Raw genomic sequence first — 113457 nt, 5'->3', positions numbered from 1 at the left:
ATCAAGTGTAATGAAATGCTATTCATAATCATAAAATGTATTTCAGATGATAGAAAGCCATGTGACTTGGTGTAGTTTGGGATTAAATGTAAAGGTAATTAAATGTCTTAGTCATGTTCTTTTGGCTGCCATTGTTATGTTGCCATTTTTGCCAACAATAAACACAGTGGAAACAACTGGAGGATCAGATAATCAGGACAGTAGTTAGCTAGCATTATACTGGGGATCATTAACACAGCTAACGCACTAATTTAAGATATTAAAATTAACGCAAAAGGTACAGTCTTACCTCAGCCGTATACATAATGGTCTCTAATCTTGGTCTTGGAAGTGCAACAGATTCAGCAGCTAGCTAAGCAACTAAGCATTAGCTTAATGGCCAGATACTGTACTGTGCATAGTCTTGATAGTCTAGTCTTGATATTGTATCAGGGAAAGGGGTGCAGTAATTTACCGAAAAGTTGAAACTTGAAAGGCAATGTTTGGTATAACTACTTTTATTCTTCAATACAGCCTCTGAAGTAGGTTTTCTTGTCATTTCTTTCTTCTTCTTTTTTAAAAATGGTGTTCAGAAATATTTCTCCAGGGTTCTTAAAGGACATTCAAAGCTCTTCTTTTGATAGCGGCTGTCTTGTGCTCCGATGTCGAGCCCGCACTTTTTCAGTAATATTAAGGGTCCACGCTCTCGGGAGTACAATCCATGGTGGATCATTTTCCATTGTGTGTTTTTCTATCCAGGTATGCTTTTCTTTTATAAAAGACACACTGAACACCATGCTGAGATGTGTCAGTGCAAAAATACTATTTTATGTCTTATTTTATGTAATTCGGCTAAAGAAATGGGAACAAATGATCTGCTTTTTGCAACAGCCTCCAGTAACAAAGTGCCTGAAGACAGAATTTAAAATTTGTTCTTTGCCAAGTGGTCTTTTATGTGTAGACACATCACTGGTTCATCCATTGAGTTAGTGCCTTTTTGCCAGGACCAAGGACTGGAATGAAAGAGTATTGATCATGTGGCCAGTTGAGTTTTGGCTTTGCAAAGGACCCCACTTCAGCTCCGTATTATAACTGTGATACAATTTGCAGCTCAACTAATCCATGTAACTCAATTTAATTGATAATATAAAACCTTATTTAAAAAAAATAATAGAATGAATGTGCAGTTTTAATAATATATTGTTGTAATCAACCATAGCAAATAAAAAGTCATTCTTTCATGGCTGTAACGTCTCTTTTCTTATTAGTCTTGGCAACACTTCCCCTGTCTCTACATAAAAGGCTTCATTTATTAAGTATACTACAGACTAGACTAAAGATTAGGTTATCGAGGAAATTTACAAAGTTATGGTAACACTTGTAAGTCAACATTTAGTTTTGATCATCTAGATTTATTGAAGCTAAATAATCCATATACACATACACATCTCCTTTTAGACAGAGAGGAATTTGTTGGCTCTATATAGAAACACTTCTCGAATAAAATATTGAAACACAGCACCATTCACACTTATAGGTGACGGTGAGTTGTTCTAAAACAATGAAACTTTCTTGTTTTTTTCTTTTTCTTTTTGATGGCGTACCAGAGGATTTGGTTTTTGTAGCTGTTGCCATTTTATTGGTCCCTTAACGTAAGACAAAAGTGTGACACTTTGTCAGAAGATTATGTGTCAGGAGATATAATTGAAACATAACAGCTTTTGATACCACAAGCAGCACACACGAGCTTTCATTATAACTTCAAATTCTCAATATCACCAAGTACAGTGACACCTTGCTTAAAACCAGTAGGGAGATATCTGTTAAAACTAAATCAGGGCTCCCAAAACAGTCACTTCTTCTCACATCAGATGAGTTGCAGTTTTGTACTCTGAGGTTTAAGTTAACTTAAAAGCGTGCTCTTTCACACTCTGCGTGTAAATTTGTGGTAAAGTTAGAAAATCCTAAAAGCAAATTGTTTCCTCTCTGTCCTGGGGTTGTGAAACAGTGTAAAAGTAATGGACATGCAATGTACTCATGACTGTGCCAGTCAGTTCCCAAGTAAACTGAACTGGCAAACAAAAACCCATCACCTAGCTTCCATGTTTACCTTTAGTTAAATAACGTGACTAGACCGCTGAGGACAATTTGTCATCTATTAGCCAGGTGCACTGTTATATTTAAACCCCTTTTATGAATCACAGGATGATACAGTGTGTCCATATGCCAGTGGGAACTGGTTTTCCAAGTATTTCTGCTACATTCTACACAGTACCAAAAGTTTTTCATGAATCCCTCCTTTCAGGATATTGTAACATGTATAAATCACCATACTAGGTTTGGGTTGCCTAATAATATAGTTCTCTTAGAGCAGCTAAAAATGATTTGAAATCATAATCAAGCTTTAGTGGGGGGTTTTCAAGTAAAACTGTATTTATATAACACCTTTCAAAATATTGATCATAAAGTGCTATACAGAAGAAAACAAAAACATTAGATATCAGTACATCAAAATAGTTAATTACAAGGAAAAAAATAGGTTTTTACATGCAGTTGGTTATTAAAATGCTCCACAGAGTCGGAAGAACTCAAACTAAAGGGGAGATTCAGAGTCCTGGTGCTACTATTGAGAAGGCTTTGTCACCTATAGTTTTCAGCCTCGTACGTGGCACAGCCAGCAGGCCTTGATCACATGACCTTAGGGACCTGCTAGGGACAGATGCAAAAGTTCTTTGATATATGCTGGTGCTTGACCATTCAATGCTCTATACTGTAAGCGAGACCTTTGACCATAAAAAGTAAAACTAGATTCAAATTTACCCCGAGGTTCCTGATGGAAAGTTTGGCATAAGGGGCTGATGAACCAAGAGTTTCTGTTATTAGAGTTGTGTGTTTTTCTGGAGCACAAACAAGAATTTCTGTTTTGGTTCTTCAAGGGCAAATGTAATTTTTTAAGGCTTTCTTTTTCATAAAAACAGAATGACTATATTTCTCCCCTAAAATATGATTAAACTGACAGTGATGTGAATTGACTCGCAAATAAATAATTAGTTCCACAGTCCACAACTTTTATAATATCTCAAAGTCAAGGACAAACACAGTCGAGGGAATTGGGACCGTGATGCCCCTTTGTGGTTTGGACATTATTGTGCAAGTGGATCATGGTAAGTAGGACAGTAAAAATGACACAGACAGACCTAAAAGTGTCTCATTCCCATTCTCATTCAGGGAACCTGACCAAGCACCAGTGTATGCGTACTGACAGATAAAACACACTAATGACCTATATACAAAGGAAGGATAAAAAGGGATAACATCAGCTTGAAATTTTATGGCACCATCTTTAAATACAATATATATAATCTGTTCTCTTGTTATAAGCTTTTTGGACAAGTACTCCTGTAATATGTTAAAAACTATTTTCAATGTATTTCCATGTACCAGAGAACAATTATATGGATGTTTGTCACAGAACTGTGTGGGTTTTTTCAAACTGTGAAATCCATACTTTGCCCCCCGCTTTGATTTAGATGCACAGGAGGAATCCATTGACAGCTAGTTTTAGATGCAAGCATCAGCATGACTGAGGCGGAGATATGTCTGAATGAAACAGACAGGGACTGCCTCATAAAAGGCAGGATCTCCATGGTTTCCCTTGGACCTGGGCCTCGTTGCCATGGGATTGGAGGGCACTACTGAGCGAGAAAAAACACAGAAAGACAGGAAGGAAGACAGTGTCATCTTTCCATGTGCCTCGTCATACACAGTTTATTTTGCCTTCTAGGTTTAAATAAACTTTATCATCGACAAATTCACCTTAAAAGTAACTGCGAAAGAAATTCTACTTAGAAATTGTGCGTCACATTTTGCGTACACAGTCTGCCCATTTTTAGAAGTGTCTAAAATTAGCATCGATCAAACACACCTTCCTCCCCCAACATGCACACACGATCCTTTCACATGACATGTATCTTAATGGCCTGTTTGCCTAATGGTGTAATGGCTGTTTGAACAATATTGTGCCCTGTCCTAATCCCGGTCCTAATGCCACTAACAAATCTCTTAGTATAATAACAGTATAATACTTATTATTACATATTAAGGACAGCAATCATTCATTCATGTTCTATAATAAGGTTGCACTTGCAGTAGTTCATACCTCTTCGGAATAAAGATAGGAAGTCTAAGCGTCTAAACAGGACAGGGTTGACCAAGTTCAAAAACACTGGTTCTGTTTATATAAGCCTTAACAGATGTGAGGAAGACCAAACACCAGTATGTTTGGTTGTTATGTACTAAACAGGTCACGCTTGGACTCAGCTCCATACAGTGCCTGAGGTGATTGAGTGGGTGGTGTAACATAGGGCAGGTGCACAGGCTAAGTGATGAGTCTGTCTACGTGCAGACACAGCATGATTTGTTCTCAGCCCTGTCGCAAACTGTGAATGTCTATACAGAAAACATATATTAGGCAGTTGTGTCAATTTAGTGCACTAATACACTGATGTTGGAACTGACAAAACAGAGCCAGAATGAATTACCCGAATAGACTGAATGGCATGGAAACTAAAGTGAATAAAGTAGAATTTAACTACATAGTACTGGTTATACTGGTAGAACACATTGTAGAAGCAAATCAAATTTGGTTACCCATGATTTAGAGCAAATGTCTTACCTCAATTAAATGATGCAGACTTGAGTGAGTTCGGAGCATCATAGGGCATTGCCAGTGTGTGTGTGTGTGTGTGTGTGTGTGTGTGTGTGTGTGTGTGTGTGTGTGTGTGTGTGTGTGTGTGCGTCTGTGTATTTCAGTCAGACCTGGTTTCATCCGGCCTCATTTGTCCCCAGACTAAGGTTGAAGCCTACTCAGTGCTTCCACGAACCTGGCGCAAAACTGGACGTTGAAGCAGCGTTAGTTTGAATAGTGGGCTATAAACAGTGATGTCAAAAAAATCACAGTCCTACCACTGCATCATGGAATATTTTGACCTCTTGTAATCGGGTACTCTGATGAAGGTTCTTTAATATTTCAACAGAACATTTAATTTGACTTTTGATAGGAATGATCTTTTGTGTATCTGTGCGGTGACTGTGCAAACATAAAATGTAGATCATTGTTGACAGGGTTTCTTTATGATTGTCTACATACATGTCAGTAAGCTCCACCATCAGCACATTGTGCCTGTTACACATAAGACAAAATTAGTAGTATGTTTGACTGTTGCACCTTGAGGTGGAGAAAAAAAGAACGGCATACATGAAAAACCTTTAGAGCATCGATTCTGTATTGTTGACATCAGATATCAGTTTATTTTACTTACTTAGGAGTTTGTCATGGGTCCAAAAACTGTCTACTTTAGCTACTGTTGGCACCTCTAAACTAAAGTTCACCATAGTTATAAAGCCCTGCTATGATGCCAGTTACCAGCACAGATAAGAGCATTGTTTATTTATAGTCTCAGGTTGGTGCCTGTCTTTTTGCTCCAGTGTCTCTCCCTCCCATTGTTCTTCCTCCAGTGCTTTTGGGATTTTTTTAAGTTTGTATTCTGGAATTTATGAGCCACAAAAAAGCACGTGTTTCATTAACTTCAAGTCCATCTCTTCAAGCTTATCTGGTCCTATCTTCTTGAACTTCATGACACCTGAACAAATTTTAGGGGAATGTTTTGGGGTTTTGTTTGTTTGTTTTGTTTTATCTTTGTTTTGGTTGTTAAGCCACTAAAACTGACTTATGAATGATAAAATCAAAAATCAAAATATTACAAGCAGCCTGTTACAACAAAAACACATTTTCCGCCATTTCTTTAGTTCAATCTATGGGAAATGCCGAAGATAACACAATTTGATTCAGATAAAATAGTATTGTTGCACCAACACGATCAATCCCAAAGAAAGATTAGTTGAAAACTTGGTATAGCTCAGCACGGTGTGTAGTATGACCTAATTGGACAAGTGGAGGAAAAAAGAAACATTAGCAGGCTTAAATCACTACCTACAGCAGATGAACAATGTCTGAAAGTCATGTCATTAAGAAACAAACAAACACACAGAAACAAACTGACACAGGTCCTGAGAGATGCCGTTCTGGCCTGTCAGTTGATTCATCAACTGTGCACTGAAGCCTCATCTGAAATGGTCTCAGTGGTAGAGTGGCTGTCAAGAAACCTGGTTTCCCTTCCTTTTTAAGGATGCAAAATTAAGATACAGAATACAAAGAAATAAAATACCTCGAATACCAAACAATGATGAATAACTAGAAATGAACAAGTAATAGTAACCAAAATTGAAGACAAAGGAAAACATGAACCTAAAAATATATAAAAACTATATGAGAATGAAGGCTACAGAAGTAATGGAAAACTGGACTATAAGGACGCTAAACAACAACAACAACCCAAAACATAATCAGACAAACTATTTAATAAAAACCCATTATTGTTGACAACAACAAACAAAGACAGGACAGTGTAATAACCAAAAGTGTGGCTTTGTTTTCTAACAGCAGCACTGTGCCATAGAGGAATAATTAGCTACTGTTTCATTTTTCAGCATGGCAATGATCACAGACACATTGCCAATGTGGTAAATGCATACCTAGGTAAAAACATGAAATACTATGAGCCATAGATGGGCCTCTCCAGAGCCCGGACTTCAACTAAGGCAGCTAACATTCAAAGAAGAGCTTTGAATGTCCTTCAAGAAGCCTTGAGAACTATTCCTGAAGAGCTGTTTGTAAAGACATTACAAGAAAGCTTGACTGAGAGAGCTCAGCTCAAACAATACTGGATCATGAATCAAAAAATGCCCACTTGATGCTCACACCCACTTGCTCTTATTTCCATACCACATCCTCCATTCCTCTTTCTTTGTCATCCTCTCTTATAGGTACGCAACACAGGAGCCAATGAATATTCAGTGAGGCATTCACAACCAAAAGGGGGGTAAAAAATGCAAAGAGCTGATTAACACTGTACTTCTTGAAGTCAATATATGCAATTTTCAGCATAGATTTATTATTTTCATTTCATACTTTTTCAGCTGTGTTGTTACATACATATATAACATCATATAAAACTAACTAAGAAAAGCTCCACTTCAACTCATGTGGGCGAAACTGACAAATAAATGGAATAAATGACTGAGCAGTTTTCCATGAACAAAAGTTCAATAATTTCTTAATCTGAGAAGATAAAAAAGGTGGAGCAATAGAGGCCCTGCTGTCCAGAATGTTCAAACACATTTAAGTGACATGCTTAAGTGTTTGTCATATGCTTTGTACCATTAAGAGCCTGGTAAAACAGAAAACAAGATAAGGAAACTGGTTGGAACAGACTCTTACGTAGGAAGCTGTAAAATGGCAAGAGAGATATGGCCGGGGAAGGGGACGGTTTGTATATCTTATGATAACATTTTATTTCCATTAAAAGAAACTAATGGACACTAAATATGTGTGGATGCGAGCAGAGAGCTGAATGCAAGAAAGGAATTCACAGTAATGAAGACTGAAACATCTTTTATTATTTCTACTTGTTGCTGTCACTTCCAGGTGCCCATCTAATGTACTTTGTCAATATGCATTAGCTGGGCAAAGGCATCCTGGTGAATGAAGGTAACCAGGCAACTGTTTTCAGACACTTGAGATTAAGCCAGTGCACTTCCCCCTTTGTACGTTTATGTTCATAGTGCAGAGCTTGTAAGGAGCCAGATGTTTCCTACAGATAGTATGAAAAGAAGCTTCTAGTAATTGAACAGAAACACAAACCGAATTTGAAATATGTTTTAGGTTTTTACCATGCAGATAAATACAGAATTATTAGCCCCCGTATGAAGTTCAAGGTTTTAGTCAAAATTTTCACAGGTGTTTTTTTTAACAGAGCAAGAGATTTTCAACATTTCCAGCAGAGTGTTTTTTAAAATACTAGTTTTCCTTAAAAAACAGCATATTTGGAAAGCATAAATGATTTGTATTTGCACAAAATGAAATAATTATTCCAGAAAAAAACTGTGGTTAATATTATTAGCCCAGAGAAAACTGTTCATTTTATGGAACCGTAACACAAAACACTGCAGTGCAAGGATATTATTTAACTTTGTAAAGCTCAACAATTGTCAAATCAATTGGCACTGAGAAAGCATCATACCAAAAACAAAAGAAATCAGTTTAGACTTAAGAAAAAAAAACGAAAAAAAAAACCCCCCTGCTGATCCTTACATAGTAGGAGATGGATATACAAAGCATTTCCAAGTGTCAAGAACTGGAGTGTCATCAAAAAATTCAAAAAGAGTCGCAGAACAAACTTGGCAGAGGTAGGAAGCGAAAGAGTTCAAAGACTCTGGGAAGAAAACTTTGTATGAGATGTGCCTAAAGACCCCAGAACAACTCTAGTGACTCAGCCACGTCAGGAATCATAGTTATGATTATAGTGAATTATAAGATAGTCGCTAGGACAGGAATGGACTGCAAGGTTGCACACCAAAATAAATTCAAAGCTGGTTTTGGGTTGTTGCTTTGTCTTCCAACACAACAACCAAAAACATGCGATGCCCCTGGTGAAGAAAATCTGTGGACTGAACTGAAGACCAAGGTTCATGCCAGAGGACCATCAGATCTGGAGGAGCTTGAGAGATTTGCTAAAGAAGAATGAGCTGGGGTTGCTCAGGAGTTGTGTGTGAGACTTGTTGAAAACTACAAGACTGCAGCTTGTCCAGCAAAAATGATACACAACTGATTATTAGCATCTGGGGTCTAATAATTTTCTGTTTTACAGAAACATAAAAAAATAATAAATTGGTAGTGACCATCACTGTTAATTTAGGGCAGCTGTTGAATAAACCTTATATTGAGTGATGATACTATAAAAATGTTTTTATGTATTAATTTTATCTTTATATCTGTGAATTAAAAGCCATGCTGAGATGGCCATCTACTTGACAAAAAGGGTGGAAACAGGAAAAAGCCTGACAATTGTTAAAGTGAGCCCTGTTTCCATGAAGTTCAATTATGGCTTTAATGCCATCATTTCAAATAAATAACTAATACGCCCACTAATTGATAAAAATAAATAATGCCTGTATGTGGCACCAACATGGACACAGAGTGTGTTGCTGCTGTTGACTATCAAGACTAGAGAAATCATTGATGGACGGGGTAATGGGAATCACAGGTAATTCTCTTTTATGATGGGATATTTCACAGTTGAACCAACAGTTGATGCGAAATGATCCAGCCGTATCAGCCTCCTTACGGAAATATTGAAATACATCCGGCTGTTGAAACATTTTGTTGGGGAATTTTTAAAGGCTTGTTTAAAAGAATCAATATGACCTTTCACATTACAGTAATACAAATGTGTTGAACAACAAACTAAATAAAAAGGTTTATTTTCACACAAACAAGTGTGAGGAGAGGGGATTTTCAGGCCTTTCTGACTGTTGTGGAGCTGTAGTTCAAACTAAAGCTCGCACTGAGCTGTGTTTGTCCAAAGGCTTTTCTCAGGGACGTCATTCAAACTGTAATCCAGTAAACATATTCATTAAAAGCATCTGGCTTTATAATAATTAAAATCCAGCAGGTTATTGTTATAGCTTTGGTAGTATTTTTTTATTGTTAATGTATTTGTTTATTTTTCCCATTTCCTTGCATTACTGCACATCATTTTGTTATATAGTTTAGTTTATAACCAAAAGTTGTAAGCCCCCTGTCAGAGATATTCTGAGCCTGGAGAAACATATTAATCTTTAACCAGTAGTTATCGTGGCAGCTGGTGCTTTTAAGCCGGATCTTTATTACTCAGAGCAGCAGGATATGCTTGGAGCGTGTCTGCATTTAGAGGTGCTGCTCTGCTCGGTCGAGTAAACATATGTGTATATACACACGTTGCACTAAGATGCTGGTTTTTGGCTATTAAGGTGGCTGGAAGGAGCAAACATATTTAACTCGTACACTGTATTTAACGAAAAGCAGTGTATTATATTCAGAAATTAAAGGGACTTTTTGTTTGTTTGTTTTTATTTCCCATTTACATTTTTGCTTTGCTGTATTCTAAATAAAAGAGGATATTAGCAGGTTATTATTTGATATAGATTGACTTGTATGTGAAGAAAGACTGTTTATTTAGGAAATATGAGAAAAAAACTTTCTTTAACTACAATTTGGTGCAATAGATGCTCTTTTGATCTTCAGCAGATAATAATGAAATATGGCAGGAGGTGGATAAAGAAAACAGAGCTTCTCTTGTGCACCGCTGAAATTATACATACTCAAAGGTGAAATGGAAAAAAGCCCATGTGAGCTTTCTGGGTTTTATATATATTTTTGATCACAGAAAAGGTCAGGAAGAGGACAAAAGGCTTAGGAGAAATGGAGATGGGAGCCATCTCACTCCAGCGGATGGTACAACCACATTAACAAATTAATCACTGACAGGCTGTAAAGGGATATTTTTAAATGCGTGTTTTGTTTTTAACTTTTTCTTGGTGATTTGGACTTTTTTATTAAATAAAAATGTCTCTGTCCCAGGCTCAGTTTGTAATATCATGGTGTAACTCATCCTAAATTTAAAATTGAAAACGTACTCAAAAAATGTACTCGAGACAGATAAAGTCAACTTTTTCCATAATTTAATTATTACAAAATCTTCTTTTATAATACAAAAATTTAAATAAATAATTCAGTACATAAAAAAAAAAAACTGCCAAAGTACTTCACTTTATAAGGTTACAATGCTTGAAAGAGGCAAATCACAATCACCAAGCAGATAGTCTCTTTTCAGAGTGGACATTTTGTTCACGACTTTAAAGCGAAGGGACCGCTGGCTGAGGTCTTCCTCTGAGATACCATCAAAGAAGAAATCCTCATTGAAGATCGGATTACGGCTCTTTCTGATGACAGTGCTGCGTTGCTTCTGGATTTTTCCGGGAATCAGAGACAGGCTGACACTACAGTTGATAATCTTGGGGTCTACAGACAGAGGATAAAGGCCCTCTGCACTGATGAGTCGAACTCGCAGTCTTCGGTTATCTGGACAGTATTCTGCTGAGAGTCTCAGACTGCCCTCTTTTCCAATGGGCACCATTTTTTCCTTCATGACCCTCTCTCTATGCAGAATCAAGTCCATGGGGAAAATGGTGGGTGGTGCCAGGCTGTAGTTGCTGGGCAGCCCTTCAGCCAACCCCTCTGATGCCCTCCTCATGACATTGGGGCTGTTGTCGGTGGAGCTGCCTTCATCTGTGGACAGGGAATTGTTCCTAGACACCATTGCTTTCCTTATGTTCCTTGACAACAGCAGTTCATGGCTCAGCGCTTTGAAGAGGGAAGACTTGGCAGGGCACCTGGCCAGCAGCGGCGAGCTGAAAGGAGAGGATTCAGTAGAGGAAGTGGTATCACTGTCTAGAGTGGTCTGCCAGTTTAGGGTGTAGCCTCTTGGGGAAAGCCTGGAGGTCAGGCTGTTAAGGCTGAAGGAGGAAGGAGAGGAGGAGGGCGAGGTGGAGGGGGTGAGTTTGGAACACATGCTGGATCGACTTCTGGGCAGCAGCAGGGGAGAAGAGCCTGGATCAGAATGGAAAATTGACTCCTTTCTTCTTGTGTGGGGGCTCTCTAGTAAAGTGCAAAAGCCATAGCTGGTCTGGGTTTTGGCTAAGTGTGGAAGCGATAAGGCAGCCTGGCTCTGAGGGTCTGCATTGGTGCTCTCTTCATCACTGCAGCCATCGTAGGGGCTCTCATCCACACTTTCTACCTGAATAATGTGTTGGTTGAACGGCTCATGAAACGTCATCTCCGTCTCAGGGCTGGGTCCTTCACCTGGAGGCACCTTCATAATGCGAGCTGCTCGGCTTTGCTCCGTGTTCTTCTCCTGCAAGGACAGGATCGTTGGGGGAATGCAGAATTCTGGGATGTTGTCAGGGGTGATGATATTAGGACAAAGAGAAATCCGTTTGGATTTGTCAGCCTTTTCTCCCAGCATGATGTCACCAAGTTTATAGCTGAGTTCTGCTGTCAAGGTAGGCAGGCTAGTTCTCTCCACTGACATGCGGATCCTCTCCACCATCCACATGGGTCCTCTGGTAGAAATCCAAAACTCTGTGAAAAAATAAAATAAAATAATACTTGAGTTGCTGAATTATGTTTTGAAATCAAATGCATTCACAAATAGTCAGGATATCCCCAACAAGTACTTGGCAGGAAGGTTTTCTTACCTTATATTCTGGGGCTATGGATAATCCACAATATTATCCCAAAAAAGGACAAAAGCTCCAGTAAGGTGCTGAAAGATAGAGAAGTTGTAAGGGCTCTCTTGACAGCAGATGGAGGTCCTGCAGATCTGTGGCTCTTTGAGAGACGCAGGCGGTTTAAATGTAGCAGGAAACCAATAAATCTAACACACGCCTCCAGCTCAAACAGGATCCTCCTGCTCTCCTTAGCCGCTGGTTCCCATGGAAATATCCGAACCACAACAAAGCTCAGTGTGCCTGTAGTGGCTGCCGTGCTGTTTAGCAAGATAAGCGTGTTACTGTACTTTGAAAGTGAGCAGCTGGTTTTTAAACAAACTGTTTTTAAACAGACTTCTAAATCAGATGTTTGTTTTTCCATGGAAATTAAATTAGAATGTGGGCTTTACCTTGTTCTAAGAACATAAAAAAGGTGATCTGTTTGATAAGAGTTCTGAACACAATTAAATAATAACTCTTGCCATTGATGTCTAAATTGCATTGTCAAAAGTTCAGGACACAAAACTGCCTTGCGTATTAACTTTAGGAGACATCGTTTGGTTTAAAGAGTTTAAGAAAAATAAGCAACCTGGTTTTTAATATAATGCCGATGAGTGTTTTAATGAAATAAAGGTGGAAATTTCTGTTGTTTGAACCAGGTGAGGTTGTTTATATTTGCACTCTTATCAATGTCATACTTTTATGTAATGTGGCAATATGCATCGAGCATATTGGTGATGTAATGATGCAAAAGTAATTTACTGCCATATCACTGCATCACCAATATTCCTGATGCAGTTTGCTTCATTACACACATGTCCTTATAAATGAGCCGAGTACATTTTCTGTCTTGAGAGTACTTTGAATGTTTATTTGAAATTTGAGAGAAAGATAGCTTTCCGCACTACGGGACTGGAGTTTTATGAAGGAAATCATCTGTGAAATTGGAAAAATTAAGAATGTGCTAAATGTGCTTGCTGTAACTCTTAAAATGATTGCAAGAATTGCAACAATATTTTCGATGGCATTAAAATACAGGATCTTTAGAATCTCTCAGGAAAATAGATTTTTTTTCACCTAACTTCTATCTTTACATTACTTTTCTTGGTTAAAAAGATACAATCTGGAGAACTCGAGACCCCAAAAATAAAAAAATCCCATAACCTGATTCTTTTATATACAGATCTACTGTATTTATATCAATATGTTATAGATATACAGAGTATTTATCTATAAAAGATGACGTTTGATATACTGAAGAAGGTCCTATTACAAATCTGGCTTTTGAAATATCAATATCATAATTAAACAAAGGCCAATGATAACATTTATTGGTATACTGAACATTGCTCTTTAGATCTTCACATATCAATGCAATGTTATGTCAATGCTTCCCTCTTGTGGTGAGACAGTTTGACACCTAGATTTAATTTTTCTTGGACAGCACAACAAAAGTTAGCTTTAACTATTAGTTAAACTCAAACACTGCAGAAGAAAACCTACATCAGTTTTCTCTACCCTTTTTTTTTTTAAATTACCTGGTACTACTACATGAAAGGCAGTTTGACCATCTTCATACTGAAAAGACCCAAGTGGAAAAAAACTCCACTCTGAACACGACAAAGTTCAAGTGGAGTAACTTGGTTACTGCGTGTTACCAGGCAATAAATGACAGGATGATGTCAGAGCTAACGCTGTACCTGGAAAGTGTCCTAAACGAGAGTCGCCACTTAGAAATGTTTGCCAAAATGTTCACGCCGCATCACTAATTCACACGTACCTTTCGAACACCTTGTACCCTTTATAGTATTGTATTATTTTGTGAAGTGAAGGCTCACATTGGATAGCGTGAGAAAATGAAAAAACAAAGCAAACACATTTTGATTGGGCTTTGTAGACTAGGATAATCGGTCCCGCTGTGATATTTTAATAGTCTTTTTGGAATACCAATCATCCATACCTATTTTGCAAAATACCGACAATACTTTTCACTCTGTCCGAGTCCATCCCTTATTTTCTCAGAGATGAGCATGTCCTTGTATTTCCTGTTGGAATGCTTTCAGACATGTTTTGTTGGATGCGCTAACAAATTGATTGAGTGATTGATTGTTTGAGTGATATATCAACTAGGTCGTATGTTGAGTGTCTGTATGGGGCCTTAGGCCTGGATTGCTTGGGTGTATCTACGGTATGAGAATACTGTATTTTATATGTATTTCTATCTTTTATATCCTATCATTATAGTTTTTAAGTATTTAATTATAGTTTTTAAGTATTTATCTTTTGTGATGTTGCACTGACCAGAGACATCTTTCAATTTCATTGTACCTGTGACAATGACAATAAAGAATATTCATACCATAAATGCTTCCATATCTCCATTAGGGGGTAGTATATGTTTAGAAAACAATAGTGCACCCACCGATAGGGGAGGTGCTGGCCATATTGATACATTAAATAATATTCTCATTTTGTCGCTAAAATATATCTTAATGCCTTATCTTAATTTGACTGCTTGATTATTGGGTTAGTGTAAGTGTAATTAATCACGAAAAAACAGACAGATACTCTTTTTCAATGTTGTGTGGGATGTACGTTCCTGCACGTTATAGCAAGACTTGTGGAGGTTGCCCCCACTTTAAACATAAACCTCCATGCCAGGCTTCCATTAACGCTTAGTGTGAAGACACGCTTTTGGCAGGTGCTCTACACTGCACAAATTAAAGCATTTTCAAAATAAGAGAGGTCAGTCTCTCAGATCTTCCGTGCGTCTATCCCTGTGCATGATTGCCAGGTTAATTTTATCTGCTCATCGCACTGGTAAGGTTGTAAATCTGTCTTCATCGGGATACATATTATCTGACACTGTGCGTGAGTGTGACGCCGCTTCCTTTTTGCGGCGCACAGATTTGTGGTCTTTTTTTTCTTCTCCCCCCCCCTCATCCTTCTCCACTGTACGATAAACGAGGAGGGGCTTGATGCCGTGGAGGAGGGAGGCAGTCAGGCTGAGCTGACCCGCTTGCGGTGTGTGTCGCTTCGCCTACATTCAAGTCAGCTCGCATGCACTGACGAGTGAGGGACATCAGGTAGGATTTTGCCTTTTAAGAGATTCTATCCAGTTTCTTTTTAAATCCTGGCGTTATTCTTCAAGGTGCTGTTCCTCCCAAATGATCTCACTACAGGGAGGCGGACCGCTCGATGTTGGCTCAGCAGAAGCGCTGGCAACATTTCACATGAGCAGTCTGCAGACGACCTTTTCACTTGATTAGTGTGATGTTTTCCACTCTGGTATTTCCTTTTGCTCTTCTTTGGACCTGACATCTGTCGATTCGTTTGCGTGTTAAAATAAGACTGGTAAATCTAGCCCATTTCTTCGCCTACTGTATAACTGATTGCTTTTGACATTGACAGATAAGAGGTAACAGTATTTGATTGACCCACTTGTTTGGCGTTGGTGTTGCATTTTAAATATCTAGGCTTCCCCAGTTTCGTCCTTAGAAGTACGCTAAATAGGTAACTAATGCTGCTCAGCTCCAGCATCCTCGCTGCTCTGCAAAAAAATGTTTTGTACAGTAACTTGGACTTGACCTGAATGTTATCTGGATCGGCTCAACATCAAAGCTGACATTGACGATGTGTAGTGCGCATGCAGGGATGTAGCCACTGGTGAATGACTTACTGTAGGTTAATGAAAATGTAGGGAGAATAAAATACTGGTCAGTATGTTAAGACTGTTAACGCTTGCAGGGACTGTTGTGCTTTGCCTCAGTTTTAAAAATCTGATCATTAATTCATCTTAGAAGAAAGATTAGTGCTTTTCCCTCGTCTGATACCTTTACCAATCCTCAGAGTGAACATTCACCTTATTTTCTCCATGATGCCAACAGGGAAGACGCATAACTTCTGAATGAAGGACACGTCTCCTTAACCATTAGAAGCCCTTCTGCCTCATACAGATGCGCTGTGAAGAGAGCTTTTTTGAGCTATGGGCTATGTGGGTGTTTCACAGATACAGCTGTCAATGCTGCTTCAGCACAGTGACTCTGGGCTGAAGGTGCCAAACTGTAAATCCCCGAGATGGTTTTACATTGAGTAACATGGATCATATGTGTTTTTACTGGTTTGACTCATATAGCAAACCACGTTAGCTGCAGACTTGCACAGCTTCTTTTCTCTGTAATGGAAAAACTGTTTTTTGTTGTTGTTGTTGTTGTTGTTGTCGTCGTCGTTTTTAAAGTCCATTTCCTCTTAAGTATATAATACAGCAGCTGTGCATTTACCACAAGAGGCATCCTGGATATTGATGGTCAATTCAAGGATACCGATGCCGTCAGGGAGTTTCAGACAGTGGAGTGACATGTTTTACCTGAGTGATGTGACTAGAAAGGTCAAGCTGTCTCAGCATGATGTCGACAGCTGAGATTCTGGATGGCTTAAAGGCATCACTGGCATGCTAGAGCTTTGATTCCAACTGGGAGTACCCATCCTTAAAATGCACTCCCAAATGGTACAGTAAGGCACTAGAGAGTGTGGGATAAAAGCTTCCACCAACCACACATTTCCAGCAAGAAATGGTGTAGGAGTACCTCTGTAGTGTGTTTAAAGCACCACTAATGCAAAACACTCTTGCATTTTACAAGGTATTTTGTGTGCCTTCCTGACTTTGTATCGCTTGGTCTTACTTTAAAGTGTAAGCATCATATATACAGCTTTATATTCATGGTAATTTGGGGCTTTAAATGGTTTCATTTAACTGTTAACTGCACAGCATACAGCTTTAATGACTTTAACAAGAATTGGGTGCACAAGTTTGAATTTATTGGATTTTTCTCTAATCTTGCATTAGAGTTAGACAAAAAGGAATTTTATCCCCAATTCTTTTAAATCTTTATGTTGATGGCTTGTCAAAGAAGCTGAGAACCCGTTAAACTTGGTGCAAGGTTGATAGTCTTTTAGCGAACCATATGATGTATGCAGATGATCCTGTGGTCTTTAGTCCTTGTAGTGCTGGTCTCCAGCAGCTCATCCACATACAGTGGTGTGGAAAAGTGTTTGCCCCCTTCCCCATGTCATATTTCTTTCTATGTTTGTCACACTTAAATGTCTCAGATCACCAAACAAATTTAAATATTTAAGAAAGAAAACATAAGTAAACACAAAATGCAGTTTCTAAATAAAGGTATTTTGAAACTGCTATCTGTGGTGTATCCCACAGATAGCTGAATTCAAACAAAGTGAAGATCTCTCAGTCTAGAAAAGGTTATAAAGTGATTTCTAAAGCAGTGGGACTCCAGCAAACCACAGTGAGAGACAATATCCACAAATGGCAATAACATGGCACAGTGATAAACCCTGAGTGGCTGGCTGACCAAAATTAGCCCAAGAGCACAGCGGCGACTCATCCAAGAGGTCACAAAAGACCCCAGAACAACATCCAAAGAACTGGAGGCCTCACTTGCCTCAGTTAAGGTCAGTGTTCATGATGCCACCATAAGAAATAGACTGGGCAAACACGGCCTGTTCTAAGATGAAAACCCCTGCTGAGCAAAAAGTTTGCCTCAGTTTTGACAGAAAACATCTTGATGATCCCCAAGACTTTGGGGAAAATACTGTGTGGACTGACAAGACAAAAGTTGAACTTTTTGGAAGGTGTTTGTCCCATTACATCCGGCATAAAAGTAACACAACATTTCAGAAAAGGAGCATCATACTAACAGTAAAATATTTTTGTGTTAGTTTGATAGTCTGGTGCTGTTTTACTGCATCAGGACCTGGAAGACTTGCTGTGGTAAATGGAACCATGAATTCTGTTGTCTACAAAAACATCCTGAAGGAGAATGTCAAGCCATCTCAAGCTGAAGCGCGTTTGGGTTCAGCAGCACCAATGAGGACAAACATCGAAGATTTCCAGAGTTTAAAATGTCAAATAATAATCTTGCTGTCTATAATAAGGTCAGACATCTTGAACATCTTATTACAGAACAAAAAAAGTTAATGCATATACAGATTGAATAAAGATCTCTTTATTTAGACAGATCTGTGGAATTACAGAAAAGCAAGTTTATGGAAATTTCATGTAGTTTATAATGTCACCATTATGTAATTAATGAAAAGAGCAAGACGCCTCAGTGCAAACATGTAACTGCTGGAGTCAGTACATTTGAAGCTTTATTAAGAAATCTCATATATACATTGATTTCCAGGCTCAACACTTAACAAATATAAGGTGTGGCACCACACATTATCAGTTTTTATTGTGGAGACATTGGTATAGTTGTTGCTTTGAGGGAAGGCGATTTGGGTGCCTTGCACTGAACGGGCTTTCAAGCATAGTTCAGAAATTTTCAGGGTAGAGGTAAAGTCTTCGGGAAGTCCATTCCAGTAGCTTATTGTTAGCCTGCTTTATCCATTCCAAAAAACAGCTTCAGTGCATGTTTGGCATCATTGTCCTGTTGGAACACCCAGCTGTGTCCAAGTCTAGCTATTGATTTGAGGTGAAGTTGAAGAATTTGAAGATAGTCTTCCTTCATTACTCCATCCACTGCAATATACCAGTACCACTGGAAGCAAAAAAGCCCCAAAGCATGATGTTACCGCCATCATGCTTGACAGTTGATACAGTGTTCTTAAATTTGAAAGCCTCACTTTACCGTGCCTCTTGTCATTATGGCCAAATATCTCAATCTTTGTCTCAGCTGACCATAAAACCTTTTTCAAGAAGGAACTTGGCTTGTTCATGTTGGTAGCTGCATATTTTAGTCAGTTTGAAGGTGTCCGTTTTGTAGCAGAGACTTCTGTCTTGGTTCATACCCTCTCAGTCAATGATGTGAAACTCACTTCACTGTGGACAGTGATCTTGGTGTCCAGCCACTTTTAGTTCATGGGCACCCAGAGCCTTTATATTTCCTGGGTTGTTCTTGAACACCCCAACCAGTTTCCTCTCATCCAAGGGTGAAAGTTTGGGTCTTCTTCCAGACTCTAGCAAAGTGGAGACGAAAAGTTGAAAAGGTTGTACTTGGATACCTTGGAATCTGCAGTTGTTCAGAAATGGCTTGAAGAGACCTTCCTAACTTACATAAATCTGCAATCTGCAGATCGAGTTCTTAGGATTTTCTTTTCACTTGTTGTTCACAATATAAGCCCATGGCTTGCCTGTGTTTAAAAGAAGAGACCTTCTCCTGCCTGAGCATCTACAATGAGTTCTGTACGCTTTCTCCACAATACAGTATTACACAGATATAATTAGATCTCAGGAACACCAATGTCACAAGCTCACATGCAACATGCATCTGCCAGCGGCAACTGACTGCTGCTTCAAACAAAACACTAGATGCTATTCACAAGACCCAAGGTTATGAAAGCAGAGTTTGTAAGCTTCATCAAAAAGAGATTTGAAAAGTTTAGCTCAGAACACAAATAGAGATTCAACACTTCTAAGATTAAATAATATTCAGTATTTCAGTTTTATTGAGCACTGGCAATTAAAACCAAGGACTATTTAAATTGTAGCTTTTCACATTTATTGCCAACTACTTCGGAGGCCATTACTGCAATGATTTTGTATTATAGGAAGCTATAGCAACATCTCTGCTAGCATAGCTGTAGTTCACACTTTCAGCTCAGTGCCTAATTTGCTAATTTACATGTTTCAAACGTGTTCATGAAATACACCACACTCTCTCATGAAACACTTTTAGTCTGTGTTTGTTCAATTTCTGCGTTCTGGGGCGCAATAAGTAACACTAAAACTGCTCCGTGAGAACAATAACAAGGTCATGCATTTACGAGTAACTATTTTGAGCCACAAAACATCGAGAACAAGCAAATGCTAAAGACAAGGCCTCCTGCTGTTCATTAGAGAAGTGATTTTCCTCTCAGCTGTTGTAGTTGCTCTGTCATCAAGAATATATTCCTGGTTGGAATTCCCCAGGAAATGTTCAGTTGGAGGGTGGGAAGTAAGGGTTCTGAGAGTCATTGGAGAGTGTGATTGTTGAACTATATTGGATGCACGAGTGTGTAGGAGGTGGAAACTAAAACACACCCCATGCTGTCGGTGTGACCCAGCCTTTGTGTTCTGTGTTTACAAGGGAAATAGATTGGTCCTGTGTTTTCTCTCGCTGCTGTCACTGTGATCACAGCCTCTTTAGGGGCTGGCTTGCGTTTAGATTACTTTCTATAGAACAAATGTATGAGCTGGCCACCATTCCCAAACCCCTGCTATTACAGCAATCTGAAAGAACAGTTTCTCGAATTTTTCCATACAGATGAATGTGGCAGACAGGCAATTTGTTAAAGCTATATATAATGCGGATTTTTAATCGGCAAACACTTGACCATATTTCTAATTTGCTTTCAGATATGAAGTGAGGCTGAGCTCTCTTTCAATTAAGAAATGTAGTGGGATTAGATTAGACTGACTCCACACTTGATTAATAATGGTTGGACATTACAGCATAGCATTTAGACTGATCACATCCACAAGTCACTCAGTTGTTAAATTGTTAGTGCGTGAGGTTTAATGCAATATTGTTTTATTTTGGTGCTTTTAACTCACAGAAAAGCGAGCAAGCAATTCATTAATAATTCGAATTTCTATTATATACACATTTATATACACTATAAATGTGCTTTAAACTGGTGTGGCTGTGCCGGGATAAATCAACAGACTCAAAAAGTAGGTCAGTAGATGCCGCCATGATGTAGTTTAGGTCAGTGGCAGTCGCACAGCCTGTGGCACTTCTCATCAGCATGTCAAATTAAAATGCCAGTTTGAAGTACTAGACAACAGGTTTACCTTCGCTGCAATGCACACAGTATAGGGCTGTGCAAAATCTCATATCCTGATATAAGACATCTATCGTCCGATAACGATATAAATCACAAAAATGTAACATTTTCTGTTAATTCTGTGAATCTCGTGCACGTCGACTTGCGTGAAGTGTTTCCAGCTGCGCGTCGTGTACCTGGAGTCGAGTGTTTTAACCGATGCATGAAACTATACATTTTTAGAAATAAGTTGTAACAGCCGCTGTTTTCTTTGTGAGTATTTATTACACGGCGTGCTGCGGGGAAAAGCTTGTTCTAACGTTTGAGTCTAAGGTTTATTTTTTTAGCACCTGGCGGGTTTTTTTTTTTACTTCTCATCCGTAATAATCTGCTCTTTAAGTGATTCAGTTTATTTTGAAAAGTTTTAACAGGATCTTGAGCTTTATTGTGAAAGGTTTATGTGGAACATAAACAACCGGACACGCAACAGTGTTACCGTCGTTGTTGCTAACGACAGCGCATAAAACAGGCTCTTGTCCGTCAGTAGTGTGGTTATATTAAATATAAGAGAAAGACGAAATTAATATAGCCACTACAGCGACCATCAAAAGGATGAAAACATATTGCCGTAAACAGTTTATTTTGCGACACCACGAAACAAATGATAGCATAAAATGAAACAGACGTTTTTATATCGTCATCCAATACATATCGGTATATCGAACAGCCCTAACGCAGTACACTATTCCAAATTGTGTTAGTGACATAAAGTGGCATCCTCTTACTTTCTGTGAATTTTTTTTCACATAAATTATTTGTAAATCAAAGAGTAATTGCTATTTTCCACTTAATTTGTGTGTGTGTTTTTTGAGTTCAGGCCACTTTGTTGACATTTAATCTAGCAGTGAGCACTTATCTAAATATTTGAACAAAGAAATTAAATTGTTTGCTCCTGTTCATATCGTATAAATTACTCATTGAGGAATCAGTTGTACTGGTAAAGTGCCAGTGAACAGGGTTGTGTTCAGCGCTGTTGACAGCACATACTAAGGGTTTTTTCAGTTAAAAAAAAAAAAACATCAGTGCTTTGGTTTTGAAGAGAAACATGATCTACTTTACTTGAATCAAACTAATGATCAGCGCTGAAGGTCATTTGATATATCCCATTAAAAGAGAAGCACAGCTCAACTTATGCCCCTTTGTCCCCAAAGAGTGAATACAGTTAGGTATTGCGTTTTCATTGCAGGAGCTGATTTGCTGCGTTTTTTTTAAGTCAGTTTATTTTGCTCTGTTTTTACAGTGCAAACGGCTGCTTCAGACAGGTTATCGCCTGGTTGTCTGTGTTGAGTTACAATGGTTTGATAATAATAATAATAATAATAATAATAATAATAATAATAATAATAATGGATACTTTATTGATCCCCATGGGGAAATTACTTGTTTTTCTCTGCATTTGACCCATTCACTCTGTGAAGCAGTGGGCAGCCCACTAAGCAGGCGCCCGGGGAGCAGTGTGTAGGGACGGTACCTTGCTCAGGGGTACCTCAGGGTAGCCGTTAAGTGGATTCGAACCGCCGACCTTCCGATCATGGGGCGACCACTTTACCTACTGAGTGAATAGTGACCATGCTGTAACCTGCCCAGTTTCTCTTTGCACCATTGTAAACTTACTGGTAGTGCCTCCAAGCTTCCTCTGCCAGAAACAGTGTGTTTGTGGGAACTGTGTATTGATATACTCAAAAGAAATCAAATACTTAAGTTTCTTATGCAGTCAAAGTCTTCTGAATAGCACCGTTATAATAATATTAATGCCAGCTGTAATTGCTTTACTACAGTCTAATGTACTGTATAGTGGTATTTATTTTTGTTCTGCTTTTGAAGACATTTCCATGTTCAGTTTCTGAAAGATCTCTCAAAGACATGATGGTACACCCACGATCCTCTTTTGTGAGAGCATTTTTCACTGGAATAGAATTCCCTTAAAATGCCACTCAACCAAAGGTCAATGTCAGTGTTGCCTAAATCCAACTATCCATCTGCTATGTGCGCGATAAATGCATCAAAGACAAATCCAGAGCACTGTAACGAAGTGCAGTTAAGACATTTTGTGGCTCGAAGACAAAAAAAGAGTAGCATTTGAAATATGAATGTGTCTACACCCTGCTAAATTTCTACATTTCTAAAATCCAATACACCGCTAAATCTCTAAAAACCAATCAAGTATGCGGGTCTATGACACAGATATGGAAGTTCAGGAAAATAAAAACAGGTGTATGGAACATGCAGCTGCACCGTGGGGAAAAAAACAGCCAGAGTGTGTGGAAATATTTCATGTCTGTGTCACATGATCATAGACACAGATGTTTAAGATCTGTACAGATAATTCAAGGTGTGCTGGATTCAGTAACAGCCAGATAAAGTAACTAAAATGACATTATTATAGTATATTGGTTTAGGGACAATTGACGTGGCAGTGGTTTAACATCAAGGTTAATTGTGGGCTGTCAGGTCCTTTGTGTGCACAGTAGCTGTCAGCCTGTTTTTGCGACTGCTTGGGGAAAGGACTCCCCTGTCTGAAGAACAGCACTGAAATTACTGCTATCCTCTGCTCTGATCCTCTGCAGGCTGCTGACCAAGCGAGAACTCCTCCTTTTCTCCCCCTCTCTCCCCCCTGGCTCAGGGCTATGTAGTGTCAGCACCTCAGTTCTTCTTCTTAGAGAACTGTGGACTCTCACAGACTATCAAAATTATTTTATATTGGTATAAAGTGAATTTAGCAGCCGGATGCTGTAAAGTGTAACTAATTGCGTTACTTAAGCCTTATATATTTAGATTAGGTGTACAGTATCTTATTGATATCTTATTCCAGTGTTTTTCTCTAATTTTTCTATACAACTTTGCACTGTCCACTGTTGTAACAAAACAAATTTCCCACACGTGAGACTAATAAAGCTTATCTTATCTTATCAGGAGTAGTGGCCTTGTGTTTAGAGCAAAATTATTGTCTGATTACATTGAGCAGAAGACACTATCAGGTTCTTTTTGAGGGGTTTTAGCAATTAGAGCTCATACAGCAATTGTTTTGGACTGAAACTGGATGAAACATATCTTGCTGTTCTTTAGAAACATGTAGGCCTTTCGTAGTCACACATAAAAAATAAAAAAAAGTAGCTTTTTCAAAATTTACTTAGTGCTGATGTCATTTTATGTATATGGCTATAGACTGGCCACATATGAAGTACGCCAAAGACAGAGGATCAGCAGAGCTGTTTCACTAATGCTGCCTAACAGCAGCTAACACCAGCAACAAAACAGCAGCACTTACCGAGTGCTGTAGGATATCTTCAACAACTCACTTCTGTATCGCTGTCATCGGTCAGAAGTGAGCTTCACTGACTCATCGACTCGCATCCCTTTCATAAACCTTTACAACCTCCTCCACAGTGAACAGATGTAGACGCACATTGACAACTGAGGTAAAGAGCGGACTTGCAGCCTACACTGTAGATGAAAATAGGCCAGAGGTTGTCCTACACTGTAGGGGTGCAACGATACTCGTATCGATATTGAACCGTTCGATACAGTGCTTTCTGTTCGGTACACACATGTATCGAACAATACAAAATTTGTAATTTATTTTATCAACTTTCCTTCTGACGATGCTGTCTGTGTTGAGCGCTCAGTGAATCTGCGTTCGACTACTCCGCCTAGGCTGTGTGAGCTCAGACTCACTGGTGAGATGAAGTGAAGAAGACTGGATCATAAGTGAGGAAAACTCAGTATGATCCAATCTGTGTTATAAGAAAGAAAACTTAAAACAGAACAGTCATCAGTCATGTGCTTAACCTTAGTCCAGTCTTTATCTCAGTGTCCAGTTGGTCTAATTGGAGAAAAACACCTTTCTCTACTATTACAAATGACCTATTTTGAGCTGGAGATTTCTTTAACACGGAAAGCAGTCCTACAGAATGGTGAGTAGAACTATATCAAGGAAATTAAACTTGATGGGTAAATTAAAATGAAGAAAAAATATCCATCAACTAACAAAAAATACACAATTGAACTGCATGCTTCTGTCATCTATTGCTGCTAACCAGCCTGCAGGGCCTTGTTAGTCAGCAGCTTCACCTAAGTGCAAGCAGGATGCAACCCAATTGTGTATTTTTTGTTAGTTGATGGATATTTTTTCTTATATTAAACTATTTTATTTGCTGCACTGTCGAGCGCAGATCCACTGAGCGTTCAACACAGACAGCATCGTCAGAAGGAAGAGCGCAGGGCAAACTAGCGACACAGAAGTGTGTTCGCGCAGTTAGCCCGTTAACGTGTTGGCCATCTAGCCCCACGCACAGGGCGATCAGGGGTAGCTCGTTAACGAAGATTTACCGTGTTGTGGCGTTAACGTCATTTCAACGAGATTAACGCTGACAGCACTAGTGGGAACACAACGAATATGACTGCACATGTACACCGACATCATTCTAGTGCAAAGACAAGTGGAAGCAGACAAAAACAACAAGCATGCATGCTACTAACTTTACCCGAGTCATTTAGACAGCCGTTAGCACATGATTCTCCTTATGGGGACCTGATATGTTTAATATTGTTGCGAGCTCAGACAAGGAGGAGACGGAGGTGTCTTTTGGTCTTGCTTCCCGTGAGCTAGCCAGGGAGCACAGCCGTTTATTGACATCTGCAGAAGAACACTGCCGGTAGCTAACTGCTCAGCGCGGCAACCGCACAGCAGTAACAACAACAACAACAACACACAGGGCGCCCCCTGACCCCAGAAGGACAGACCGTGGCAGCGAGAGGGCGTCACCCGTCACTATGGCAACATAAACAAAACAGAACTGTACAAACAGAACCCCGAACAGCCCTGACCCGCTACATAGCCCCCACCTAAGGGGTCAGTCGTCCCCGACGACCCCACTACCCCACACAAAGTCCTGCAAATGCCCAGGTGCCTTCTTTTGGCGCACCGGCCGGTCACGACTGGCGGGGGAAAAGTCACTCGGGTCAGAACATGGGGTGCCACCATCATCCCACTTCTGACACCAATGTGGCGAGCTCAGACAAGGAGGAGACGGAGGTGTCGTTTGGTCTTGCTTCCCGTGAGCTAGCCAGGGAGCACAGCCGTTTATTGACATCTGCAGAAGAACACTGCCGCTAGCTAACTGCTCAGCGCGGCAACCGCACAGCAACAACAACAACAACAACACACAGGGCGCCCTCTAACCCCGGAAGGACACACCGTCGCAGCGAGAGGGCGTCACCCGTCACTATGGCAACATAAACAAAACATAACTGTACAAACAGAACCCCAAACAGCCCTGACCCGCTACAATATGCTAGCGATTTTTCCAGTCGGGCTACCAAAATCCATCTCTGCCCTGCCCGTCGGGCTATTGTAGGAAGGAAAAATATATGTCAATGCTTTTGCATACTTTCGGAAATGTAGCTGGGTAATTATGTCATTGGCATCGGTGAGCCACTGTCAATATGTGACATATTGAAATCCCGTTTGAATTTGCGCTTGTTTTTTGCTTTCACTTGTTTCACTTTGCAATCGCGCAAACTGTGTATAGAGAGCGACAGCACTGATTGGTGAGTGATGATAATTTGCGCACCAATTCCTCTGACATCGTCTTATCAATCGTTAGCTTACTATACAAACATGACAAGTGAAATCTCCCGCAGCAAGCTTAAACATATGAGAGGTTGATCGCGCAGAGAATCGCTGACCGTTATGTGTGTGTGTGTGTGTGTGTAAAAGCAGCAGGATATATATTTTAGTTCTGCTGAGCCAAATAAGACAGGTCAGGGTGAAGAAGTGACAGCCAAAGAAAAGCTTACCACAAAACGGAAAAGTTATGACAAATCAGACTATAAGGCAAAAAGAAAGTGCAGCTTTATGGTTTCATGGACAAAAGAATTTCTGTGGCTGCAATATGACGAGCTAAATAACCAGGGGTGCACATAAGTGGTCGCAGGTGCGCATTCGCTGTCAAAAAAAAAAAAAAAACGCGCACAAGATATGAAGTTGCAACGCGTGTTTGCATACATAAGATTTTCTGGAGGAGAACAGACATTTGTTTAAAACTCTTAAAGATGTCGAAGAAGCTCCTTTAAGCAATTACTTTGGTGTTCCTCCACCTCCAAAGAAATGTCAGGAGTCCGAACCACAAAAGAAGCATGTATTCTCGGAAAAGTGGTTGCAGGAGGTGAGCTGGCTTCAAACAAATGATGAACGCACAGAGATGTGGTGCGGAATGTGCCGTGAAAATCCCACTCTAGCGGACAAAAACAGTGCTTTTTATATGGACGCAAACGCGCGTTGCAACTTCTTATCTGGTGCGCGTCTTTTATTTTGACAGCGAATGCGCACATGCGGACCACTTGTGTGCACCCGTGTAAATAACATAATGTTCTGCCGGGTGTGTTGTTGGTTGGTCGATTTATGAGTCGACAAGCGCCTTTGTTACTGGGACCAGTCATTTTAAGAAAGGCCCCCATTAGAACCCATGAGAAATGCAAGAAATGCATTATTGCTCAGTCTGCAATATCTTTCCCAGAACAAACACCAATTGAAAATAACATACTAAAAATAAACCTGAAAAATCTGTTTAGAACAGCGTACTATGTTGCAAAGAGTGAACCACCACTGGCAAAATTTAGCAGTCTTTGCAAACTTCAAAAAGCAAATGGCCTCGATCTTGGTTCCACTTGCCTCTTACTCGTGACTTCAGCGGAAATTTCAAATTCAGGATCTGACACAGACTGATTCATGTCCTACACAGTTCTTACAAGTTCATAGAAATTTCTGTTCAATTAGAACCAAGTATTTGAGTTGATGATTGTAATTTTTATACAATGTTGTAATTTGTTTTTCAACAATTTTTTGATTAATGTTTTGTTTCCTTTACAATATTATACTTTAATGTATAATATTGTAAAGGAAACAAAACATCAATCAAAAAAATTGCTCTCTTTTTTTATTCAGGCTACTTACATTTATTTTGGGCTACCAAAAACTGAAGAGTCCCTGCCCGAAGGGCTACCAGGGATTTTGAAATTTTGAGAGCCCTGAGATATATTTATTTTTTTAATTACTTTTGTTTCAGCAACATTAAATTTAAAAACTGTACTTTTGAGTTAAAATATATATTTATAATTTTAATAAATGACAAATTAAAAAGGCATGAACATCTTTTTGTATCGAAAAAATATCGAACCGTGACACCAAAGTATCGAACCAAACCGAACCGTGAATTTTGTGTATCGTTGCACCCCTACTACACTGATCACTATAGTTAGAATTAAGCACTTGAATTTTGAAAACAGAATCCAGCTGACCGCAGTGTGCAATCTACTGACATCTGGAGGTGATATTTTACACACTGTAACATTAATTCACCAAACAATAAAGCTCAAACTGTTGCCTAACAGCTAAGATGTTCTCGATATAAACCTGCTTTGAGGCTATTTTGTGTGGAGCTTGTAAGCACTGAATCTCCGTATATTGATGGCTTTTTGTTATTTGTCTGTGCATGTCTGTGCATGTTAGACCCTGTCTTGTGGCCTGTCCAGGGTATCCTCTGCCTGTCACCAGGTAGTAAAGACTGGTTGGAAAGCAGTTAAAACAAATGGATAGGTGGAAATAAAATGTGCAGCATGTAACACCTGTTCTTTTCTCAGCAGTTGCAATCTTCTGACCTCGTGAGTTTTTTGTCACAACCTTAGTTGTTATGCTGATTCATTAGGCCAAGTCCAACATAAATCATAAATTACCGCTGTGGGAATAAGGATCAGGCTTAATGATACAACAACTTTAGCAAATGAGGATATTTTCATTCAAATCATGTATTAATTATACAAAATACTGATGCTATGTACTGTAACCTTGCTTGAGTGTACATTGCTGTTCCTAGAAAAGAACGAGCACTGAATATAAATGTTGACTTTCTTAAGAACATGCATTGTTTGGCAAACCCGTAATCAATTTCCTGTTACTGTGTGAGCAGCCACTAAAACAGAGAAGAAAGCAGAAGACTCATAAAGCAGAGGTTAACAAATATTTCTCTCTCAATGTTTTTTTTTAATCTACTATGATTCCCAATTTTATCTATGGTTGTTAATGTGTGTTCATCTCTTGCAAAGTAAAGTCACTTTGACCTTTACAGTGGGGAAGGAAAAAGACTTTTTGCTATATAGCTGTTGGAACGGTCAACAAAAATAGCCCATCATATCATGTGTGCATTATTTGATTGTTTCCCTTCCATTATGCTCTCTAATTTCCTTCCTGCAGTCATTTGCTTGTGACAAATCTGTTACAAGCACAGGGAACATGCCTGCTGTGAACATGTGCATTATGGTAAAACAATTACTCAGCAGAATAATCATGATATTTATAGAAGAATTGTTCTGTTTCACTGTGAGTTTTAAAGTAGGTTGTCAAAGACATAAAAACAAGTGGTGATTGTTTCAATGAATTGCAGAACATCCTGAATAATTTTATAATGTAAGATGAGATATTAAAAAGCTTTAAATAGGGTATCAGCATAAACCTAAATCATGTATATTTCACAGATTTCTTCCTCAAGCAGTAAGATTTGATTTTTCATTTGGTGACAGCATATCTTAAATGATACTGTGTGCAATATTAATAAGATTAAAGCCACAGCTTTATCAGTCAAAGTGATGACTTGCTGTTTTTGATTCCCTTATCGTTAATGGGTTTTTTATATGGACAGATGACAGGTTTTTTTTTTAGACAAAAAGCAGCACTGTGTCTGCAAGCTTGTGTAAGTTTTCAAGTAAGTGTCTTAGCCCCAGGAAAAAAGAGAACCCTGAATATCATAAAAATTATGCAAACCTGCAGTTACATTTCAAATGTATAAAAAAAACACGTGTTATTTAAAATCATCATACCTTGATGTGCATTTGTAGAATTTACCTGTGTTTTTCAGGAAAGAATTTGAATGTTTTCGGCTTTGAATGCAGGGGCTGAAGTGCCGCTGGCAGCCCAGTAACTTTGTTACCATCCCTTGAAATACTGCAACATTTGTCACATTCCTGTCAGTGCAGGTGGCATAGGAAAAAAAAAATGATGCTGTTGATATGGAGCACGGTGTGCTGACACCAAGTATCTAATTCCATAGCATATGAGGATGACTTGCAGGACACATGGCTCGGCATACTATCTCTCCCTCATATCTTGAAAAACGGTAAAAACACAACTTCTTTCCCATTTTCTGTGTCTTTTTATAAATAATGCCTGTCAATTTTTTCTGTTTTAAACCCCCAAACTGCTGCTGCGATACAGATAAGACTTTGGTATTGTGTTTTTATGCATGTACTGTTCAACAATATACACAAACTGCTTTACTGAACCATAAATTGTCATGCTGATAATAGATGGCTCTATATGCACCGCTCACTTTACGCAAGGAATCATCAAACCATTTTCTCATAGTGACAAATGTGAACAAATTGCATGCGTTGCGCTCTTCCAAATATATGCAAGATAAAATGTCATGCAAAAGCCAAGCATCAGTGCATTAGGCAGCCTGAGAAGTGTATTTTGTCAAAGTGGCAGACATGCGTCTTTTCTTTTCCCAAATTGAGATGCCGTGTGGATGTTTAAAATGATATGGTGTTACTTTTTTGCCACCATTACCATCTGCTCAGTCCACTATATGGCAGCTGTTTGCTTCTCCCTCTCTCCGTTGAGTCTTCAATTTCCACAGACACAGAGATTGATGGAGCTGCAGCTAATGGAGGGCGGCTGCCCACCCACAGTGGACACGGTACACTTGTGAGGCTATACCCACAAGATGACACTCTCCTTTCGGTCTGGCTGATCTGGTGTCATATAACATACATACCCAAGTGTATCTGTGCCAGGCTCGGGTCAAAGGTCGTTCCAGTACAAATGAGCACAGCTGGTTCTTTGCTGATCATGCCTTTAAAAACAGAATGACTTAGATGATTTTTGGGGGGCTTGATACCTCTGGTAATGCTGAATTTCTCCTGGTTTGCTTCTGGTGTGTCTCATTCATTAGCTATGCTTTCTGCCCTTTTCATAATCTCAAATCAAATGTACTGCTGCCACATGTGGGATTATTGATGCTGTTATTTAATGACTGTCAGGATCTCTGGCATTTATTTGTGATCTATGGTCTCTGTGAAGAGCTCATACTGGGAAACATGCACTATATTTACAGTTTGATTTGATTTCTCTGTGCCTGGGAAAAGGCTGTCATAAATTACAGGAATCTCATGGAGTGAGGCACTGTGAAGCTTTATAAATTCCCCACAGGGAGGAGGGACAAAGAGACAGTGGAGGAGGCTGTGCTCTGAAAGGGCGATCTGTATGCGACTTCAGTGGGAGACAGCATCCTCGACTCATGGCACAAGCTCAGAGGCATTGCTTAGAATGTGGCTGGCTTGTCATGTAAGGCGAGACTGGCCGAGGCTCTCTGCTAGCCTCGGCCTGGAAACGCTTCTCATTCAGTCCCTCTTTGTGTCGGTAATGTTTTTCATGAGCGCTAAGGGCATTTAAGGAGCAACATCTTCAAGATGCTATTAGATATATTCCTGCATTTTGGTGTTCTTAGCAGTCTTTTAGCAAATGACACTATCTAATTTGGACCATCAGCCTGATCTGCTGCCAATTTTTCGGTGCATACACCAGCACAGCACATCCTGGGTGTCGTCCAGTGAGATAGATCTGTCTCCCTCTCTTCGGTGCAGAACCGTGGGACTAATTGAATTACACTTCTTAGTCCCATGGGAGTGCACAACTAATCAGCTGGAATCTCCGTGTTTGAAGGGGATGGTATGTCGTATCAAGGCTATACAATGCTTCCCCTGTGAGAAAGCGTTTGTATAGTTTTCTGTGACTGTAACATCTCCGAAAGGTGCTTAATCGATTGTTCTTTAACCTCTTGCTCCGTTTCCTAAAACTCATCTAAATAAATGTTTTAATAACTGTGTTTCGTATGTTCCAATAGATTGTTTTTGTTTTCAGGTATTATCTTATGTATTAATTTATTCTATATATTATGAGGATAATATTAACTATTATTACCTATTTAGAAGATAAGCTCATAATATCTTTTACAAGACAAAGATGGACAAGTAAGCAGCCATACAACCCAAAACATCTCAAAAAGTGGCTTCTGAAAAGAAACAAGCCTCAAAGTCTTCTTCCCTAGATTCCTTAATGTTTTCAACAAGAGATAGAAGCATGTTTAAATTTAGGTCTTTCTGTAAATAATTACGCAATCGAGGTGCACAAGAAGAAAATGCTGTTTTCCCAAGGTATGTCAGAAGTCATCATACATACATCAAAAAGAAACAGTTTAGAAGAGCATATCTGGTAACTGGGACAGAGAAGGTTGCAGAAGTCAACTGAAAGTTTACCTAAAAGGGCTTTATAGGGGAAAATATGCCAGTGCTGTTCTTTGAGTAGTCAATAATAGCCCACCATAATAACCAACCCACCAAATCATTAAGAATGCAATGGTGAGTTAGAGACTTTGCTTTTGCAATCCTAGAAAACTGAACAAGAAGCATGCAGAAACTTGGGACATAATTAGGATAACAGACCTTTCCATGCACAAAGAAGAGGAGTGTGTGAATGCCAAACATTATTAAATGTTTTAAGGATACTGTGAAGACAATAAAATGTATTGTGAAAATGTCAGCAACTAGTAAAACTTTCTGATCATCATAATTTACAGATCGTATTAACAAAACACCAGCCTTTTTTGCTCGTATGAAATGGTTTTTGTTTGCTTTGTTTTCATCATGAAAGTTAATACCATGCTTATAAATTGACCTCTGGTTGCAGTTGCATGAAAGTGTGTTCTTCATTAGAAAACCACTCTCTTTCCTTGTTAAACACAGGTAAGGCTGTGGGGAGAACTGCGGGTGTCTCCTACTGTGGACCCCTTCGTCTGTGGCTTTCTTTGTTGTCACCCTTTCATAAATCAGATTTACTGCTACATCTGTAGTGCCCATACTAATGAAGTAACACCCAGTGCAGAGACACAGCATTGATTTCATTTCCTGCCTCTTTGCCTGCTCCCTGGGTAGCTCGATGGAGATTACATGATGATATCATATAAAAGAAGAGATTAAAAAATCTGTATCCAACTGCAGTGTCACAGCTGTGTGCTCAGCTTCACAATTAGGTGCTGGAGTTTAAGAGGGAACTGCAGAGATGACCCTCGGTACCATGGGATAAGTTTTTTTTTTTTTTTTTTTTTTTTTTTTTTTCCTCTTTGGAGATGCTTGGAGCATAATTTTTTTTGTCTCGTTAAACCACATCGTTTCAGATGGGGAGATTTTTTTTTCTTTTCTCTTTTCTTTCTTTCTTTGTTTTTTTTTAACTGGCCACCTTATTAGTTATGTCTGGTTGGGCTGAGCCCATTTTTGCTGTCAGAACTAGCTTAATTCTTAATTACACAGATTTAACTAAACGTCACACCGCACAGTTGCTGCACATTTGTCGGGTGCACATCAGTAACTCAAATCTCTGATTCCACCACATCCCAAATGAGATCTATTAGATTGAGATCTGGTGAGTGTGAAGGCCGTTTGAGAACAATGAACTCACTGTCATGTTCAAGAAATCAGTTTGAGATTAATTGGGCTTTGTGACATGATGCAGTATCCTGCTTAAAACAGCCACTAGAACATGGGCGCACTGTGTTCATAAAGGGGGGGTTGAACATGGTCAACAACAATGCTCAGGTAGGCTGTGATGTTTTAACAATGCTCGATTGCAACTAAGGGGCAAAAGTGGGCCAAGAAAATCTCCCCACACCATTACACCACCAGCACAAGCCTGAACCACTGATACAAGGCAGGATGGATCCATGCTCTTGTGGTATTTACACCAATTTTTGACTAAACTATCTAAATGTTGCAATAATTTTTCACATTTTCTATATTAAATATATACATTGTAGCCTCAGCTTCCTGATCTTTGCTGATAGAAGTGGTAACTGGTGTGGTCTTCTGTTGCTGTACATAATCTGCTTCAAGGTTTGACATGTTGTGCATTCAGACATGCTCTTCTGACTACCTTGGTTGTACCAAGTAGCTATTTGAGTTACTGTTGCCCTCCTGTCAGCTGAGTGCAGTCCAGCCATTCTTCTCTGATTTTTGGCAACAAGGCATTTTTCCCAGAGCTGCCCCTCACTGGATATTTTCTCTATTTTAGACCATTCTCTGTGAACCCTGGAGATGGTCGTGTGGGATAATCCTAGTAGATCAGGAGTTTCTATAATAACAGCCAAGTCACATTCAAAGTCACTTAAATCACCTTTCTCCCCCATTCTGTTGCTCAGTTTGAACTTCACCAGGTCATCTCGACCATGTCTGCATACTTAAATGCTTTGAGCTCCTGTCATATCATTGGCTGATTATATATTTATGTTAATGAGCAGTTGAAAGGAATGTTTAATGAAGTGGCTGGTGAGGGTATCTAGTATTTAAAATGACGAACTTTACAAGACCGCTGACTGACAACTAATAATGAGACAGATTTTAATGTAAACAATAACATTGTGAAAAAATGATTAACACCAGGGCCCTGTTTCAGAAAGCCGGTTTAGTTCAAACTCTGAGTAAGTATACCCTGAGTTAACGAAAACTCTGGGTTTTCGGTTTCACAAAGCGAGTTCAGATGAAGCCTCAGTGAGTCACTATGACGACACACTCCGTGAAGCTAACCTGCCCCCTAGCAGGTTTACTACAACTAACCCTGACTGTCTCCGCCCCTTTGTCGGAAACCTGACAGTAGGAAGTGTCGGACATGGCGTGCCCCGTCCTTGAAGAGCCAGTAGATCGTGAAGCCCAAATTCCCCGCAGAGCTCTCCGCCGGGAGAGAGTGATCAGAGCGCGTTTGGACATTTTATCATTTCCTGATGATTTTCTGTGTGAACGTTACCGTTTTTCAGCACAATCTATAATTTATTTGAATAACATCCTCAGGCCATATATTACGCATGTGACACATCGCGGACATGCTCTCAGTTCTGTACATATTATTTGTATTGCACTTCGGTTTTTTGCAAACGGGAGCTTTCTGTATAATATTGGTGACGCTGAGCACGTTTCCAAGGCTACCGTCTGTCGGGCAGTCAGGAATGTTACAGTTGCACTGAAACGTCTCCTGTACTCGTTTGTGGTGTTCCCCGGTCATAGACCCACAAGATTTATCAAAGAGGGATGCCACAAAATTGCAGGTATCAGGATGACCAAAACTTAATTTATGATGTGGTGATACTTGGACTACTACTTAAATTTTACATTTATTTTCAGGGTTCCCAGGCGTGATTGGCTGTACAGATGGCACTCACATTCCAATCATTGCTCCTTCAGTAAATGAAGGAGACTATGTGAACAGGAAGTCTTTCCACAGCATTAATGTACAGGTACATAGTTCCCTGTAGCATTTCAAACTAACAAATTATTTCATCATAATAATGGATGCTAATTTGTGTTCTCTGCACTGTGAAGATCATATGTGATGCTGCCAACATTATCACAAATGTGGAAGCCAAGTGGCCAGGCTCTGTCCATGACTCACAAATATTCCGTGAATGTACACTGAGCACAAAATTTGGACATGGTGAGTTGAAAATACTTTAAAATATGTAAAGACCAATTGCTTCAGGGACATTTGAACTGAAGTGTACCCTTCTGTCTTAGGAGAGTTCACTGGCTACTTGCTTGGTGATAGGGGGTATCCATGTTTACCCTATTTGCTTACCCCTTACCCTGACCCTGAACCGGGCCCACAGCAGCGATATAATCTGGCTAATTGCAGGACAAGAGCCAGAGTTGAAATGACTATCGGAATGCTTAAGGCCCTGTTCCAGTGCCTGCAAGGACTCAGGGTCACCCCAGAAAGGGCATGTGACATTATTGTGGCATGTGTGATTCTTCACAACATTGCCACAATTAGAGGAGAACACTGTCCTTCTGAACCAAACATCAGCAGTGATCCAAACCATGAACATCCTGACCCTCCCACGGACATACAAGATGGAAGTGCAGTCAGAGACACCATATGTCACAATCATTTCCTTTGACCCATCACCTCAACATGTTGAAAGAAGAATAAACAGATTTTTTGTTCAACTGGCTTTATTGGTCGCCTGTGTGTCCTGTACACAAAGTATTAAAAGATGTAAACCTCATAAAGTGTCTCTGTTGCTTCCTCCTCTGTAACAGCTGTCAATGTTTCTTCATTATTTTCCTGTAGTAAAGAAATAGACAACATTGCTGTTCTACTGTAAACTCATATAATCTGTGGGGTATTACTCACAACTGCATGTTGGTCTGGCTCAACAGGAGGCTGCACCAGATGCAGTACACCATCACCATCAACTGATAGAATATGAGGTTTATACAGGTCACTTATAACTTACAAGGGACCAAATGGCAATTAACAAACATACCAATCAGCTTACACTTCATTGTCATTATGCTCTCAAAGACAACCAAGACTGAGGGAAGGCAAAATCAGTAGGAAAATAACTTCACTACAAAATAATCCATTATGGTAAAGAGTTTATCAAATGAATGAGTAGCACTGCGAAGGTGACTGTGAAGAAAGGATGTATGCACATCATGTATTATTTTGAATTTACCCCCTATGTAGGCACTTGTGTCTTGCGGGGTTATTGACTCAGAGGATGTCCCCGCAGAGATGCCTTCGGCCACAGGGCGCCCACTGTTTTGGCTGAGGGCCAACTGCTCAGCCTCTGTGAGTGGTGGTGGTGGAGGACCCCCACCTGTTTTTCGGGCCTCCGCTTTTTTTCTGTTGGCTATAACGGGCCACATTTGAGCATACAGAGTAAGCAAATATGTACTTGTAATGTGCTCAGATAATTTCAATAAGTGCTTACAGAAAGAAAATTAATGTAGCCTCTAACTGCAATTGATTTACATGGGACAAACAGACCAAGCACTGTGGCTCATAATACAATTACACCTTACCTGTTTGGTCTATATTTTTATATTTCATTTTTACTTGCTGCCAGGCACGTTTGGGGCCTGTTGGGTTGCACCTGCGCTCACATCACATCACAAAATAAAATGTATAAAATAACAAATAAAATAACATATGATAAAATAACGTGTTAAATGGGTGGAAATCCCTAGATCAATGTTTATATTAACACTCACGCATTGACTCTGTCGGCTATGTTTTGCCATGCATGCTCCCTTTCTTTTGCAGCTGTGGCTGTGTTACTTTTTTCCGTGGAATTTGCATGTTATCGGCATATGCTGCCATCAGAATTTCGGCCTCAAGCGCTGTAAAATACATTGACCGCGCCTTCTTTCCCTCCGTCTCCATGGTGACTCGCTTAATCTGTGCTCCACTGATCGGGGCTTTATGTATCCTCGTCCGCGCGCTTCACTTGGGGTTAAAGCAACTCCGCGTTGATTGAACTAATTGTTATCAGCCTTTCTGAAACCGAATATTCCGAGTTGGACAGTTCGGGGTTACTCAACCCTGAGTATCGTTTTTCACTCTGAGTTTTCTAAACCGGCTTCCTGAAACAGGGCCCAGGTTCAAAAAATTGCTGAGAGGAAACCATTTACAACAAAAAAGTGCAGCCAAAAGGTATAAACATGTTTTGCTTGCTTCTGTGTTGACTTTCTCAAACAGTTTTATGAGCTCTATTGCTCATCTTTCTTTTTGATCGTGCCATTAAACATATGGTTTGGAGAAATAATGCATTAGATGGAGTGCATTACAATAAATACTCATGCAGTTTCTAGGATATTAGAATAAATGTTCTAGTTCATTCTTTGCTAACTTTATGATCCCCAAGAGGAAGAATGTGGAAGATTAACATGACAAGTTGATAATGCCAAAATTTTCTTAAGAACAGATCAAGAGAGAAAAAGAAAGAAGTTATATTTTGACTGTTTAATAATAACGCTAACTCATATGAAGAAGAATGATGTACATATAGTATAAACAGCTGATATTTTTAGTCAAGATAGATAATCATCCATCTGATGTCCTTTGATTTTTGTTTGCATGTTTTTGATGTTTTGGCATCTTGTTTCTACCTGCTGTAGTTTTTCCTTGAAATTGTCTCCGTGACATCTCTTTGTGGCAGATGATTGTCATGTTCTGATCAGGCACCACTGCCACACTTCTCATTTCTCATTTAATGGAAAACTGTGGAAAGCAGTTATTGAAAATAACATTTATTCTGAAAAGGGTGCGGGTAACATACAATTTCTGAGGTGTTGTTTTGTGTAGATAATGGACTGTTATCATAGTTACTCAAAAAGCAGAAATAATAAGTATTCAAGTTATCAGCTGGCTCAGTGCCCCCATTTAACTAATTAGAAGCCTGTGTCAGCATTAATGAGTTGTGCGCAATGGTGGCAGAATTCATTGGGCTAATTAGTGAATCTCAGAAAGCATGACACTCCGTGGCAATTTGCTGAGCTATACAGTCCATGGGTACCTCATAACTGACAGCCGTATGCAGGCCTGAGAATGACCATGGGTATAATAACTGTGGCAATCAGCCACGGAAAAATTACACATTATGCTGATGAACTGCACGTCTCATGCTTTAAGAAATGGGAGTGTGATGTAAAGTCTGATTTGTTGCACGTGTGTCATGGAAAAATCTGTTCCGCTGAGTGAGCAAATTAACTTTGTGTATGCAGGAATTAGGAGCAGATGATGAGAATATGCCATGAAAGAAACCTTTGTAATCTTCCAAATTTACATTCATCCATGCTATCTGTTTGCACCCCAGTTGTTGACTTTGAGCTGTTCAATAGTGAACAGAAAGGTCAACATCTGGGATAGATATTGTCTCTGAAATTATTGGGGAAAAGCAGAACATTGTGTTTATTTATAAACTCAGATACAGTAAGTTGATTTCATTAATGACCAACGCAGTGTGCCAAGGGGACGGCAAATTAACATGGGGCAGCAAACAAATACCACTTGTGAGGATGCAAGTAATCTACTAACAACAACACAGGCACAGCTTGTTACTTGAAATCTGACAAACATGATAAAGTTGTAGATTTTATTCATGTGTTTGTGAACAGTAGCACAGACCAAATGAGAGGCTGCTGAAGGACAAGCGGTCTGCTTTATAACTGGAAGTGTTAGTGGATCGTTCTACCAATTACAGGAAAATTACTCCAATGTTGCAATATTCGATCCACTCCCAAAAGGAACATCTGTAACTATATTGTGGGGAAGTTTAAATGCATTAGGGGAAAGGTGAATTTCCGTGGAATGGAGTTGTTTTTTGTTGCTTCCAGCTGGTTGTGGGACTGTTTTCAACATTAAAACATTGTTGTGTTTATGGATGCATTCTCCTAACTATATACAACACATGGCCTGCCTGATTATTAAAGTAACTATAAAAATCTGCCAATATGTAGCTGACAATTTAAAACAAACATTTATGGAACCATAATTAGATAAATAATCATAACATATTGACTGGCCTAGTGTTTAGTAGATCAAGATTTTTATCAGTCACACAGGAAGCAGATATGTGATGGTTATTGTTAATTATTTATAGTGTATTATTGTGTTACAGGACTTTATGGGTGAACCCAAATTACTATTATAACTTTCAAATTAGCTCACTCTACCGCTCCACTCATCTTGGCCACTTTCCCTGAATTTTCTCTCCATCTGGTAGCTGAAAGTTGGCAACCATGTCACAAACGCAACAATATTTCAGTGTGGAGTGACTAAACGCAAAGCAAAATTAAAGTAGACATTATTTAATAGGCAGTAGTACGAGATTAGCATGACAGCTGTGGCACGTAGATGTTATTTTGTTGTTTTTGTTCTTATAGTAAGGCTCATCTTTAACATATTATGATGCACTCGCCTAGATGCAATTTAAGAAAAAGATTGGAGAACAAAAGTGTGATGCTAAATGTCATTTCACAAAAAGATACATGACCCTTTTGTTACGTGCTGTGATTAAGATTCACGGAGTAGCATGTCTTTTTCTGTTAACATCGTTGCAGAGATCCTTTTCACTCCCACAGGATTTGTCATTTACCAACCACTGGAGAGAAACCTACACACTTTCTATGGTTTTTTTAACAAGTTTTTCCGACGGTGTTTCAGTTTGAGTCATTATATATATCGGGCAAACTGACACAATTTGTTTTTGGTGGTATGTTTAAGAAATCATGAGAATCTTTCAGAAGCTAACCTGCAGAGCATGGAGATGAGTGGTGTAGCTCAGGGGATGTGATATCCTCAAGCACAGACAGATTTTTAGATTATTAAATGGAAATCTGCCAGTGATACATTTTCCTATACTTGTTAGCAACAATTAAACCTAGTTTAACCCTTTCAGGAAGTAACCTGTGTATCTTTATAGAGCAGACTGTCTAAACTCTGAATTATTGCATTTTAATGGGTCTTGAATGTAGCAGAAGGGGCAGAATACCTTTTTGTGAGCAGGACACTCTCAGCTGTTCTTGTAGTCACTTCATCCTTTGTAACAAGCTTCGTCGTTGACAGGCAGGGTAAAAAAACGGTGGCATTTTCAGTCTTGAAACCTGTGCACATAAAAACTAGGTGTGTGCACGTGAGATGAAAGCACAGAAAAGTGCCTTTGAGCAGAAAGGCATCCTTGCGAGGGAACATTAATTCTTTGCATTCACAAATCAGTTGTTTCTCTTGGAAAACGGCACCATCATTCAAAGAAGATCGCTTGGAGCTCGGTTCACAGAGGGTAAGAGGGTCTCTTAAGAGGATAAGCGTTCAGGGACCAGCAAAACCATTTAGCTTCCCCAATGGCATCTAGGCTATATGAGAAATATGGATTCTTACTGGACTGAGCTAAAATTTGCATACATATGCATCTAAGAAACACATCAGTTTATTTGAGTACACAGTTATAATCAGATTAACTGCTGTGGCTTGATTGATATATTGATAAGGCAGCTAACTGGAAATGCTCTCACTGATCTGCTATGTTCAATGAAAGGATGATCAGCCTCAGATACTGTATGTCTGATTTTGTGCAAATTTAAAACATGAACTTGAATCAGTAAATACTGCAATGTGGATCACAGCAATAGCAAATAAGGCATTTTATTTACTTACTTTTGCTTTAAACAACTAACAGCTGGTGATTTTTGTCGATGTTCAGTCAAAGGTTAAAAAATACTTTTGAGATAAAAGTTGAACCAACATAGACCTCACCTTGAACATTACCTTGAACATCCTTGTTAGACTCTCTAGAAAATTCTCATCTCTTATTTATTTTTAAACAATTTCAATAGAAAGAATTTTAAAAATAAAACACGTGTCCACTTCAGGCATGAACCTGTGACCTTTTGGGCCCATTTGGTTTCCTATGGAGCTAACTGATGCGACACTTAAGTAATTATATTACTCTGGACAAATTCAATAAATGTGACAGACGTTAGATGCACATAAATATAAATCGGTGTTGCTTTAAACAAACCTGTCTAAAACTAGTCTTTGTAAATGGGAAAAACACGATATGTGGCCATCCGTTCAAAACCATGCACTAACCAGCTTGGAAAAACCCCCACACAGTTGCATTTAAGTGCCGCATTGCAATAATTTTCACTGTGGTTAGCTTCACAGCAAGAAGGTCCTGAGTTCAATTCTACCATCAGGCCAGGGCCTTTCTGTGTGCAGCTTGCATGTTCTCCCCGTGTTCGTGTGGTACTTCGGCTACCTCCCACAGTCCAAAGACATGCAGTTTTTTGGGGATAGATTAATTGGATTGGTTAGGTTAATTGTCAATGCACTAGCAGTGCGACCTGGGAAAGGTGTCAGGGTTTGATGTCCGTTGATGATGTCATTTTCTTAGGAACTATGATTGTTTTGCTGCATACGAATTTGCCAAAAATCACATCTTCCATGAAAACATAGCTTCCCTGAAACTAAATATGTTGTGTAACAGCCTATCAGACTTTTTCTTATTAGTGAGAAATAATAATGACTAGTTGTTCCTAAAATAAGTATCTACCTTCATGTCCTTTCCTCTAGTTAATGTATAGAGGTTTTCTCCCTTTTGTGTGTTGTTTCTTGTGAGTTTGGTCAGTTTTAGTTAGCTGAGTTTCGGTTTGATGAAGCCATCAGTTTAACTCTTTTATAGATTTTTCTTTTGTTCTTTTATACGTGTATTTGCATTTTTATAAATAGTGGTTCATATGTTTTGAGTAAAATTTAACCCATTTAAAAAAAATCTTATTTCTTTTGCCTCACCAGTTCAAAATATATGAAATTTATATTGTTTATTAAATATATGACATAAATTACATTATATATAACATTATAATTATTTGAATAGTATGAAAGTAAAATGTATTTCTGTGGACCCCCCACACTGTTGCTCAAACATGCTGTCTACTCTGGAAAAGTGAAATGCTGAGAATGAACAGCTGTGCCTTAATCTCCTAAACTTTGTTCCTTCTTAATGTGTTCTTATGTTCTTCTGTTTTTGATGAAGTACTATAATTACATTTTGAATTACATTTTCTTACTGCATGAGTCACATAGACTACATTGCAAATGCAATCACAAACCTGATGGGATGAAGTAACTACTAAACTTTTTTAAACTTTCTGCACAGGCACGGTAAGTGTGTATAGTGAAAGCATGATCATAAACCTAGGAAATGAAATCATTATTCATAACTTTATATGACTAAGATGAACAAATAATAGTAAACTCAGCATTTATTTATTTATTGCAGGCACTGAGTTGGGAATGATTTGTAATAGTCAGGTACATATATTTATACCTTTTTGGGGAAAAGGATCATTTATTTGCATTTTGACAGCTTCTCGATGATTTACCTCTTGCTTCACCTTCAGGAGAAAATTGCAGTTTCCTATTCTGATCCGCCTGTCTCTAACACTTTCTGGCTAATGGGCCATCTAGCTACAGAGGGTTGCAGCATGATGATGTGCTTTGCATTCAGCTAGGAGTGAGAGTCAGGGAGTGCAGTGTTGTTTGTCTACATCCACATTAGATGTTGTGCATCCAACAGTCTCTAAGCTCATTACGGTAATCAGGTTAAAGAGAGGAGAACTGGGGAGTGCTTGGCTTATGGCATGTTTCCTCTGGACTTCCCCAGTGAGAAGGAGAACCTCTCACACAAGCTCCGACTGAGCTTGTGGGACCCAGCCCTGCAGACGCCTGCTTCTAATGATCGGCTCCTGCTGCTTCTGTTTGTATGAAACCCACACTGGGGTATCCAAATGCACCCATGCTGTCATAATGACCAGCTTGTAATTGTAAAGCCTTTCTCATACATGCCCATTCTTTTCTGTGTTCTGAGTTTCTGACCCATTTATTGTGGTTTAGTTTAGTAAATAGAAAATCCTGCTTTGTGAAATGAACTGTGTTTTTTGTACATCTGGAGCAATCTGCAAGAATGCAACAGATAAAAAAACACATGAGTCTTTAATGTGTTCACAAATCTGCAAAAATAGTAGAGAACCTGTGGAATATAGTTGACTGTATAAAGCAGAGAAAAATTGTTGCCTTTGGTTTTTGTTAGTTATAGTTGTATGAGTCACAAAAGCTGTAATTCAGAGAAATAATAGTGTTTGCCCTGCATTTGCCTCTCCTGTTTATGCCTTGGTTTCTCCTGAAATTCTTGAACTCTTACTGCTGTTTGTGTTTTGCCTTCCTTGCGAGAAGCTGCATAAAAGTTCACTAAAAGTGTTTGAGACGCACTTCAGCTGGTCTGTGGCAGTGATGGGTTGTCTCTTAAAACACTGAGTGTTTGCGAAGCCATTCAAGTAAGTTCAGTTACCATCCTAAGAACTACTTCTCTTTTTTTTTTATTATCAATTGATTTCTTAAGCACACTGCACCCATTTTTTTTCCTGCTTTGGAGCTGACAAAAGCCACCTGACCTGAGAAATTCCCAAAACCAGGGTTTCCATGGCAACCAGCAGATGTAGAGCATGAAATATGGAGTCTGTGAGCCCTTAACTAAGCATGGCAGCATCCCTTAAATGCTCCACTCCATAGCATGTGGCTTCCCTATCTTAGCGAAGGTCCATGTCTGTGATGCTCCTCTGCCCCGCTGAGCACACACAAAAAAGGCTTTTAAACAGTCAGCATGGTTCTCATCAGTTGACCGTGTTGCACAATATGCCAAAGATTTCCACGCTGTGTGTGGGAGGGTGGTTAGTTGACCAGATGTTTCTGATGTGGATTTAAGCCAGAGATGTTTGTTTCAGCTAATCAAAAAGATTTTTTGTTTAGGGTTGGAACTCCAGAGAGTAGATGTTGTCTGCACTTCTAGTCTTATAACAATATGAGGGTAATACACTGAACTCTTTCCCCTTCCCCTTCTTCTTCTTGTTTTTTTTTTTTTTTTTTATATATATAATCAAAAATGCCTTTTTCTAAAGAAAATATTGTTGTGACTTTTGAGGGCTATGAAGTTTCTGTAAATACTTTTGTCGAATACAAAAATCTGAAATTTGCCCTTTTCTGTTTGCTGTTTCTGTGTGCTTCAAAAACATTCTTCAAAAAGTCTCCCAATTTGTCAGCGGGTCTCCTGCACTCAGCCTCTTCTCATAGAACTTTCTGAAGTGTACAGTGCTTGTGTGAGGGCACATTGTTGTATACACCTTCCACAGCCAATTTAAACATTTGATTCTCCAGTGCTTTTAGTCCTTGCTGAGAGAAAAACAAAGCTGCGAGGAGTCACACAACAATACAGTGCCTGGAATGTACTCCCAAGCTAACTAAATAATGGGTTTTCTTGTTTGCCTTGGTCTTCCACAGTTTGCTCTAAATTTTTAGTTTCATTTGAGATATTGACCAATCATTCATCGTTTTTGGAGAGTTTGCACTAATGAAAGCTGTTTCATTATTGACTGGAGGGGAAAGGTTCTCACTTAAGGGCCTTCTCTGTACGTTGTGCGTCTGGCAGTCTTTGTGCATGTACATCTTCTTCACTATACTGTAGGGATCAATGCACCACTAGGCGATTTCACAGACAGTCTCTCATTCTCACAGCTCAGCTCTCCACACATAATACTATATTATGTTTCTCCGCAGAACCTTCAACAAAGCAGCGAAACTGAAATGACACTCTCACTGAAAGGTGTTTTCATTTTTCAGACATGCTCTATCAAAGTGAATCAAAGTCAACTCCTTCAATCTCTTTTTCTGCTTAACATCTCAACGTACTTGTGACAGGATAGCCGCGAGGCCCTGTGGATCAGCCAGGATTGCATAGTCGCGTACACAGAAGAAGCAGCCCTTAAATTGTTGACGCTCACGCTTAGACGCTCGTCTAGTTGACATTTAAAAGCCAGCTTTACCTAAATTCCTTAAATAACTGCAGACTATCCTACACCCAGATGACCGCAGAAGAAGATGCAGCCTTGGACCAGAGGGCAGGGGGGTGATGGTGACTGCTCCTTCTGCTGCTGTCCAGCCTTATATGTCCAGGAAAAGGTGGACACGCCAGCAGCCATGGCAACTTGGGCAGAGTTGGTGATCTGGAAACAATGGGCCAACAACATAGCCTCTCCCTGAACCTCCTCTCGCATAACTACATAGTTTCACTCACTGCACTGTCAACAGTAGATATTACACTTACACAGACCATTTTGATTATTATTATTACTAGCAAAACTCCTCCTACAGTTGGTTATTACCAGACCTGTGGTCCCTTTTTTCTTCGCTCATGTCGCAGTGTGTTCTGATATCAGCTACTACACACAATGCATGTAATTTGTAAGGATTTGAACAGAGATGTTGATAATCGTCTTGCCCTACGCAGTTAAAACACTAAGTTCTAATTCGATAAAAATGTGTCTAGGACTTCGGGAACAGACAGGCATACACTACAATCATATTAGTAACTATTAGTGAGTTCAGTAATTATTATTACTATTATGTTAATAAGGGTTAAGGGTTAATACTTTACAACTGGACTAATTATTCTACTGATGATGCCCTTAGCTAGAGCGTGTTTCCTTTGCTTTCCTTTGTTTTGTTTTGCTTGAAGAGCCAGAACAACGAATCTCTACCATTGTGTCAAGATCCCTTCCTTACAGCATGCCAGAGGATATAAAATGCTGATAGAGTCCCTCACTGTATCACACTTTGGAGCGCAGCCAGCATATGTTCCATTTCACTGCTCTTGATACTGTAATCAGCATGCAAGTGGTAGTAGGCAACTGCCAGCTACTGAAGTATGAGAAAGTGACTCAGTGGTTGGGAGGCAGCGCAGACAGAAGATTGGAGTCACCTGATTTGGAGGATATGAGACTCCAGGCAGAACATACTGAGCGATCATGGGAGCAAGAGTCGTGAGAGTGCAGTCTAATACTTAATCCTCTAATACTGCTGTCTTTGATTGTCCACTGGAGGGTGATTCATTTTTGAATATTTAAATATGTGAAGTCTGTAGGGTTTGCATACAGAGTCCGGGTGTGCCACCGTGTGTTATATGTCTCAAGCTCTGTGCAGCCATCATCAAACATAAAAGACACGATCCCATCTCATTTGTTTTTCTGTCATTAAAAAATTGTGCTGTTCATTTTTTAACAAGTATTGTCATTATCAGTTGTCTGATTAGCAGACAGCTCTTGCAAGCTGGAAAGACGTCATATGTTTGATGCTGGTGTATGGTGTTGGAAGGGAGGAGAGAAACTGGTGTTGAGAAACTTAGAGTGGGGTTGGCATCTTAATTGTGACCTTTATAATTGTGATGCAATGATTTCATGAGCCATGTCGGCCTTGTACTTACTTATTCTTCCACTAATTACTGTCACATCTGTGGAGTTTTTCCTTGCTACCCCTTAATCTTCCCAGTTCTAAAATTGTGTTATAGTTTATCACTGGTATATACTGTATTCCTACTATCAAAGCAGAATGTTTGAAAAATATGGATGAAAGAATCTATAAGAACACACCCTCTGACTCGGTTTAACTTTGCTGTGTACTGAAATTTATTTTGTGTTTAGAAAGGTTGCATACTATACAGGGTGTTATTAGAGAGCAGTAGTTGAAATGGTTCATTCAAATTGACTCTGCCCTTTTCTTCTGTGTGACCCTCAATTTGCACAGGGCTCAGCGGCATGTACTGTCTCATTGACTAAGTTGGCATCAACTTAGCATTCATCAGCGTTTTGCTAAAGGTCACAAATTACAGTCGAGAGTTAAGATCTGTCTAGGATCGCCCATTCTGCTGATGTCATTCAAGCTTATCAAAAGGACATTAAGATCTGGATAAAATCCAGTTGTGCCTGTTAGAGGTACAAAAACACTGTTTATTTGACTTTGTATTGCTCATTAAGGTGACATCCCATTTTTAATCCATAGGGTTTAATATGTGAGAACATCCTAAAAGTGTTCTGTTGGGTTGAGTTCAGGACTCTGTGCAGGCCAGTCAAGTTCTTCCACACCAAACTCACTTATCCATGTCTTTATGGATTTTTATTTGTGCACTGGTGTGTAATCATGTTGGAACAGGAGGTGCCAACCTCAAACTGTTACCGGAAATTTGGGAACATGAAATTTTCAAAAATATCTTGGTATACTGAAGCATTAAGAGTTCCTTTCACTGGTACTAAAGGGCTGAGCCCCACACCATAATCGCCCCTCCAACAAACTTTCCACTTTCCAAAGTTCAGTCAGACAAGTTGTCCTCCCAACCGCCAAAACCCAGACTATCCAACAGATTGCGAGACAGAGAAGCTTGATTTGTAACGCCAGAGAACACATCTCCACTGCTCTAGAGTTCAATCGCAGCGTGCTTTACACCAATGCATCCAAAGCTTTGCATTAAGTTTAGGGTGTACGGCTTGGGTGTAGCTGTTTCTGTGGAAACCATGAAACTCTCTATGCAATGGTCTTGAGCGAATCTGAAAGAAAGTTGGCGACCTCTGCACACTCTGCAATGACCGCGCTCATGGCCGTGTTTCCATTGTTCTCATTTGCTTCCACTTTCTTATAATACCAATAGCAGTTGACTGTGGGATATATAGTAGTGACTTGTTGCACCGGTGACATCCTATCACAGTATTTACTGAGCTCCCTAGAGCGACCCATTCTATCACACGTGTTTGTAGAAGCAGTCTGCATGCCAAGGTGCTTGATTTTATATACCTATGGCCAAGGAAGTGATTGGAATACCTGAGTTCAATGATGGGTAAGTGAATACGTTTGGGAATGTAGTGCAGATCAGTTATTGTTGGTGCTCATGTTCTGTCTAAAGTGTCGCCGTTGTCCCATGTTGAAGTGACCCTCATTAATTAAACAAACCTCATTTTATACAGCAGAAAATGAGGTTTTCTCCATCCATTATATCTCCTCCGATGAGCTGAGTGAGGTAGTTGATTGCATAACAAAACTCAGTTTTATTACTGTTGCACACAAGACACGTCTCAGATGACAGCGTAAATGGCAGGGTGATGCCATCAAAAACTGAAAGTATGAGTGCAAAAATGCATATGTGAAGTAGGAGATGTCCATCAAGTGACAAACTGTGATCAGCCCAGATTGTTTAGAGGTACCTGTTGAAACTGTTAGAATGAAACTGTCCTTTTTTGACATAAAATGAAAAGCAGTCTGCTTGTGTCGTTCTTTTACCTGTGCTGGCCGCTGGGACCACAGAGATGAGATGTTAGAACTGAGAGGCAATACTTTTTTTTTTTTTGGTTTTCTTTCTGTGAGCAGCAACTAAACACAAGATTATAGCTGAAAGCAGCAATCAGAGGGCAAAGCAGTAGGCACCAGCCTGTACAGCAAGAAGAGAGATGTTTTTTGTTTTGTTTTTTTGACAAGATCTAGAAAGTGTTTGAGCCAATACAGCCATTTCAATATTATTTTTTTACTTTTATTGAAATATGTATCTTCTACACTGATTTCAACTAGCTGTAATAAGCTAAAACTAAATTTCTGTAAGAGTTCATCTGTGTCAGTTCTCTTAAAGATTCCTTTAGATGGTGGGCCTTGTATTTGTTTGTATATACTTAACCCTGAGTCACAATTCAAGTTTGGTTTTGACTGATCAAAATGATGCTTGGATATTACTTGATCTCTGTATTGGTGGCTTTGCACTGATTCTGACTGTTAATAATGGACGAACTCTTGGTAAAAATCCAAAATTCCATGATAACTTTGGTGAGAAGGTTTGGGCTTTTGAACTCTGCCGCAAAGTTCATTGAGGTTCTGAATATTGACTGATTTGAGGAATCTAAATGTTTCTTTATTTATTTATTTTTATTGATTGTACAGTAGATATCAGGAGAAGAACATGTTAGTTTTTGGCTGACTACAGCGTGTCTAACCTTTCCATGTGGACATTTGCATGTTTGCATTGTGTGTGTGTGGGGGTTTCCTGGGGATACTCTGGATTCCTCTTACGTGTCAGGTTAATTGGCGATTCTAAATTTGACATAGGTGTGGATGTGAGCGGGGATGGTTAAGTCTCCATGTTAGAGCTGTGATGGGCTGCTAACCTGTCCAGGGTAAATCCAGCCTCTTGCCATATGTTACTCATTGGCCACCAAGCCTATGCTACTTGAGCTGAAACATCTATGTAGTGATACTAACAGTAAAACCAAGTTTGATTATTAAGATCAGCATGAGCTTTCTGATGAAATGCTTTTTACAATGCTGAAGTGCTTTTTTTTTTTTTTTTTTTTTTTTGGGCAAATTAGAATAATTCAACTATATTTGTGGATTATTAAAACACAAACAAAAAAACATCCATTGTATTTTTCTGGTTTTAAATTATATTCTGGATTTAATTGTGTAGAATTAATGCTTTCCAGACTGAACATAGAAAAATATGTTCAATCTGGAAACCCTCAAACCCACCATATGGTCGGCAGTGAGCAGTGCATAATAGGCACACCTGCGTGGATTGAGTGGTTGAATATACTTGACAAACACCTGTTCTGTATTTTATAGTCGTAATAATCATAAATACAGCGATCACGTACCCAAATATGTATCTGTGACATTGGATAAATCTGTAAAGAATTTACTTGTTACTCACTCCTCGGCATGAGCTAAGTGCTGCTCATTAACAGGGTAGTGGATAGCAGATTTTAATTATTACCATTTTTAAATAATTAAATATTTTTCTAAATTTTGGTACTTAAAGGAAATTTTCTACATCACTTTTGCTCTATTTTTATGTTCGTTTGAAATTTCACAACGCTGAACTACTGACTCCCAACATAGTTTCCATTTCATGTTATTGCATCACTTTGTCTGCCATAGTTGTTATCAGACAAAAAGCAGATGTAGGCCAGTGGAGTAGAGGCCACTTAGTGTAAATTCTCATTAAGAGATTTATGGCTAAAACTGTGCTTGACAATGATAATGAAATCATTGTGGGGTAAGATTTTCTGCTGGGGACTGATCTGTATCCATCAGTGTATGTCATAAAATAAAAATGTTTGGGCAACATCTGCCCGAGCCACAGTTAACCGCTCCCACTGCGAAGCCAGGCCAACTCACAGTCAGTCTCCCAACTTAGTGAATGGCTCAAGGACTGACTGACTGACTGACTGACTGATTGACTAAAGGACCAACTCACTGGTTGACTGAGTCCAGCTGGGAGGGTGGAGTTCTCCTCCTACAGAAGCTGTTTCTGCCTCCATTGATTAGGAAGCCAATTCTTCAAATCTCTAAATGAGGGATGGTACATTCAGAATATTTTCTGTGTTGTACTGAGTCCAAACTGCTGGACCTCCTAACGTAATGACATGTCAGTGTAACTTAGAAGAATTGGCATAAGGATGCACTTGCCCAAGTTCTCAATTTACCAGCTAATGTATTGAGTGCTTGTCTAACCTTGAAATAGAATAAAGAACTGTAAAGATTTTTTTTTTTTTTTTTTTACTCCCTGTCAGCTACAAGTGTAAGTGAATGCCATTTGCTTTTAAAAATAAAGCAGAAAGTGTTAGATGTATTGCTCTGTTTCTGCTGTGGATCCTTTTGAAGCAGAGCTGCTGGAGGACGCTCTACTTCACTGGATATTTTTAGTGTAAGAGGAGCTGTTCTCTCCCTTCTTACAACAAGGACAAGAATCATAATTTCTGTCAGTATCTGTACCCACAAATTGCATTACAGCAGTGTGCATCACCCAAGAGCAAATCCTATAGTCCACACAATGGGTTACAGCTGCAAGGTTCTTTTATAAATGTAGCTGGAAAAAAACAAGTTGATGTAACTGTGAATGTCTCTCATTTTAGACTCTGGGTCTAATGCTTTGTTTTAATCGTAATCAACAAGCACTGCTTGACTACCAGCCCATTAGTTAAAATAGTACTGTGCAAACCTCTTATAACAGCTTGTTCATAGTAATCATGCTGAACTTAAAATAGCAAGGGTCAGTGCAGCTTTATCATGCTGTCCATTGATTGCTATGTCCTGCATGAGCAATGATTAATTCATTTATGAAACATGTGGAGGAAATGATAAGGGTTAGATGAAAGCCTTTGACTTATTAATTATTTGAATTGCATTCAGATTGGTGCAGTGACTTTCTTTCTGCATGGAAATGGGCGAAAGGACACCTTGATACAAAATTTGATATAGTCTCTGCAAGACATGTAAACCTAGTGTACTACTGTATTGTTGAGCTATATATTCCTTCAAAGAATAGAGCAAATATGCCCCACCCATCATTCTTTTGGCATTCCTTGAGTATTTAATTTTTTTTGCATCAGTCATATTAGCTTCAGCTGAACAAAGGGTGTCTCTGTGGCTCCATGTGATTTTCAGATGAATAACCTGGGGCTATTAAAGCAACAATATGCATCATATCTTACTGTGGAAAGGGTCTCAGTTGTTTTGCAACAGCAAGAAGTGGCCGCTCGAGATCCTGATTGGTGCTACTTTTGTTTCTTTAATGTCTGTTTCATATGGACATCAGAATCTCTGGTTTTCTTGTCTGCTACAGCACAGAAGTCACACAGCCAGCACAGGAAGTTTCACAATTTCAGCTTACTACAGCGACCATGTCTCTAGTCGCCTAACGCCAGTGGTTGGGGTAGGGTATTTTGTAATCGGTGCATGAAGGTATATAAGTGCAGTGGAGGTAGGTTAAAAACCATAACTCATGCTGCTCTCCAGTGGTCACTTGCCAAGAAGTCTTTATTGTTTTTAGTGTTGGAGAGTAACTGGTTATATGTAATAGAGTAATTGAATTATAAAATTAATGTACCCTGGTTCTTCCATATCTTACATATTGTGTGGAAGTGTGGGGAAATGCATATAAAAATACAACTAATCCATTAGTCACAGTACAGAAACGAGCACTGCGTATTATTCACAGGGCTGGTTATCTAGATCATACTCACAAATTCTTTCTTCAGGCAAAGTTACTTAAATTCCAGGATCTGGTTGTATAAAGCTTTTACTAAACTTTTACCGGCAAATTTACAAACTAGATTTGAAATTCGAGAAAAGGTTTATAATGTGAGAGGCTTTGGAGAATTCAAATTACCCAGAACTCGAACAACCCGTAAAGGTTTTTGTGTGTCTGTATGGGGTGTGAAAATCTGGAACAGTCTGAGTTTACAACTGAAACAATGCAAAAATATTCGATTGATAGATTTAAATTTCTCTACAAACAGTTGGTCTGGTCACAGTATACTCAATGATGGGTTTTAGTGTGCTCTGTAATGTCTGTTCTCTTACCATTGCTGGTATGGATTCCAAAAAAAAAAAAAAGTGTGCGCATGTATGTACATATATCTACATGTGTGTGTAGATATATATGCATGTATATGTATATGTGTTTGTTACTTGTAGTTATTACTGCCTGTTACCTGTGGTAATGCAATTTATAATTTATATATTCTGTATTCAGTTATGAAGGCTCTAATTGTTGTTTGCGAGCTGCTGTTTAGATGCTTGTATGTGCCCGGGGCTGTTGATGGGTCTGTATGCAATGATGGGCGTAGCTGCGGGAAGTTTGTTTTTTTTGTTGCTGAGTGAGTATAGGGGTGGGATTTAATAAGTTTTCTTTGTCCCACTCCTTTTTCAGGCAATTTTTGTTTTTTGTTTTGTGCATTTTATGTTCAATATAGGTATTTGTTGTGCCTGAAAATGAACGAATGAATGAATGAATGTAGCTGTAATCAGATACTGTAAGAAGGCATGTAATTATAGTTGCTAATCAAAATCATCTGTAATTTCTTTAGTGAGGTGCTTCTATGCAGAAATTCATTCTGTTGCTTTACATCTTTTTGGGACATACTTCAGTGTTTATACATGAAACATTGGATGGCTTACAAAGAGCTTCCAGAATGTACTTTTCTTTTCTTTCTTTTCTGTTGTTTGAATTTGCAACACCTCATCTGCCTGCTCAACACAAAGTAAGTCTGCTATCCCTAAGCCCAGCTGGCCACGCTAAATTCAGTAGCCATGTCATCTAACAAGAAAATGTCTTCCAATGTTTTCTCTTTGACTTTTGAAAACTTCTCCCATATTAACTTTATTAATGTATAAAGCATATAAAGGTTGGCAAACCTGAAGAGCAAATCCTGCAGTGTATGCAGGAATTTCCTACTTTGTTGTAAAGTTTGTTGGAAAACAAATCAAAAAGTAATTATGATATAAGATTGTATATAATAAACGGGGTGGCTCAAGTGGTATAGCGTGTTGTCTACCAACTGGACAGTCAGTGAATGGATCCCTGACTTCTCCAGTCTGCATGCAGAAGCATGCAAAGCACCCTAGATAGCAGACCTGAGTTACTCCCAATGGATCAAACAGAGTGCGAACAATGGAATGTGTGTTTGAATGGGTGAATGAGACAGCTGTAGAAAGAGCTTTGAGTGCTCAACTGAGTAGAAAGACACTATACAAGGGCTAGTCCATTTAAATTAAATAACCTTTCATAAGGATCTTTTACAACTTTTGTCATTATGTTAACTGATTTGTCCTCTGATTGCTTGTTTTTCACCAGTGTACCGGCTAGCTTTAGCTGACTTTACAGTGATAACTTTAGTGAATACCATAGTGTATATACATATTTGGAGTAGCCTGATAGCTACATTTTCAAGAGAAGGTGAAAAATGAAACGCTATCTTTTGAATATTGCCTATTTTAAAAAGTCTGCACTGTGTTTGTTGTAAATGAAGTCATAATAAAGATGTACAGTATTTATGGTGGCTGATTATTACCTGTTTTCTTTGTAACACATCTGAGCTTGGTTGCTCTCAGTTTGTGGAGCTAAATATAAATTTAGTTTGTGAATTGCTGAGATATAGAATTTAACTCCATAGCTGATTTAAAAAGGCCCTCTCTTGCCATTACATGCCCTGCTGTTGAACTTTCCGCGCTCCAGATGGTATCCAGAGGCATACAGTGGACATGAAGGGAACTGACCTTGCTTTCAGTCAGGCAGGGATAAAAGGCTGATGTTTTGCTGAGTGTCAATGCAGGATGTAAAGAGGTGGCAGAGGAGGTGGGGTGTGGAGCGGTTTAGCCAGTTAACATTTTCTCATTGCACATATGCTTTAATGCTGCTGTTTGAACAGTCCTGAGAACTGCTGAAGTCGGGAATTACTCTCAGCTCTCCATTCATACAACATCTACCTTTCAAAATAATAATACACCATGGGCTGAAGATAATAATGCATACTATATAGCTACACTACCTGCTGTTTTACTGACGGCTTCGCTCCAGAGTTACATTCACTTGCATTCCAGCTTGTTAAAATCTAATTGTTGGTCTTTACAATAGCAGTGCTTAGTTTAGAGTTGCCCTGTAATCTACCTTTTATCCCAGAGTGGCTGTTTTTTATGCTCACAGTAATAGCTGCTGATTGTGTAAGTAGAATAAGAGTGGTTTGCATCTGCATGCCTATTTCTGTGACTTTTCTACAAATGCAGCAGAAAAAAATTCAAAGAAATAATTTCGGTCTTTCCAGTGTTGTAAGTTGCAGTGGAGTGACCTTGAAACTCCTGTTGCACTGTGTGGAAATATTTTATACTCAAAGAAAAAGCTATTGTAAATGAATAAAATATATATATATTTATCATTGTGCCACTGTGTTTTTTTTTTTGTTTTGTTTCTTTTTCAGAAGGTTTTGTCAACCTAAAGCAATCATTTCAGAGAGCAATGTGCCGTAGTGTTACGTTATCCTTCAAGGATTGTCATTCGCACTTCTTTTAAGCCTCATTCTGCGTCAGGTTTTTCATTTTGTTTGGAAGCATTTATAAAATCAGGTCTGATTAGGCCCAATATTGTTTTCTGTCTAGCCACCTCCTCAGTTGTTCTGTGACAGACTTGTGCAATAATCCAAGCAGTTGTAGCTCTCAGGTTCTGCTCTGCTGCTGGTGTTACAGTCAGTCATTAGAGCTGTATCCTCTCCAGATGGCTCCTGACTTCCATCATCTCTATTGAATTGTACACGTTCAGACTCCCCAGCAAGCTGCTCTTTGGCCATTTTCATGTCTTAATATTTGCAGGAGCAAACAAACCTAATCTAATGCAGGACTCTGCTGATGGACTAGTGATGGTCAAGGGAGATGGAATTACAGAAATGTTTGTCTACCGTGCTGTTTTAGTGAGCGTGATAAAATACAAGAATATGAGGTTGAACAGAGAGGCACACACAGTCTTGATAAAAAAGGAAAGTATATCCTCCTTAAATTCTAAGGTTTTATGTACCAGGACACATATAAGTATGGTCTGGTCCTTAGTGGGTCTTGGAATTAGATAAATACAACTTCAGATGACCCATGACATATTACACTGTGTCATTATTATACAATCTAAACCAAAATTCAGGAGCAGTCCATGCACATCCTTACTGCTGAGAATAAATAGGAATTTAAAGGGTTAAGTAGCAGCCAGGTGCTGTTAATCAGATCCACATCATTAAGTAATTATCAGCGTCGCCACAACTGTAAGAGCAGATGTTTTGGCATTTTGCTTACTGCAGCATTCAGGAGTGGATTAACACAATGACAAGGAGGAAAAACATCAGCGGTGATCTTATAGAATCAATTGCTGCCCATCAGTCTGAGAAGGGTTATAAGACCATCTCAAAACAATTTGAAGTGAATTATTCTACAATCAGAAAAATTATTCGTGGGAAAAGTCAAATTCCAGACCTCAGCCTGATTGAAATTCTGTGGCGAGATTTTAGAAGAGCTCTGCATAAATGAATGGCTGCAGACCTCCATGAACTGAAACAATGTTGCAAAGAAGAATGAGCCAAAATTCCTCCACAATGATGTGCAAGACTTATTAAGTAATTTAAAAAATAATTAGTTCAAGTTACTGCTGCTAAAGGTGATTCTACAAGTTACTGAATCATGAGGTGCACTTATTTTTTTACACAATGCATTTCCATTTTGCCTTAATGTTAGTTAAACAAACGATGACAGTGTGATATGTCAGGCGTTGTTCGTCTCAGGCTGCACTGACCTAATTTTAAGGCCTCGTAAAATCCAGGATGAGTTTTCACTGACAGAGGGTGTGCTTTCTTTTCACCATGACTGTGAGTTTTGTCTCATCTTTTCTCGAAAGCAGAACTGAAGAAGTGTTGAATGCTTTCGAGTGTTTGCATGAGGATCTAAGTGAAAAATTTTCTCTCACACTACTGTAAGCTCAGGGATTATCATTATCCTTCTGGATTTCATCATGTGGTTTCGGCACTACTTACTCTCTGATGTCACCGATGCTACTGACAACTTACTAAAGCGACTGTTTCTGCAGACCCAGTCTCCACAAAGTATTTGTCATCACAGGTAACTGTTGCTTTTTGGATGAGACGGCCTCTGTTTTGAGAAACGTTCACAAAAATGCAAACATTTTCTGCTCCCTCCTTATATTTAGCGTGTGGTGGGAGATGCCACGGAGCCTGCTGTATCGTCAGTCTGGGGGTCTCTTGCTGCTTGTCTGGAAGAGTGTATCTGTGGAAGTGCTGGATGACAAAAACTCAGTGGGACTTCTCTACCAGCCTGCATAGAGGAGAGCTCATGCGGCGCCATTACCCCTTCTTCTTTGTGCTCATCTTTTCCACTTTGTTTGAAGAAAAACTCGTAGAAGGAAAGGAGCTATTGGAGAGGAACTCACGTCTATGACAGAGGCTCCATCACAGACGGTCTCATTCATGCCATCATTATAGAAAATTTACTTCGCAGACTTTCTCTGCTTCGACTCAAAGGGGGACTGTGGCTCAGCACAAAAAAACTCATTGTTTCCGAGTGTGGCTGAAGTCTGAATCCTGTCAGTGTGAAGACTTGAACTTTTGCCTTTATATTCAACCATGGAATAAAATACTAAAAATTCTTTTGGTGTCACAGTACATTTTAGAACATATAATCAAAAAAAACATCAGATAGTCAAGTGTTAATTCAGAGCATAAATGTGTCTCTTTTTGATTTTCAGCTAAATATCTGGATATATAATATTTAGATCAGCAGTATGAATGTCTCCAGGTTTAAATGGATTTATCAGGCCATTGCCGATAAACTACCCAGGCTATAGGTCGTTTTATTTTTTCATTCATCTCTATGTAAAATTGAAGGTCAAGGAAAGCTGGAGGAACTCAGTCTCTTTCCTTTTTTTGCACACGCCTAAGAATACCAGAATTGACTCACCCTAATAGCAGTAAATGATAAGACACCCACTGATTTGTCTCACACTGAAGTCTTCTTCCGGAGGAGAGTGCGAACAGGGAGAAGTGAGAATAATGATGCAGGGGTGGGGGGTGTTTTGACTTGTCTCCGTTATTCTTGCCAATTAGAGAGATTTGCACTTCTTTTCCCCGCGCTCTTCTCCTGAAAGGTTATGTTTCTTGCCTTAGTTCAGCTAATTTTACATATACTGCAATCAGGCAGAAGCTCTTCTTGGGGTAACACTTTAATATCAGAACAACTCAGAAATGATGAGCTGCTAAGGCAGAGCACAATGCACATTCAATTCCAGGTAAAAATGCCCCCGCAGGAGGTAATTGTGAGGATTTGTTCTGCGCCTTTAGGTGTTATATTCGGCCCCTGAGATTTCCTTTTCACAGTTTTGACCTGAGTGTTGTTGGAGAGCGCGTTTTAATAATGACCTGTTGACATAGACGCAAACACATTGGAGCATTGATATGACTTCACAATCTCTCCTTCTGTGTCTTCCAGGAGTATAGGTCGGTCGCAAGGCCGTTATACTACCCACCAAGATGGTGGCCTTATCGTTGAAGATTTGCGTGCGCCAGTGCAATGTGGTGAAGACGATGCAGTTTGAACCGTCCACCCCTGTGTATGATGCCTGCAGAATCATCAGAGAGAGAGTCCCTGAAGCCCAGACAGGACAAGGTTGGAGGATGATTGGTGAAGCCGAGTTACATAATGGAACTTTATGGGCTTCTACATTTGTATTCTCTGTTGCTTTTTCTGTTTCAGCCTCGGATTATGGCCTCTTCCTGTCTGACGATGATCCCAGGAAAGGAATCTGGCTCGAGTCTGGAAGAACCCTGGATTACTACATGCTGCGAAACGGAGTAAGATTTAGTCATATAGTCCTGGGTGGAGAACTGTCAGTGTCAGTTATGGGTTCTTAAAGTGATCTATATTTTCTAGTGGAAGCCGAGACACTTATTCCTCCCAGCTTGCTGGAAGCGGCAGTTTACGGCTGAGGATGATTAGTAGGGCTGTGGATGTCATCGCGTTTCCTTTGCTGTTTTCTCAGGATGTCTTGGAGTATAAGAAGAAACAAAGGCCACAGAAGATCAAGATGCTGGATGGTGCCATTAAAACTATCATGGTGGATGACTCAAAAACAGTTGGCGAGCTGCTCGTCACCATATGCAGTAGAATAGGTTTGTATCTGTGCTATGAGTTCGGTGAAGATTAATCATGTCATGCCACCACCCAAAGCTTAAATTATTCATCTTCTGTTTTATTTTTAGTCAAAGGCATACCACTGACTTCATCTTCAGCTACATTAGGAGACTATGTTATCATGTGCTGTTTAGTTTGTATTTGAAAAGCATATTTGTCTATGCTTGATAAAGTCCTAATCGTGTTTTGCTTAGACCAATGTGGACATGATTCATCGGGATAAAACAAGCTTGTTTCTAATCAGCGACTTAAGTATTCTTCCTAATGCCCAGAAAATGCTGTCACTCTTTGTCATAGAGGTGTTCCCTAAGCTGTATATTTCAATTACAATGAGCTGCTCCCATGCCTAATTGGGTGAGGAAGAGAGGGATGTGTGTCTGGCAGATAGCTTTATTGGAAAATGTTTATTTAGAGTAGGGCTTTCTGCTTGGCTTCTTCTCCTCTTCAGCTTCAATTTTACTTTGCTGGCTCTATACCAGCTTTCCTGAACTTCTGTTTCAAAGCAAAGAGAAATGGATAAAAAGAGAGTTGCAACAGTATTGCAGTGATGCTTTTCTCTGTCGTGATTATTGAACCACTTACTTGAAGCATTTCCACCTCCTAAAAAAAACTCCCTGGCTAACTTTTCAGGAATCACCAACTATGAGGAATACTCCCTCATTCAAGAGGTGCCAGAGGATAAGAAGGAGGATGGGATGGGGACACTGAAGAAAGACAGGACCCTGCTGCTGAGAGATGAAAGGAAGATGGAAAAGCTCAAAGCAAAACTTCACACAGATGACGACTGTGAGTGCAAGCTTGAAAAAGCCAAAATGCTACTGGAATCTTGATGGCTTTACGGCAGCCATCTGACTCAACACCATCATATGGACGTGTACTTTATCACTCGAATCAAATTTATTGCATTGACATATGAAAGTTAATTAATTTTGTGTTATCTTTTTCCCCCAGAGGACACCAAAAATGTTTTTGCAAATGTATAAATCAACCTTCAACTAGCTTTCGTCTCAGCAGAAAATAATGCAAATGAGACTCTTCACGGCCCGTCAGGATTTTCACTTCCCAGTATTAAATTTGGTAGATTTTTTGTCAAAGCTGACGGGTCTGCAGTTCTCAAAATCCCTGGTTAATTTCACTATTACCATCCTCCTCTAGTAACATCTTTGTAAAACTGAATGCCTGTTCATTTTGATGTATTTAGTAATGGAGCATGTGTATTGATTGGGTAGTGAACTGGCTGGACCACAGCAGGACATTCAGAGAACAGGGGGTGGAGGAAAGCGAGACTCTACTGCTCAGGCGCAAGTTCTTCTATTCAGACCAGAATGTGGATTCACGGGATCCTGTTCAGCTAAACCTGCTCTATGTTCAGGTAAACCTGTTACACACATCTTTATAATAAGATAGCAAAAGAGAGAACAATAAGAGAGAGACCCGAACCAAGCATATGAAATATTTCAGACACAGGACCCAATAACTGTGTCGTCTTTGTGCCTGTAACTTCTGACCAGGCCCCGACAGACTGAAATGTGGTTAGCTTAGATGTGGTCCCGACAGGTTTGACTTGTTTCTTCGCTCTTACAATACAACAGCACAACAACACGGAAAGTTTGATCACCGGATGATGAAAGTAATATTTTTGTTTGGCTAATGTCTGCGGCAGAAAAAGTTATAAATAGTAGTAGGACAGAGTTATTCAGAACTTTCTGTTTGCTTGGCATTGCTCACAATGCATAATGAATACGGTCTGATAGAGCTCTATCCATCCATTCACTTTCTTCCACTTATCCAATTCATTTAAGGCAGGCTGGAGCCTATCCCAGCTGTCGTAGGGCAAAAGCCAAGGTGCATGTTGGACAGGTCGCTACTCTGTCACAAAGCTAACACAGATAGATAACCACTCATATTCACACCTACAGCCAATTTAGAATTGCCAGTTAACGAAACCAGGAGAACAAGCAGACTCCCAACCCTCCCAGTACAGTGGCTGGCAAAAGTATTCGGCCCCCTTGAACTTTTCCACATTTTGTCACATTACAGTCACAGACATGAATCAATTTTATTGGAATTCCACGTGAAAGACCAACACATAGTGGTGTACACGTGAGAAGTGGAATGAATGGCCCAGGATGTGAGTGGGCGTTAAGGCGTCTGGGGAGGGAACTCAAAAATGTGGTGTATGCTGTACAGTGCAGCGAGGAATGCCCAGACCTCTACATTGGAGAGACCAAACAGCCACTTCACAAGCGCATGGCACAACACAGAAGAGCCACCTCCACAGGACAAGACTCAGCTGTCCATCTGCATCTTAAGGATAAAGGACACTCTTTCGAGGATGCCAATGTTCACATTTTGGACAGAGAGGACAGATGGTTTGAAAGAGGAGTGAAAGAGCCATCTATGTCCACTGTGAGCGACCATCTTTGAACAGAGGCGGGGGTTTACGACACCAACTCTCTGCCATCTATAATCCAGTTTTGAGTTCCCTTCCCAGACGCCTTAACGCCCACTCACATCCTGGGCCATCTGACCTCAGGAATTCACATGATAAGGTGGGCCCAGGTTTCACAATGAGCTCACCCGAAACTCTGGCTGATTGGGACCCACGCCCAGTTTCCCACCTTGGCTCAGGCTATTAGAGGATCATCAGGGGGTCCTTTTGTCCCTCTTTGGGGGGATACTCCCACTAGGTTTAAATCTGGGACTCCCCACCATTTGACCTTAGAACTGAAGAAGCTTCTCGGATGAGAGGTGAAACGTCTTCAAGCAACTTAAAGAAGTCCAGACACTTTTCTTTGCAAGCTCCTTTGACTACGATGACCTGGATGACTGAGAACCTTCACAGACAATGAAAATCATACATGATTCCAAATATTTTTTACAAATAAAAAACTGAAAAGTGGGGTGTGCGTAATTATTCAGCCCCCTGAGTCAATACTTTGTAGAACCACCTTTTGATGCAATTACAGCTGCCAGTCTTTTAGGGTATGTCTCTACCAGCTTTGCACATGTAGAGACTGAAATCCTTGCTTCTTTGCAAAACAGCTCCAGCTCAGTCAGATTAGATGGACAGCGTTTTCAGATCTTGCCACAGATTCTCGATTGGATTTAGATCTGGACTTTGACTGGGCCATTCTAACTCATGGATATGTTTTGACTTAAACCATTTCATTGTTGCCCTGGCTTTATGTTTAGGGTCGTTGTCCTGCTGGAAGGTGAACCTCCGCCCCAGTCTCAAGTTTTTTGCAGACTCCAAGAGGTTTTCTTCCAAGATTGCCCTGTATTTGGCTCCATCCATCTTCCCATCAACTCTGACCAGCTTCCCTGTCCCTGTTGAAGAGAAGCACCCCCAGAGCATGATGCCGCCACCACTATATTTGACAGTGGGGATGGTGTGCTCAGAGTGATGTGCAGTGTTAGTTTTCCGCCACACATAGCGTTTTGCATTTTGGCCAAAAAGTTCCATTTTGGTCTCATCTGACCAGAGCACCTTCTTCCACATGTTTGCTGTGTCCCCCACATGGCTTGTGGCAAACTGCAAACGAGACTTCTTATGGTTTTCTGTTAACAATGGCTTTCTTCTTGCCACTCTTCCATAAAGGCCAACTTTGTGCAGTGCACGACTAATAGTTGTCCTATGGACAGATTCCCCCACTTGAGCTGTAGATCTCTGCAGCTCGTCCAGGTGGACGGCCTTGTCTTGGTAGGTTTACAGTTGTGCCATACTCCCTCCATTTCTGAATGATCGCTTGAACAGTGCTCCGTGGGATGTTCAAGGCTTGGGAAATCTTTTTGTAGCCTAAGCCTGCTTTAAATTTCTCAATAACTTTATCCCTGACCTGTCTGATGTGTTCTTTGGACTTCATGGTGTTGTTGCTCCCAATATTCTCTTAGACAACCTCTGAGGCCGTCACAGGGCAGCTGTATTTGTACTGACATTAGATTACACACAAGTGCACTCTATTTAGTCATTAGCACTCATCAGGCAATGTCTATGGGCAACTGACTGCACTCAGACCAAAGGGGGCTGAATAATTACGCACACCCCACTTTGCAGTTATTTATTTGTAAAAAATGTTTGGAATCATGTCTGATTTTTTTTTTTCCCACTTCTCACGTGTACACCACTTTGTGTTGGTCTTTCACGTGGAATTCCAATAAAATTGATTCATGTTTGTGGCTGTAATGTGACAAAATGTGGAAAAGTTCAAGGGGGCCGAATACTTTTGCAAGCCACTGTATATTCAAACCCAAGACCTTCTTGAGAACACAGTGCTAACCACTGCAGCACTGTAGTGCCCCCTATGAAATGTAACATTCCTGGGATTAAAAAACTGGAGAGATGTGATTAAGGCAGTATAGCTCAAGTTTGAGATTTTTTACAGTATTTTAAACTAATAAAATACCTTTCTTTTTCTATCAGGGACACTACAAACCACTTTATGGGATGAGCCATTTAGGTTTCACACATTAGACAAGCAACAGCATGTTGTACATGCTACATAATTATACACCTAACATTTGCATACCACTGGAGTGCAGTGGCTAGCACTTTCGCCTAAATGCAAGTACATTACACATCATGTGTTGTCGACAGAAGTCATGTGTTAATTCCTTAAGCAACCGTTCATCCGTTACAAGAATGATAAGGTTTTATGTGCAAATTTCGGTTTTCCTGTCAGACCAAAACAAACAAAATGAGATTAGCATTGTTTGGTTTATTTTAATTCTAAAGATTAGGTGTACATTTGCTAAATATGAAATAAACTGTAGCCCTTTTTGCACAAAGAAATTATTATTTATTTAACTCCCTTCACTCCTGTTTACTGAGGGACTGCGCTGCAAGCCTCTGGACAAAATGCCGCCAATTTCCGTACAATGGAATTAATAGGACGTGAAGCAGCTCGGGGAATGGCTCTGGTATCAGCATGCATGTACGCTGATGCTAAATGCTTTCACTGATGAGAGCAGCGAGCGTAAATCAAAAGCAGAGTATTCGCACACAGTATAAAACAAAACAGGGAATTAAAAGAAGCTAAAATGCTCCATTAAGCTGAATGGAACTACAGAGCCTGTCAGGGTTTGTCACTACAAACAAGGCTTTTATTAAAAATCCACTATTTCTATGAAATATTGATTATTGCAGCTTTAAATCACCTTTTAATTGTAAACAAATAACAAATAAACATGTTTTTCTATATACAGACATGTACTCCAGAAACACATCACTAGCCAGTAGGGAGGAAATCCCCCCACTGACATCTGGAGATGAACAGCAGGGTGTGGAGTGCCCAGACAAACACACATACTGTACAGATGTACCCTCTGAGATTGAGGGAGAGCTCGAGAGTAGTGTTAATGCATTGGATGCTCCCCCTCACAAAAATGCATAATCTCTGAAAGCAGCAGAGATGTATATCGCAGCTGAAATGTATCTATACATATATAGTTATTTATATTTGACTCTCCCGTCTTTTCAGTTCCTCCTTCCTTGGAAGTTCTTGAATATGTTCAGAATTGACATCCTGCCATCCACCCTCTCTGTCTGCTACAGATGCTCTCCTCCCTTCTATCTGTCTGTTCCTGTTGTTGCCTCTATTTTTTTGTACCCTCCATTTCCTTATTTTGCAGTTTCTCTGTCTCCACTCCCTTTCCATCGCTTACACATTCTGACAGTCGCATACATCCCCACCCTGTTACCCTGGCACACATTACAACACTGTGTGTATCATGCTCTCCTCTCAACACAGGCTCATATTTCCTTTCACAATAACAACTCCGCCCCCTGCCCTTGCCCTCCCCCATCTATCTTTCCCGCGTTCTCTCTCTCTCTCTCTCTCACACACACACACACACACACACACACACACACACACACACACACACACACACACACACACACACACACACACACACACACAGACGCGCGCACGCACTTGGCTCGGCACAAGGCAGGAGCTCTAATTTGTCATTGTGTTAAAAAGACCGAACACAGCCAGAAGAGTGGATCATACCACAGGCTGCTCTTGCTCTTTCTCAGTGTTCCTTTTTGAATTTTTTTTAGCCTACAAATGTTCCTCTTCGCCCTCTGTCATTCATAATTCCAGCAATTCTTAGAAACTCTGTACTATTATTGTGTAACTGTTCATGTAGTTCATGACATCATTGCTGGTCACTATTTGACAGGACCCTCCTGCATATTTGCAGTGATCTCATATATGTATTCATGATTTTAAGCTTACATGATTTCAAACTCAAACACCCTATTATGCCCACACACACACGCGCGCGCACACGCACTCTCACACAAACATTAATGAAAGCTCTGCCAGTAAAAGAGTAATCTTCTTTACCACTTGACCGCTCCCTTTGTATTTATCCTAAAACCAGCATAAATCTCCATAGCAATAGTATCACCCACTGAGTTTTGCTTTTACATTTAACCCTTGATCACTTAATCAGATGTATTACATGTGTCAAAAGTTGGCATATTTCAGCACAGGGTCAGGTTAAGAATTTGTCTTCAGGACTTGATATTCTACAGGATGTAACACAGTTATAATGCTGATATTTTAGGGGTCAATTCAACCTTTACCGCACAATACATATAGAAAGAGAAGAGGAAAAAGGAATCCATTATTTTTAACTGGTTTTAATATTTCAGTCAAGCACTGCTATTTGACTATATACCTTTGCCATCATTTATTTTTGGGGCTATGTGTGCTGTCTGCTCTGCTTGGCCAGAGTGGAACAGTTGACCTCAGCGTTGTTGCCTCAGGCTGTATGTGTCACAGCTTCTGATGTCTTGTGCTTCACTAAAACCAGTTCTTGTATCACTTACCATATCTGCTTCGAGAAATTCGGGGTCTGTCTTCACTCTGTTGCCTTTTTACAAATATGGTATAATATTTATCCGACTGGTTCTGTGCCTAATGTGACCATTAATCTGAAATCAGCCACTGTCAATTAATTCTTTATCAATGGTCAGCTCTTACAGAAAGTATAAAACTAGTAATGAAATGCATAAAAATCAGCTTCATTCATAATTTGCCATCACTAGCTCACATGCAGCTGTGTGCCTGTCAATTTCCAGTAATGCACGTACACAATGAAACGACTACAGGCTAAACAGCATGCTGTATTTACATTGAATACAGTGACACCAGATATTTACCTCACTATACAAGTTATATTATCCAACAGTAATATTCTGATTGATGATTATTTGAGAGTCGAGCCATCATTTCTGAGCCAAAACAGCAATTGAGGATGAACCCACTTTGGTTTCTGGCTGAGTGACAGCTGTTACATTTACTCTGCTGAATATTGACTCCCTTATCTCATTGCGTTGAGGAACAGTGAAGAGCATACTTTGGATTTGCAGTCAACCTTCACTTTCATTTAAGTAAGGGTTTAGTATCCACTGATATGAAACCCCATTAAGTTTTTCTAAATCAGATTTTGTTTAAAGAAAAATTAAATAAAAACATAAATGAAATACCATGTGCATGCCACAGCTGTTCTAAATTAACAGCAAAAAATAATTAGCAAGATTATTTTTTATGTTTCTTTAACGGTTAATCAACCAGAATGCGCAACGTCTAATGAAATGTATATTTTTAATGCTAAAATATAATTATGGTTGTTATGAATGAATTTTCAAATTTACCGTTTTACAAAATAGCAGAAAAAACTGTAAAGCATCTTATTATTTTCTAATTAATTACTTCTTTTAGTTGTTTAATGTTACGCTTGATTAATTTCTGACTTATCAGACAACTCCAGTGTACATACCCACTCAAAATTAGGTATAAAAACATGAATTTGTTATTTACTTAATAAATACCAGTACACACACACACATGGATGGATGGATGGATGAACTATGTTTTACACATTGTAATACCTCTCCATGATCGTCTGGTGCAATTGCCACCTAAATATTTTTTCTAAATACTTGTGAACCAACTGGTCGAAGGAAAACTCGGTGTACAGTGAACAGTGTGTAGCGGAGTGAATGGCATGTGTGAGGGCTAATTTTAGAGTGTCTTCTGTGTCCAGCAAGAGCTTATGTACTCCACAGTGAATTGCACTTGGGAAAAGACTTGATTGTGAGTAGAGGAGATTGTTGTTCTCATTACAGCAGTGAGCTGCTGCTTAGTGTTTCATTGATGTAATGGGACGTAAGAATGTATCAAGTCCACGCTGTGTACTGATATGCTAATGCTAAGAGCATGGATGGAGCCTCTATCACCAGCAAGGCCTCTCAGCTTTGCGGCGATTAAATTTGCTACAGTGAACTCGAAAGAGAGAGAGCAGGGGGCAAAGCTGACTGCCCCCTGGAGCACACAGGTACAAGCATTATACAGAAAGGCTTCTGCTTCTGTGTCACCCTAAAAGGTATACATATTATAAAGAGCCTGAAAATGTATTGAATCATAAATGACATCTCAGTAGCACCAAACAGACATAAGGGTTAAAAAAAAATCCTTCATTAGATTGCTTAACACCATACTGAGGACCATTCTGTGATGCAGACGGGTACTGTGAAAAACTGGTGCATTTTTGCGATATCCTTTCCTTTTTAATAACACATAACTGAGTGTGATGACAAATACTCGAAACTGTTACATTTGAAAGCCGCCAGAATTGCTTTCATTGTCACAAACAAATTTTATTTGGCTCCCCTGTGTGCCTTAGTCTGAGATATGATGTATATTCTCTAGAAATGCACTTAGTCACTTAGAAGACTTCATTCTTGATGCTACAGTGCACGCAAAGCGCACAATGAATTGTTCATTGGAGAGCTCTGTTTGTGTCCTGGATGTGTGTTACTTCCTTACACTTATCCACCCATACCTCTTTTCATGTCTCCTCCAGGCTAGAGATGATATATTGAATGGATCCCACCCTGTCTCCTTTGATAAAGCATGTGAGTTTGCGGGGATCCAGGCTCAGATCCAGTTCGGACCCCACGTGGAGCACAAGCACAAGCCTGGATTCCTGGAGTAAGTTTTTATTATGAAGAAGATGCCTTGATACGAAGATTCAGAATACTTGTTTAGCACATGCTGTACTTTTATACACAGGCTTATTTCAGCTGTATGGTAGCTATTCCCTTCCATCAGTAATGGTTGTTACTTCAGGGATTTCCTCCCATGGAAAGCTCAGGGGTGATGTCAGCTGTTACAACTGTTTCCTGATATGTAGGCAGTAAGGCAAAAATGACCTCATAATTAGAGGTATGTTAGAAAAAGGAAATGCCTGTAGCTGAAACCAGTTAAAATGTCATTTGTCTCCGTAGCCTGAAGGAGTTCCTACCTAAAGAGTATATCAAGCAGAGAGGGGCCGAGAAGAAAATATTCCAAGTATGTACATTACACTTCTCAAATGCAGCATGCAAAAAGTGTAGTGTGTTCTCTGTTGAGGTGTAAAATACTTACATAACAGCCAGTACATGACATTTCAAGCATATTTACATATGTACTGATAGGTTTAAGTTGGAAATGTAACTGTTGTTTTCCAGGAACATAAAAACTGTGGAGAGATGTCTGAGATAGAAGGAAAAGTAAAGTATGTGAAGCTTGCTAGGTCCCTCCAGACATATGGAGTGTCCTTCTTTCTCGTGAAGGTAAGCGTTAGCAGGCTTTTTTCCCCCCAAAAAAATACATTTTTATACAATTAAAATAAAAATATCCTCACCTTCTCACAAAATAAGGTTAATTGTAATTGGGTCTTTCATAAGTTACAGTTGATGAGGGATTGTTATACCTTTTAGATTTAACTTATTTAAGTAAAGCTTTAAATAATCTGGCTAAACTGGTGTATTTGTTTCTTTCCCTGTTGTTACTAAATGTGCTAGTAAAAAATGCAGTCCAGCGATATGAAACTAAAACCTAAAACAAATGTTAATTTAATGATACAGGCATGCAATGCTTTTGTTCTAAAGAGTGGCAGCTACGACCAGAAAGCTGCCCCAATATGCAGAGTGTTGTCACACAGGAATGAGAGCTTGCTGAAAACACCAAAAAGCCCCATTATCACAACAAATCAGAGTCAGAATCGGAGTGGAAGCGTGTGCGCTTGGAGTTCAGCGCTGTGAAATACTTGTGACAATAGCAATTCTGCTCTGTTCTGCTTTGGCAAACACAAAAGTGGAATGGAAGTGCAGCATGTGAATGGGATAAAGTTGCAGCAGGTATTATTAAAGCTCTCTGACAGCGGCCCATTTGGCTACGGACTTGCAGGAAAGAGGGAAAAGAGTGAATGTGCAGTTGTCTGCTGGGGTCTTAATGGACGATAAATGGAATGTTTGGCCCCATAGTTAAAGTACACTGCAGGGTTCAAATTATCTTTGTGTGCATGGAAGAGTGCATGTGCATCTATGTGTGCGAGCGCTGTCTGTGCTCGATGAGGAGATGTAGTGATGGAGGTTTCAAGACTCTTAAATAATTCACTCCAGCTGCACTCTGCTCTTGACGCTTGCAAGGGCAAAAGCATAGGCCTGGCTTTGTTGGAGCATTTAATGTAACCTTCCATTTCTCACCTATGAGTGTCTAATCACTGCAGGTTTTAGGGCGAAAAGCTTTGTTTTACTGTAAGTATGTGTGTGTGTCACGTGGGGGAAAAGTAAGAAGCATATTTTCCCTAACCGATAACCAAGGTTAAGCAGTTTGAAATGATATTATACTTTCCACTTGAGATTAGAATACCACACTTCCTGCTTGAATGCGGCCTTGGTAATTATAACATTGAGGTGGCGTACCCTAAAACAATGGAAGTTTTTAATAAACCTTTGCACAAAGATATCATGATCACTGGGATAATGTTATCTGTCCTTGTGTTTAAGAGCAGTGAGCTTGAAAAGCTCTTCTACTTATTGGCCTTTGTGTGGTTCTCAGGGCTTTTCATTTTGACCCTGTGATAAAAACAACAAAAGGATTGGACACATTAAACATGAGCAGTCTGCACTCCCCGTCTCTGCTCACTGCTAATTTTTGTTTTGTCCTTCCTATTCCCCTTGGAGGGGAGCCAAGTGTAGGCTTGGCGTCTCAAGTGAGCTGTAATAGATTTTCAGTGGGCAGATAGTGGTGGGGCAGTGGAGCTGGTCAGACAGAGAGCTGGTGGAATAGCATGTTGCTGTGCTGACAGTCTGTGGAGACCCTGCTCAATAAAGCAGCAGTTAAACAAGACTGAACTCTGCTGGGTCACTTCGCAGCTGCCCTTCTCCTCCTCCAAGTGGGGCTTCAAGCCACAGACACAGCCATGTGTATTACGGCAGCATCGGGAGAACGGAACAATGATCTTGCATTTGCGCCTTGAATGAATCATCTGTGTAGGTGTTTAAGCACTGACATAAATGTCGTCTGATGTTTTCTTACTTGACAGGAAAAGATGAAGGGTAAAAATAAGCTGGTCCCGCGGCTGTTGGGGATAACCAAAGAGTCAGTAATGCGGGTGGATGAGAAGACGAAGGACGTGGTGCAGGAATGGCCACTGACAACAGTCAAGAGATGGGCAGCCTCCCCTAAGAGTTTCACCTTGGTACTGTGTCCTCAGCTCCACTTAGAGTGTGCTGTTATATACACTTCTAGTCCTATGCATTATTTGTATGCAGAGTGTGATACATACAACTCTTTGCTCTTTCCCCCATTTTTCTTCACTTTCCAATACAAACAGAATCCTAAAAATTGTAGAGACCTCAGACTGCAATATTGAATGGTTTTTGGCATTGCTAGCCGGCTATTTCTTCTGACTTAACAATAGATACCCGGAGGGAGACTGTGTTTGAATGTTTTATTTATCTGAAACCTTTTTCAATTTTCTTTACCAGCTGTTGGCTGTTTTCTTTCTGTACTGGAAAGGGTCTACTCCATTTAAAGATTAATAGATTATGCAAAGTACTCTGAGGTATATTTGCCAACATTGATTTAAACTAAGAATACTCGCCCACGTGTTTCTGTGGAACGCTTTGAAGTGAGCAGTTTTCAGATTCACTGCATCTCATTTTTAATCAGCTCTTTGGAGAAATCGGATGCTCCGTGGAAGCATGTCACTTTTTTTTTTCATTAAGAGCAGAAATGAGGAAGGTACTGCCATGTTTATTCAGCCCCAGTAAGGGTTTTTTGTTTGTTTTTTTTAATCTATGCACAGATAGTAAGGGTTTTATCACGAATAGAGTATTTCTGCAGTCTTGGGTAGATGTTACTATAAAATAATTTCAAATGACTAACTTGTCTTGCCCTGAATCTTTGGACTCTTCCTTGCATTACGAAGGATTTTGGAGAGTACCAGGAAAGCTACTACTCTGTCCAGACTACAGAGGGAGAGCAGATATCCCAACTCATTGCTGGTTATATTGACATCATTCTTAAAAAGGCAAGTAGTTGAAAATAAAATAAAAACACATATCTATCTGAATCAATATGAGATACATCCACCTCTTCACATATTCGGCCCACGGTATTCACTGGTGTCTGTTAAACTTCGCTCTGCAGAAGCAGAGTAAGGATCGTTTTGGCCTTGAGGGGGATGAGGAATCCACCATGCTGGAGGAATCAGTTTCCCCTAAGAAGTGAGTAGTATCTAGTGTATAAAAATGCTGACCATTGTGATTCTCTTCACACAGTCTAGTTATTCATGAATTTAAAGCTTACTGTTTAATTGTGCATGTAATTACATTTCTGCCTGCCCAGCAGTGTACTCCCCAAGAGACATGATGTTAGAATTAAACACAAAAAACAGCACTTTATACCTGAGACAATAACATTAATGCTCTTCTCGATACCCCAGAATACAATTTGTTAAATGGGTAGTTGTGTGATTTTTATAAAAGCTGCCTCAGGGTAAAGCTACTAGAATATAATTTTATTTTGGAAAAAAACGTTGCATCATTTGGAGGTCAAGATATCACACTGGTAAAAAAAAAAAAAGAAAAAAAGAAACAGCTTGCTAGAAGCTGTTTTAGTCAGGTATTTTTTTCCTATTTGGTTTCTGTCTGTCCAGATTTTCCAGTGTAGCTCAGTGACTGATGGAAATCGAGGTAAAGCAGCTGGACTAGGGCTCTGTCACACAGAATCTGGAAATTTGTTATCACTGGAAATCCACATGGCTGTCAGTGAAACCGCTCTGGCAGAATGGGGCATCATATTCCTGCTGCTTGTGGACCAATTGACTCATGTTGTGGTTCTCAGTACAAAAACATAATTGCTGCCTCTCAAAACAAGCCGTAATTAACTGGTGGAGTCAGGAGCATCTGTTGAGTTAGGCATGAAAACACTTTTTTTTGTACAGTATTTCTTCTGACGTTGCCTGCGTACTGTGGGAGCAGTTGTTGGTGCGTGATAATTGTTTTAATTATAATTCTGTCATTTTTGTCATTTCAGTTAGAAACAGTCACATTATCATTTTGAAGAGTTATTTAAAAAGATCCTCCTGAGTAATACAAGGGAAAAGTTTACTCTAAAATGCCTACATATGCAAGTAATTTAGTTTTTAAATTTTGTCTAGACGTACACGTAAATTTATGTGATAGAAGATCAGATTAAAAGCCTGACAGATGAGAAGATAAACATATACGCCCTATGATCTTGGCATGAAACTGGACAAAGACCAAAGGTAAACAAATACAGAGACAAAGGCTGACTATTCAGAGATGAGACAATGAGTGTGTAACACTCTTACAGTACTAACGAACAGGAATATAAATAGCAAAACTCACAAGCAGAAAGAACATCATTAACCTCCTAGGACCTGGCGTCCAAATATGCGGACATCACATTTTGGGTTGTCTGGACCACAATACTACATTTTGCTCTGATATCCACTTACAAGGACATTATACTGCCACTGTTCGAATGAAATTTATAAACGAATGTCCTCATATGTGGATATCAGGCCCTTTACAAAATGGAGTAAAAAGATAATTCTTTGTTTTTACACAATCATCAGGTCCCAATCAGCCCAAATAGCAAAGAGAAATTAAAAATGCATGCCATGAAAGAGTTCGGGTCTTCGGAGGTGAAACTAAGAAGACTAAATGTTAGAACTAGAACCTAAATCATTTCACCAGATCAGAAAATAAAGTGGGCGTTAAGGCGTCTGGGAAAGGATCTCAAAACTGGATTATAGATGGCAGACAGTTGGTGTCGTAAACCACCGCCTCTGTTCAAAGATGGTCGCTCACAGTGGACGTAAATGGCTTCTTTCACTCCTCTTTCAAACCATCTGTCCTCTCTGTCCAAAATGTGAACATTGGCATCCTCGAAAGAGTGACCTTTGTCCTTTAGATGCAGATGAACTGCTGAGTCTTGTCCCGTGGAGGTGGCTCTTCTATGTTGTGCCATGCGCTTGTGAAGTGGCTGTTTCTTCTTTCTTCTTCGTTCAGAAATTTGTTTGAAATGATGATCTTTAAATATGCAGTTGTTTAGAAACGGGTCCAAAAGGCCTTCCCAACTTAGAAATCTACAATTCTTCCTCTTCACAAAAAACACTTCAAAGAAACCATTTGAAGGCCAAAGTTGCTATGACATTCATGCCCATGATGAGTGTAAGTAACCTTCTGACCACAACAGCATGTACAAGTATATAATGTGCATAGGGAACAGCTGTGGCTTGGGAAACAGTGTGGGTTGGCCACTAATCATATGGTCGGTGTTTTGATCCAAACCTCAGTGCTCCTAATGTAGGTGAATGGGTGAATGTGGCTTCTACTATGAAGTACATTGAGTGGTCAATTAGACTGAAAAATGTTACAAATATGCGGTCTATTTACAATACATAAAGTTAATGTTTTGGTGTGATTAATTATAAAATTCTTCTTACTGCTTTCTATTTCTTTTTATTTTTTAATAAGGTCCACAATTTTGCAGCAGCAGTTCAATCGGGTAGGCCGTGTGGAGCACGGCTCGGTAGCCCTTCCAGGTATAATTCGGTCTGGGTCTATTGGCGGGCCTGACACTTTCAATATGGGTACTATGCCCTCTGCTCAGCAGCAAATCACCACAGGGCAAATGCACAGAGGACACATGCCTCCACTGGTGAGTAAGCGCTGACAAACATGCTGGTCTGTTTTTTCTTTTCTTTTTTGCTTTGATTCAGATAGTAACTGAAACTGTAGCTTCCAACCTGTGGGCCATTTAGGAAAAAATGTGCGACCTAAAGAAATATGATCAAGAAAGTTTCACAATCTTGCAATCAGACTCCTTTTGTTAGGCCATTTGCAAACACTGTGTCTGTGTTGTTTGTTGCTGTCAGAGTCTAGCCCAGCAGGCCCTGATGGGGACCATCAACAGCAGTATGCAGGCTGTGCAGCAGGCCCAGGCTGACCTGGGACATGTCGATAATCTGCCTCCACTGGGCCATGACTTGGTGAGCCATATTACAACCAGTTACTTCAGTTGTGGAAAATATTTCAGAACAGTTGCACCATGCATAGATGGTGCACTCTACCACATTCCCACAATCCTAGCAATCCCTTGAGTTGTGCTTTTCTAACACTCGAGATTGTGTGCTTTCTGATATTACAGCCTCTGGATTTGCAAAGCAAAGATGGCTTAAAAAGAATCAAGCATTCTAATCACATCAAAGTCCATCAAATATCTCAAATATAATTAGGATGTAGGACTGACTGTAAATGTGGAGGCTGTATTTAATGCTTGAGTGTTTCCAAAGCCATAGGTGTTGTACTAGCCTAGTCCTTTAATCCTGTGAAAGAAAGCTGATATGAGCTGAAAATCACACACTACGATGAATGCCAATAGCTCTCATTTTCCTCCACCAAAAGGCATCCAGGGTTTGGGTTCAGAACAAAGTGGATGAATCCAAACATGAAATCCACTCTCAGGTTGATGCCATCACTGCTGGAACAGCATCTGTGGTCAATCTCACTGCAGGTGAGTGCCTGGGAAAATGCTAAATAACTAAAAAAAAGAAAAAACAAGGGATGGCATATGTTATTATTTTCTGGTTTTATTAATTTCTATATATGAGCTTTGGTTTCTGAAGTCTGCACTGGGCATAGTGCAAATGGTGTAAATCAATATGTTTTCCAAGTCGGCGTTACTGAGATGGTATTAAAACTAAAATGTATGTCTCAATTTTGCCTCAAAAATATTTCTATGATTCATAAATCTTGAACTTGTTGTCCTGAAGCTGAGTTTACTGCCAGTGTCTCTTTCAGCGCCTCATGATTTTTGGCGCAATGCCAGTCAGGTTCCAGCCAGCCTTTTGCTTGGTTTTAATCTTACCTTGCCATCTGTTTGGTTGCACGTATGCTAGCTTCTCTGTCTAATACAAAGCGTTTTTGTCAGCGTGCTCATCTTCCATTTCAAATGGTTTCAAGCTACAGCACTGGCACTGATGTGCTTGTTGCAGCATGTGAAACACAAGCTTCTCCGTGGCTTAGCAAAATTAAGGTGGCAACAGCATAACATATTAAGATGCACAGCAGAGATGTAACCCGATTAGCTTGTCATGATGGCTATCCATCCTCTGCAGGTGAGCCGACAGAAACTGACTACACAGCAGTGGGCTGCGCCATCACCACCATCTCCTCCAACCTGACGGAAATGTCTAAGGGTGTTAAGTTGCTTGCGGCATTAATGGACGATGAGGTGGGCAGTGGACACAAGCTCATGGGTGCTGCCAGGATGCTGGCAGGAGCTGTGTCAGATCTGCTCAGATCTGTTGAGCCCGCAGCCGCAGAGGTGAGGCACCTGCTGATTATTGTAGTGATTTGGACCTCATCCTTATCTGTAATCGCAGTAGTCACAAAGGCACACACAGTTTTGAACTGCATTTTTTTTTTAATCTGTGTCCCAGCAAAGATGTATTACAGAAGGTTTTACGGGGATGATTTTTTTGATCCTAAATTCTGTTTGGATAATTCATGGGAGCCTCTGTGAGAGCAAGCCAAGCCTGTGTAATGAATGTGATGATGTCATTCCCATACAGCCCAGGCAGACGGTGCTGACGGCAGCAGGAAGCATTGGACAAGCCAGCGGGGACCTGCTCCGTCACATGGGGGAGGGCGAGACTGATGAGAAGTTCCAGGTTGGGCGCCACCCCCTCACTGTTTCTATGACACTGCTGGCCAAACAGGAAGGCACACACATTTTCTGAACTCTCTTTAAAAATGTCAATACAAACTTATGTAATCACCTCAGACTTTATTATTAGACCCTCACTTTATGTGGATTTGAAACAAAGTGTCAGAAGGAGAGCTTTTAGTAGTAAAGTGGCAATGCATTGTTCCAGACCTCCACTAACAGCACCGTTTCAGTAGCCTTCTCTAGCTACCTAATTTATTCTCTTACTCTGAAATTCATTTACATGCCATATACACCTTAGTTTAGATGTCCTCTCGCAGCTTTTATACCACTCTCTTTAGTGTTAATGCCTGGAGAAGAGGGCTCATAAATCATCCACGGTCTTGTTCTCATTGACCTTGAGACAGTGTTCTTCTGTTACATTAACATAGTTTGTATTCCATTTGCTATACATAGTAGCACAGATGTGCTGCCTAAAATTCTTAACCATTTATCTCTTTCTGTTATGTGCTACACTTGTTCCACATGCATTAGCTGTGCAGTAATCACTCTATATCGATTGAAAAAATATGAAAACATTTACTTTCCTGATCCCATCCGTCACATGTTTGCAGCTGCGCTGTGTTTCAGTGAAGGACATTGATTAATATGTTGCAGGACACCCTGATGAATCTGGCAAAAGCAGTGGCCAATGCAGCTGCTATGTTAGTCCTGAAGGCCAAGAACGTGGCCCAGGTGGCCGAAGACACCATATTGCAGAACCGGGTGATTGCAGCTGCCACTCAGTGTGCCCTGTCCACCTCACAGCTGGTCGCCTGCACTAAGGTACTGATGTAAAACTTGTTCGTCTCAGCAGCCCAGTAGGTAAAGGACAAACTATTAACCAGAAAATGATCCAAAAAATATATATATGGGACTTATATGACATATTTAAAAAATATGTAATACTAATGTTTTATCCAATTGAAGCAGGTCATCATTGTATTTGTTGAATTCTTTAAATAGCAACTAAAGAAATGTATTCCGTATATATGTAGCAATATGTTTTATTTTAAAGCCTCACTTGTTGCATTTGGTTAGATGAGGTAAGATTAATTGTAGATGCAGTTTGTGTCTTCAAAATGTCTCTATTTTGTTTCCTTTGACTATTTCTGCCAACATCTGTGTGTGGTGCAGGTGGTGAGCCCAACCATCAGCTCCCCAGTGTGTCAGGAGCAGCTTGTCGAGGCCGGGAAGTTGGTGGACCGTTCCGTGGAAACCTGCGTCAAAGCTTGCCGCTCGGCCAGCGACGACGGTGAGCTGCTGAAGCAAGTTGGGGCAGCAGCTGGTGTGGTGAGCCAGGCTCTCAGCGACCTCCTGCAGCACGTCCGCCACTATGCCAGCTGCGGCGAGCCTATTGGACGTTATGACCAGGCCACGGATACGATTATGAACGTGACCGAAAACATTTTCACTTCCATGGGTGATGCTGGTGAGTGAATACCTGTGTTTATTTGAATTGTTTTAATGTGTTTTGACTTTATCACAGAGGTGCTGAAGGTATATTTGTGTTTATGTGTATGTTAAGTGATCTTAAAAGTCCTCGACGTGTTTTGAAAGCTGACACTGTTCGTAATGGCTTGAACCATGAGGCCGAAGAATTTTCAAACACAGTCGATTCTCAAGGGGTTATGGGAAACATGTCATCCAAAACCACTACAGAGTACTCAATCTGGTCCCAATCAGCATCAGGAAGACTTTGAAATTTAACAGAAAACACATGACCTGGGGATTTTTTGAGAGAACAAATGTTTAAATGCTGAGGCACTGCTACGCTTTTCTCATTTAATCTCTTTGTTGAGTTGATTGTCAACAGAGTGTGTTGGTTGAATCCCAAGAAATTAGCATGTAGGCTGTAATGCATATAAATGTATTTCATAGTCTTCTCTGGGTGAGCTATTTTTGAGCCGGAGGTGGGTGAGTGGGGAAACACAGCTCTTTGTAGCAGGTGTGTGTGGAGATGCAACATATATCAAAAGATTGTTTTATTTGTGGGAACAGGGATGACTCACTAGAAACCTAGCTATGAGAGTAGATGAAGATGGTGTGAACCTGCACGACTACAGAAATTTCTTACTGATGCACTAGGTTTGCCTGTTAGGATGAATTAATATACTGTGCTAATTTGTCGAACACTGAAATACTTACAGCTGTAATAGCTCTGGTCGTGTAAGTTTAAGTAGTATGATTTTTCAAATTTACATAAAAATTGTTTTACCTCTACAGTCTCATATGTAAGATGGTAATGAGAGCCGAACTTACCAGTAACAGTCATCGTCCAATCACATCAATTATGCCTTTAATGAAGATCTGTATGTATTAATGAGGTGCTCTTATAGTCAAAGTGTTAGAAATCCTTTTAGTGGCCTCACAAGCGTTTTGTCTACATTTTCATAGGTGGCAATATTTCCAAAACCTTTTAAAAAATATGCTGGCTGTCAAGGCTGATACAGATGTACAGTTGAGAATTACGTTATTAGTCTCCGAAATTTAAAGTTTTTGTCAAAATTTCCAGAGTGGCTTTTTAACACAGCAAGAAAGTTTTAATTTAGAAAGCATAAATTAATTCTGTTTGCACACAATAACTGGTGGATCATATCAGAATAAATAAAAATGACCAGGGTGAAATATTAATAACCCACTGAAAAACTGATCTTTTTATTGAGCCATAGCACAAACAACTGCTGTGCAAAGATTTGCTTTAACTCTGTAATGCTCGAAGCTTGTACAATCAAGTTATTTTATGGTGTTTGTGTTAAAGAGTCATCAAGAAATTGTCAAAAATTCAAACAAAGCCACAAAGTACAGATCAGAGGAAGGATGTGGAAGATTTCAAGGACTCTGAAAAGCAAACTAGTGAGAGACGTGTTTCACACCAAGAACAACTCAATTTCTGCACATGAGATACCTTCAAGCCTGACTGAAGAATCCTAAGGACAACCTGGAGAATGATTATGTATACTGGAAGCATCTCTTTTGGTCAGATAAGATTCAATTAGAGCTCTTTGAACACAGAGATGTGTGGAGAAAGAAGGGAGTGGTGTACAATAAAAAAAATATCATCTTCACTGTTGAAACACGGTGGTGGGAGTATTATGCTGTGGGGATGCGTCAGTGCATCTGTAACTGAGAATCTTGTCAAGGTGGAAGGAATCACGAAGAAAGAAAGATATACAAAGATTCTGAAAGAAGGTTTTGACTGGTTTGCTCAAAGCCCTGACTTGAATCTGATTAAAAATCTGTGGGTTGAATTGAAGACCACGGTCCATGCCAGAAGACCATCAGAGACTCAGACATTCGCCAAAGAACAATGGGCTGGGGTTGATTAGGAGATGTGTGTGAGGCTTGTTGAAAACTACAACAAAGGACTGCAGGTTATTGTCCAGCAAAATGATACACAATTGACTATTAGCTTTAGCAGGCTAATGACCCTAACCCTTGACCCTGCCAGCTTTAGTTTTTTGTTTGTTTGTTTTTTGTCATTTTGTTTTAAAGTAATATAAGTATCAAAACTAAAACTAGGCTGTTTGGAAAAAGAGTGTTAAAAATCACTGGCTTTCTAATAAAAATGACATTTTTGTGGAGGTGCTAATAATTCTGTCTTCATTAGCATAGATGTCATCACTGAAAAGACAAAAGAAAAATGTAAATGAACAAAAGCCCAAATCAGCTGAATTTCAGTTGTAACAGTTGTAATAGATCATTTTGATGTTTATACGGGGCACTAACTTGGTGTTTGCGTGTGAACAGGTGAGATGGTCCGTCAGGCCAGAGTTTTAGCCCAAGCTACCTCTGACTTGGTCAATGCCATGAGATCAGATGCAGAGGCAGAAGTTGATGTTGACAACTCCAAAAAATTGCTTGCTGCAGCCAAGCTCTTGGCTGATGCCACAGCTCGGATGGTGGAGGCTGCTAAGGTAGGAAAGCATCAGGCTTAACCTCACAATGCAGTGTGGTTAACATAATACCAGACAAGCTAACTGCTTTCAGTCATTATTACATTACTTTATTGTACCTTATTATATTCTACAAAATTTAACCTAGCTCTTGATGCAGTGCATTTTATTTTGTTGTTGTTACATCTAGAACAGTTTTAAAGGAATTGAACTGAATATCTTCCCTTTGATAGAAAACAAGTGTTGGCATTACTGTATGCACTATCTACTAGCATCATTTCACATCCAAAATAAAAAGGCTGCTGCATCAGTGGCTCTTAATGAGCCCCTGGCACTGCTGAGCAGGATATTATCAGTGTGAAATACGCAGGCATGTGAAACGCTGCTTATGGCTCGTTAGATGTTTTTGATCTGTGACACATTAATCACCACGTCACTGCCATTATCAAAGAGGAAGTGAGGATCTGGCACTGACGGTTTCCTTGGAAACTGTCAAAAAGCAGACAGATCTAAATGACTCTTTCCATCTATTGCACAACTTGCATAACCAGAGTTGTTTAAACTTTTATTGCTGAGATCTGATTGCTGTTGTTAGATTCTGTATGTGCAGTACAGTATGTGTGAGGGAGTGTGTGTCCGCGTGTGCACATCTGCACATGTGTACATGAATGTGTGTTAATGCGTCCCCCAGGGGGCAGCCGCCTACCCGGACAATGAAGACCAGCAACAGAGACTCAGAGAGGCAGCTGAAGGGCTACGTGTCGCCACTAACGCGGCGGCTCAGAACGCAATAAAGAAAAAAATAGTCAACAGGCTGGAGGTGAGTTAAAGGACTCAATGTGTCATCATTTTTTCTGTTGTCTGACCTTGATCAAAACATAAATCTTCTTCTTGTTTCACCTTACTGACAAAGGTGTGACCCAAACATCTCTTTCTGTTATTGTATAATACCTGCAAAAGAAAGATGGTGTAAAAATAAAAGGAGAAAGAAAACACTGAAAAAAAGGATGAAAATAACCATGTAGAAACAACTGCTGGGCAATTTATTATATTTGTATTATTTCTCTTTCCTATAGCACTGTGCTATAAGCCCCATTAGTGCTGTGAATGAGCCACCTAAGTGTAAAGATCTGTATTTAGCCCTTGGTATCAGTTTGCCTCTAATGACTTCCTGCTCTCTGCACAAGAACACACAGTGTAGTGTTCAGTTTTCTAGGCACATAAACTATGCATTACTGAGGGCTCGAATAAGCCTGCTATCAGACATGCAGCATCTCAGTCATCCTTCTTGCATCAGATGTTCACACTAATGATGGTAATAGCATCCTCTATCGAGACAGCATGTAAGCTGGGGAAGACCAGAATGTTGAGCATATCCAAGTGCATGTGACAAATATAACAGATGACACTATGACCCTTAAGACCCCTTAATTTATCCAGTTTTATACAGACAGCATGATGAGCATATCACTTTATGTATTCCACTGACAAGCCACAAGCTGAAGTGGCAGTGTAATAGGTGGGGTTTGTTTGTCTGTTTCTCTGCAAGATTATGCAAAAGCTACCAAGCCGAATTTCATGAAACTTGATTGAGTGGGTTAAGTTCAAAGGAAGAAGCCATTAAATTTTCTTTTGTATACTGATCACATTCTTTAAAATTGCAAAAGAATAACAAGGGCACTTGATCTATCTGTCTGTCTGTCTGTCTGTCTTTAGGGTTATGTGAATTTTCTCTATATAACGATACCATGTGTTACGTATATCTTTCCATCAGTATCTCCTCACCCATTTAACAGCTTTGTTTTCAGTCCCGTCATTGCTTCAAACCCTGTCTTGTGTCTATGAATTAATGTAAGCCAGGCTATTTTTAGCTTTAGTTCTGGAAATCTGCCCAAGCGAAGGCAGTACTGATCACTTCATGAAATCATGACCGAGCAGCATAGTTCCATCCATTTCCCTCTTCTTTTGGTTGTGACCCCTTTTAGTCTGATTAGAACTCTGTTGGAGTACAGAACATGACAGCATAATACTGCGCAGAGCAAAAGTGAACATTCCTCTTAGCCAAGCAGCACTCTCTTACTTACATTTTCTCCATTTGTGTCTTCTGAACAGATCGCTGCTAAGCAGGCAGCGGCTGCTGCTACACAGACCATCGCAGCTGCCCAAAACGCAGCTGCATCCAACAAAAATACAGCCTCACACCAACAGCTAGTTCACAGCTGCAAGGTATGATCCTGTAATCTTTGTGATGTGCTCTTTTGTACTAATGTTATAGGCTGTATTTACATATAATACATGTTGTCACAGGGAGTGTCTTGTTTGGGAGCCTTGTTAGCACCTTTCTCAGTAAGTCATGATGGTGTGGCATATGAAGCAAACATTATGTGGTGTTTAATTTCAGATGGTAGCAGATAGTATTCCCCAGTTGGTGCAGGGAATGAGGAGCAGCCAAGCCCAGCCTGAGGAGCTGGGCCCCCAACTCGCCCTCATCATGGCCAGCCAGAGCTTCTTACAGGTTTGTATTTCACCTTGACACAGTGAGTGACTGTAACCCTCTATCAAAGGAATCTCATTTCTTGGTGTGTTTCTATTACTGTCTCTCAGCCTGGGAGTAAGATGGTGGCGTCTGCAAAGTCAGCAGTTCCAACAGTGGCCGAACAAGCTGCTGCTATGCAACTGGGCCAGTGTGCCAAGAATTTAGCTACCTGCCTGGCGGAGCTCCGGACTGCCACGCAGAAGGTATCCGTGAGCATGATTCTTTTCACTGATGCAGGCCATCAGTGAAAAGATTCACTGTCCAATTAGAGTCTAATTCTGTGATCTCACATCACACATTTACAGTGGGGCAAAAAAGTATTTAGTTAGCCACCGATTGTGCAAGTTCCCCCACCTAAAATGATGACAGAGGTCAGTAATTTGCACCAGAGGTACACTTCAACTGTGAGAGACAGAATGTGAAAAAAAAATCCATGAATCCACATGGTAGGATTTGTAAAGAATTTATTCGTAAATCAGGGTGGAAAATAAGTATTTGGTCAATAACAAAAATACAACTCAATACTTTGTAACATAACCTTTGTTGGCAATAACAGAGGTCAAACGTTTACTATAGGTCTTTACCAGGTTTGCACACACAGTAGCTGGTATTTTGGCCCATTCCTCCATGCAGATCTTCTCGAGAGCAGTGATGCTTTGGGGCTGTCGCCGAGCAACACGGACTTTCAACTCCCGCCACAGATTTTCTATGGGGTTGAGGTCTGGAGACTGGCTAGGCCACTCCAGGACTTTCAAATGCTTCTTACGGAGCCACTCCTTTGTTGCCCAGGCGGTGTGTTTTGGATCATTGTCATGTTGGAAGACCCAGCCTCGTTTCATCTTCAAAGTTCTCACTGATGGAAGGAGGTTTTGGCTCAAAATCTCACGATACATGGCCCCATTCATTCTGTCCTTAACACGGATCAGTCGTCCTGTCCCCTTGGCAGAAAAACAGCCCCATAGCATGATGTTTCCACCCCCATGCTTCACAGTAGGTATGGTGTTCTTGGGATGCAACTCAGTATTCTTCGTCCTCCAAACACGACGAGTTGAGTTTATACCAAAAAGTTCTACTTTGGCTTCATCTGACCACATGACATTCTCCCAATCCTCTGCTGTATCATCCATGTGCTCTCTGGCAAACTTCAGACGGGCCTGGACATGCACTGGCTTCAGCAGCGGAACACGTCTGGCACTGCGGGATTTGATTCCCTGCCGTTGTAGTGTGTTACTGATGGTGACCTTTGTTACTTTGGTCCCAGCTCTCTGCAGGTCATTCACCAGGTCCCCCCGTGTGGTTCCGGGATCTTTGCTCACCGTTCTCATGATCATTTTGACCCCACGGGATGAGATCTTGTGTGGAGCCCCAGATCGAGGGAGATTATCAGTGGTCTTGTATGTCTTCCATTTTCTGATGATTGCTCCCACAGTTGATTTTTTTCACACCAAGCTGCTTGCCTATTGTAGATTCACTCTTCCCAGTCTGGTGCAGGTCTACAATACTTTTCCTGGTGTCCTTCGAAAGCTCTTTGGTCTTGGCCATGGCGGCGTTTGGAGTCTGACTGTTTGAGGCTGTGGACAGGTGTCTTTTATACAGATGATGAGTTCAAACAGGTGCCATTCATACAGGTAACGAGTGGGGGACAGAAAAGCTTCTTACAGAAGACGTTACAGGTCTGTGAGAGCCAGAGATTTTCCTTGTTTGAGGTGACCAAATACTTATTTTCCACCCTAATTTACGAATAAATTCTTTACAAATCCTACCATGTGAATTCATGGATTTTTTTTTCACATTCTGTCTCTCACAGTTGAAGTGTACCTCTGGTGCAAATTACTGACCTCTGTCATCATTTTAAGTGGGGGAACTTGCACAATCGGTGGCTGACTAAATACTTTTTTGCCCCACTGTACATGCAGGATTGCATCTTGTCTGCTGCGTATGGCTTGTGTTTAAGTAACAGCTATGTCTGTGGGGGGGTTTTTTACTTTTTTTTTTTTTTTTTTTAAGGCACATGAAGCTTGTGGCCCTCTGGAGATTGACTTAGCCCTCAAAACTGTACAGACACTCAAGAGTGAACTTCAGGATGCCAAGATGTCTGTCATTGATGGCCAACTCAAACCACTTCCTGGAGAAACGGTCAGTAAATAGAAACAATTACAGTTTCTCATCTAGCCCATCTCATTAGGCTAGAGATAGCTGCTGTGTAGAGATACCAAAATGCTAAAGAAATCTTAGCCATGAGTCAAATGAGTTATTTATGTGTTCTGTCGCTTATACAGCTGGAAAAATGCGCTCAGGATTTGGGAAGTACGTCTAAGACTGTGGGTTCTTCCATGGCCCAGTTGCTGACATGCGCTGCGCAAGGCAATGAACATTACACAGGTAGTGTATTTTATACACGAGTGGGGCTGAGAAGTTTGAGCAGCCATTTAGATACATATGGAATACTGCCTGTGACTTTTATTTAAAAGGAATTCTCAAAATTGTGCCGAGTGTCAGTCTTGAGGATAAACCAAGCTAAAGATGTTATTTTATTTGTGCTGTCATTACCGCCTTGAACCGAACCCCGGGAATCCAACATGGCTTCACTGCTTTGCCGTCAGTTTTGGCTCAAACGGGGATCTCAGTGGAATTGAGATGAAGACGGATAAAGAATAACATTTATAACAATGAGTGCTCCGAGGCAATACTTCATGCTGTGGCCCAGGGTGCTGCTCTCTACTCATTAATCTTTTTTTTCACTGGATTTAACATTCCATCAGCAAATGGCTCCACTCTGCTGGTTAATGCAATTTTATGCAATTTGCAGCTTTTTCTTTTTTTTCCCCAGTTCTATGTGTAATAAGCTGAGGGGACCTCCAGTGTGAGGCTTTATTTATCATATTAAGTGATTTATTTAAACAATGAAGTTATTTGAGTATAATGATTTTTTTTTTTCTTTTTTTCACAGTGTGGTGCTGCGAAATCCTGCTTGTTGACTTGCACAATGTCATTACAGTTTTAGTAAAGACAAGAAATACACATAGCTCTCAGTTAGTACTGCTTAAACAGGGCTGCTGAAATGCGACACTGGAATTAATGTATTTGCTAAATCGTCACTCATTTTTCACAGGTGTTGCTGCTAGGGAAACAGCACAGGCTCTGAGGACATTAGCTCAAGCCGCTCGAGGTGTGGCAGCCAGCACCAAGGAGCCTCAGGCTGCAGCTGCCATGCTGGACTCAGCCCAGTGTGTGATGGAGGGCTCAGCCATGCTCATCCATGAAGCACATCAGGCCCTGGTTCATCCTGGTGATGCTGAGAGTCAGCAGAGACTGGCACAGGTAGCATACCACTTATTAGCAGATAGATAGATAGATCTGATAGACTGATTGATTGAGGAGCACTGATGGCCCCCGTCTCCCTCATCTACTGATTTGTAAAGATTTTCCCATTAGAGTCGTCCCCTCTACTAAGTGTTGCTCTTTTTTTCCTGTCTGCTATGCATTTCTCGGCTGGTTTCCCTCTCTCAGGAGAGGTTTTGCTGGAGTAAAATTGTTCATTCTCCTGCAGCCCTTCAGGGGATAAACATATTGTTTGGCATATATCTGTGACAGCAGCATAAATTAGTGACACGGATTATTGTGCACTGCCGTGAGCCCAATTTGCATTTGAGATATTTCTCCACATATAGCTTTGCTCTGGGGCTTTGTTGTGTAGCACATTTTTAGAATGACTAATGACGGACCATTGACAGATGTTGTACTGTGTTGCAGGTGGCCAAAGCTGTTTCGCACTCCCTTAATAATTGTGTGAATTGCCTGCCAGGCCAGAAGGATGTTGACATGGCCCTCAGGAGCATAGGCGAGGCCAGCAAGAAGCTACTAGTGGACTTCGTGAGTGTTGCTTAAGCTTTTTCTTAGGGATTTCTTGCCTTTTATGTTTGCATAATGACATGAGAGTATTTATATATCGACCCTTTATCCCCAAACAGAATATTTCCTTTTGCCTGCAGTTTTAATATTCCAAAGTGTGGCCTAATGTGCATGTCTTGTCTTTGAAGCTCCCTCCCTGCAGTAAGACATTCCAAGAGGCTCAGTCTGATCTGAACCACACAGCAGCTGAACTCAACCACTCCGCAGGCGAGGTCGTCCACTCCTCTCGTGGAAGAAGCAGCCAGCTGGCTGCAGCCTCAGGGAAGTTTAGCCAAGACTTTGATGAGTTCCTGGATGCTGGCATTGAGATGGCAGGACACACCCAGGTAGGTTTCATGACCATACAAAGACTTCATGCTCCAGTGACACAGTTTAATAGTGATCCAGTGCCAGCAGTTCATTTAAAGCTTTTATCAAGTAAACTCAAAAGCTTCAAATGCAGAGTGCATCTTTGCATTACTTTACTAACCAAAAGCTATTGCATTCAGTTAGTCACGCTAATTCCTCCAAAGAGCTCTAAAGTATTCAGATGCTTTGTGTGATGTTCTTGTTCTGAATATTTTGCTCATTCATTCAAAATTCTAAATATCAGACACTGAAGAGGATGTACACTAGTACACATGGGAAATTTTATCTCATGTGTCCTGAAGATACTCCCACAGCTTGGACTGGTTTGTAGGTCCTGACTCCTGTCTAAGTAGAATACTATCAAACTGATCGCTCACCACCCAGACTGTGCTGGTCATTCCATGGTAAACAGAATAAAGGCGAACTAGGTATGTTGCATAATTTGGGGTTACATGTTGAGTTCGTTCTTTACCTTTTATAGGAGCAAATTGGCTCCAATGAAGTGGTGTCCACTGCATAAGAAAAGTAAAGGGACTACCTTTCTTGTTCAAGACTGTTTTTAACCTGTACTAATCTCTTACTTTACAACAGCTATCGCATTTCTTCAACATGTCTGCATGGAATTAAACACCTCAGATGTTTATTTTGTTTGTCCACAACTTTTTTTTTTTTTCAGATTCCCCTGATAACGTTTGTGTTTTTCTGCCACAAATGGCTCATTTTAGTGTATAGTCTCAGATATAAGCTTTTTCTTTGTAACCATGCCTTCAAGGCCAGCATCTTGGAATCACCTCTTCACTTTTGGCGCTGAAATTGATTTTTGTGGATACCGTTTAATGAAGCTGCCAGTTGAGGACCCATGAGGTGTTGGTTTCAAAGTCTAGAGACTCTGATTAACTTGTCCCCTTGTTCTTTTCTACACCGGAGGCTCCTGCTTCTCTTTTATTCTGGTTAGAGCCGGTTTGTGCTGCTCTGTGAAAGGAGGCGCGCGCACCGTTGTCGGAAATCTTTCCCACATGAAATAGCCTAACGGTCTTGGGTACTCTGAGTTTCAGGAGAAAATTCAATTTTGTGGGGAATTTATGAGACTAAAGTCAAACCCACAAAGGCTCATATAAGTGCATTACTTCTTTAATCAGAACAGCAGTTTTTAGCCGTGACAACAAAAATTAGAGTTAGGCTTTTTGATATAATAAACTTGGAACACAATAATATTGCATACAAATTATTAATCGATAATTGTCACTTATACACACAATATTAATTTGACTAAAAAACAAACATTACATAAATTTGACAATCAAAGACTCAAAAATACCTGTTATGTGACAAAAGAGGATAGCCATTACTGTAAAGTAGAACACTCTAACCAATACTGTTTAATAATTGTAACACAACATTTAATACAGATTTGAAACCATCAAAAACAAAATTCACCTGAATTTTTCTTCTTCCTTGCATGTACAGAGTAAGGATGACCAGATCCAAGTCATCGGTAATCTGAAGAACATCTCCATGGCATCCAGTAAGCTGCTACTGGCTGCCAAGTCTCTGTCTGTGGATCCAGGTGCAGCCAATGCTAAGAATCTCCTAGCTGTGGCAGCAAGGTGCGATAAAACTCAAGCAGTACCTGAAATGTGTCAAATTTTCTGAATGCTATGTTGTATTTGCCAGTGAGGTGAACAGCTCAGTAGTATATATCATGTGAATCCTGGCTCAAGATCTGTAGCAAGTAATGATAGCTATAGAAAACAGCTTCTTACTACATCTGTATGCCGCTCCTACAGCGTGTCTGTTCGGCATTGCTAGGGGGAGTACGTATCCTCCCCTTAGTGGAGAGAAGCCAAGCAGCTGGTCCCGCAGGGCTTTAGGCCTGACTGACTTCTCTCTGTCTAATTAGGAAGATGGAAGCCTTGGCTTGAGCCTGTCTGTGCTCAGCAAGGCTGAACACAAACTCGAGACAATCTCGGCACTCCTGTGAGCTGTGTTATCCAATCGCAGCGAGAAGCCGGCAGTGCCGTGCTTGAATAGGGGGGCTAAAAGCATGTGTGAGTGAAGCCAGCCTGTGCGTGCATGCAGAGGACACATGTGAGAGCTAAAGAGGCTGTGTGGCTGCCTGTGTGTTTCAGGGCGGTGACAGAGAGTATTAACCAGCTGATAACGCTCTGTACACAGCAAGCAGCAGGACAAAAGGAGTGTGACAACGCCTTGAGGGAGTTGGAGGTAGCTTTCCTCACATACAGGATACCACACAGACGTTTTCTGGTTTCTATGCATGCCTGCATTTCATGTTTTTTAAATAAAGTTTATGAGTTTTGTATTTTTTTCTCATGGTTTCCCACTATTTTCCATTAGATTCCTCCTATATAGCCATGTTTTATAGCTGGATAATACATTCAGAACAATAGTGCAGTAGCTGCATTAGCAACACTAATATAACAGGAGCATTTTTACATTCTGAAGCCTAACGATGATTATACTATGAATAGTTTTAAATGATATTAATATTGTTCATTTAAGGCCTTGATTATGATGATTTATCTCTGCACAGATCAATTTATAATTATAATGTTAGCCTCAGGTCTGAATTAAGTAGCTGATAAATTTCCAAGGATATCAACGTAGAAATGCAATATTGTAGTTTAAGTTGTTGTGTTTCCGTCTGTATTCAGGCTGTCAGAGGTCTGCTGGATAACCCCAGTGAGCCCGTCAACGAGCTCTCCTACTTTGATTGCATCGAGAGCGTCATGGAGAATTCAAAAGTACAGGCGTATAAAATAACTGAGTGCACTATGTATACTAACTGTCAAATATTTTACATGGTAGGCAGCTGAAGAGCTAATTTGTCCACATTTTCTCCATTTTCATGTGCCTCAGGTCCTAGGGGAGTCAATGGCAGGCATTTCTCAGCACTGTAAGACAGGTGATGTGGTGGCCTTCGGGGAGAGCGTGGGCTTGGCGTCCAAAGCTCTGTGTGGGCTGACAGAGGCTGCAGGACAGGTGAGATCACAGCGCCATACTAACTCGCTCTGACTTACCCTGCTTCTGCGCTCGCCTTCCCTTTTTCTCTTTATTTTTAGATACCTAGAATTAAACACACACTTTGTTTAAAAAAGCAAATTGCTATCAATTTTTAAGGTTGACATAGCCCAAGACATATGGCGTAAAAGGAAATTGAGACATCTTCACAAGGTGGAAATCACTTTCACGCATGAATTGCTGCCCTGAACCCTTCTAGTCGATACCCAACAGAGGTGCAAATATCGGACATACTCAGAGCAGACATTAAACAATCTTCACCCTGCCAGCTGACTAGTACCAACTTTGTGTGATGTCCTATTGGATCGATCTGCACCAGTCTAAGAACAGTGGAGGTATTAGCCTTGTGAATCAACAGCTATGAATGATGTAACGGATCTCTTCCTTGGCCTTGCACTGCTGGGTTTTCCCCTGGTTGTCCTTCTGTGTTGTCTTGCAGGTTCCTAGTAGGTGGGGTTAAGTAGTACAACTGGGAGCACTTGGCCGGGATCATTTAAGATCTGGCTTTCTTAGCTTTTGCTCCCTCTTTATTAACCGAGCTTCAGCCTGGTTATTTAAGGTGTTACCCCATACAGAATCACACATCTAACATTGGATCACTACTTGAAATGCAGAGGAGTGGGGTCATCTTCTTGTGTGTTCCACAGAAAATGTCAGATGATTGTGGGACATCCAGTCCTTTCTGTTGTGCTCTGTTGGTGGCCACACAGAGTCATTGTCTTTGTTGTTTTTTGTGGGTTTTGGGTTGTTTTGGGTTTTGGTGTGAAGCTCTTGTCCACTCAGTCATAGATATAGGCACTCGCATTGTTGTTGGCGTAGAGAATTTCAGTGTTTGTGCAGGTTCTCTTGATGGTTTTCATGGACAATGGTTGTTCAACATTTATCAGCTCTTGGTGTCCCAACCACAGACTCATAAGATGTGGACCCCATTCCTATGGAGTGGGTGTAGCAGCCTTGGCCACGGCCTGCTCTGTATTCCCCTTTGTGTCCCTTTGTGTTTGGGGGGTATCCAGTGTAACTGGGAGCACATAACACGCTTTTGTTTTCTACTCCACAGGCCTCTTATCTTGTAGGTGTTTCTGATCCCAGTAGTCAGTCAGGCCACGAGGGGCTGGTAGATCCCATTCAGTTTGCACGAGCCCACCAAGCTATACAGATGGCTTGTCAGAACTTAGTGGATCCTGCCAGCAGTCCCTCACAGGTAAGATCCATTAAAGGCTGCAGAACATTAGTCCCCTGGCATATGGAGACTGAGTAGTCTTTAATAACTTGCTGTTAATTCTGTCATATCTCTTTAATTAAATACAGTTTTTAAGAATAAACCTGACCTCTGTGTTTAAAGAATCAATGCCCCCATGCCTTACCTAATTTTATTTTATACAGCTGTTCCTCTTTGTTAATGGTTTTGGTTCATTTGTTCATAAGGTCTTGTCTGCAGCAACAATTGTAGCCAAGCACACCTCGGCTCTCTGTAACGCCTGTCGCCTGGCCTCTTCTAAAACTTCCAACCCAGTGGCTAGGAGACAGTTTGTCCAGTCAGCCAAAGAGGTGGCCAACACCACAGCCAACCTCGTCAAAACCATCAAGGTCAACTCTCCAACTGATCAAAACGTTGAGTGTAAATTTGTTACAGATATCTTTTTCGTCAAGTGAGAAGATACAGATGTGTGTATAAGTAGTTACACACTTACAAAAACAGCCAAATGAACAAATATTCATGACTGTCTTATTTCAGGCCTTGGATGGGGATTTTTCCGAAGAGAATAGAAACAGGTGCCGCGTTGCTACAGCCCCGCTCCTCGAGGCTGTGGAAAACCTGACGACCTTTGCCAACAACCCCGATTTTGCAAGCATTCCAGCTCAGATCAGCAATGAGGTATTCGTTCAGTTGATGCTTGTTTATAATGCTCCTTTAAAATGTCCTTCACCTTTTCTAGTTAAATGACGGAAAGTTAATAAAAATCTTTTCAACAACACAAATGAGATCTGTGACTGTTTTTTTTAGGAGCAGTGAAATGTTCAGTTCATCCTACAGAAGATATTGCGCTTTTCAGTGAGATTAAACGAGTGTTTGTGACTTGTGTATTCAGTTTGCTTAAAAACTGCCTTTTACTTGAGCCAACAAGCAAAGTTTTGTGCTGTGAGCAGGAGAGGAAATTGAATTGAGGTCCTTTTGTTATTGTCAAGGAAAGGCTCAAAAAGAAGGATGTATTTTTTGTTCAATCTGAGTGCAATAGTTTGCGCATAGTCCTCTAAAAGCTTTATGGCTGTAATCTGTTGGAGGGCAGTGTTTAACGGCACTTTCTCTTAGCACAGCTGCTCTAATCTTCAGCTTGTTAATCTAATTGTCAAGGGGGGGTTTTGCTCGTATCATAAAGACTGAAGGTGTTTCTTCGTGAGTCTGTGTAAAGCTGCCTGTCTAATCTCATCCCTCCCTTTGATTGCACCTTTGATCTCGCTCAGGTAGTCAAGGAATATTAACAGCTGTCAGACCAGTATAGCTAGCTCTTCACTGTCGAGCTGTTACCTGGGCCGTTGTTTCTCCTACACTAATCTTTTCATTTCCACAGGGCTCAGCAGCACAGGAGCCCATTGTGCGTTCAGCCCGCTCCATGCTCGATAGCTCCACTTACCTTCTAGAAACAGCCCGCTCACTGGTCCTTAACCCCAAAGATCCCCCCACCTGGTCCATACTAGCCGGCCACTCCAGGACAGTTTCTGACTCCATCAAGAGTCTCATCACCTCTATTAGGTTTGTGTTAATCCCGCCTGTGATCATATCTGTCTCTGCAGCCATGTCTTCAAAGTTTAGAAAGGTTTCCTTGCAGTGAGAGAAAATAAATTCTCATATTGGAGGACTTTTTTGTGACATCTTTTCAGCTAAGCAGGAAATTGCTGCATTAGTATATAGCTACTGAGTTCCCCACTGCTTAGTAATAGATTAGTGAACGGTGGGGCTCGCTACGGTGGATCTGAAACACATTTCATTATGTGGTGTCCTATCAGCTCTCACAGCAACTAAGACCTACAATTAACAGACATTAACATTTAACCTTGACTGTCAGTATTTTTCGAGTATTCAAGCATTTGAAGGAAACGTGTTGCCACTTTCTCTCGGGAGCTGAATGAAAAATGATGGCGTTCTCATGCCTGCATAACAAAAATGAGTTTCAAGCCAGTGGCTGATTAGCTAGGCAGACCATTGTGACTATGTGCTGATTGCCTGGTAAAGCCCATGGTAATAATATGACTGCAAGATTACAGATTGCATTACAGATTCATTTGTGAGCTTTAGGGCTTTAGGTGAATATATTTTTTCATTTTTTGATCTTTATTTTTTTTTAACCAAGCAAGCTTCTTTTCCTTGTTTTCACTGTTTATATTTATCTAAGCTAATCTGCTATGGGTAGATATGAGCATCATTTTTCTTACAACTCAAATCTCCAGATTTTCTTATTATATATTTATTTGCACATTAAGGTGGAGACATTTGTCTCTTTTTTTCCCATTATTTCTGGTGACAGGGACAAGGCACCGGGACAGAGGGAGTGTGATTACTCCATTGATAACATCAATAAGTGTATCCGGGACATTGAGCAAGCTTCACTAGCAGCGGTTGGCCAGACCCTACCCTGCAGAGATGATATCTCCATGGAAGTGAGTTCAAATCCCCCATCAGCTGTATCCTGTGTGAGAGGGAAGAGGAACTTAATGAGATCTGTAGTCTTTCTGTTGAGACTTTTACTGTAATTCTCTGCTGTTGTAACTCACCAGGCACTCCAGGAGCAGCTGACATCCTCGGTACAGGAGATTGGTCATCTCATTGATCCAGTCTTTACAGCTGCCCGAGGCGAAGCTGCCCAACTAGGACACAAGGTGCTAGTCTGACAGTGTATCTCTTCATTCCCTCTGAATTTAGGAGGCAAACACACAGTTTTGTATGTTTTGGTTCAACTTTTCTCTGACTACTGTCCTAAATGCTTTGTCTCAGGTAACCCAGCTGGCCAGTTACTTTGAGCCACTCATTATGGCATCGGTGGGCCTGGCCTCTAAGCTGCATGACCATCAGCAGCAGATGACCATCCTGGACCAGACCAAGACGCTTGCTGAGTCCGCCCTGCAGATGCTTTATGCTGCCAAGGAAGGCGGGGGAAACCCAAAGGTAGTGCACAGAGTCAATTTTACTATTCGTGTCGATGCTGTGTTTTGCCTGACTTCAGAGATGAGCTGTAATGGAATGGAAAACAACGAGTTTCAAAAATAATGGAACATCTTTGTCCATCGTTGTCAGTCCATTCATTGTTGCACATTAATGAATCCCTTCTTTCACAGTTTCTCTAATTCTTTCAGCTATAAACCATTTGTATTATCAAACTGAGCAGAACAAAGCCTCAGGAGTTCTTTTTAAGTTTTCTATATTAGTGCTGGAATTGATTTTAAGATTTAAGTGATTTTTTTAAACCTGTTCATTGCACAACTTCTAATCCCATTCTGAAATGATTGTGCTTTTACTCAAACTCTGCTGCCATCATTACAGCCATAAAACATTGAAATGAGCTCCTTAGAAGCTTTTTTTTTTTCCTTATCAGATTGTCTGACTACCCCAGGCTTTTATAATTTTATTTTTATGGCTACATTCTGAGATATAGATTTACAATTGTACAAACTAGACTAAGTTTGAATTATTAGCCAGCAGGGATGATGTCTGTTCTTAAATCAGAAAGGAACCAGCCTGGTGACACGTCCTCTAGTTGGACACTGAGTTCTTACTAGCTTGAGGTGCACTGTAGAGCTGTTGTCAAGCTGATGAATTACCTCCTGGCTAAACCGAGATGGCGTCACAGTAACGTTAATCAGCTGCCCGTGTCCTCAGGCATCCCACACACACGATGCCATCAATGAAGCAGCCCAGCTGATGAAGGAGGCTGTTGACGACATCATGGTGACTCTGAATGAGGCAGCGAGCGAGGGCGGCATGGTTGGGGGTATGGTAGAGTCCATCGCTGAGGCTATGGGCAGGGTGAGTAAAGATTGTTGTTGTCGTCATTCAGTTTCAAGAGAATGTTTCTTGGGTACTTTGAGTGGATTTCAAGTTGCCACTTGACCCCCAACTTGTCTGAAAGCAGAATGAGCTTTCTCTCAAAGCCACAGTGGGTGTTCTGAAAGAGTGTGCTTGTCTATGACTCTTATTAGTCCAGAAGATGGCACGTTTTAAAATCCACAGCCCACTGGTGATGTTAGTTTTCAGTCATATTGCTAGAGGACATGTGTGTTGACAGTCTAGTTAGTAACTGACAGCGACATGTGCAAACTCAGATGTAAAGCACTTGGCCCAGTTCAGCAAACACCTATTTTTTCCCTTCTTGTGCCTTTTACACTTTTAATTAGAATGTGCATGTTATCTAGAAAATGGAATATCCGTGAAGAACACAAAGTGGAAACGGCTTAATAAATGTATACATTTAAAAAAATATATCATTTGACACGTAACTGTGAAACAAATGGGGTTGTATCTCCTTCAGGGGAAAGAAATAAGGTTGGAATTAGCAAATTCAGCACAGCACTTTTAATCTATTCATTGTAGACTTTTGTAGGAATTGTAGGAAATTTCATATGTATCCTTCACATGTGAAGTAAAGAATAAAAATTGTATACTGTTTTGGTGTAATCTGACATCCAGGACATTACAAGTATTTTGTCTATCTAAGATTTATTGACTTTGTCAATGCACTGCAACCAACATATTTACTAATTCACTGGACATTCTCCAGCTGAAAAAATAAAACACTCAGCGCTCTCTCTTTGGACTCAGAGCACAAATGCATCTGAAAAAGGCAGATAGCATATCATCCTTACATATTTAATGATCAGCCTGATCTGTCTGGTGTGCAAAAATTTTCCATTTCTTTCTGGAACCTGCATCAATGGACAAAGCAAGATACACTTAAAGGATTTTCAAATGATGCAGAATAAAACTAACTCTGTATTGTTCATTATTAAGCGAAATTAGGTTATTGATTTTCTAATTCATATTTGTGAATATTTGTTTATGTATACACCTTAAACCAAATCTGTAGCTACCGTTTAATCTTTACAGCTGGCTGAAGGAACACCCCCTGAACCCGAGGGTTCCTTTGTAGACTACCAAACCACCATGGTCAAATTTTCTAAGGCCATTGCCATCACAGCACAGGAGATGGTGAGCATGCAAATGCATTACAATATTCATGCGTAACTCACGTCTGCAGTATTTACATTAAATCTTCAATGCCAATGTTTGACAATAGTGCTGAAGGAACATTAATCAGTTGATGCATATTCTCGCAGATGACTAAGTCGGTAACCTGCCCCGAAGAGCTCGGTGGCCTTGCCTCTCAGGTGACGGTGGACTACGGACAGCTGGCACACCAAGGATACCTTGCTGCAGCCACTGCAGAGCCAGAGGAGGTGAGAACACTTTTTTTCTTTTTTCTTTTTCTTTTTTTTTTTTTTCTTTTTTTTTTTCCATACAGGAGTGTAACCACTCCTGTATGGAAAAAAAAAATCATTATTCATTGCATCTTTTAGCAATTGTGCTGCAGAAATGTCAGACTGAGTTATCAGCATAGGTCTGCATTTTACACCAAAATGCCTCCGGATGTATTTGCTCACACACTGATCAGAGCAGATGTTTGGTATGACGCCTCTTCCTCAAGGCTGCACCAGCAATGTGAGATCAGAAATGTAACCCTCCAGCATCAGTCTCTCGCAGCACCCACGGACTCTTGACTTGAAGCTTTTCTCTGTTGTCCAGAGGACAGCAATGTGTGGAAATATTGCACTAATAAGCACACCGCTCTTATCAATATCTTATATATAACAGACTGCTGGTTACCATAGCGACATTTTGCCTCTACAAGTCTAAAAGCCTATAGTGATGCTTGTAATGAAGTACCACCCACCCATGAATTGCAGTCTGGAAATTAAAGGTGTAGTGCCAGCATTCTCTCTCTGAGGGTGCTTGAAATCATTTATCACCCACCCGCTGGATAAGAGAGATGACAGTTAAGGAGATTATTGTGTAGTATAATGACACAAATGAGATGGCTGCAGTGAAGCTGATGCCTGGTTATGCTTTCAGGTTGGCTTCCAGATAAAGACGCGGGTGCAAGAATTGGGCCATGGCTGTATTTACCTGGTCCAGAAGGCTGGAGCCCTGCAGCTCAGCCCTACTGACAGCTTCTCCAAACGGGAGCTCATCGAGTGCGCCCGTGCAGTCACAGAGAAGGTAAGCGATATGGATAGAAACCTAAACGGCTCATTCAGGGGAAAAAGCTAATTTTCCACATTATTTTGACTTTCAAAATCTCATCTATGTAACATGAAACATGAATTCAGTTTTAGCATTTTACAAAATGGTTAAATCATTGCTCAGTGTTATAGCTGTATTCTTTAATTATAGCTAATCACATAAAGCTATAAAGAAGATAAGCTTGTGCAGTAATATATAATAATACAATAATTTATTATTATTATTATTTTTTTAATCTTACATTTTGTAGAAAAAAAGATTAAATGAATCAAATTTTAGCGTCGCCTCACTGTATTATTGTAGCACTCATGAGGCCATGTTCTTCTGACCACCCTCACACTGTGCAGTTGACAATATTAATGTCTCCACGCTGTGACCCTGGCAGCTTCTAGCCATGCTGCTCACACATTTTGTCTTCACTCCAAGGAAATGATTTGATTCGGCGCTCATATCAGTCTTGAATAATTTGTGCTCTCACACTTGTTGATATGTGAAGCTTGTGCCTTGTTGAAATGCACACCTCAGGGCCCTCCATTTGTTTATGAGTGATGAGCAGACACGAGTCTTCGAGGGAGTTGTGTGACTTGCAGCATTAGGCTCACTGACTTAATGTGAATGAATAGCAGACTCTGATTTAACGTTTAGTGGGGCCCATTCCTCTTATTCCCAGCTTCCTTGTTTAATCTATATCTTCCAGATGTTTCTGAACATTTGCAGGGCAACTCATTTCACTTATAAAAGTCTCAGAAAACACCTGCTGTACAATCATTAAACCGGCACAATATATCAACAAGGTTAACTTTTAGCTGTTTTACGCCTTCTAACAAGATGTTTAAGGGACCTTGCTGTCTAACTATTGTAACACATGCATGTTCCAGGTGTCCTTGGTACTTTCAGCCCTACAAGCAGGAAACAAAGGCACTCAGGCCTGTATCACTGCAGCAGGCGCAGTTTCTGGAATTATTGCTGACCTGGACACCACCATCATGTTCGCCTCAGCTGGAACACTTAACCCTGAGAATGAAGAGTCCTTTGCAGACCACAGGTGCGATGAGACACAAGCAAGACATTCAGACAAAGACCAAAACTCTAAACCTCCTGTTACCATAAAGTCCCATTTCAGATGTTAAAAATGTGAAATGGATTTACAGATTCGCGGCACATTGGAGTTATATCTTTAAGTTGCTGCACTTACACTGTTCTCCATACACTTGAGCCTCAGTCTTGTTTTGATGACTCACTTGAAAGAAATGCAGCTGCCAATAAAGCTAAATACTGACCTGCATTTCACATAATGTGCAGTAGTTTTGCTCAGAAAGCAGTCATGGCTTCCTTTCCTATCGCTGTTAAGTGTGACTTTGGAGCAGATTGTGTCACAATGTGTCCCATCCTTTAGGGAAAGCATCTTGAAGACAGCCAAGGCACTAGTGGAAGACACCAAGCTGCTGGTTGCTGGGGCAGCGTCAACCCAGGAGAAACTGGCCCAGGCTGCCCAGTCTTCAGCAAAGACCATCACTCAGCTCACAGAAGTGGTCAAACTGGGAGCAACCAGTATGGGCTCTGAGGACCCAGAGACACAGGTAATCAGAATCTGAAATAGAGTGGTTAAAAAAGTATATATTTATCTCCAGAAAGCACTTTTATAATTCAGCAGTCATCATAATATGGTACTCTATTGTTAGTCATCTACTATCTTTCTTGTAGATAGTAGTAAGTATGTAAGATTTTTCTATATAATTGCAGTTTGATCTGATAAACATGGTCTCTTCCTTCCCCTGTGTATATGTCTCTATCTCTACCCTCCACTAAGTCTGAAGTATCATGACAAGGTGGGAGTGATAAGGACTGCAGTGGTAAATCCTCTCCCTAGGGCTCAACTGATAAACCTTTACTTTGACCATTGTGCTGTATTGATTCCAGCTCTATCCCCCCAGGTGGTTCTGATAAACGCGGTGCGGGATGTGGCGAAGGCTCTGGCCGAACTCATTGGTGCCACCAAATGTGCTGCAGGCAAACCAGCTGACGACCCCTCCATGTATCAGCTGAAGAGTGCTGCCAAGGTGAGGAAATAAACCACTCAAACTGTCATATCTGTTTAGCTGTGCAGTGATTTTTTTTTTTTCTTTCTTTATTTTTTTTGTGGCGCGTATCTTTAATTTATTGTTCAGCTGAGTCTCGCTCACAGAGAGGATGCTCCATGTAGATATGTATTTATAAATTTTCTCCTTGCATTGTTGCTCTAGTTTGATATATGTGGTTGCAATGCAGCGTGAAGCTGTTTTTTGCAAGGAGGATATGACAGCTGTTATCAGGATGTGTAAGATTTGTCGTATCTGTGGGACTTGAGCCATCACTTTCTATGCAGGAGAGAGAGGGAGGGGACTGTGTGCTTTACTGAAAACTATAACAAGATGTTCTGCATTGTCACTGCTGGAACTACAGTAATGCAGGGTTTTTGTACCGGCTTTAATATCAGTGGAAGGAAGACACAGGCACAATGTAGAAGATTCACAGTGTCATAAAATGTAAAAATACAGTGAAGATGGTGGTGCACATCTAATGTGGTGTGCATATTGCAAAAGGGATCAAAAATAAATTATATTAATACAGCTGATGGATGGCTTTTCTATGTATGAAGAGGATACAAATACAGATAAAATCAGTAATCAACACTAATCAGTTGAATCAGTTAGCTGAGGTTTTGTTGGTCTAATTTATAATTTATGCATCCCCTATTACTGTTTCTTTTAAGGGTATTAAATATCTAAAACACCCAACAGGCATCCAGCAACAATGGAACGGGTGAAATTTTTTAAATATTTGGTCTGGAAACAATGGTTTAGAACAGGGGTAGGCAACTCCAGGCCTCGAGTGCTGGTGTCCTGCAGGTTTTAGATGTGTCCATGATCCATCACAGCTGATTTAAAGGGCTAAATGACTCCTCAGCATTTCTTGAAGTTCTCCAGAGGCCTGGTAATGAACTAATCATTTGATTCAGGTGTGTTAACCCAGGGTGCGATCTAAAACCTGCAGGACACCGGCACTCGAGGCCTGGAGTTGCCTACCCCTGGTTTAGAAAATAAACTTCTGGTCCAAATGGGGGTTGTTTTCTCATATAAACTGAATTGGGGCCCACCCATGGACAACCTCATGTTGACAGATTGTTTCAGTTCATCCAACATATGGTGACCTCCAAATGGGACCCTTCCAAACCCCTGGTGGCGTTTCTCAAATTCCCAAGCACATAATGCACACTTTGCTTGAATACAGCACAGACAGAGCAGAATGTGTCGCCATGAGTCAGTGAAATTTTAATCGCTTTTTTTCCACATCTGTGACAGTAAATAAACTACATTACCAGTATTTAATAATCCTGTATTTTAATTTGAAATGCACCACTCCGTCTTGATCTCCATTAGATAAGCACCCTCAACACCATTTTCTCTGTATAAGAATCACTGAAGAGAAAAGCAATGATAATGTAATATGTTTTGCCATTGAGGAGAAAGAGCTCCACCTCCTGGTTTGTCTATAGGTCTCATCGTTGCTCCTTATTTGACAGGTCATGGTCACCAACGTGACGTCGCTCCTCAAAACAGTGAAGGCAGTAGAGGATGAAGCCACCCGTGGGACGAGGGCACTTGAAGCCGCCATTGAGTGCATCAAGCAGGAGCTGACGGTAAGCGCACCTGACAGGTCAAAGGTCTTCTTTATGATTTATTTGGAGTCAAAATGTTGAGACCCTGCTTTTCTGGAAAAAAGATCTCAAAGAAGATATCTGTATCTATAATTCAGGGGAAAACAGAGAAGCTTTTTGTTCTGTGTTCTTTTGTTATGGCCAGTTCTTTTCCTCCTGATTCCTTCTTAACTCCTGCAGGTTTCCCACAACACTTATCAGGGTCTGGGTAGCAGATGTGAGTGAGGAAGGAAGATTTTAAGACTGTTTTTTTCCCTTGAATAAACTGCTAATTCTTATCAGATGACCTTACATTCTAATTATTCTGGTTTCTATGTCAATATTTTCTGTCCATTTAAGTCTATAACTGCTCTACAACATTCACGTGCACTCGTGTATTATCATATCTGAGCTCCATGGCTATATCAACCTGTGCTTGTGGCTCATCATCGTGTCAGGTGTTCCAGTCCAAGGACGTCCCAGAAAAGTCCACTTCACCTGAGGAGTTCACCCGCATGACAAAGGGCATCACCATAGCAACAGCCAAGGCAGTGGCCGCAGGCAACTCTGCTCAGCAGGAGGATGTGATCGCCACTGCCAACCTGAGCCGCAAAGCCATCTCCGATATGCTGACTACCTGCAAGGTGCTAATCCACACTGCTCGACCAAAGCAGACCTCACGCAGACAGCACCAGGCTGCCAGGGAGCATGTGAGCCCAGCCTGTGGAGAGCAGATATTACAGAGGCTAGTCTACTGTATGTCTGCTCCCACTGCTAATGACTCAGTCACTTTTCAAAGTCATGCAGCGAAGCATCACTCAGGACGTCCTTCAGCAAACAGCAGGGCGCTTGTAAAAAGACAAAAATAAAACCATGTACAAACATTGCAGGCTGTGGTTTTAAAAATCAAAGCACAACAGTGACTGAAGACTTGATTTTCTGGTAGCTTTGAATTTTATCTGTAATTGGAACTATGTAATGTGCAAAATGCTCTCTCAATATGCTCTCCCTGACCCCACGCAGCGCATTTGCACTCGTGTTAAATGTTACCTTTCCTATGGGAACAATTTCAGTGTCCTATCCTAAATCTCCTGTTCTCCTGTATTGTTTTCTTACCCTTGCAGCAAGCAGCATATCACCCTGAAGTCAGTGAGGAACTGAGGAGTAAAGCCCTGCAATATGGCTCTGAGTGCACCACCGGATACATCAACCTTCTGGAGCAAGTCTTGCAGGTTGGAAAGAAGTAGTCTCATAAATAAAGGATACAAGTGATTTTGTGTGCATCTCCTGGCCTCTTGCACTCACCCTGCACTGATAAAAAAAGTCTCAGACTTCCTCATAGGATAAAACGCAAAAATTGTGTTAGGCCGCTATGCAAGCCTTTAGAAAATCTGATTTTGATTTTTGTTTATTTTTTCTGTTGTTGAATATATTTGCATAGAAATTAGCAACTCATTATGATGAAATTGCTTTGTTGCAAAAATTACTGCATGAAGACTGCGTGAAGACAAGTGTGTCCATGTGAGACAAATTGCCAGTTAATGCATTAAGTATCATAATTACGGATTTCGTTTGCATAATTAATGGGCACATCATACCGAGTCTGGCAAGACATCAGGCACACGAAGGACTTTAAAATCCACAATATATAACTTAGTTGCTCAAGTAACAAAAACGGATCCTCAACTTTTACATTCTGCAACATAGGTTAGTGTCTTTCAGCAAGTTAATTATAAATTATATTCTGAATTCTTAACATGTAATCAAGAAAGATTAAAAATGAACAGATTTGTTTTATAAAGAATTATCTCTGACTAATCTTTTACCTTGTGTTTACCTTTGCTTCGTGTGTGTGTGTGTGTGTGTGTGTGTGTGTGTGTGTGTGTGTGTGTGTGTGTGTGTGTGTGCCTTTGCACATGTTTGGCTCTTGTGTTTTCAGGTGCTGCAGAAGCCCACACCAGAGCAGAAGCAGCAGCTGGCTGTGCACTCGAAGCATGTGGCAGCGTGTGTGACGGAGCTCGTCCAGATCGCCGAGGCCATGAAAGGTGAGTCCAGACGCACAGCTGATGACACACACGCTCTCACAGAACACACAAAAAAAGAATAGCTTGATAGTCTTTACTTACGAGTGACCCCATCCTGACTGATGTCAGGATTTTACGGATGCACATAAAAGTTGTGCATGCTTAACTTTTCAAGTGTTTCTCTAAATACTGTTTCTCTAAACAGTATTTTGAAAAGGACACATTCATTTTATGAAGGTATGGGTGATAACCATATAGTTTTGACTGAACGCTTTTGTTTTATAAATGACTGTAGGTACACTTGGTGTAAAACCCTAAAGAGAAAACTGGATAATACATTTTTCAAGGAGGGGAATTTCCCCTAGGAGCCAACTCAATCAGATAAAATGTAAAAAAAAAACATGACAGGATTGTGGAGATGGCAGAGATTAGTCAAAGGAGCCCTAATCCTCTTGTGCGTGAATATCATGGTGCTAGTCAAGCTCCCAAACCTGTGTGTGTGTGTGTGTGCACACCCTGATAAAGATGGGTCACGAGAATCACTTTAGAATATTGAAATCACACCAAAGAGTGATTACCGTGCTGTCTTTCAAATTAAGCTCTGTAGGATGGTTATGACACAAACATATTAGAGGAGTGTTTTTTTTCTCTAGATGTTGCAATGCTCCATCTGACAGGAGTAATAGATTGTGTTTGGATGAGAATTTGATTTCAGCGTACTGCCTGAGACACAGCGGGGCTATCCACTTCACCTCTCTAATGTCCCATGTGTTCTCTCCCTCTCTCTCCTCCCTGCTCTTTCCTTGCTGCCTCAGACGGAGGTAAGTGGGATACGGTCTGTTTTGTTCCTCCAGATCACCTTTCATGCAGTCAGAAGGGGGTAGAGAGTAGATGGTTTCGGGGTAGGGTGGGGGTGCAGAACAGATTTCCCCAGAGCTCGAGATAATCTATGAAAACATCGTTCCATCTGCTTTACCAAGCTGTTCAAAAACGGCTACATTTTATGGGCACTTAAAAACGTCCAAAAAAACAACGATCCATCAAGTGTGCATTTCGTCTAATTTTAGCCAGCTTAATCACTTTTCAGACATTACTGTCATACTGCAAACAGTTTGTGGGAATGTATAGAAAGCTCAGATTTAAGACATACAAGGCATCCTGCGTGTGAATAGGAACATTTGTTTGAAGCAAAGCAGGGCGATTTCTTACTTAAAATTATACCATCACTTTTTTCTTGTACTTTTTTGAAAGTCTGTTCAAAAACTACTGCGATAATCACTGTTTGGCTACGTTTTGATCTCTTCCAGGATCAGAGTGCGTGGACCCCGAGGACCCCACTGTCATCGCTGAGACTGAGCTGCTCGGAGCAGCAGCATCCATTGAAGCTGCAGCCAAGAAACTAGAGCAGCTGAAACCCAGGGCCAAGCCCAAGGTAAAAGTGCCCCTCTCAACCTTTTCCACCCACGCAAACCCACGCACAAGTTTTTGCCATTAATCAGCAGGGAGACAACGTGGGGTGTAGGCAGGAAAAGGTGACACCGGCTTTGAAGTGGAGTCTTTCTTTTTTTCGTTTTCTTTCTATTAACCGAGCTGCAAACATGGGATCATAAAAGGATAAAAATTATTCTGTTACACATGCCGTGTTGACTCAGACAACTCGGTCCAGTGATCTAACTTGTACGACTTTCTTCAAAGGTAGTTTGAGACTTTATTTTGAGTTGCGCTGCCAAGAGATGCAATTACACAGCTGGGTCTTCAAGCTTATTTTGGAAGGGAGTTCAAAAGTGCGATGAACTGTTGTGACCCTTTGTGAAAGAGGTTCTCTGCCTTATTGGACACATTTCCTTTTGTTTCTTTGCAGTGTTCGTCATTTCTAAACGAAACAGGGAGGTTTTCTCAGCCTGTTGTTCACCTTCCCCCACACACACATTGCAGTATTGCCTAAAAAAACAGAGCGACTTTAGCCCTTAACAAGCAGATAACTGTGCTTTTGTGAAGTCAAATTACTCGTGTTTTGTATGCAATACAGGATTGTGGTTTGAGGTGTGCTCTGCATGATTGTGTCTGTCTCTGGAGACTGGATAGTTAGATCTATGTGGTCTTGCTTTTTGTGCCTCTAGTGCTTTTCCCCTTTTCTATCAGTTCAAACCTCTGTCTGTGTGTGATTTCAAAATCTCTATATTTATAATACATCAGCTTTTATGAAGACTCTATAATGCTCTGCTTTGTACTACAATTCCAGAGCTGCAGACTGCATTTATGATGACCTTTGTGTTTATGAAAGGGGATTAGTGGGTGAAAGGCGCTTCCTCTTTTTGATGTCAGTGTCTCCCTCTAGTGATCTAAGAGGAAGCTTTAGTATTTAAAAGGTCCTGAACTAATCTGTCCTTGTGAGCAATTTATTTTTATTTATATATATATATATACATTTGTAGCTGTGCTGTCCTGTCATTTGTGCTCATGTAGCTTACAGGACAAAACTAAATCCCAGGTCTGAGATACAGATTTTATGGGGATGTGAAGCAAGACGGTGAACTGTACGAGCTATTTTTTTTTAATATCACAAAGCAGGCCTAATGTCTCTTAAAAAAAACACATGGGTTCAAACAGATGTTTAGGTTATTTGTTTAAAACTGCTTGAATTCTTCCTCGTCTCCCCCCCCTCCCTTCCTTTCTGCTCCTTCATCCCTCCCATCCAAAAGGAGGGAGGGCTCTCCTGCCCCCCAAGCATGCTTCCTTGCTCCCTACCCCTCAAGCCATTGTAGACCTGGAAGCCTTCTCTGCAGGGCTCTGTCTGATATGTTTGATATATTAGGTTGTTATTCAGTCCAACTATATATCAAACATATTCCTACAGTGTCCCGCCCTGTCTCCAGCCGCGTGTGCCTTATGTGTTTATCGAGGTCTGTGATCAACTGCATGCTGTTGACTGATGTTGCAGAGATGGCCATTTGTTGAATGTTCTTGAACTGATGCCTCTTGTTTACTTTGGTGTAATGACTGGAATTATCATATCACATATCTGCTGCCACTTTGTGTAACGCTAAAACTTAAGCAGTACTGCTTATGTTCCATTATCAGGACAAAGATGCAATTGAGGACAACGTGTTGTTTTTTTCTTTAATTCTGAAGGTTTTAGAAAGTAGTACAAGGCAGAGTGTTTAGTTTGGATATACTGTATTTTTAAGCCATTCTAATGTATTTATAAAGCTTTTTAACACTCTTGAATGTAAGGTTCTAAAATAATTTGTGGGCACAATTATTCCAAGTTGGCACAGTATTATGAGATTCTTGGTGCTGGGTTACACAACACATTAAGTTTAGTCATCTATAAAGATGTGTATAGAGAACAGATTAAAATTTCTAGGTTTGAAAAATGAAGCAGTTTCTCACAAACTTGTGCTTTACCATGGCTTTGAGCTCTTAGTATCAGCACTGAGGTTATAGCACCATTCGTCTAATAACACAAAGGATTTATGAGCAGTATTTGCCAGTATATAAGTAAATTGTAATAGAAGAAAACACCACAATTATCAAAGCTTTGGCAGTCTCCATATACGGGTGTGAATGTGCAAGAGTGTGAAGCAGGTTTTGATTGGACGGACTGTGGAGGATCCGAGCTTGGCCAAGACACGTTGTAAAAATAAAAATTGTTTTTGTGAAATTGTTTTTAAATTAGGATTGTACTCTGTATTTTAATTAGTCCTCTACATGCCACAGATGCGTCTCCCAGGAGTGTAGATGCAAAGGTGATGATGTCTTTAACTAATTAAATTCACTTTAAATGTAAGCTATGTGGTTTACCTTCCAGCAGGCAGATGAGACGCTGGATTTTGAGGAGCAGATCTTAGAAGCAGCAAAGTCCATTGCTGCAGCAACTAGCGCTCTTGTTAAATCTGCATCTGCAGCTCAGAGAGAACTGGTGGCACAGGGCAAGGTCAGTCTACACAATCTGCAAACCTTAGGCACTTGTAAAGTACTCTGTAGTAACACAGTGCAACATCTGAATTTCTCCCCCAAACTCTACCTCAGGTGGGATCCAATCAAGCCAATGCAGTCGACGATGGCCAGTGGTCACAGGGTCTCATATCAGCTGTAAGTCGCTGTGAATTATTCTAAAACCTTCCTTCTATAACACCAAATGAGACTTTAAATAAAGCCAACTTGTTACATGCATATTTCTTCAATGCTGCAGGCACGTATGGTAGCAGCAGCCACCAGTAATCTGTGTGAGGCAGCTAATGCTTCAGTGCAGGGCCACGCCAGTGAGGAGAAGCTCATCTCTTCAGCCAAGCAGGTTGCAGCCTCGACAGCTCAGCTGCTGGTGGCCTGCAAGGTGAAGGCAGACCAGGATTCAGAAGCCATGAGGAGACTACAGGTAGTACTGAAACACACTTTTTAATTCGTCCCTGGAAACGTTTATTGCACATGTACTAATTTTGGGGATGTCACTAAAAAGGTGGCTGGTAATGCTGTGAAGCGAGCATCGGACAATCTAGTCAAGGCGGCTCAGAAAGCAGCATTTGACAAGACTGAGGATGACAGCGTTGTGGTGAAGACCAAGTTTGTTGGAGGCATAGCTCAGGTAAGAATCCTGGAAAGAAAAAATGTTTGAGGGCTAGAAGAGAAATCACTACTTCTCTGTGATGTGCCCTTTTCTTGCCAATATGCCAAAATGCCACAGTTGTTTTTCTGAAATCGCTGAGAGCTGCTGTAGATGAGAAGCCCGTCAGTTTTGTTTCTCACTTGTTTACCAGGTTTGCAAGGCACCCACAGCTGAATATCTTTTGAAAGCCTTTAGTGTATTTCTCTTCCGGCAGAAACAAATAACAGTACTTTCTGTGGCCGTGACTGGTTTCCCAAATTAGTGCTGCACCCCAGCTGGACTTCAGCCTGTCACCTGTCACTGCTGAGTACTGTATTCAAAAGACATCATTCAAAAGACATCAAAAAGTTTTAAGTTCATCGGTTGCTTTTTTTTATTCTGGTTTGTTCACATTGGTACAGGGTGAACATCCAGTCCTCATGGGCCAGTGTGCTGAAAAACATGTGTCCCTGCTGCAACACACCTGGATAAAATTAGTAGGTCATTGGCAAAGCTTTATAGAACTTGACTGCATGCTGAGGTGGCAATTCAGCCATTTGATTCATGTTACAGCAGCTCATGAATGAATTAACATGATGCAACAAAAGTACTTTTACAAGTACATTTTTTCAGAAAGTACATTTATTTAAGGTTCCCATCTCACCATGCAGTCAGTTCTTGCTAATGGCCTACGGATTTTATTCAGGTGTGTTGCAGCAGGGACACATTTAAAAGTTTCAGGACACCGGCCCTCGAGTTCAACACCCCTGGTCTAAGTAGTTAACACGTTTTGATTCTTCACAAAAATGTCACTCGTATATTTTCAATTTTATGTATATATTTATAACGTAGTTACAGTCAGTTACCTATTTTATGGTTTGCTGAGGTTTTATTAGATAATGATCAGTGGCGACGGGGATATCCTTCTGGATGTGCGAGCGAGTCTCAATGCCGCATGGATGAAGTGGCGTCAAGTGACGGGTGTGCTATGCAACCGTCGAATGCCAGACCATCTCAAGGCGAAAATTTACAAGACTGTAGTCCCGGTTTCCCTGTATGGATCGGAGTGCTGGCCAGCCACTGCCAACCACGAACAGGCCCTGCACACAATGGAAATGCGAATGCTCAAGTGGTGTCTAGGCCTCACGTGTTGGGACCAAGTCAAGAATGAAGACGTCAGAAAGCGGCTCGGCATTGCACCAATCACGGTGAAAATGCGCAAGGCACAGCTACGGTGGTACGGACACATATTACGCTCAGACGACAGCTCAGTGGCGAAAACGGCAATGAGGCTTGAACCCGGTGGCCAGCGACCCCGTGGCAGGCTGACGAAACGGTGGATGGATAGAATAAAGGAAGACATGAAGATCGTCAATGCCGCCCCAGAAGACGTCCTCAGTCGTGCCAAATGGAGACGGATTTGCCGCAAAGCGGACCCTGCCATGCAGGACAAACGCTAGGAAGAAGAAGATGAGGTTTTATTAGATATGTAAATCTGACAAACTCAATTATCAATGAAGCTGTCTGACAGCTTCATTGATATTTGAGTACAATCAGCTCAGTTTGCCATAAAGTTTCTAGCAAAATATATTTCGTACTGTTTAAATTTATATTTCTATCTACATAATGAAAGTCTTGGTGTTCTGCCATGTTCTGTGCTTGGGACATGGCAGCAAGGGTTTATCATGTCAGCCTATCCACAGGCATAGTAGTGGTGAATCTTCTGTCAATTGTTCTCATTTTCCTCAGATCATTGCGGCTCAGGAGGAGATGCTGAGGAAGGAGCGAGAGCTGGAGGAAGCTCGGAAGAAGCTGGCTCAGATCAGACAGCAGCAGTACAAGTTCCTGCCCAGCGAACTGAGGGAGGACGAAGGCTGACGGACGCAGCGGATGGGGACGTGCGCTGCGCTGACGAGACCTTCTTGTCACGGGGAGGTGCCAGTCAAGTATTGGCTATTTCAACTCTCATAAAACCAAGGACAATATAGCACTTGAAGCAGGCCTGTTTGGTGATAAAACAAGTGCCTGTGCTCGGTGTATTTCTGTGTGTATGTGGCTGTGTGTGTGCGTGTATGTATTTGTCAGTGAATGGCATTGACATTCAGACTTTAATATGAAGAAAGCTGTTCCTATAAGCAAGTTGAGAAAGTTTAAGTCGTACGATAAACGTGTCATTAATTTGTGGGTGTTACTGCATCATGAGCATTACTGACTGTTACAATCATGAATCAAAGAAATCTCGTATAATCACTGAATGTTCTCAAAAGTGTTTGAGGTTTAAAACAAATAGAAAGGAACTGGTGATATCGATGTAACCGGCAAATTCAATCTAAGGGTCCACAGTTTGTATTCCAGGTATACAAAGTATTAATAGAAAGGCAGGAAGATTTCTCACGTCTCATTTCACCACTGGCTTGCATGCACCATAATGTCTAAACATATCAGCGAAGCTACTAACCAATAGAGTAGTATAGAGTAAAAGACACTTGTATTTTACTAAAAAAAAATGTGAACACGTGGTTTGCTGTTAAACTAGCAAATCTTGAAAAGAGAAAAATCAATGATTATGATTAAACTATGTTGTTCTGCTTGATGCCAAACGATGAGAGTCTCTAAATGATAATATAACATGACCACTGGCCATCACTAGCTATAAAGATGTTTATTCTTGACCACTTTCTTATATAGGTATAATCTGTGGTATTCAGAGTATCTGGATGATATGTGACCAAATATGTCTTGCTGCTTGTACATTATGTCATTTGATGTAACCCATCCCCCCCCCCCCCCGCTCACAGTTCTTCCCACACACGCTTGTGTAAGGAATACTTGTTTACATTTTTTGTCATGTTTGTTCTCGCTCGTCTTTGTGTTTTTAATTCCTTCTCCATTTACACTGGCCAGATTCTCTTTGGGTGTCGCCAGTGCTTTTATTCTACGTACACGCAGTCACTGCCCCTGTCCTGCTAAAGTCATTTCACTTCAGATGGTCTGTCTATAGCAATACTTTACACTGAACATTTGAGAAAGATAATACGAGTCTGCGCTGTTATTGTTTGGAAGAGTGTGCAATCATATTGAACTCTAGGCTCTTGAATGAAATGAGCACACACTGTGCTATAAAGTGGCTCATAACTTTATGCACTGAATTTAAAGCTCCCATTATATTGAATGGAGGACATTTGCTTAACAAACTAGAAGGAAATGGCATCACACTCTGAGAAAACTGATTTTCTTTTCCTTTATTAATATATAATGTATTTCAAATTTTCAGCATTCAGCTCCACCATCTGTCCGCGTCAGTGTCTGGTCTGCATTTTTATTTTTTATTTTTTGTACTAGTGCCTTACTTGAGTCTGCCCTACGAGCAGCTGAAAACCAGGTTGGGTGGGAGCCTGAGCCTTGTCCTCTCTGGATCAAAGCATTATGCCAGTCTATTCCCTATTGGGGTCTTAATTTAAAAAAAAAAAAGCCCTTTGCCATACAGTACAATGCCTTGGCTGGTGGCCTACCTGCTGACAGTGTTCTAATGCTGATATAAAAGGGCATCTGTGGATACATTAGGATTTAAAGACTAACGCTAGACTGCATTCAATGAGCATGTGGCAATTTGTGTATGAAGTTGAGAAATTGTTTAAATTCATTATGCCAAGTCCCTCTTAAATGTTTCATTGTCTAACCACTATAAGAATTAAGTTTCTATCAGTAAATGTAAGAATTACCCTGAAATATATTGTCTGACCGATTTGTCAAAGTATTAATGGAAAATAGAAAAAGTTATTAGCTCTGTTTATGAATACGTGTTGTGCTTTCTTTAACAGAATCTGTTTGTTTTCTGATTTGATGCTGTATGTATGATATTTATCTGGTCACAAAAGTATTTTTTGTATTCACCACAAATAAAGCTTTCAGACAACCGGTAACATTAAGATGATTGTTGCTTTTGTTTTTCATGTGAAATAGTGTCCCCTGCAGCTCTACTACTACTCTGACCCCAGATAAGGAGACCAAAATCAGGCAAAAGTATGTCTACTCTTTAATATATCTATATACATATATATTATTTTTTGAAACCTCAAGATAAAAGATGTCCAGTCGAATAACTCATCCTGCATTCTTGCCAGAAGATGTCAGCATTTATCCTTCATAGCTGAATCAGGAGGTCAGAGGATGTTCAAGTGGAAGGACTGGCAAAGTTAGCCAGACCAAATATGGACATTGTGGATGCATTTTTTTCTCCTTGCTTTACAGGCCAGACCTTGAAATATGCAACAATCCCCACTTAGATATTTTGGTCAATAATGAGAGTTCACAGTATTTTTATACTCTGGGTTACTGTTCCACAGCTACAGCCTTTATAAGCCTCATGTTTGAAGAATTAGTCAATCAGGAGAGTGAACTTGACCTTTTTTTCTTCTCGGGTGATACATTGCTTATTTCGTACTAAAGCTGATCCTTCTGTGCTAGAAGAAAATGTGGGCATAGTGTGCAAAGTATGGTTAAAGGTGGCCAGCACAGCACACTGTCCTTCTAATGAACACCATATTTGGTAGTTTGAATGTTTTGGTCTCATGCAAGGCAAGGCCACAGTGAAGAGGGGAAACTGAAGCCATGTGTTTAAGAGCGAGTACCCATCTACTACTCACCCTCTCCCCTCCAGTGCCTGAGACCAAAAAGATTTTTGTTTTGTTTTGTTTGTTTTTTGGTGAACTTTGGAAAAACTCAGCAAATTTACGAGTTAATAGAGAAACCGTTCAATTCCTTCCTGCTATTGACCTGCACTTAATAATTTTGCCATGAGTTAAGCTGCATTTATGGTTTTCTTCTGCAAAACACAAAAAGGGGTATTTTAACCCACACCCTTTTACCTTTTCAGTGTGTGGCTTTTTCTTAAGCGCTCTGTCTTTTTTAGTCACTTGGCACGTCGCATATTAAACAAACGGCGCGTAAAGGACAGAAGATGCAAGATATGTTTAGCTTAATTAGAGGAAAGTGTTTAGGAAACAAAAATTAAAGGTTGAATTGAATTTGCTAAAGGAAACTTCAGAACCTGCTAATAGTTTTTGAGTATTTAAAAGCTTCATGACACACTTAGTAATCCCTTGCACCGACAGTGTAAATCTCCGGCATCCTGAATGTTCTAAACTTGCTGTGTTGGAAAGTTTGTTTTGCTGTGTCTTGTGCCATGCCTAATCCCTGCAGTCTGGCAGCCATTTAGTCCAGGCTTTGTTCCACGCTCAAGTTCCTAAAAGTGAAGCCAGGCTAACACATAGCTGGGCCAAATGACACTTGATCACCTCTACACTTTAATCATTTCAGAGCTAATCTAAGGTCTGCTTAAGGCTGATACTGGTTTATATGTTTTCCAGTTTCAGTGGCAGGCATTTTAATATAAGGTCCGAAGTAATGCAGGAATGGAATTAGGGCTTAACACTAAGAAAAGCCTATGTGAGCTTGGGAGTTGTCACACTGGAAAGCTGTGTAGGCACTTTTTGATAATGCTCTGTCAAATTTTAGTTTTCCATGTCCTGGTTTGGGTTTCAGGGATTTCTTTAATAGTGTAAACAGCGGTGAATGCTTTATAAATTAAGAAAAACATTCATAAGTCTCATGCTAAAAAAGCCTCTATGTGAACTCACTGTATCATTATTATTATTTTGAATTCGGTTCAGGTAAGGCTAAACCAAACAGACTGAGAAAGTATAAAGGTCTGTGAATTCACAGAGAGTGAGACAGCCTTTACCCTGAGCTATTTTTTCTTTTCACTTTTAGAGAACGTGATGAAAGAGGAAGAGAGGTTTGGAAAAAATGCACATCAGGAAAGGCTTTTGGGTTTTTGGGCTGGGCCTTTTTGTCCACAGCGTGCTACTGAGGTTTTCCTCTTTTATGTTGTTGCCTTTGTGCACAGACAACATTTTAACCTGACAGTGTCCTTCTTGGGTCTTTCTCTGAACAAGCAGCCTGTGAACAAAAAGTTATTGCTAGCTATGATCTCTGGGAATACAAGATGTTTTTCTTTCCAAGCGCACTCATTCTTCCACCTTTTTTACGGTAACATGTTTTTTTTTTTATAATCCTACTGAGACACATATTTCAGTGCAAAGAAGTCTAGAAGAAGGCCATAAAATAAGCTTATCAGTTCTTCAGCAGCCGTGTCAGGCTGAAAGTAATTTTCAAATTATTCAGGCTGATACAACACTGGAAACCAGTATTGTTTATGGGTTGAATGGCT

The 113457-nt window shown here is 40.3% G+C and overlaps 2 protein-coding genes across 4 annotated transcripts; one reads left to right on the top strand and one right to left on the bottom strand.

The window, feature by feature from the left end:
- Nucleotides 1-10582: 10582 nt before the first annotated feature.
- c2cd4a (C2 calcium dependent domain containing 4A) lies at nt 10583-12455 on the bottom strand. Its single transcript, XM_086302369.1, has 2 exons — nt 12175-12455; nt 10583-12058 (listed from the first exon to the last, which is right to left on the bottom strand). Exon 2 carries the CDS (start codon nt 12030-12032, stop codon nt 10689-10691), a length of 1344 nt encoding a protein of 447 aa, XP_086158495.1. The 5' UTR covers nt 12033-12058; nt 12175-12455; the 3' UTR covers nt 10583-10688.
- A 2700-nt stretch (nt 12456-15155) lies between these two features.
- On the top strand, nt 15156-111148 carry tln2b (talin 2b). 3 transcript variants are annotated; one of them, XM_086298675.1, is made up of 57 exons: nt 15156-15272; nt 58130-58306; nt 58394-58491; nt 58680-58809; nt 59462-59617; nt 60061-60203; nt 67712-67839; nt 68136-68199; nt 68358-68462; nt 70220-70375; nt 71108-71209; nt 71329-71405; nt 73686-73869; nt 74087-74200; nt 74616-74724; nt 75329-75537; nt 75785-75883; nt 76537-76704; nt 77056-77350; nt 79669-79835; nt 80506-80634; nt 81927-82040; nt 82216-82329; nt 82419-82553; nt 84358-84486; nt 84630-84732; nt 85463-85671; nt 86104-86223; nt 86391-86588; nt 88078-88217; nt 88740-88833; nt 89283-89372; nt 89488-89610; nt 90707-90850; nt 91075-91236; nt 91385-91525; nt 92220-92401; nt 93174-93306; nt 93424-93525; nt 93641-93811; nt 94523-94669; nt 95747-95848; nt 95977-96096; nt 96770-96916; nt 97819-97985; nt 98337-98520; nt 98875-99000; nt 100503-100619; nt 101075-101260; nt 101741-101848; nt 102556-102661; nt 103948-104072; nt 106452-106577; nt 106673-106735; nt 106836-107018; nt 107100-107225; nt 108975-111148. In XM_086298675.1, exons 2-57 carry the CDS (start codon nt 58171-58173, stop codon nt 109101-109103), a joined length of 7635 nt encoding a protein of 2544 aa, XP_086154801.1. In that variant the 5' UTR covers nt 15156-15272; nt 58130-58170; the 3' UTR covers nt 109104-111148. The 3 variants fall into 3 exon arrangements, with proteins under 3 accessions (XP_086154801.1, XP_086154800.1, XP_086154799.1); XM_086298674.1 differs by having other exon boundaries at nt 91075-91260; nt 106455-106577; XM_086298673.1 differs by having other exon boundaries at nt 91075-91260.
- The last annotated feature ends 2309 nt before the right edge of the window (nt 111149-113457 follow it).

The sequence above is a fragment of the Aulonocara sp. 'chitande type north' Nkhata Bay genome, linkage group LG7 (assembly GCF_057382095.1).
Source record: "Aulonocara sp. 'chitande type north' Nkhata Bay isolate Kocher_YH1m ecotype deep benthic linkage group LG7, A_spYH_male_GT1.1, whole genome shotgun sequence".
NCBI classification, from domain to species: domain Eukaryota; kingdom Metazoa; phylum Chordata; class Actinopteri; order Cichliformes; family Cichlidae; genus Aulonocara; species Aulonocara sp. 'chitande type north' Nkhata Bay.
The sequence above is the reverse complement of the archived record's forward strand: the minus strand, read 5'-3'. Positions and strand labels throughout refer to the sequence as shown.

What these genes read in the sequence shown, in the direction of transcription:
- tln2b (XM_086298673.1), top strand. Translation starts at nt 58,171, where the DNA reads ATGGTGGCCTTATCGTTGAAGATTTGCGTGCGCCAGTGCAATGTGGTG. An exon ending in GGATGGTGGAGGCTGCTAAG is followed by an intron (nt 79,836 to 80,505) that starts GTAGGAAAGCAT and finishes TGCGTCCCCCAG; the next exon opens with GGGGCAGCCGCCTACCCGGA. An exon ending in CTCCTAGCTGTGGCAGCAAG is followed by an intron (nt 88,218 to 88,739) that starts GTGCGATAAAAC and finishes TGTGTGTTTCAG; the next exon opens with GGCGGTGACAGAGAGTATTA.
- c2cd4a (XM_086302369.1), bottom strand. Translation starts at nt 12,032, where the DNA reads ATGTGGATGGTGGAGAGGATCCGCATGTCAGTGGAGAGAACTAGCCTG.